This window comes from Hippichthys cyanospilos, chromosome 11, assembly GCF_059441005.1.
Source record: "Hippichthys cyanospilos isolate Australia breed blue-spotted pipefish chromosome 11, RoL_Hcya_1.0, whole genome shotgun sequence".
In the NCBI taxonomy this organism is placed as follows: Eukaryota; Metazoa; Chordata; class Actinopteri; order Syngnathiformes; family Syngnathidae; genus Hippichthys; species Hippichthys cyanospilos.
Window position 1 is genome coordinate 19,215,228 of NC_142379.1, and position 144,179 is coordinate 19,359,406.

General features: G+C 38.6%; 3 protein-coding genes across 5 annotated transcripts; 1 reads left to right on the forward strand and 2 right to left on the reverse strand.

The window, feature by feature from the left end:
* Positions 1–19,032: 19,032 nt before the first annotated feature.
* On the forward strand, positions 19,033–100,876 carry veph1 (ventricular zone expressed PH domain-containing 1). 3 transcript variants are annotated; one of them, XM_088427556.1, is made up of 16 exons: positions 19,033–19,161; positions 39,563–39,722; positions 39,900–40,044; positions 40,966–41,184; positions 44,001–44,175; positions 70,302–70,465; positions 73,246–73,455; positions 76,215–76,435; positions 78,702–78,902; positions 79,090–79,472; positions 82,667–82,806; positions 82,940–83,074; positions 88,069–88,186; positions 96,420–96,556; positions 100,337–100,390; positions 100,483–100,876. In XM_088427556.1, exons 3-16 carry the CDS (start codon positions 39,907–39,909, stop codon positions 100,663–100,665), a joined length of 2,478 nt encoding a protein of 825 aa, XP_088283682.1. In that variant the 5' UTR covers positions 19,033–19,161; positions 39,563–39,722; positions 39,900–39,906; the 3' UTR covers positions 100,666–100,876. The 3 variants fall into 3 exon arrangements, with proteins under 3 accessions (XP_088283682.1, XP_088283681.1, XP_088283680.1); XM_088427555.1 differs by having other exon boundaries at positions 39,563–39,719; positions 39,877–40,044; XM_088427554.1 differs by having other exon boundaries at positions 39,563–39,719.
* Positions 49,509–59,586, reverse strand: ptx3a (pentraxin 3, long a). The gene is made up of 4 exons (XM_088426768.1): positions 59,290–59,586; positions 54,195–54,354; positions 53,568–53,992; positions 49,509–51,081 (listed from the first exon to the last, which is right to left on the reverse strand). The coding sequence occupies exons 1-4, from the start codon at positions 59,438–59,440 to the stop codon at positions 50,414–50,416; spliced, it is 1,404 nt and encodes a 467-aa protein (XP_088282894.1). The 5' UTR covers positions 59,441–59,586; the 3' UTR covers positions 49,509–50,413.
* A 7,490-nt stretch (positions 100,877–108,366) lies between the features above and the next one.
* ccnl1a (cyclin L1a) lies at positions 108,367–116,699 on the reverse strand. Its single transcript, XM_088427433.1, has 10 exons — positions 116,368–116,699; positions 116,107–116,181; positions 115,703–115,812; positions 114,079–114,199; positions 113,912–113,976; positions 111,314–111,413; positions 111,134–111,238; positions 110,771–111,024; positions 109,578–109,676; positions 108,367–109,507 (listed from the first exon to the last, which is right to left on the reverse strand). Exons 1-10 carry the CDS (start codon positions 116,611–116,613, stop codon positions 109,048–109,050), a joined length of 1,635 nt encoding a protein of 544 aa, XP_088283559.1. The 5' UTR covers positions 116,614–116,699; the 3' UTR covers positions 108,367–109,047.
* Positions 116,700–144,179: the final 27,480 nt, after the last annotated feature.

A 144,179-nucleotide genomic window follows, 5' to 3' on the forward strand; every position in this document is an offset into this window, starting at 1 on the left:
TTCCATTCTTAGGTCTTCACCTCATGTCATTTTATGCTTTTAAGTTTGTGCAAACATTTAAAGGAAGGCCATATTCTGTGAATGGCTATACTTGACAGAATAAAAAGCTTGCTTGTTTAGGTTTAGGTGATATTTTCCAACTAATAATATCACAGTAGCAAACGATTGTGCATTCATGCTCTTTCTCAGATTCTAACCTCTTGGATAAGCAAAGCTATTTACCCATTAACCATTCAAGATGAGAGAAGTTTGGACCTTTTGATCAGATAAGCAAGAATATTCATTCACACTTTGTGATTGTCACAACATTCCTCGGTTATGCGCCCACCACCCAATATTGTACGTCATGGAGCATCACCACAAGTATGGTACAACAGGGACCTCTACAGGTCTTTTGTGACAGACAACATGAAATTTATAATGCTGTTATGCCAACTCATACGGTCCCCAAACACACAAAGACATCCCATTCTGTCACTCTGTTTTTGAGTCTGTCGGGCTGCCCTTGCTCACTCTTTGTGTGGTTTACTTGCATTTGCAGAATCCCCTAGAAAGAAATGCGACAAACAAAAAATGTGTACCTGCTATAAAAACAATCACACTCCATCCAGACATACAGCTGCAAGTAATTGGATGTACAGTTATGTATCTGTATGAATGCTTGCATGGTGGGGTCAGACTCCAACTGCCCCATTAAATACCAAAGGTTTAACCTTGCGGAGAGAAGAAATCAATCAAAGCTGCCTGTGTGTAGACAGTTTAAAGAGTTCACTTGCTGCTTCCAAGATTAATCAATGATCTATTAATGTGGAATAGTGCAGACACACTTATATGCCAAAAGTCGAATTAGTTAAACCTCTTCAACAACACTCTTGACTGAGTAATAATCAATAGGCGTTATGTTGATATAACGCCACTTTGGGGAAAAACATAATGGGCGGATAATATATTTTACCTGTTTTCTACCAGATTTTTTCTGTGCATAAAAGTCAGGGCTAATATGTGCCCTTTTTATTTCAGCAACATATTCAATATGACAAGAAGTATATTGGTTACTTTTCAGCTATACTGAAGTTTAGAGGAAAAAAAATGCAAATTGCACGCCTCCTACTAACAAACCGGGTCAATTCCCTCCAAAAGGTTGCTGCCAATAATTTAGTCAAAAATACCATTTGCTTTGCTGGCTCCTTAGCAAGCACACAAAACGCACACATTTTGACTCATTTAAAATTGATTACCTTTTTAATAATAAATTTAACTCATTGAATTGGTTGCTTTATTGAAGAGTCATAAATACTTTCACAATTTAATATAAAATAAAACAAAATAAACACAAATATATATTTCTTTATTAACCAAACGTTTTGTTCTTCCTTGATGTTCCAATGGCTTCTATCTACTGTAAGTAGACAAGCCAGCGCACTTTCAATCAAGATTAACAGCGGCCAGAGGCAGTGGCAAAAAGCAAAGACTAAGCCAAACAAGGCGCAAATCTGTAATTGTTAAAAGATAAACTAAGTCAATTCCAAAACGCCCAACATTTTTCATGGACCCCTGTAGTCAGGCAACAAACCCCCGGGGGTCCACAGACCCCACTTTAAGAACCACTGCTCTAAGGGAGAGCCCAGACATCATGCGAAGGAAACTAATATCGGCCGCTTGTATCCAGGATCTCTTTCTTTTGGTCACAACTCAATCTCATTCTTTTGGTCAGATGTGGAGGTGCCGATCTTCATACCAGCTCCGGTGAGAGTCCACCAGCAAGTTTGGGGGTTGCTGTCACGCCAGGCCCTGACCACCTTATGGCCACAACTCCCATCAACAGCCTTGACAATGGAGGTTTAGAACATGGTCCACTCAGACTCAATGTTCCTCGCTTCCCCTGGGATGTGGACGAAACTATGCCAGAGGTGGGAATTGAAATTCTTTCTGACAGGAGATTTCACAATACATTTGGATCTTACAGATCCGGCGAGTGTATCATATGGGTAAATGGCAGTGGCGGGCAGTGAGTTTGAAACCTGGGCCTTCAATGAGCATCTGTTTACAGCTCTCTTCGATTGTACAGAGCCTGCAAACCTGAAGGCCTTGAGAATGTTACGTTTGTTCATAGCTACACATAAAAGCTGAAATCTGATTGGACAAAAATAAGTAAATATAGATAAATAAAATATAAGGAAAAAATGATAACCCCCAAATAACTCACATGCTTTGAAATGAAGACAAAAAAAACTGTTGCAAATAAATATATACAATATTTTACACACTATACAATTTTTAAAATACAGGTCAGTGATTTTTATTGATGTTTAGGACTTCAAAGAAGACCTTGAAGACTCTGATGGCACACCACTGAAAATTGATGATATTTATATAGGTCAGACCTAGAAGGTGGTCAAATGTATTCAAATAACATTCTGTATATGAAAGGACAAGAGCTTTGGATGATAGATGGATTTGGATACGATGAAAATGATTGATGGACTTGAACATCTAAGAAGGGAGACAACATTACGATGGCTTGCATCAGTAATGGTGACTGTGGGAAAACAAAACAGACTACTTTGATTTGACCCGCCTCTCTTTTTGTCTTTAACTCTGGTTTCGTTCATTCTGACTCTGGCAACATCTCAATAGGATGGTATACCAGAATTATCCATTCAATGAAACTCTTTCATGAATCCCCAATACCCAAATCCTACGCCTCAGCTAACAGGGACAACAATTTCCGACATTCTAAGCCAAGTTGAATTAAAAAAATGTGTGTGTGTGTGTATATATGTGCATATACAGTGTGTGTGTATATATATATATATATATATATATATATATATATATATATATATATATATATATATATATATATAAGGACAGCACATGTTTAAATAGAATCACAAATTGATTCCAAGAACTAGGTCTACCTGCATAATTCATCTGATCACAGTTTTACATCAATTATCGCTTAGTTTAAAGGGTTCCTTCAAATTATTAGACATGAAGAGGGAACATCTAGAAAAAAACATTTTACTTTTACTTTGGGGAAGTACATTTTGCAGCCTTTATTTTTACTTGAATGACTAGTTTTACAGTATTTATTTATTTTTTATTCAAAACTCTACATTTCCCATCTCTGTTCATGTCCCACTCAGTGATTAAATGTGAGTTTGACCTTCTAACTTTATGTGTCCAGCGAATGATTGAGTAGATCATTTTAAATGGGCTACATCTCCCTACAACCCTCAACAGGATACACAGTAGAGAAAATTTAAGGCTGAAGATTCAAGATTAAAGAGATTTATTGTGACATGTACAGTTGTACCATACAATGAAATTCTTATTCTGTTCAGCAGACTACATTCCATAATTGAGCAATTAATACATAGCAATAAACAACAAACAGAGAATGGTGCTAATAATGTAGTATTAGCAGTACATATATACTAGTGTAAGACAAAAAAATCTTGTATGTACACATTTTTTGTGTGTGTGTGTGTGTGTGTGTGTGTGTGTGTGTGTGTGGGGGGGGGGGGGGGGGGGGGGGTAATGTGAAGTGCAAGTTCTGAGTTTCCCTACCGGTTAATGAAAAGTGTTTGGAACACTTCACGCGGACCATGCCACATTAACTAATACTTAAGTAAAGATGTAAGGACAGTGGCAGATTGTGGAAATAAATAAAACCTTTTTTAACCACCTAATTACCTCCTGTCTTCTCTGTATTTTTTTCAGCTCTTTTTTTTCTAAGGTCTTTCTCCGTCTACCTTACAGCATCCCTCACCAACATACTACGCAATCGTGACAGAATCTGCCACTGTCCTTTCATCTTTACTTAAGTATTAGTTCATGAAGCATCGTCCGTGTGAAGTGTTTCAAACACTTTTCATTAACCGGGAGGGAACTTGTACTTCCGGGGGAGCGGCACAGCCGAAATCCGTTTATTCCACACACTACAAACGTCCGTCACCCAACTCATATGTCATCACCCCAGGACACCTCCACCTCTTAACAAACAGTGGGTACGGATTACTGACCTGTGGTTATGGTGAACTAAAACGTGCGTACAGATAAGTCCAAAATGTTTTTTATTTTTTTATCCTGGCATCAGATGGGCTCTGTATGTAATAAAGGAACACCAATAGTATATTTGAATAAACACTTTTTATTTGCCGAGGGATGTAGTTTCAAATTAATAAGTCTCAAAATGGACCATTTAGCATCACTTTTTGCAACATAAATTTGGGACTTTGCGCCTCATGTAAACACATGGCATCTCTAAACTCTCATTTTCCTGCCGGCACCCACTTTCTCGCAAACACCCGCCAAGCCACTGTTGTGATGGTGAGGGCTTCCAAAGGAGCGGGCACGCTGAGGCTCAATGTCCGGTGAGCCTCGCCATTACCTCACCTAGGATGTTTCGAGAGACTTCTTGCTCACTGGAAGGCCCAACGGGGGTTCACGGACAGGTCACCTCCATCAAGGATGGAGCATCGACACAGCGAGCTCCTGTGAAGGATTGCCAAATAAAACGGACCCTCTTAAATATGCCATATGTTTCACGTCGGAGTTTGAGCAGGGGGTGCTAGCATGCACGCTCGCCATTTCTCTCTTCGCTGGAGCTCGACCAGTAGGCCGAAGGAACCGCCCGCCCTAACACATGCTGGCACAAGGACTGGGGCGCCCTCACATGGTAAGTTATTGTCAGGTTTATTTGTCAGACATTTGTAAGAGACTGTTCGCAAAAAAAGGAGACAAGGCAATCTTCCCAACTCATGCATGAGGGGAGTGAAGAGGAACTGGCCAAGGACAATTCTACTGCGCTCTGCAAATCTCTCCGACTCCCCTTACTTTTATTTGATACAGAGATCGCTAACTACATGGAGGTCCCGGCCCTCAAGGGGCAGGAAAAAATGCAAGTCTATGGCCGGGACCTTGTGTACTTGTCCTTCTATGTGTGAGCACGTGGGTGAGAAACTAATGCATGTATGAAAAAATACGTAGCGAAACATTCTGATAATGCATAGCAAAAACATCGATAAGAGTCACAGCTGTGGGAACGCTCCGACTGGCAGACTTGAGCGGCCTTCCTTCTGCTTGAGAGACAACAATGACAAGACAGTTCTTTTCCCACAACAGTGCACTCATTCTCCCAGCGTACCATCAACATACCTGGCAGTACATCAGCAGTTTATTTATTCATTATTATCATTCAGTATATATTTATTCATTCACACAGCAAAGCATTTCTTCATTGCGAGCATTAATATTTTGTAGCAAATGCATAATCACTATATCTACAACTATTCTAGCAATAATTATTCTAATAGTTATGTACACCATTCAGTGGGACTAATGTTGTAGAAGGGGGAGGAGCAGAGCTCCAGATACCGAAAATTACAAATGTTCTTCTGACATTAAGTCAATGATTCACAAAACTTCTCTGCAAAACAAAACAAAATAAAAGAACAACAAAAAACTAGTAGTCCCGTGTTAATATAAGCAGGTAACTCAGCAAATAGATGACTACTAGACACCAAATCATGCTTGTGTTTTAACACCGTGCTATCTCTGCATCACAAATGTATCTTGTCGTTGACCCGGCCCGGCTGTCAAACTTTAAAAGTCAATGGGGCCCCCGAGCCAAAATGTTAGCGCACTCCTGAGCTACAGTCATACCAAGAATCCTCATTTTTGTCAATTTTTAAGGACGGCACAATCACACATTTTATGTTACACTTTAATTATGAAAAGGGTAGCTTAATCTTATTAGTTGTTGAATCCCACTAAGACTAATTTGTTGTATTGTAAATCAGGAAGGGAATCTTGCTACTATTCAACGAATAAATGCCAGATTATACAGTATAATTGAAGATACCAGGATTACGGCCAAAAATAATCAAATGAAATGAATGGAAGAATAAAACAGTGCTATCTCTTCGAAAGATCTATACTATACATAGAAAGTCACTGTGTATAGTACAGCTACAGATTTAAAAATAAAAATCTTCTCTATAGGGCCACAAGCATACATAATATACATAGTATACAAGTGCCTACAGCACGTCAGTGGAGATTTGCAAATCAACGGAATTCCTTTGCTTTTTTTGCCCTCAAAAAACTCTTGCATCTATCAAAGAGGTCTCTGCAGAAATTGGCCAGCATTCATCTCTTCATTTCTTTTGTCCTTCTTCTTTTCTTCTTCTCCAGGGATTTTTTCCTCAACAAAATTCAAAGGGAAAGGATTTCAGAAGCCAACATTCAAAGCTTTGTTTGGTGATTAGTGAAGGAGACAAAAGACAATGAAGCGTGTGTTTGTGGGTGTGTTTGCAAGTAGTGTGTATGCTGCGGCCCTTTGGTGACAGCTAAGGCAGAGTTAATATGAAATTGACACCTTGAGATGTGCAATTCAGCTGGGGCTATAATGTCTACATAAAAGTATGTTATTTTACACACAGTCACATTAAAAAGGTTATGGAACTTGGAGTCATGCAGTCAGTGACTGTTCATTGTCTTTTATGTGTACATATAAACGCGTTGAAACATTCTTGGGAAATCAGGTTTCCTATTCACGGGTCAATTATATGAAGTCGAGACTAACAACTAATCACAAACAAATGGAGGTGATCCAACATTGGTGGTAAGAAAGTTTGTCATGCACCATTATGTTACTTGTTACCTCTCCGGTAGGATCAAGGCAGTTGATGTGAAAAAGAATCAAAGGATTGACTTAATTCCTATTTATTTTCCCATTCATATTTCTGGCAAACTGGAAGTAAAACTACTTGCTCATGTGTTTTGAGAATCATGGGTAATGTAATGAAGGTGAATGGGATCTGAGTATTTTTGGTTATTTCCAATTTCAGGCAGTAAGTGGAATCTTTTTGAAATGATTATTTGACAAATTATAATTTGAACAATTCAAGGGGTAAGAATTGTACTACACTGGTGCAACACCAGGACTTAGCAAAAATGTTGGATAATGGAGAGTGCCTTGACTAAGGTAATAAAACACTCACTGGTCACAAGGCAATTAAATTAGTTATGAACAGTTCTTAACTAAGTCAAATTTTTAAAAAATGAATTTGATACAGAGATTGTACTTTCTGAGGAGATTGAAGAAATTTGGCATGCCAACAAAGATTCTCAACAACTTCTACAGATGTACAATCCAAAGTGCCCTCTCCACCTCCATCACAGTCTGGTGTGGCAACTGTACTGCACAAGACAGGAAGCCTCTCCAGCGTTTGATCAAAAACTCACAGCGCATCTGCGGAGCAGCCTTCCTCTCACTGCGGGACATTTACCACACCAGGGTTCTGCGGAGGACAGTACTCACCCACAACACAACTTGTTTGAACTGCTGCCATGAGGCGGACACTATAGGAGCCTGACAGCCAGGTCTGCCAGGCTGGCAAACAGCTTCTACCCAAAAGGCCCTCCAGATCCTGAACAAATCCCTTATGCACTAATCTGCCTCATCAGCAGTCATTTTACCGCAGGCACAAGTGCACCTTAAAACCCTGCACAGTGCAGGAAAGCTGCTAAATACATTGTATTTATCATCCTCAAATGTATACAGCTACATCTACTCCATTATGTGAATATAAGTCTATTCATTTATTAGTGGTTCATTATTAATGCTCTTATTGCTTTATTATTGTTGTTTTTTTTTTTTTTTTCAATCGCCTACCTTATTATTTGCTCAATTATGGAATGTAGTCTGCTCGGGGAAGTGAACAGAATAAGAATTTAATTGTGTGGTATCACTATGCTTATGACAATAAAACTCTTGAATCTATTAATTCTCAGGTTTGAGTAAAAAAAAAAAAAAAAAAAAATCATGTTCATATTCGTTTTTGTCCTTTTTTGGAGCTGTGCTAGATGAAGTTTTGGAAACCATTTCCATGGGCAGATGCTCTTCCTGATTCCAACCCGGCCTAAATATACTCGAAGACAACTCAATCACTTTTCAGTGATGCACCCCCCTCCTGAAATATGTTTTCAGCCAAATATCCCTTAACGAATGAAAAGCATTTTTGTGCCACAAAAAAATAAAATAAAATAAAAGACTTAAACATGCCATCAGTATATGATTTATTAAATGTTAGAAGCTTTTTTAACTTCAGTGGCCGGGCTTTTTTTTTCATCAAAACCGAATGCTTCAAAACCTCTGGCCAATATGGAGATTTACCCAAGCCTCCGGTTTCGTGTTTGCGTGTAACCAGTTTAAATGGAGATTCGTGTCATCGTGCTACTCTTTTCCCCGCCAAAGACGCAGATACTGGTGACGTCAGAGATGGACGTTCTTTCTGATTGGACACGTCAGAGGCGGAAGTTCTTTCTGATTGGGGAGAATTTGCGACTTTACTGCCGCCTAGCGACTTGGCATGCTTGTAAGTGACTGAAACCCCACTGTACTGGATTTGTATACACACGACTTCTTAAAAAAAAAAAACAACAACAGCGACGAGGGGCAGATTTAAACAAGACAGTTACATTTAGAAAATTCCTAGATTTCCTTTGTAGCTGATTAATTAAACGCATGTTCACCACCGTAAAGGCTAAACATGTAGACATAATATCTAACCCAAACCCCTAACCGGAAAGTTAATAAAACATTTAATCAATTAATGACACTTTTTTTTAATGGTACATTTAATTTTGGCACTTTTGGTCCTCAGATGGACGGACGGACGGACGAATAGACCGACCGACCGACCGACCGACCGATAGATGAACTGAATGCAAGAGCAGTTGGCTACCATATACGTCCGTTACGCTAGCAAATTTCTAATAAAAAAGCCTCTCAGAAGACTGCATTGCAAATGTATTTATTTTTAATTGTTCTCAGTTCTGACAAGACCACAAGAGCTTTTGACATCAATATAAAACAAAAATCTTTGCATCAGCCAACCTGCAAGAAAGAAAGAAAAACAAAAGATTTCTATGTGGGATTATGTTGTTTTCTTTTTTCACCCTTCCATATTTGCCATTGTCCTTTGCCAATGATCTTTAGTTGCTATGAACGAATAAGAATGTGTACAGGCAAGACACCCATAAATGTAAGTTGTTGATTTGAAGAATCAAGATGCTTAACTCTTTACCGAAGCATGCTGTGATCGGCAGGTTTCTCATCCATAAGAGAGATCTCTCTCCATTTGTGTTGACCCTTCATAGCCATTCATGTATCTTTGTGGGGTTTTTGAATGTATTACTGTGTAGTTTCACCTTGACTTAAGTCCCACTGTCTGCTAAAGAAAAACAAGTATACCAGCAATAATGCTACCATCACCTGCAAAAGAAAGCTTTCCCATTAGAATAAACATTGGTGTTATTATAAACCCATTCTCAGTAAACACAATTCGAGACAATGAAAGAGGCCCTGCATCTGCGCTATTATTATAATATAGGACTGCCTCCATCAACAAACAGCTATTTGCAGTTAGTGATTTATTTACCCTGCATTGATGCTGTTGTCTCCCTTCCTGGCTTCAACATACAACACCAATTCAATTAAAAAACAAAAACAAAGTGTGCTTATTTGTGCATAGGAAAACAAAATTGTTCAAATGAGTTGGATTGAACAAAATCAGGATTAAAGTGTCATGAATATGTCAAAGAAGAAACATATGTTTTCACTTAGCTGTGTGTAATGCATCCATCCATTCATCCATTTTCCAGAGCCGCTTATCCTCACAAGAGTTGCAGGCTTGCTGGTGCCTATCCCAGCTGGCTTTGGGTAGTAGGCGGGGGACGCCCTGAACTGGTTGCCGGCCAATTGCAGTGTACACAGAGACAAACAATCATTCACGGACCTAATTACACCTAAGGACAATTTACAGTAGTATGTCCATTTCATCTGCCATGCATATTTTTGGAGTGTAGGAAGAAGCCGGAGTGCCAGGAGGAAGCCCACACAGGCTTGGGGAGAACATGCAAACTCCACACAGAAAAGGCCGGAGCCAGCTGGATTCAAAATCGGGTCCCTTTACCTGTGAGGCGGACATGTAATTCCCGTTGCCACCGAGTTGACCAGTGTAATGCAGTACAATAAAATTGCTACAATGGAGTATCTTCTTTTTTCACATTTTTCAGTCCTGATGCTACTTATTGCATTGCAATCTCTTTTGGGCAAAATCAACACATAGCAGAGTGTACTTGTGTACAGAGAGCGCTGTTCACTAACTGAGCCCTCGCTGCAGCCTGAGCTCTACCGCTACCCCCGCCCATTATCACATTGCATTTCAACTGGTCTTAAAGGGCCAGCCTGATGTATTGTCATTTTATCTGTTCTTTCTACCCACACCCTATGCACACAGACCTTGAAGTTGTGCAAAAAGGGAAGCATGAAGTAGTGAGGGAACACAGTACATTCCATGGCAAAAATGAGTTTGACACCCCTATACTAAACGAGGCTGTGAAACAAATGGCCCGTGGGCCAGTTCTGGCGCAAATGGGTTTGATCAAGCCTGCGAAATTATTGTGTAATGTAAATTATAAAAATGAGCTACAGTTTGTTCAACAGAGGAACAACTTGAAGTGTTTCATGATCAATAGAAAAGTTAATGTTTTATGATTAATAGTGATGTTGTGCTTGTACTATTTTGGACAGTATCAAAATAGAATGATACATCTGAAGTTCTCGTTTTAAAGTTATAAACGTACCATGATTTTATTAGTCTAGCCCTTTTGGGAATAGATTCGATGCAGACTGCAAGCTAAAACGAGTTTGACACCTCTGCATTAAAATATTGTGAGTAGTAAGTACAAATACGCATGTTGGTGAAACAAGGAATTTTTGAAAATGTTCAAAATGTCTCTGTAACAATGGTGACAACTAGGACTAAGTACGAATACTTTGACGACCAATTACGAACCCAGTCAAACACTGACAAAATGCAAAATGTGCTACTTTCTGCAATGCTTGCAATTTAGTAGGATAGAGGTTTAAGATGTGGATCAGATTAACAATTTGTATCAAGCTTAATGAAGAAAATGCATGAAAAAAAAGTACATATTAGCAGTCAGCAGTAACAAATCTCTTTAGATTGATAGATACAAGGTGAGAAAATGTCAGCATTTAAACAAAAGAAGCATAAAGGCTCATTTAATAACAAACCCGAGTGGAAGGAGGAGACCAATCAAGACAAATGCTCAAAAACCTCTTCCTGCTGAGAAGAACTGTCATTTGTGCTCAGAATGAGATAATCAGCGCTACCTGGAGTGAGAACAAGTGGCACATCAGCGCTTCATTTTAAAACAGCCTGGAAGCAATCAAAAAACAATGCAATCACTGCTAGACCATGTCACACATCTGAAGAACAAACACAGAGGTGAACTAAATAAATCAGAACTGATCATCTACTTTCGCAGGAAGGTTCAAATTTTCAAATCCACGTTCATCAGACTGCACTTGTATCTGAAGACATTCATGGTTTTTAAATTGTTGTAAATAGTAAACATTGAAATTAGCAGTCTCAACAATAATTAAAAATAATGTCAGTCTTTTAACTAGTGAACAAATAAGCCAGGAAACTCATTCACAGATAACAATACCAGGCAGCTTCGCAGCTGAAAGATAACAGCAGTATCAATACAACACTTTCTAAGTGGGTCGTGGACTGTTCTATATCGCATATTGATCCAAACCACATGCTGCTGCCTGAAAAGAAGAGTGCAATTGGATTGCTCACCATGAAGAACGACAATAGAATTGGCATCCCCAGGCTCGCTAATCCTCCTGTTTTGTGCAGACACTGTCGATAGTGGAATGAGAATATACACAACCTGAAAATCCAGAATGATGCTTGAAACCGTTCATTAACTGTAAATGATTGTGGGCCCGCCTGATCAACTAATCCACTTGACATATTACACTGAGGAAGATGGATGATAAGTGAAAACGGAGAAAAAAAAAATTAACACGAGACTAGGTACTCAATAAAATGTTATTCCTTATATTAAATCCCAGAATACAATATTTTACACGTGCGGCGTTTGCATGTTCTGTTCATGTTACCTGTGTGGGTTATAATTTCCACTTTTTTTTTCCACGAAAATCAAGGCCAAAAGTATGGGTGTGTCCTATGAGCAGAAAGTGTTTTATTTTGTTGTTTTTTTTATTTCCCGACACCATTCGAGGAAGATTGATCTGTCAGCCAGATAAACTGAGTTTTGACGCACAGATGCACATTTTTATGTCTGTGATATTTTTATATATAATAATGACTGTGGGTATGGGAAGAGCTAGAGGGGGGCAATGTCAGTTGGCTGTTAGCAACAAGTGCCTGTTGCAGCTAACTCTAGCTCATGGTAGCTGTGGCTGGTACGTCATTATTTTCAGTTAAAGAAGCGGTCAGACTGAAGAAAAATCCATCCATGTTCATACACATGAATTTTACTAAAACGTAGAGAATCATGTAAAAGTTATGATATCGCCAGCTAATTTAATTAAGATTGCATCTGTTAGAGAATACAGAAAGGTATTCCATTTGACTTGTTTATTAATTGCCGCATTTTGGTATATACAGTAAAACTCCGCTGCTTGTGACAAAAATACCCCCCAGGGTGAAAACAAATCCATGCACTGAAGCCTTTCACTCTTTCTTACTTCCTCATACAAGGAAAAATCCCCATTTCATAATATGAAATGTAGTTTTTCTGCATTTGCGTTGCACTGAAATTCACTATAGCGAAAACAAGCCTGCAGCAAAAGTCCAGCTCGCGTTATACTTGATGCACCAGCATGCGTTTTGCAGCACTTAATACTCAGAGTGGTTTTCCCCCGCAGTCAGATGATATTCTTCCATACTATAGGTCAAAGTAAATGCCGCATGGAGTCTGCACGGATTGGCGTGGAAGCCAAATAACGTCATTTGACGCATGGAGCTTGCGAACGCGTCAAGCTTAAACCAAGTGTCACACTTAGATATTGGATGAAAGTAATAAAGATGAAAGATGGATGAAGCTACCTGAAACACATTATACAAGAAATTGATTTAAGGAGGAAAACCACTGCTTGTTGTAGATTTGGCAGTTTCTTTCTTTCTTTTTTCAATGTTGGTTTTGTTTTCAACTTAAGTCACATTGTAGATTGTGCACCACATTTTTTTATGTTTACGTCCAAGACATAGATTTGCAATTGTGAAAAGTCTCGTTGTGAACAAATTCTGGCTGCAAATATGATTTTGTTGTTGAACAATACTTTACACACAATCATAAACTCGGTGAAACATGAATGCTGCTCAACTTCTGGTATTTATGGTAAAACAAACTCAAACAGAGAAAAAAGAAAAGAAAAAACAACAGCGTATTCAACGTTACACTGGCGTTCAATTACCACACACAATGTGGGAAATCAGAAACACACTTAACAACGAGCAACAAATGTATAACTTACGGCTATGAACTCAAGAAAATATGAATAGCTTACAAAAGATGATTTATTCTCTTTTGCTATAGTTTTTATATTGTTGCCAAAGTGTTGGTGCGTCTTACACACGGTAACATAGAAAATACCAGAACTAGATCCCAAAATTAAGTTTTATATTTGGGGTATTTTCTTTTCCTCCCATAATAAAATGCAAGGTAAGTATGGAAACACTCAAAATTGTCCCGAGGTGTGTTTTTGAGTATGAATGGTTTTTTTTCATCTTTGTGCCTTGCATTTGGCTGACAACCAGTTCAGGATGTTCTCTGCAGAGGCGTAAATGTCGACGTTACAGCTGATGCACCAGGCCACTCAGGCCAAGGTCAGGTGTTAAGTCCCCTGACCTTGGCACCTGTCAGGCACAAAAAGTGGTGCTGACCACACATATAGGAGCAACTGAGCAAACCTTAAAAGATGGTGTGCAAATGAAGACAAATTCTAATTGTCTAATCCACAAAACACATGCAGATGGTGAAATGCATCTCTAACTGCACTTGCAACCTGAATGTGTCTCAGTATGCTCGTTTATATATCGTATAAATAAGGTAATATGTGTGTATTTGGCGGAGAAATTGCTCTCCAGCTATGCAGCTATCCTCGATTAGCTTAATTGATAAACAATGTCTAATTCACTAGGACCAGTGCAGATAACAACACACAGTTTGAGTGAGGCTAATAACGCCTATTTAAAGCTGGTGTAAAACAGGCAGTCCCCAGTGGAGACATTTAAAAAAAAAAAAAAAAAAAGTGCTCCATCCAGCTCAACATCAGAAAAGAACAACCAAAGAAAATGCACATGCTTGTCACTATATGCCCGTATATATGTGAAAATATATCTGAAAGTATCCAAATGATTGAACCTACATTTTGGATTTCAAGGATCTTAAATGAACCATTCTACAACTTCATGAGGAGCTTCAAAATTTGAGGTCTACATTGTCATTAGATGTCCTTGTGAAATTTTGTAATTGTTGATAACAGTTTAAAGACAATTCCGTCCACCAGTCAGTTCACAAAACTCACATTGTAACAATTGTATTTTCTGTAATGATAATAACAATATTAATAATAATACTATTATTGGGCAGCACGGTGGAGAAATGGCTAGCACTTCCACCTCACAGTGCAGAGGTACCTAGTTCAATACCAGCTCTTACCCCAGTCTTCCTGTGTGGAGTTTTCATGCTCTCGCCATGCTCTCATGGGCCCTGTCCAGGAACTCCTGTCTCTTCCCACATTCCAAAAACATGCATGGCAGGTGTATACTTAATTGTCCTTAGGTGTGAATGGTTGTTTGTCTCTGTGTGCCCTGCGATTGGCTGGCAACCTGTTTAGGGTGTCCCCGGCCTACTGCCCAACAACTGGGACAAGCACCAGCAAGCCAGTGACTCAGTGAGAATAAGCAGCTAAAGAAAATGGATGGATGGACAACAACAACAACAACAACAACAACAACAATAATAATAATAATAATAATAATAATAATAATAATAATAAGAAGAAGAAGAAGAAGAAGAAGAAGAAGAAGAAGAAGAAGAACAACAACAACAACAATGCATTTCTCAGCACTCAAAAACAATTTTCAAAATTTCTCAACTTTGGCTACTATGTCTTGAAAAAATGAGGTATACATTAACATTTTAGCTACATGTAAAAAAAGTGGGCAATGCAAAAATGCCATTAAATTGCATTTTAAACAAATGAATTGCCTGAAAGTGTCTGGTCCAAACTGCTATTATTCTGCCATGGTGTTCTCGGCACAAAGCAAGCATATTTCTTCGCCTTGTGTGCAACCAGGGAGGAAACAGCTGCAAACTGCACTTGAGCTGTCAAACACTGTGGGTGTGGTTGCGCTGGTATGTCATTCAGGCAATATTCTTTGTGAGTAGAACATTAAGCAGGAGCAAAGTGCCGGTGCAAATGAAGTGCAATTAAAGGGGCTATCAGTGTCCGCAGTTCATTCTTTGTGGATTTGATCCAACATATTTGAATACTTAATACTTGGAATACTTAGACTTGGAAGCTTAAAAACACGAACGCTTGTTTCTGCTGTAAGATATACTGAAAAATCTAATACTTGGAAAAACATGCATGTGAAAGCATAAACTATTCTTTCTACCTCTTTCTGCCATTAAGTGTTAATATTTACCCTCGTCCATCTTGGTCCAATGACAAAAAACTAAATATTATTATACTTAATTTTTAGAAGTATAACACATGTAAAATAGCTGTGTATAAAGGTGTGTCCTTTAGTACAGTATACTAGAATGCTGTAAGTGTTTTGATGAGTAGACTCCTAGGATACTTTTAAGGACAAAATTACATTTGATATCAACAAGTATTAAATTTGTACATTTTTTCAGGTACACTGTAAGTTCATATTTGCAACATTTCACTCAAAGGCATTCTATGTACATTAAAAATACTAAAGCATAACATGCTCCTTTCTCAACCCATTTTCACATTATTTACTTTTTTTGTCAACAAAGCATGCGCTATGCAAAACATTTGAAAAAATAGCCCAAACGTATAACTTGCTAATACAAACCACAAAGTTTAAGAAAAGTTGAAAATACATAAATGTCTTCATATTATATTTGCGCATTCCAAATACACATGAAGTTGCTTGCCGGTCCAATAAAATGTACCTATCATACCATTTTTTGACTGATCGTAAAAATAATTGTTCACTAGTCGATTAGCACATCATACAACACATCGAGAAAATGTTCATTCACCACATCAGCACAACTTCACTGTGCATCCTGATTGACAATTATTATTATTATTATTATTATTATTATTATTATTATTATTATTATTATTATTATTATTATTATTATTTGTGGTCAGTACCTTCAGAAACCTTGTATGACCATCTTGTATTTTGTGGAAGTCTATATGTGTGACTTCAAATTGCTACAGAGGAAAAAGTTGGAGATCCATTTAGCCTCATCATCCTTGGCTCATCTCTTAATTGTCATGTAATATTTACTGAAATGCAACATGAAAAGAGAGATTAATGTGTCGTCTATGAAACAAGAGTTCCTCACAGTGAGTCCAGTACAGTAGGTGCACACTGGATAATGCATTCCAATAATTTCTCACTGGACGATGACCAGTTTCCTCACTGTACTTTTATATATAACATAAACACTCGGTATGTTTAAGCAATAGGGAAGAGGAGGAATTGGCATTTGTTTTATGTTCTCAATGAAAAGGTTAACAAAGGATATGTCCATATAAGAAATAAAAGAATGTGAATTTAACAACGCCATAGCTTGGTTTCTTTGGTCCTGAACCTGATGGTGGCGTTAAAAAAGACCTAATGTTTTCTTTTTTTGACACACGCGCAAGGATTGTTGCGTTGCTATCATAGAGTAACAGCATCACCCTCTGGCTGTTTAAAGAACTACGAGACTGAAGCGCAAATATTTTTTTGAACCCCACTTACCATACAGTACAAGAGAACACAAAAGACAGGGCAAATACGAAAAAATCATTAGTTTAGTTTAGTTTAGTTTAGTTTAGTTTAGTTTAGTTTAGTTTAGTTTAGTTTAGTTTAGTTTTGTAGTGCCGAGAATAAATACCTACATGAACATAATGTAGCTATGTGCTAACTCAACAATGCAGCAGGCCAGATTTCAAACCTCTAGTCTCAGTGCAAGTGCAAGCACATGTGCCAGCCACTAGTTCCCCCCTCCCTCCCCATAGTCATGCGGGGTCATGCTGGTCATGGCAGGCCATAAAAATATTCCTGAATTGATTGCGATTCTAATTGCTTAAATTAAATGATTTGTACTGCTTGTTTTTGCTTAGTTTAACTAATATTTTTTTAATGTATACATTACTGTATAGTAAGATAACACAGGAGGATTGTCACATTGTCAAATGTAGATGGCCTATAGCATACCTTGGATAGTCATCCCCCAGCCTCAAGTTTGCTATTAAAATATGTTTGAAATGATCCATCCATCGATTATTATAATTCTTTCAATAAATGCATTTCTAGAACAAAAAATGAGATTTAAAGATTATGTATTATATATAATCTGTTTAATTATATTTTATTTAATATCTACAATCACTCATGTTCTAAAAAATACTTTATATTTATTAATAAACTAATAAAATGTATTAATAAAATTAAAAAATAATACAGGTAATCCCGCAAAATAAAATCACAGCATGCAGCACTGTTGACAGGTTTTGGATGCATTTTGTTTAACTATGCAGTACATGCAATACGTACATCGCTAATCTGTTTTGAGTTGGGTCAAAACAATTTGTGAATTGATGTCTATCTCCAGTTTTATGCAGTGGTGTCACTTTTTCCATCTACATTTTATTTGGCACACTCAGCTGTGCATTTCTGCTTCTTTTGGATATTGTGCTCTTGGCTTCTTCTCCAACGCTCTCTGGAGCAATTCACAACAGAATGTGAAGCGGTAGAGACAAAGATCAGTACCTTCTGAGACCATGGTCTTCAGTCCAGAAAGGCGGGTTTGCCCTTTTTGGGTCCGGGATGAGATCCTGCCCCGAGTGGAAGAGTTAGAGCAGGGGTTTCAAACATTTTAGCTCAGGGGCTGCATGGAGGAAAATCTATCTTCAAACAGGTAAACTCATACTATATATCTTAAAAACACTCTGCTCTGCGGAAAAGTGGTGAGCACGTCCGCCTCATACAGTAGTTCAGAGTCCCGAGTTTAATCCCAGCTCATTTCAACCTTCCTGTGTGGAGTTTACATGTTCTGCCTGATCCCTCGTGGGGCCTCTTCGGACACTCCGGCTTCCTTCCACATTCCAAAAACATGCATTATAGGCGTTTTGGACACTCTAAATTGCCCTTAGGTGTGGTTGTGAGTGTGAATTGTTGTTTGTCTCGATGTGCCCTTCAATAGGCTAGCAACCAGTTCAGGGGGTCCCCTGCCTACTGCCTGTAGACAGCTGGGATGAGCTTGTGAGGATAAGCAGCTATAGAATATGAATGGATGGATGGATGGATGGATGGATGGATGGATGGATGGATGGATGGATGGATGGATGGATGGATGGATGGATGGACGGACAGTGTCAGTCATATCAACTTCTTTGCAAAGAGTACAGTCAACTGCGAAAAACTGAAGAAAATAAAAGTTATGATGTCTCATTCATTAGTACAACTCCAAATTCATTTTTGATTTTTTTGAGAGAAAATACATTAATAATAATAATATATATATTATATTTGGAGTTGTACTAATTATATCAACCAATCAATTATCATATCATATTATATATCAAAGTAAAACTAGCTTTTAAAAAGAAACATGCACACTTTTATATGCCCTGTAAGTACAGAAGCTAAATCGTTACAGTACTTATACATTTGTTACAGTCTTTTGTTTTACAAAAGGAGGCCTATTCTGATCATTAATAACATGCTGTATCTTTTGCCAACTCTGTAATATGTCACTTTATCGGAATTAATCCCTGATTGTGATCAAATGATTGTGACTTTCAGACGTCCTTGGGAGAAGCATCCAAGCCTGTCTTCCATCTGTCCACCTGTTGCAAAGTATAATACTTTTTCACCACACGATGGCGCCTTTTCCAAAAAGTAACCGGTGGAGACGGAATGTGCTATAGGGGAACGTGAAGCTTCTCGGAAAAAAAAAAATGGGTTGTGTGGCTTTGCACCTCGCCTGGGAGCTCGGCTAAACTGCAAATTCATCCAGGGACGGTATGAACTTATACTGGTAAGCGACACGTCGCTGTGGGAGTTAAGAAAGGGGAAATCGGGTTATCATGTTGCTCAGCTTGCTGTTATTCGAGACGCGCGTAGTGCTGGTGCAAATGCGTGCACGTCGCGTACAATCCTTGTTTTCGGGAAAGTTGCATATGGAGGCATTTGATTGCCAAGGACTGTGATGTAGGATGCCAATTTAACCATTCATATAGTGAAGGGGTAAAGAGCGAAACTTGTCTATCAGTGACAAAATCATACTCAGTAATAGGCTACTACACCTGCTTTGCCTCCATCCGGTCGTCGTCCTCCTGACGCTAAATCCAATGGAATGTGTTTTGTCTAAAAAGGCGAGTCCACTCGCATTACTCACATTTTTCAGTATTTTTTTTCTGTTAATGCCGAGGTCCTGAAAGGAATCGAGGGCTACATTCTCCAAGGTCAAAGACCTCGTTAACTCGTGGAAATAATTGTGTGCAAGACCTTTTAAACTTTCTTTTTTTGTTTAGTTACCCCTCTATCCAACAAATATCACGCCATATGCGTATAGCTTGGAAACATTGCATCATTCATATTTACACGCCACTGATATTATTAGATGTACCAGCACAATCCAATAAGATGTAATAGTTGTGCGGTATCAAAAATTGACAATAGGGGCTTACTCTGTAGCGTGTAGGTCTAACTGAATGCCAATGATAGATTTTTCTGTTATCAGGTTCAGGAGCTCAATTCATATTTATGCCTACTGTATGTTAATTTTGGTTAAATTTAACTCCGCTATGGCTGTGTTTACATTCACAAAACACTCTGCAGATGCCCAAATTGCACAATGTAATTTTCACAAGCATCACCACTGGGCAGTAATAATAAAGATGTGAGCAGTAGTCCATAAATGATATACATTTTAAACATTGCATAACATTTACTTGATCTGGACTGACTAATTCTAAGTTTTGCTTGAAATGGGAGTGAACTGAATTTTTATAAAGGCATAATAAACAAAAATGTAGGAGCGAAATCATACTCGGACACCATTCTGTGGGTGTATTTTGTGTTTGTCGATCAGTGTGCACTTCATATTTTTTAGACAAACATCATAACAAAGGTGCTCCCCGTTTGCAATTGGAGTGTGGAGAAGGAGACTGGCTAAAGTAGTAAAAGAGATAGCAAAGTACAACCACGATTTAAAAAGTGAGACTGCAGAAGGAACATTAAAAATACACTCCCGCCAGATACGACCGGGTGAAATCTTTACCAGCACTTACTAAAAAGTTTGAAGTTTCAAACCCTGAAGTCAGCCTAATGTTGTGTTCAGCGCCTGTAAACAATAACAGTTTAAATAATTATATATTTGCCAAATGTTTCCATATTTTTCTACTACATTTATTTTAGAGCAATTACCATCACTCATCATGTGAACATAGCCCAGCTTGTACGGCTTCCTTAACGACTGCATATTTTAGAAACACATATAAAAATATGAGTTTTGTACTTCAAAACAGCTTTAATTTTGTATGCTCTCAGTTTTATGAAATGAAGATATGCTTATATTGTTCTTCAAAATGCAAGACTGTGAGTTTTGGCTGCAAAGGTACGCACGGCATTCATGAATATTGAACACTTCAGAAAATGCATGTGACTGTGAGGTTTTGTTCCACCTGAGCTTTCCCTTTCTACGTGGAAATCCCGTCGACAGTCTTATAATCACATTAGAAATTAAATTGGATAAGTGAAATGAGCCCAGCAAAAATAATGACAATGGGGCTGTAAGCCACATACAGTGTATTGTGTGCAGGTCAGGTGACTTAAATCAATTAGTGATGATTAGGCAGGTGAGCACTTAAACCTAAACGGGCTGCAAATCAACTTTTAACTTTTTTGATCAGTAACGTTTGGTAAATGTAAAGAAATTGAAGGAGCATATTCTCTGTGCACTTCCAAGCACCAAGGGGACACACACTCCTTGACACAGCCTTCTCTACTCTACTGAATGTCCCAAATCATAATGCGTATTATTTTTGAGAGAAAGAAACATTTGGATTTTGGTTATTCTGGGGACCTAATTGCATTTGTTGTTTTTCGTGTCTGTTTAGCAGGCTGCTTTAAGAATCTTTACAGGTTAGCCCAATTAAAGAAGAGAAGCACATGGGTCATCCACATTACTAATCCAGTCACAATTTTCATGCTTAGCAGATTGCCTGGACAGTCAGTTTAGAACAGTACTCTTGTCTTCTTCGACTGAAGTTCACAAGCAATCGTGACTAAAAGAGATTGACGAGGAGGAAAGAAAGCTTCGGAATACTCTTATATTTTGTCATGAATTGGAATTTCAAGAGTAAACTGCTTTTTATCATGTTTAGTCAGTTACAGGCATCACTTTTGTTAGATGTCCAAACGCTCCCTACTAGCCTACTGCCCCCCCCATGTTTCTTGACTACAGCCAATGGAAACAATAAGGAATAACAGTACAGTTAATTTATAAGGTTGAAAAATTTAAGGTTGAAGTAAATATGTGTACTGCAGTAGTTTGAAGTCCGAGGAGTGCCTGTGGCATGTGCATTTATAGCTAATTCGTCTGTTTGGCATGTAGTAAACCTTCACAGCTTTTTTTCCTCATTAAAAAAAAACAAAAAAAACGAAAAGCACAGAGGCCGCAAAAGTTAAAGCGCAAAGTAGTGAGAGATATTTTTTTGTTTAGTTTTTGTTTTGGCACTGTGGTAGTTTTGTGAAAGAAAATACCACATTTGGCATGTTGTGTTAGTGTTTGTGCTCGGTTTTTGGTTTTGGGTTTTTGGTGTTTCCATTGGGGTTTCTGTTCATTCATGTTTTGAGGTTCTCGTTCTGTGGTGTTTTCCTTGCGCCTGTCCTCATTAGTGTGATTTGTTCCACCTGTCGTTTGAGTGTACATGCCCCCCCCCCCCCCCCCCCCCCCCCCCCACAAACACACACACACTTACCTGTTGTCCTTGCCCAGCTGTTGTGCGTTAATTCGTTGGTGTGAGTGTAGTTATTTCCCTGTCAATTTTCAATTACATGTTGGGTCATTATCTTTGTCTAATTGTTGTTGTCTCTGCGTTGCTCTCGTCGATCATATTATTTTGCCAGTCCCTCGTTGTCCTTCGTATGTTATATTCCTTTGTTTTCACAAGCCTTTAGTCTTGTCTTTAGTAATTAATTTTTGAGTATTTGGTTGTCACTTTGTATTCAGTCTGCACCCTTGATTTTTCTTTTTTCTGTTCCTTGTTCATACTAAACATTTTGTTTTGCTCTTTGATCTTGAGCACATAGTATTTCAACACAAATATCTCACATGTAAATAATTGTTTTTTACTTTGTCTTTATTCTGTCTTAGAGAGAGAATGACAATTATTCATCAATCTACTCCCCTGTTGCTCAGATCTGGTTGTATTCAAGTACTTGCTGCAGCTCTTATTCATGTATATGTCCCATTAGTCCGCAGCAGTAAATTGAGCGCATAAATAACGGCAAACTTTTGTTTTGCTCTTTGATGTTGAGCACATAGAATTTCAATCACAAATATCTCATATGTAAATAATTGTTTTTTACTTTGTCTTTATTCTGTCTTAGAGAATGACAATTATTCATCAATCTACTACTCCCTTGTTGCTCAGATCTAGTTGTATTCAAGTATTTGCTGCAGCTCGTATTCATGTATATGTCCCATTAGTCCGCAGCAGCAAATTGAGCGCATAAATAATGGCGAACTTACCCTTATGTCCGAAGTCACACACAGGCTAGAATGAGTAAACGGTCTTTCACATATACAGGATAGCTTTTCCACCTTTGGTACTCAAAGGGCTTTCCAACCACTAGTCATTTACCTCCTGATGACGCAGCATCAGAAGCATCTTGCTCAAGAACACTTCGACATGGTCATGATGATTGGGGAATCGTACCCGCAGCGTCTCGGGTGGAAAACAAGCTCTCTTTCAGGCACTCTTTCGATGACTTTCCCTTGTATCTATTCTTGTCATCCATTGCATCATTTACAAACCATTTTAGGTGAGTTTTCATGCTCGTGACATAGGCTACTGTTCACCATAAGTGTCACGAATAACCCGCGGATCCCAAATGGGAATGGACCCCAACCAGGCACAAGAGGTGATGTTACAGAGTTTATTAACAAAAGGAGCACGCAAGGCGTGAGAAAAAAACAAAAACAGTCCGAAGGCAAAGTAGCAAACCAAAGTTACAAAGTACCAACACAAAGCAAGACGAGAACGTCTGGGTCTAAAGTCCACGGGAAAGAAGGGCAGCAAGGAGTCCACAGGGGATGGCTGCAAACAAAGTAGCAACAGAAATCGTTCACAAGCCGTAAAAACATAACACGCACAAAGTACAAACCAAGATGACTCGAGAAGGTAGGACGTGAGGTCAAGAACACTGGGATTCACGGGACGGCAAGCGAGCTTGGCGAAGGAATAACCCGGAAAAGGCTTGTAAGTGCCGGCCAGCTTATAAAGCCCTCTGACGAGATGCGCAACAGGTGTGAGTGTCCGATGGCCCCGCCCCATGCGGAGGAAGGAGACTTAGTCTGCAAATCAACACAAACTAAAAAGGCAAGAAACGTGACAATAAGTAATACAGTCAGCCCCCGGTTTACGAACACCCTGTTTTACGAACAACTCGATTTACGAGCATGGACCACGGAGATTTTTGTCCCCCACTTACGAGCAAACCTTTCGTCTTACGAACAATCCGACATGCTGGCCATTGTGTATGCGTCAACAAAATCAGCAGTTGACGCTTGTGACAGTTACGTGAACGCTATTGCTCTTACAACGTCACAGTCACTGTCTCAGTCACGGTGTCAGTCACGGAGTCAGTCACGGAGATGCCATATGCTATTGGTCGATTAAGGTCACCTGGTCTCACTCACGGAGATGCTATTGGCCGGCGTCACGTCAATCACAGAAATGCCGATATGCTATTGGCCGAACGCCTTTAACTAGCTTGATGGCACAGCTGGTCGGGATGGAAGGAAGGAGAGAAAATGAGTGAAAAATGGAAGGAAGGAATGTTGTGAAGACTTTGCAAACTTTATCTGTTAGACATAGCTTCTAAAATTGCTAGTAGCGGTAAAGGAAGAAGTAAGAGGATGATATGTTTTAGCATCTCCGTGACTGACACCGTGACTGAAACAGTGACTGTGACATTGTAAGAGCAATAGCATATCAGCGTAACTGTGTTAACTATGCGGGTTGGTCTCAGCTCCCCTCCGCCTCCACCCAGCTCAAGTCACGTCGCTCCAAAGGTAAATGTCAATTTTGCTTTGTATATATTATTTAATTTAACTGTACAGTTGTTTATGTTACTCTTTTTTAATATGTGTATAAAGTCGTGATGTTTTTACCTAAGGTTTTTGCACGCGTTGCACGCATTCACGGATTAACATAGGTTTGGATTGCCCGTCATACAAGCAGTTCGAGTTACGAGCGTAGCCGCTGAACGGGTTAAGTTCGTTATCCGGGGGCCCACTGTACTGTATAATAATTGTGCTCAGGATGTCATAGATTAATTATGCATGGGTTTTGGTGACAAGTATCCTATGTAGATTTTGGTATGTTAGAGGGATGGAAGGGGGCTCCTCCCATCTGCAGTCCCTTCTGAAGGTTTCCCATTTTCCCCAGATGAGGGTATTGAATTTTTGCTTCCTTTTCTGCTCACTTTGTCCAGGGGATGCCATTGCGTATTTGTGATGTATGAATTTATGGTTTCTTTTTCACCTGTGGAGCCCTTTGAGACTGTGGTGATGCAGGGCTATAAAAATGATCTTGACTTGATGTAAAAGCGACAGTGCCGGGTTTCAGTGGTTTGAGTTGTCTTCAACGAGGGCTTCAGCCTTTCTTTGGCATGTGTGTGTTTTCTGTGCTTGTTCGTGCTTTCTCCCAGTTCTACTATTTCTCCTAACAATCCAAGAACATGCATTCTAGTCATCTTTGTGTGTCCCCCAGTGTCAGTTCTATTCGTTCTTTGATAAACCACACCTTTATTATTTCAGAGAATTTCTACAGGTGGAATAGATGAAATAAAATCATTACGCAATTGATAAATTATTTTTTGAAAGATGGTCTTCATCCAGAATCCTGGTTCTGGTACTTGGTGAGGGTATGTGGAATCCTGTATGCCATTTTAGTCCAAATATGTGAGTTGCTTATCACAGATATCCATGTTATTCTGTACTGAGAACCTAAAGTATGATACAATTTACTACACTTTTTGTTTGACACTTGAATGTTTCAAGAAGAATTTGTACGTTTTTTTTTTCTCATCGCCATTGCAAATTTATCATTTTTTTGTAAAATATGAACAATAGCTGCACGATTTTGGATATGCTTGTAAGGGTAATCCGAGGTGCGATTATTGCTAGTTGAGAACTTTACCCATTGTTGCGATGTCGATATTGCATTTAGTGTTAGTAATGCCCAGAGACACTGTTCCCCATTTAGACATTGATGTGCATTTACGGTTTCAGCTAACTGGTCAAACATAAATAATGGTATAAAACTATAGAATATGAAACTTATTGCGTGACTTAGCAATATGCATATTACAGGAACCGTTATTGCGATGATGATATTTTTTAGATATATTGCAGAGCTCAAATGTGAACAAAATGTTCGTTTTTTTTACCTTGAATTCAGTTGCCCTTAGTGTGAAAAAAATATTTTAAGATGACTTTTGCAATTATGTCATTCCTGTGTGATAAATTAACTGCTTATTTCTCATTGTGAGTTCAATTCCCAATATTATATTTCTAATACTGTAATATACACTGAATCATATTAGAAATACATGCTTCTGTGGAAAATGACATCTGCAGCAATGGAAGTGGTTCTTTAACCGTTTAAATTTTGTATTAACCAGGCTAGTTGCATAGTTGCATTTGAGTTGGCCAACTTTGCAATAATCAGCAACAAATGCTGTAATGTTTGACTTCAGGTGACTATACTGCAAGTATGTTTTGCTGATAAGACCCCAAATTTGTATCATGATATCAATGGACTCCTTTCACCATAATGGTACGTGTCACATTATAAAATTAAGGTCAACTTATGAGGTTCTTTGAGACCCGACCCTTCCAAAATGTTTTTTTTTAATGAGTTTTAGGGCAATGTATATGAAATGTGTTTTTAATATGTTGATCATTTTACGTTTATTGTTTCTAGTGGCACAGAACTGCCCTGCATACTTTATTGCACACTGTATGGTGTTTCTGATGTATGACAAAAAAGTTGTACACAAAAAAGTTTTTTTTTTTTTTTTTAATCAAACTATTCCAGCCAGTTGCATGTTGCGATGATAAAGGATCAACAACAAAAACATTTTCAGTTTTTTACTTTATTACCTCTCTGACTGTATAGCAAGTTAAAATTAATGATGAAATATTACAAGCAATAGGTTCAGAATCTATTACCATTGCATTACGTCCAACCAGATATTATTGTCACTGACATGCAATTTAAAATGAAGGTGGTGTTGAGCTATATCCGAGGCTATGCAGTTTCTATGGTTATGTATTTGCAGATTTGGACATTTTATAAGTATTGATCATCTTTTTTTTTTTTTTAGTTTTTTTTTTATAATGGTTCAAGATAGAATCATCAGTTCATTGCTCTGTCAGTCAAATTTTCCTTCAGCAAACTAAAATTTGCACCCCCCCAAAAAAAAAAAAACAAACAAAAAAAAAAAACTTCCAGCTTTGTAATATCTGCACCAAATGTCATGTTTTGGGAAGTCACCAAATGAGGTTGAATTACATTGTTAACTTTGGTGTTGATGTGTAACCAGCACATAAAACATTTAGAACCAAATACTAGTGAAAGGCCAAATGAAGCGGGGCTTCGGAGTTTGTCTCCAACAAAAATGGGAGTGGAAATGAAGCCCAATTCGGAGCATGTGTCAGACCCAGAAAATCATGTGACTGATAGCTGGGGAACTCTCTGCTGTGCAGATGATGTAATTGGTTCATTTGGTTCCAAACTCGGTCCTCGAGAGCGGTATCCCGAATGATTTACATGTTGCTTCCAGCGATTGTCTCATTTGCTCAAAACATTTCCACCACCTAACTCCACGTTCCTTAGTCAATCTCAATGAAAATTCTGGTGGAAGGTGCCATATAGTCCATAATAACCATAACCATATACAGTCAGCCCCCGGCTTACGAGCACCCTGATTTGCGAACAATTCGCCTTACGAGCGTGGATCAGGGAGATTTTTGTCCTCCGCTTACGAGCAAACCTCTCGCCTTACAAGCATTCCGACAAACCAGCCATTGAGTATGTAGAAATGTTCTCGCCTAACTGCGTCATACTTGTGGCGGTAACGTGAACGCTATTGGTCTTACAACCTCACACTGACTGTCTCACTCACGGTGTCTAAATATATTACCATTTAAGTGTAGTGTTTGTACAGCTAAAGGGAAAAACAGCTGACATGAAATTAAATGTGCCGATTGCAGGACAAAGAATTGTCATTGGTTTAAATGTGTGTTTTTTTTAAATTAATTGTCAATACATTCCAACCGTTTAAAAAAAAGTGCGAATAATTATCAGTCAGTCAAGGAGACGCCAATATGCTATTGGTCGATTAAGGTCTCACTCACGGAGATGCTATTGGCCGGCGTCACACGTCAATCACAGAAATGCCGATATGCTATTGGCCGAACGCCTTTATCTAGCTTGATGGGACAGGATGGAAGGAAGTAGAGAAAATGAGTGTAAAACGGAATGTTTTGAAGACTTTGCAAACTTTATCTGTTAGACATAGCTTCTAAAATTACTAGCAGCGGTAAAGGAAGAAATAAGAGGATGATGTTTTAGTATCTCCGTGATTTGCACCATGACTGAAAGAGTTACTGTAACACTGTAAGAGCAATAGCCTATCTGCGTTGCCGTATTAACTCAAGACGTTGATCTCTGCGCCCTGTTACGGGTGGTATTACAGTGCTATATAGTGGTTGCTCGACAAAATTGCATGTCATGTTAGTCGGCGACCTCCCGACATGCTTTGGGACAGCGCCATTGTTGCAATTCTGTGAGTTGAAGCCAACAGTGAACTGCCGCTCGAACAAGCTATAAGTGTGGTGCATAGTTAATACAACACACACAACCTCCCCTCCGCCTCCACCCAGCTCAATTCACGTCGGGAAAAACAGCTGACATGAAATTAAGTGTGCCGATTGCAGGACAAAAAATCGTCACAGGTTTAAATGTGTTTTAATCAATAAGATGTCAATACATTCCAACCGTTTAAAAAAAAAGTGCGAATAATTATCAGTCAGTCAAGGAGACGCCAATATGCTATTGGTCGATTAAGGTCACCCGGTCTCACTCACGGAGATGCTATTGGCCGGCGTCACACGTCAATCACAGAAGTGCCGATATGCTATTGGCCGAACGCCTTTATCTAGCTTGATGGCACAGCTGGTTGGGATGGAAGGAAGTAGAGAAAACCCTGACTGAAAAAGTTACTGTGACACTGTAAGACCAATAGCATATCTGATTTACCGTTTTGACTTCGAGCATTCATCTCTGCTCATCTCTGCTTATCTCAGCCCAAGTTACGTATTTCCAAAGGTAAAAGTCATTTTTCCTTTGTACTTGTTATTTAATGCAACTGTACAGTAGATTATGTCACTCAATATTAATATATGTATACAGCGTGATGATTTTACCTAAGGCTTCTGCGCGCGTTGCACGCATTCACGAATTAACATGGGTTTGGATTGCCCGCTATACGAGCAATTCGAGATACGAGCGTAGCCGCTGAACGGATTAAGTTCGTAACCCGGGGGCCCACTGTAGTCAGTAATTTATGGCTCCTGACAATTACAGCGACGGATGAAACCATCCTCTCTGTTATCCTTAGTCCATTGTTTCAGTCATAGTTGTTTATTCCGTCTGCAAAATGAGCATTTCTCGCAGGCTGATGGAGTGTCCGTCAGTTCCAACAGTCTACATCTTTGCATTTGTCAAATGGTCATGTGTTTGTGACTATTTGTCATTTTTCTGTGCAGTTTTTATCACCCTTGTTATATATCATGTATTTACTGATGTGACATGTTTGTTCCTTGATGTATCAGTTGCCATGCACTTATTATGGTTATTTTGTTTGCTAGACAGTCAGGTGTCATTTAGGATTGTTGTTTGACAGTATTTAGGCTCTAGATTCAGACAACACATTGTCTGAACATCAAGTCAAGCACTCAAGCCTATATCAGGCCGTATTACTAGTTTCTGTCTCAGTCAATTTTCTGAGTGTTTCTTTCCGAGTCTAGTTTCTGATGCTCGCTGTGGTTATGTTGGTTATGTATATACACTTTCAAGTTTTCCCACTTCTGTGCCCTGTCTGGTTCTGGGTCCGAAATCAGATTTTCACGCCACAGATGGTTGTACGGCATTGTAATTGTGTACACCCAACGTCATCCTCAAGGTGTTTTTGTTTGCGTGGGAGATGTCTTAAAGGCAGTGCAGGTGCGCATTACACAGTTGAACACGGCTGAATGAACAGTGAGACGTGCAGACACAGGGTGGTGAAGGAAGGAGGGGCCTGTCTTATAGGTGACACAAAAGAGCCAGTGTTCTCCCTCGCGCAGAGTGCTGAAAGAAGACAGTAGGGAAAGCCAGTGGGCCGCATGAACAGAAAAGGAACGGAGACCCTTAAGTCGAATTGTCCTCACATACCACCTCACTCTCAGAAGGACCCCCAACATGCACGACCCGTCATACTCACGCTTCACCTTTTGCCCCATTCACTAACCCTCAGTTTAACATTGGTTAGAATGAAAGATTTATTTAACATCTCTCCAGTGGTAAAAAATGACTGACTGTAACCCCCCTTAAAAAAAAAACTTAAAACGATCAAGTTATTTGTAAACTGCAAAGGCACCAAATGGTGAGCGTCCAACCATAATTTGTGTGGGTTTAAAGGTTGCATTCCTGCGCTCGCTCAGCTGGAGCAGGGTGATTAGTAGTGCCAAGCAGATAGTTTAAATAGTTTTAAAATGGACATTCTTCCACGTTACAGTTGTTCATTAATTACTTAAGTGACAATTGAAAGCACAGTCTCTGGCCACTTCATTTGGAACACTTGCACAACATGAAATCCTATTCTTGAGCTATATTCTGATACTTTCTTATTTTGCTTTTATGCAGTGCTTCTCAGTTATATTTTGCCAAGCCCCCACAGGAAAAAGAAAACTTTTGGTGCCCCCCGTCCCCACTTCATGCGCACAAGATTTTTAGTAATAAAAATTGTATACGCGTACCTAAACATGTATCCCCTTATAACAGGCATGTCCAAACCCGGTTCCCGAGGGCCACCTATCCTGCATGTTTTTGATGTTTCCGTCATCCAATGCAGCTGATTCAAACGATCAGGTTTGTTGTCAGGCTTCTGCTGAACCTGCTGATGAGCTGATCATTTGAATTAGGTGTGGTAGAAGGACAGAAACCTCCAAAACATGCCGAATAGGTGGCCCTTGAGGACGGGGTTTGGACATGCCTGCCTTATACATTAACAAAAGAAAAAAGCAATATAAAACAAGTTTCAGCAAGTGTTATTTTTTACAGCGGGTTACAGCTTAGTCTAAAACACACAAAACTAACCATGTGCATCAAAGTGTCTGAAATGATGAAAAGTCTTATTCTATTGCAATTACACGTCACATGACAAAAACTAAGCCTTTTCCTTGGGATCATCTGTGCTCCCCCTGGCATCACCTCAGCGTCATGGGGTCATGAAGATGCTGGTCAGCTATTGGTCGGGGTCACACGGGGGTCACAATGGCTGCCTAAAGACTTGGTCTTGTTTGAGAGTGCTTTCAATATGGTATTTATTGTGCATTATAGTGCTTAATTCAAACTTGAATTGGTAAGCCAAAGGTTCCAAGATTGCTAGTGATGTTAAAGAGGGAAGTAAGTATTTATATGGAAACGAAGGTGGAGATAATCAAGAAATATGAGCTTATCACTTCGCTCAAAGGGAAATAAATCCTTTATATATATTTTTTGTTTGTTTGTTTATAATGTTATTTAATATACATGTATATTATATATACATAGCAAATAGTATACTATTTTGATACCAATTTCTAATATGTACCGTATTTTCCGGACTATAAGCCGCACCGGCATATAAGCCGCAGCAGCAAAATATGAGCAAAAAAAAAAAAGGTTCCAAGATTGCTAGTGATGTTAAAGAGGGAAGTAAGTATTTATATGGAAACGAAGGTGGAGATAATCAAGAAATATGAGCTTATCACTTCGCTCAAAGGGAAATAAATCCTTTATATATATTTTTTGTTTGTTTGTTTATAATGTTATTTAATATACATGTATATTATATATACATAGCAAATAGTATACTATTTTGATACCAATTTCTAATATGTACCGTATTTTCCGGACTATAAGCCGCACCGGCATATAAGCCGCAGCAGCAAAATATGAGCAAAAAAAAAAAAAAAGATTTTATCATGGATAAACCGCACTGGATTATAAGCCGCAGGTAATGACATCAGATTTTTATGGAAAAAGATGGTATATGAAGTTTATACTTTTTTTAGTCATTTAATTTTTTTTTGTAATTGTCTGCCAACATCCTCTCTTTAACAGATTGAACATTCCTGCATGTTTAGTCCCAACATCTTTATAGAAAATGGATGGATGAATGGATATTTTTTTAGGTGTGCCTTTGTTTTATACATTATTTTCGTGAACATAAAAACACATTCCACATAATTTCTTTTTTAATTGTATATTTTTTAAACTCTTTTAAACATAGCCATTGATTCATATCATTTCAGTTCCATTTCATAGTTGTTCCATAAATTGACACCTCGAACAGATAAACACATTTGCTTGCTGAAAACACAGATAGGCCGCACTGAACTATAAGCCGCAGGGCTCAAATCATGAGGAAAAAGTCGCGACTTATAGTCCGAAAAATACGGTACACACAATTATGTTATTTTTTCTGGGATTTTACGCGCATTAGCTAATTAACTTTGGTTTGGATTACACGCCATACGGCAAATTCGCGTTACAATCCGAATCGCCGGACTGTTTGCTCTCGTAAACCGTGGGCCCATTGTATTTTTATACCCACAAAAATCTGTTTAATTAATATGTTTAGTCTACACATGCTGCCTCTGAGTTTAGGGCTTCTATTTGTAATAATATTTACTATTTTGCAAAACTAAATGCATAATATGCACATACTTTGTTACAGTGCCCATAAATCATGTATCTTTCACTGATGGATAAATCTCTTTGTTTTGGTGTAAATGGCCCAATGGACAGCAAGGATTCCTGATGTGGTTACCGTGGAAACATGGGCGGGTTTGCACAGCCAACTCCAGCAGCTCGCTAGCCAAAGTGCTCTTCTTTGTGTCTTTCTTTGGTCTGGTTTGGTCATGTGCCAAAATGACGAGATGAAGAGTATGAAATGGTGTTTGCCTGTAGAAGGAACCAAGTGCAGATTGCCGCTGTGACACAGATACATATGCTTAGAACTGTGAAACTGGGCTCTAGGCAAACTAATTCATGATCACAAATAACAGACACACTTGGGTGGCTTCTTTTGAGATTCAAAGTAGGTGTGTGAGTGTGTGTGCCTGTGTGTGTGTGTGTGTGTGTGTGTGTGCGTGCGCAAAAGTGCATTTCCATCTCTACATCATAATACTGAGTAAATTATACCCAATTATACCCAAACACAAATTTCATTGGAAAACACACATTTCATTATGCATCAAATATACAGACCCGAGATAAAAACATCAAAATTGTACATATATATTAAAAATTAGCACCAAAATCGTATAGTAAGTGCTACGCATAAATAATATACATGTGTACAATCAGAGAACATCATAAATAAAAAATGTAGAAAGGATTTATTTACCTTTGAGTGGAGCTTGTTATGCCCTTATTTCCTAGTAAGAGTTGCCTAGGCTAGGCTAGCTCGTATTTCTTGATTATCTGCAGCTTCGTTTCCATTTAAATCATCTTCTTACGTCTCTCTTTAACAATCTTGGGACCCATGGCTAACCCATTCAAGATTGAATTAATCAGTAAAATGCACTATAAATACGGTTTTGTACCCACTTTGTAACAAGCTTTACCATTCCGCCATTTTGAAACGAATGAGGCCGACCAATAGCAGACCAGCATCTCCGTGAGGAGACGCGGACAAATAGCAGACCAGCATAATAGTGACACGTTGCATGTATCCAGTACGACGGGCCACAGAAAATAAGTGCAACTACCTAAAAACGCCTGCAGATGGAGTCAAAACAACACAAATAGAGCCAACCCCCTAGGGTCATGAGAGTTGTTTTTGTCGCAAAGCCGGGAAAATACCGTAAAGAGGGTACGAAAAAACTCAGTATTCCACATCGCAATATGAAAAAAACGTAAGCCAGGGAGGCTGTAACATGGGGGTCCACTGTATATGGATTTTTGCAATTCGCTGGCCAGCCCAAACAATATCCCCCTTGAATAGTGAGGGTCCAACGGCATGTAGGTATCAATTAGGGTGGGCTTCAAAAACAAAGGAAATTGCCTTCACTTGGCCTGCAAATGTTTGAACCAACTAGTTATGGTTTTACACACACTTAGAAGAAAAGGTGCTGCCTAGAACCATAAAAGGTTGTTGGGATTGTCCTCATAGAAAACCATTTTTATTACATGTTTCCTGTTATACTCTGTAAAAGGTAAAATTCGAACCATCATAGAGGGTTCAACCTGAAACCCAACATAAATGGGTTTCACCCAGAACCCCTTATGAGACTTCTACAAAGAACGCTTTCATGCACTAAGGGTTTCATCTAAATCCCACAGAGGGATTTCCACCAAGAACATGTTTATAGGTCAAGGTTGCCGTCTAGAGCCAACACAAGGAGTTCAATTGAGAACCCTTTCATATGTCAAGCATTTCATTTAGAACCCACACAAAGACATTTTTGTTAGGCTTTTCCCAATAATCCTAATTGCATACCGCAGATAATGCAAACTTATTGAATACCATACGTATATCATATATTATGTTCAAACATCATTGTTGACATTTAGATAAGGATATTTTATAATGATATCCATTATCTTGACTGCTTATTGCCACGAGGGTTGCAGGTGTCCTGGAGGCTATCCTTGCTAGGGGGTTACACCCTGAACTGGTTGCCAACAAATTGCAGGGCCCAAAAAGCAGATGTGGGCACTTCATCAGCACTGATGGACTGTCCGTCAGTCTGTCACAGACGGACGTCCGTTTTGCTGACGAACCGACGAATGACGGATATGCTAAGAAAAAAAAAAGACGACGATTTAAAAAATGTCAGAAGAGCAATTTTCATCCGCCGTTGTTATCGTCGGGATAGACATTTCGTCAGATGTCCATCAGGCATCCGTCAGACATCTGTCAGCCCGCCACGCTTCTTTTTGCTTATTTAAATATATTAAATACAGTAATTCCACTGACTTGCATGATTATCCGCTATGTTGCTGCATCTTTATAGTACGAACTGCAGTCAGCCTGCAGTCAATGTGACAACGTCTTTACAGCACCACCAAGCAGTGGGGAAACATCTTCAGTAGAATGAATGCACAGGATTGGTTCAATTCACTGCTTAGCTTTCACACTTTACCAGAGATTTATTTGTAGTTGTACCCTTTTTTACTCCTGGTTTGAAAAACCAAAACTCATACTGTACTCAATCTCGCCAACCAAAAGTTACAGTAAAAGTAATATTTAGAATTAAGTGCTAAAAAATGTTTTGTGTTAATTTGCTTTTTAAATGTTTTACATGTAGAAAATGCTTGCTTATAAGAGTATTCTGGTATGTCTTTCCACAACAAGTATTCACTCTTTCAAGTAACCAATGCCTGCACTCAATTTGCATTTTTTTCTCTGATCTGCAAATGCAAGATAGAAGTTTTTCAAGTCCCTAATTCAGGATGACTTTTTTTTTTTTTTTTTAGTAACTTCAACCTCAGCAATATTTTATTATATTTATAGTGTAGTGGCAAATGAAATGTAGACAATTTTAGACAAATATTAAACAAACTGTCTTCTATAGTTGTAGCGCAGGCAGTTAGATGAGAACTGACATCCGACATTTGAATATGATGTAAAGGGTTTCCATCCAGTGGACATGATTGGTAATTGCACTCCTGCATCTCCTGCATTCCCTCACATGCGGGATAACAAACATGACTTTGTTTTTGTGCTACACATATATTACTGTGTTTTGTTTCAATTGCAGTGTAACTGTAGAACCACTGGCACAGAGCAGTACAAAAAACAAAAAAAAGAAAATAGTATAAGTGCAGGCAGAAGTAGACCTGATGAATGAAGGACCAGAATAAAATTGTCAAAATTCGCTCTCTAGTGGTGGCGTAAGGTTGAGCAAAAACACACGACGGACTGTTATTACAATTTTGTCTGGTTTGAAAAAAAATACAGATTGTCGATAATGGAAAGTGGGTGGGGCTCTGACGATCAATGAATGTCGGACCAGCAAAAATTGTGTTGTCCACCTCTGGCAAAAAGACAAACAAACATTCCCACTGATAAACATACCTGAGGACAATTTAGTGTGCTACCATGCATGTTTTTGGAGTCTGGGAGGCAAAGGCAAACCGGCGACATCCACATGTGAAGCAGATTTACTGATCAGTCTGCCACTGTGCCATCCAGTATTATTATTATTATTGTGAATACATGTATTCATTTTTTAATATTCAAATGATGGATGAGGGCAGACTAAAGGTGTTATTTTGCTAAATCCGCTGGTCCTATGCTCAGACACAAGGCTACCACACTCAGCTGTCCTCTGCAGGCTCTGCAGGTGGAATGCTATCAGCTCCAGCAATGGTGACATAGAAAGGAGGACAAAAGTCAGTTTGGCACCATTACAGGGCATACATAGCACACCAGATAAGGCACGAACTAAGCCATCTGCAGAGAGTAACATTAAAAGCTCAATGTTTTCTGCTGTGCTATTTTCATTCCAGGCAGCATAAAGAAGGCAGCAGTAAAATTGCTGCACCCTGAATGAGTCCTTAGGACATCAAATATTTTCATCAGCTATGGGCCATCATCAAAAAAATAAATGAAAAATCTTTGATGATATATTTCAAGACGTCTAGATATTTTAGATGTTTTGGTTTTACAGTTGTCGGACTAGAAAAAACATGAATAATTAATGAAAAATTCCCAGAAAAGGCATTTGAATAGTCACCAAAACCTCCTTATTGAACACATCATTCTTCGTCCAAGCTCTGCCAAATGCAGCCCCAATTCGTTTTTAAGAAAGTCATGTGAGCAATGAGGAATGAGGCCTCAGATTGTGGGACGATGACATTGGTTCATTCAATGTATTCTTACTTCATAATAACACCATAGTGTTATAAGTGCCATAGTTCAACTGTGTATTTAACTGCAAAGAATTAAAAGGACATGAATATTATCCTGTCATCCATTTTCTACCGCTCATCCTGAGTCCGGTCGCAGTGGGAGCAGCTTCCTCAGAGAGGCCATACTTTCTTCCAGAGGTGGGCAACTTACAGATTTTTTTGCTGGTCCGACATTCGTCAGAGCCCTGCTCCCTTTCCGTCATCGTCGGTTCCTCATTTTTTCAAGCCAGAAAGAAATGACATCATCAGTCCGTCACTCCGTCTGTGTATTTTTGCCCACCCTTCCACTACCACTACAAGGCGAAATTTGACTTATGACATTTTTTTTGTAGTCTATTGTAAATTAGGCGCTGATCTGCTTCTGCTTACATTCATTCTGATTGTTTTTTTTCTATGTTTGTAACTACACTTAAAAACAACGGAAAGCCTGAGGTTCTGCAGTTGTGCTGCAAATGGAACTCACAAAAAGCCTTGATTCTTACCTTACATTTGAGGAAGTTCAAAGGACAGGAGTGACATGATTACCAATCATGTCCACTGGAGGCCAGTAATATGCCTTTCACGACCTTGGTGTGGACAATGAGATGCTCTCTCAATACTTGCCTGCCTAACATTTTTAGAATACGGTTTAACATTTGTCTATATATCATCTGTCACATACACTACAAGTAAAACAAAGTGTTGCTGAGGTTAGATTTACTTTGAAAAACGTCTTTAATTTGGGAATTTAAAAAACATAAATCTTGCAATTCCTGGCCAAAGGCAAAATGCAATTTAGGTGCAAGCCATTGGTTGCTTAAAAGAGTGACGATTTTGCAGCGTAACGGCCTGAACAGCATCCCAGAATTCTCTAGTTTTCACTTTTTAGTAAGAAATGTCTTCATCTAAAACATTCAAAAAGCACTAACAAATAACACAAAAAATTCTAAACATTACTTTTAACTTTTAGTTGGCGAGTTTGTATGCAGTATGAGTTTTTGTTTCAAAAACCAAAAGTAAAAAAAGAAAGCAACCACAAATAAGTCTCTGGTGAAATCTGCTGTGTTATAGCTGTGAATGGCAAGTAGTGAAATGATCTAACCCAGGTTATTCACTCATCTGATCATGTTACTCCATTCCTGATGATGATGTATTGATGACGCTGATTGTATTTCATACTGGAAATATGCACCAAAATAGCGGATAATTAAGCAAAAAAAAAGTCATGTTTAAGTAAACAAATAGGGGCGTGGCGCACTGACGGATGTCTGACGGACATTAGATGTTATATGTAACCCGTTGATTACAATGAGGATGAAAATTGCACTTCCGGCATTTTTAACCCGCTGTTTATTTTGGGCATTCCCGTCATTCATCGGTCCATCAGAAAAACCGACGTCCGTAGGTGACGGGCTGAACGACAGTCCGTCAGTTCTGACGGAGTGTTCACCTCTGCTTATCTCTCATCCGGCGTTTCATCCAGCTCCTCCAAGGGGATCACCAATCATTCCCTGACCAGCCGAGAGACATAGTCTCTCTAGCGTGTCCTGCTTTGTCCCAGAGGCCTCCTTACGGTAGGCCATACTGAGAACACCCCATTCAGGAGTACCCATGGAACAATATCAGAATGTGACGGTATGATAACCTTGAGCAAAAATATCACGGTCCCGCAATATCACGGTTTTGAAATGACCTAAAATATAACATTTAAAATATTTTTTTCTTAAATAGACACTTTTTTCTTCATAAGAAAAACTGTTATATTTTTAAAGAGAAGATATTACAGCATTCGTATCAATAGCAAACGTTCTCTATGCTTATTCACTATGCTTATCACTATGCAACTTATGGTTCTGACAGATTTGGACAGTTTTAAATAACCGGGACTTTAAAATCTGCGATATAATGCCAATGTAGTTATCGGCCTAAACCTACTCGGGAGGCATCCAGGAAGCAATTTAGGCTATAACACTATGCGTGTTTTGCGTGCTCACAGCACAGTGTGGAATTTCAGACAACAGGGCGAAGATAATAACCGCAGCCTATACATTTTATCATATTTAATTACTTGTGACATGTTTTCTCAATGGAGTATTTTGTAGAAGTGCAACAATGACTTGACTAATCAAGTACTAATCAATTAACAAATGGACCAATTATTTTTGTTGTTGTTATTGTTTTTAAATAGAGAGATGGAAATGATAATGTTTTTTGTCTGATTCACTGGTTATGCTATGTTTTGTTGTTGATTGGTGTTGTGGTTTTCTGTGTGTGTGTTTTTGTTTTTTTTGTTTTTTTTTCCCAGGCTGTTGGGGTTTTGGTCATGTATTTAAGTTCATATTTCTGTTCTTGTTAGTATTCTGACCAATCATCAACCAATCAGCTTCTCCTACCTATTGTTTCTGTTCGGCTGTTTTGTGTCATCTTAATAGTGTTGAGTGAATTTAGTTCTCTTTCAGTTGGTTGTCGGGTTATTGCCTAAATGTCTGAATCTATTGCTGTTCGAGTTTTGCTCTCCGTGTTTTTGTCCCTCGTTGTCCTGCTCCTTATCATTGGTTTTAGTTTAGTTTTTCATATTAATTCACTATTTTTTTAGTGCAACTCCAGTCTCCCTGCATTTGGGTCCAAAACATCCCACATGCCAGGACATAACAGGTTAACTGAAAAGATAATCCACAGTTTAATAATTGATTTTTGGGAAAAAATAAAATTGAAAAACACACACACAAACACACACGTTGCAGCCCCAGTATGCTGTATAGTAAACGTGAACTTTTACACGTCAATAGACTTTGTCGTATTCTGCTTATAAGTGATGTGAGTGACCCAGTTTGTCTTATTTTAACATGCTGTATTTTTATGCAAATGAATGCCTACAAATAAACATTCAAACTTTACATACCAGCATTTCAAGCTAGTGATTGTTTCCTCCCTCTCTGTCTCTGTTGTGACAAGACAAGTTCTCTGGAATATGCTTTGTCTCCATGGTAACAGGCCTCATGCAGAGCCAGAAAAGCATCACGCCAAGTTGATCCTTTCCCAACACACCTGATCCTGGGCACCTGGGACAAAAATTTGAATGGAAACAACAAAATGTCCTTGACGTTCCACTACTTTGAATAAGACAAAAACACAACTGTGATGTTTGAAGGTAGTTGTACAAATTTCTCTTCTTTCAGGATCATACTGAAACTGTTTAAAACCAAAAGTTTCAATATTACAATGTCATCATATTTGAATCATATCTCAACCATTTTTAGGGATATACTCATTATATTTGGAGCGTTTTAAATGTTGCCCAACAACAGGTCATATAGGCATTCTCTCCAAGGGCCAGGATGCACCAGCTCTTCAGTCAGGTGCTGGGCCAGAGGGATTTGTCCAGAGCGGGTGATCTGTTTTCTCTGGAGGATGCAGCAATTGAAAACTGCTTGTCACAGGCTCTGGACCAGATCAAAACAATCTCCTGCTCACCGGTTGGTTGGCTTACCAAATAATGTTTTGTTTTTTTTTTTTGCTATTAAATTGACACTTGCCAGACCACTACAATTCACAAGTGTAAAAATTTCCACCTGATATTGTAAAATTCGGAATACAGTAATCCCTCCTTTATTGCAGTTAATGGTGACACGTGTCCAACTAGAATATGTAGATTTTATTTTCAGAACGCACAACATAAACAACGTAAAGGCAGACACTAACTCTCCCTTGCATCTACCAATCACACACACATGCACGCGTACAACATACACTGTCATACTGAAGCAAAACCCCCATTCACTGCAATGGAAGGTTTTTGGAAGGGCCCCAGGGAGGACTTTCTCCCCAGGGTTGCCCGAAAGGTAGCGACCGTCTCATTTTGACCAAACTAGAGCCAAAGCCAAAAAAGAAATCAGGACAAAGGGGAGGCAGAGCACGCTGCCTCAACTCATATAATACCATGATTCAATTATGTAGAATGATGAGCAGTGGTTTAGTTTTAAGTACAAGTGCCTTCATTTGTGGCTGAACAAGACCTTATATTAATTGGATTTTAGACAGTTTCAGACGCCACATGATGCTAATCGCGGGACTGTTATTGCAGTTCATCTGTTAGGCGCTGCCCTCAAGCAGTGGCGAAATGTGTTGTAAAACCCTGCATCTATGGTATTCTCGATAAATGTTGGTCGACATATATATTCTTGGAAAATCCACGACGTAGTGAAGCCACCAAACAGTCATAATAATAGTAACAGTAATATAGTGAGGAAACTTGTCTGATAATCTAAAAACCCATGTGTGTGTGTGTGTGTGTGTGTGTGGTGGGAATGGGTGTGTAACATGGGTACAAAATCACAAAGCAGTTAGTAGAGTGACTTTTTTTAGCCTCTTCATTCGTATTTATGTCTCTCATACAGGATTATTTGACCAATGACAACGATCAGGCTGTGGTAGAGATTTGTATCACACGAATCACCACTGCCATCAGGGAGACGAGTTCTATCGAGAGGCACAGCACGGCCCTGGTAGGGCTATGGGAGTCGTGCCTGGAACATAACCTCGCCCCTCAAAGTGACAACACTGAGGACACGCCCCACACCAAGATAGCCTCCGACATTACCAGCTGTATCCTGCAGGTACATGCACACACGTACACACAGTCAATCACACACAAGTCAGCTATACAGTTATGAACTTGCACGCTTAATTAAGCAGTGCGTTCTCTCTTGCCACTTCAACAAAATTTGTTGAGGCGAGATTGTTGAATTCTTGTCGACTGTATTATGCTTTCAGCAATAATTATCTGAAATTAATCATGCATCATATATTGCTCTTTATGCACCGCTTTAAAGAGTAATAATATATAATTTATTCATATATTCATTATAAAACTTATAACTATATAACTGATATATTGATTTGTTGTACACTACCAATGTACTAATATTACCAATATTACCAACTAATAATACCAATGTATTAATATTTTTTGCGATATCGTCAAATTGAAAATTGAAATTTTTAACCATTTATTTTGTCAATTTACAGCCTTTCAATTCCTGCAAATTATGCCTGTTACCGTGAAAACAAATGATGATTGTATAAAGAGGAATAATATATAATTTATTCATATATTCATTATAAATCTTATAACTATATTGGTAGAGAGCATGGCTTCAATTCCCACAGTTCGAGTGGTGTAAATGGTTATCTATCTCGCTGTGCCCCCTGATAAGAGAGAGAGAAAGAGAGAGAGAGAGAGAGAGAGAGAGAGAGAGAGAGAGAAAAGCACCTTCTGGTGGGTCTTACCCATGTAGTGTTACCACAGGGTCTTTACATTCCCACTCCAGATCTCCACAACCATATGATGTAAGATTAGTCAGATTCTCCTGTGTTTTTCTTTCCCATATTCACTTTGGAATAGGAATGTGCTTAATACCCTTGTAATGAGGCAGCGTCTTAAGAACACACATGCACGTGTACATGCACAAGCACACACTGTTGACAGCAGTTCCCTGTTCTGCTGACAGTTATTATGGTCTTGCTTCAGCTTCAGCTGCAAGTTCTTTTTCTTTACCCTCTGACCATCTGTCTCTTCTTTTTTGTCCTTCTGTTGTCACTTTGACTTTCTGTCGTTTCATCCTCAGCTGCTCAAACTGTCCTCTTTAGCACATTTGGAGCCGGACAACTAAACACTGAACAATCACTCAGGCATTGATAGCACAGTAGGTTGTAATAAAATAAAATGCACACACATATGCACCAGGACACACACACCCCGAATATGAATGGTTTTCACCCTCCATATACTGAACTTCTACTAAAATGGTGTATGATCCGCTGTGTCACTGGCAGCCGTGTCTGACCTCCAGTGTGACAATTAATAGTTAATTAAAAATACACCATGAGTTATTTTGGTAGAATTAACATTTCGAATGGTAAGAAAGATTGCTTTCTAGGTGATCTTCCCCCTACTATTGGCTCCCAACATGTTGTTGAGTACTGATAGTCGTACGTAAATGAGTTTCAAGTATATTCAAGCAGTACATAATGTTCCATTGAACTTTTTTCAAATAATTTGAATACAAACATGTGCATTTGATTAGATACTGTCTCTTTTCAAACAATGTATGCATGATTATATTAGCTTTTACATGTTAACAACAATCATTTTTATTTCATTTTTATTAAAGTGCAGTGTTTGTTTTTTGAGCGCTGCTTCATTGTTCAAACTGCATTGTAACAATGGTCTTGTAATATATTAAACAATAACTCAATATATTGTTTGGGAATAAAACCTCTGCCTGTTTTTTGATGAATTGGACTTATTATGCTACATCACTAATGCTTGTTATCGCAGTGGTACTTCAAGAGCAAAGTAAAATTTGTGAGAACCACTGATGTAGACAAATAGGAAATTTCGAGTATTTACTGATCTGCGGTAGGCTCACTGGTTGGGACTTGCTGTATAACTCAATTTAACATATATGGGGTGGCACAGTGGAAGGCTGTTTAGCACGTCTGTCTTTCTGTGTAGCGTTTGCCCTGCGACTGGCTGACAACCAGTTCAGGGTATATGCCGTCTACTGCTGAAGACAGCTGTAGCAAGCCCGCAACCCTTGTGAGGATAACTGACGAAGATAATAGCTAGACAGACAGATGGATGTGTTGGCACAGTCATCGGTTCAACTCTTCATATATTGTCGGACGTGCCCTACTCTCTTCCAGCCTGACTGCATTCTAGTCTACAAAGAATGGCCCATGAACACATCATTGGATTATTTTGGTGTGGAAGAAGTATTTCAAGGGTTGGAAGATATCACACTTGAACTAAGACAGAGATGTTGAAATCTCCATTTTGCTGTCTTCATCACAAACTCATGCACTCATATCCATAGCCATATTTGTTTCACCAGTTGAGGGCGCTAGTACATCTCTGTCCACCTACTGATGACTTTCTGCAGTTGGGGGGCGGCATGCTGCAACTCTCAGCCTTTTCTATTGACTCTTGTGTTATTACTGTTTTTTTCAGATTAGTTGTTGTGTTTATTGCTCTGCAGCAGTATCAGACAGACTTTACTCACAAAAGATGAGGTAAACAAAAAAACGAAGGCCCTTTTGCTCTCTCTTTGGAAAAATTGAGACACTGAATGCAGTTGCTTATTTTAAGTGCGCAAACATTCAAAATCAAGATTTAATAAAATGTCATTTCTGCTTTTTTGATCAATAATTATTTTTCTCAATCTGAATCAAATATAACCTATTTTGTATTAAGATCCTACATTGTGATCTTAAAAAAAAAAAAATCACCGGTGACAATGTTCAAGCTTCTGCGGAGGTCTGCACTCTTGGGTATTGTATGTTTTCGCCAAGGTCAAAACAATTTTGCTGTTTTGCAGTTGCCTATTCCCTCATCTTCCTTCCTCTTTTTTTTTTTTTTTTTTTTTTACAGAATTACAGTTGTCCATCAGTCATGGTGTTGGCTGTCCCAGTGGCGGTGCGCTTCCTGCATACAGCAAACAGAGAGCTGAGGAGGAACATGTCAAGTTATCTCTCACTGGCTGCTATAGTTGAAGTCGATCTACTTGCGGAACATACAGAGGCCTTGACGCTCAGCGTGCTTGCAGGTTTGTCAGTATAGTATTATGCAGATATGACAAATACATATTCTGTCCAATAGCAGAGGAGGGCATGTTTTTTTGCAAATGGCAAAAAAATAATACAGTATGAACTAAATAGCAGAAAACAATGCAAAATAAATGGCAGAGACGATACCACGTATACACTTTCTTAAAGTTTGAAAACCATTCATGGCTGGAGGAGGGGGATGATGAACCTTGATGAAGGAAATTATACAGCATGTCTTGATCATACATTGTCAGATTTCAAAATGAAAGCAGTCTTAGATATCATGTTTCATTTGAAATCCCATCATGTATTTTATACATTTATGGCCTCATTAATCACCTGATGATTTGATATATGGTTTAATTTCATAAAGGATTAGCTTTCTGCTTTGCCACACAAGTTAGCTGAATTCTGATTGGATAAAAACTCTAACCTAAAACTACAACATGACACGAAGGGAACAGAATATGGGTTTAAAAAAAATATTTATATAGTTATTTATTTTTTTGCTTCAGGTCAATGCTTTGTCAGCTGTGAAGTAGGGAAATTCTTGACCCCTGAGAGCATGTTTTTGCTTTAATCTGTGAGAAAGATGAGTTAGAAATAAATGAGAGGAAATTGGTAAGGATGCCAAAAAGATCTTATCAATAAATTTGCAGAAAACCTGCTGCTGCAACTCTCTCACCAGGAGTGACAAACTGATGGTGGTCTTTTTAAAAAGCCAGACTATGACACAACCACACAGGAGACAGATGTTGAACTTTGACTGCTTTAACGTACCAACTGCTTTTGTGTGATTGGGGTGCATAAATTGAGCTTTGACGCACCGTATTTCACCCCTGCATTGCTTTTTAATAAGACACATATCTTTGGTGTATTATGTAAGCACAGGATTTGAAACATCCAAAGCACACGTTTGCAAATACAGCTCAAGGAAACAAAAATGGTTTACTTCTTCCCATGTACTGTAAGTATCCCCCAGCAGCAGTGTGTGAAGGAACTATATGGATTGAATGGTTTAGTTTCATGTGCATGATTGTGTTTGGCTGTCAAGTTTTTTAAATGTCATTTATCAACCAGTACGCTGGTTTTGTACACAGACAGCTGAAAGAGGGGAAACATTTTAGACTAAGCATAATAAACCTTATAAACAAGATCGTTGGAATTCATTCTTTGATTTCATTCAGCTTCATTGTCCTCCAAATTGTTAAGAGATGATACAACTGTCTTATACTTGAGAGTATGGTATTATAAGCAGTGATGGGCTGCTGACACGTATGCACAGGAGCTCATATAGCAGTTGCGTTGAATCACTGGGCCGAGGCGTTGTTTAGTCATGTGACTTATGATGTCAGACACACTTTAGTGACAAGTAAGTGCTTCGAATCAGTGGATTGATTTTTTTATAGTTAACTAAACAGATATTTATAGATTGATAAATCAGAAAGAATAGATGACTATATAGATATTTATATATTACCAATGAACCTTAAGCATACTTTGCTCAGTTCCATAATATAATGTGTACTGTATTTACACCCACCCCATGTGAAATGACGTCAGTCTCTTCTTGTGGAGCACATCTCATGAATGTAACAGCAACATTTAAATGTCCCATGCCACATGTGAAAACCTATTTTGGTGTACAAAAGATGTTACAATATAATACAAAAGATGATCGCGTTCTCAATAATTATTGCCAGTTATATTATTATTGTGTCAACTAAAAACCATGCAATTATCCAGTGTAGTCAAACAGGAATGTGCATAGAAAACCAAATCCCAAACAATCCATGAACGCCATGAACGTGTTGTGCATTGAAGCTCCAACAAAGCCCCACTCGGCCATCACTAATTATAAGACACAGTCAAGCAAGGCATCAAACTGTTAAGCATGCACCCAAGGCCAAATGACGGTTGCTAAAGTACTTTATCTTAAGCTACAAAGTGTTTAAAGCAGAAGTGTCGATAACGCATTGCAGTGTTCACAACTTTCATGACTGTCTTTCACCTCAGATTGACCGCAAATCACGGCTGGGATCTCATTGTTTGCTGTGTGTGCCACAATCATGGTTTCATGAAGTAAAATGCACACACACGCAATGTACAGGTGGGAACAGGCATGAAGTAAAAAAAAAAAACAAAAAGCTTTAGTGTTAAGTATTACCAGATTCATGTGTTAGCCTATTTTGCTTTTGAGTTATGATTTATATAAGTAAGTCGCTTTCACAAAGCTGGGCAATACATTCTGAGATGCTTTTCCTTTGATTTGTGGCAAAGAGAGGTAACAGCACACGCGAGCAACTTACAAGCAACCAATGTGCTCCTCTCAGGTTCGCGCCTCACTCTGCTGTTTACTTGCTCGCACCTAACACCACAATAACCATCCATGAATGAAGAGATTAACCAAGGCGGTAGAAATGTTTTGGGAAGATGAAACGATCACTCCTCGATGTTGTTATTTGATAAAGATGTCTGCTAAAGATGACAGCATGCATTGATACATGTCACAAATACGCCATTTTTGTCTCATAATTACCATAATTCACCAATTATAAGACACATTTTTTTCCCCAAAAATGAAAGGCAAAAGTATGGGTGCGTCCTATAAACTGTAACTTAAAAATTTGATTTAAAAAAAAAAAATCACACCATTTGAGGAAGATTGATCTGTCAGCCACATAAGCTGAGTTTTGGCGCACAGATGTGCATTTTTATATCGCCCGTATTTACTCATAATAATTACCATAACGGGACAAGCTGGAGGGAGATGTAGTTGGCTGTTAGCGGCAAATTGCCTGTTGCAGCTAACAGTAGCTCGTGTTAGCTCAGGTTGTTACGGCATATACACACAATCATAAACTTGGTGAAACACAGATGCTGCTCAACTTTATTTGTTTATGGTAAAATGAACTCCAACCACGTCGCAAGGAAAAAGAACAACCGCTTCGAGCGTATTCAACATTACACTGACGAGGCGTTCACTGATCGCTCATAATGTGGGAAATCTGAAACACGCTTAACAATGCGCAACAAATATAGAACTTATGGATATGAACATAAGAAAATATGAAGAGTTTACAAAAGATTAGATTTATTCTGTTTTGCTATCGTTTTTACGGAGTGTCCACTTTAAGTTTTATCTCTCAAGTGGAATAAATAACTACAACTAACGAAGCACGAGGACAAAGAACAATCAAAGTGCACAATTGGAGTCTGAGAGCAAAGAGAACTGCTGCTGCCAATTCACCACCACCACAGAAAAAACTTTAGGGAAGCTTTTAAGATTTGTGGCGGTAGTACTGGCCAATCAGGGAGGGCCCCGTTTCAACGGTGTTTGCCAATTCCTGCCGCAGTCTATGCAGAGATCCTTCCTAAAGAGAGAAGCGATCACTCCTTGCACACCCACTTCACACACATGGCCGTAACATTGATTCTCGCACATCGATTCACTTTTAAATCAATAGACTTGCTGCTTAATAGGGCCGCAAGAAATCAACTTTGGGTCGCAGGAGCTTGGAATGCTGTAATTAAGAAATTAGGTGACCCCAACATCTGTAGGCAATTGGTGGAAAATTCTGACTGGCTCTGACAGTACAGTAAATGCATATCAGTTTGTGAGGTTAAGAAAATGCAAAGAAAAAAATCATTATCTGGTTATCAGCTAAACCTAATGTTTTACTTGGGCTTTGTTGTGTAAGGTTAATCCTTATGTCTGTTTGTGCATGTGTTTGGTTCAAAATGTATCATTCACAGGACACACAATTTACACAATACTCTTGCTTTAATTTTATTGAAAGCATGCTTATGATTTTAGGGTGCTGCCGATAGTGAAGATACAAGGAAGGTGAAGTTTTTATTTTATTTTTTTTAAGGGAAGTGCAGATTTAAATTTTACACTAAGAAACTGTTCATCAATTACGTTTGTATAGTATGAGTGCGGCACAAGTCTCCATTTGCTGTTAGCATGAGAACAAGATGTATGTGCATTCAAATTTCAACGTAATTGACGTTTGAAACGTTTTTGGGGTGGTGTTTTAACATTTTTTCTGCACTTATTATTCTTTTTCTATATCTATTTCAAATCCAACTTTTAGCATCAAAAGTAAAGGAAAACTCGGAAATCAAACAAATCAAACAAAATGCACTTTTATGACTTTATTTATGCCACACTCTGCATTCAAAATATATTTTTGTACAAAATACATTCAGTATCACCTGTTTACATTACCAAGAAAATCAAATTATGTTATAGTACAAAAGATTTGACCGTGTAAACATTGCCCTCATTAATATATATATATATATATATATATATATATATATATATATATATATATATATATATATATATATATATATATATGTGTGTGTGTGTGTGTGTCTGTGTATATAGGGGTGCACATAATTTACATATTTTTTTTTTCGTGCATTACTCACATGAGTACCAGGACATAATATTTTGGTACGTCCCCCCCCCGATTGACCAAAAACACCGCAAGCTCAGAGGAGAAAAGTCCTGGGTTGAATATGGATAATATGTACACAAGATGGACAGAGGCCCATTACTTTCAGTTCATCAGAGATAAAGACAAGAACACTATCATTGTTAGGTGCACATTGAGCGCAACACCTAAAAAGCTGTCTACATGTGAAATAGGACCAGTAACTTAACAAACCCTTCAGGGTGGGGCCATAGTAACGTGAAGTTCGCAAAAATAAAACACTCAGAGAATTATGCTCGCTCGCTGAGGGATGCCACTTCAACATTAAGAAGTTAGAAGATTTGTTCGGAGTTATGCTGGCGCTTTCCACAGTGAATTCACAGTATTTGGAAACCTTGTCAGCAAGATCCCTGCCGCAACTAGCATACATGACAAGGTAAGCTAATGCCAATTTTCACTGTACAATTGCTATTTATAATTGTCAATAACTAGTTCTGAACTATGTGTCTCAAGTGTTTTAATATTTTAAAATGTTTTTGACTCATACTGACCGTTCAGTATTTACAACTATTGTATTTTTTAATTACTATTTTTTAAGAAGCTTTCATTTTGTGAGGTCTATCTTTATTGGAAAATGCGCGGTCGCTTTCCGGCACTCTTGCTGGTGGAACAGATTGAAAGACACGGCATAGCGTTTTTAATGACAGAAAAGGTGCGTTTCAAATACTATGTCTTTGTACTCATGCGTGTAACCCACGAAAAAAACTATGTGCATCCCTGTATGTATGTATGTATGTATGTATGTATGTATGTATATATATATATATATATATATATATATATATATATATATATATATATATATATATATATATATATATATATATATATATATATATATATATAATTTAAACAAATAAACCTCAAATGACAAACATTGTATAACAAATGCAACCGCATCTGCATAACGAAAAAGAAATAGATACAAATCTTTTACATGAAGTGGAAAAAAGCGCTGGCCTGGAAAACTGAAAAAGCAGACCTAGATTAATGAAAATGTAAACATGTTGATGAGTACAAAGCAATGCAAGGGACATACTCATCTTTGTGAGACGAAAAGTGAAAGGAAAACGCAATATTGCTTTTAGCTTTCTGCAATTTAAACTTCATTCTGGAGTTGGCTATGCTTGGTAGAAAGTATGCACAGCAATTCTCAGTCACAAGAATTGGCTAGATCACATGCTGCCTCGCTTATTACATCGGAAAGCTATTTGCACTGTACCTGTTTTAGTCCACCAGCAGACTAAACTATAAATGGCTCCTAATTATTAATATAGGTAAGCAAAGTTTGACATGACAAAAATGGGTTTTTGCCATGTATGACAAAACTAGATAAACTAACGTGACTGAAAAGTATCAATAAAAGTAAATGAATGTTACCATTAAACGTAATTTTATTTTTTTTCTTTTTACCTCCGGTTACACTCACTCATGTCTTCTGAATTGTTTTATTTATTGGCTCAGAACTTGCTCCCTTTCACAACGGAATCTTTCTTTCACCCTAATTAGGTCTTTGGTAAACATCGCTTACAGCACATTTCCTGCCACAACACACGTTTTCCAAGATGAATGCTTGACAGTGTTTGTGTGTTGCAGCAGGCTACGAGTGTGAGATATGGCCTCGATTATATGATTCTGGTACAAAAATAAACTGTGAACTATTTGCACGAAGATTCCTCAGTTTTAGCATGAAAGAAAAAGGACAATGCTGATGAACGTCAGGGACTCTACTCTAGTTGATGAATAGAGCGCCTCCATGTGGCACCATCTCTGTCACACCCCACGCCACTATATTGCCCCTCTGCTCACAGCCCTGGCCCTCTTTCAAAGCCAGCTGGGATATCTTCTCCTCCGACAGCACTTTGTCCCACATGTTCACGCCTGTCATTTTTCCTGCGAATGCCAGCCTGGGATCGAACCCCGCCTCAAACCCTGGCACCCCGTTGCCGCTGCTGCTCGGGGTCATAGGGCAGCAACCATTCCTTTCTTGTCCAAGCTGTAGTGAGCCTCCGTCTGGCAGAACGTGACCTTCCGCCACTCCAGGTGTGGAAACAACTTTTTTCCCTCCTGCCCACAATGATGCCAAGCCCTGCTCGGAGGACCAAGACCCGCACAGGTGGAGCCAATCTGTAGGACCTTTTGGCTTGACTACACCCCGTGCCTCCACCAGATGAGTCTCTCCTCCTATGGTAAACAGGGCTGATGTGTGGCTGAGCAAGAGTTGTATCTCATAGGGGTTGCGGCGGTTTCCGTAAGAGAACAGAACTGTTTTGTTGGAGACAGTGACTGGCTTCACCCACATGCAGACAGTGAAGGAGGACAGTGAAAGAGGGGCGTCGGGTATCACCGCAGTGTAGATGCGACGGGAACGCATGGGGAAGAGGATTGCCATTTCATTACCTGCGTGACAAGCAGTTTAATGGAAATCATGAAAAAAATGAATCAATCATCTGATGATAGCTAGTCATATTCACATAGTACTTTTTATCAGTTGAAAAGGAATGATGCGGTGGAGAACAAAGACCAATTTTGTGAAGCTGAAGAAAGGACAATCTTGACAAGGCAGTCAAATTAGAAAAAAAGGTGTCTTTTTTTATTAAGCTTATTTGAATAGGTTTTGCTTATCAAGTAACAAATGACATTTAATGGAGGATATGGTAGAGCAGTCCTCAAAAAACGGGGCGGGCCCCCCTGCGGGGGTGCGGATGACACCAGGGAAAAGCCTTTGTTTTTGTCATGTCAAGTATAATTGCAATAAAAGAAGGATTAACTTTTTTTTCTGGCATTTTGATGCATTTTGTTTTTTTTTTCAGTTTTAGACGAATCTGTAGAAACGCTGTAAAAGTAGTTAGCAGTTGAAAGTGAACTCTTTTTGCTTTTTTGCTTTGTTAAGGGTAACTATATTTATACTTGGCGCGACGAGTGTTAAAGTGCGACAAAAAGTTTTCTCTTTCCTCGGTGGGCTTTGCAAAATATAATTGAGAAGCACTGGGGTAGAGGGTGAGATCATATCAATCACTAAATGAGGGCACCATTTCTGGTGTCATTTGATCATATACGTTCTGGTTTCATGTTTAAAAAAATGGAGCCTTAGATCGAACTCTACTGAACACAGAGTGAAATTTCTGCTTGCTGCCATTTGGGATTCATTCTGGCACAAAAGGTTGAACCGTTTGCCAACTGAAGTGTTACTCATTATTTGAGACATACATAGTTGTAATCTCTTATTATTGTATCACCTGAATGTCTTATTTTATTACTAAAATCCAAATTTAGATGGGCCTTCTCAGCCAGATTTCTGCCACTTACTTAATATTGGTGAAAGATTACATCTTGAACACACTGGGTGTTCTCATTGTGGTTCCCATCTGGTTCTGTTTATCTACAGGGCTTGTGGTGTGGGTTTATCATGATTGTGGTGGGATCATATCTCCCATTGCGTATATTTAAATGGATATACTGTATGCGTATCCTGTCTATCCATTCCCATTGATGAATGAAGTTTCGTGACATTTGAGGGGTATTTGATTTCATTGTCAGTTCAGTATAGTTGAATCACAATTTCCAAGTGATGGATTGATGTTTCGGGATGGAGATTGCGATTTTTGAGTGTGACCTGTATGTGATGCAACATATATAGACACCAGAAAGAAATTGAGTCATGTTAAAAGTAATTGAGCAATGTAAAGGTTAAGTTACACACTGCAGAGAAAGGGTGGGGGGTCTCCTTACTCCATCCTTCCATTTTGTATAGCTGCTTGTCTTCACAAGGCTCGCAGGCTTGCTGGTGCCTATCCTAGCTGACTTTGGAGGGGGACACCCTGAATTGGTTGCCAATCAACAGCAGCAGGTGAAATAATCATATGTATATCTTAAAAACAGAGAGTGTCATCTAAATGTAGATTTTTGTTCTGCATGCCAGCCTGGTCCTAAAATAGCGAGGGTCAACTGTAAATATTCTGTTGAAAAGTACATTTCGAAAAAAGTAAAGGTAAAAAGAAAATAACGTCCTTTTTGGTCCCCTTTTTATAACAGTGTAGCATTTTTATGTAGCATTATGTAAATGGAAATTTTTGTGATTTTTTTTTACCAATTGTTATTGACACATATTTTGACCAGACATTGAGATTAATTATAAATAAACTCAAAATCTGTGGTTGTACAACTTTTCTTCTAAGAATACAGTTGATTTGCAAGAAAATGTAAACAGAATAAAATGTGTTTTTGTGTCACATGTTGGACACTGGCTATCACCATTGTTGTGATATACTCGACAGTAGATGTTAAATACTCACGAAGAAGTCAAATACATTGGTGCTAACTGCTGAGCTGCAAATAAAGCTAGTTTAAAAGGAAATACAAGGCTGATTGTTTATAATACAACAGGGACCAAAGCTGAATGTCTGTTAGTGTCTCAGATGGCAACCCGCCCATTATAAATCTCTTCGGAGCAATTGAAGAATTTTACTTGTGCTGTGCAGTTGCACAACAAGATGCTAATGCTAACGTGTGTTCCATTCTCTGTCACTGAACTGATCAAGTTGTTTCACACGAGCATGGTAACTGGTCATTTGCTCTCTTAAGTTGCAATGTTGATCTGGGCATATGAGTTGTGATTCACAGCATTTTGCGGTGGCACACTTGTTAAGCATTTTTAATAATTTCAATGAAAAAAAAAGCGATCGGACAGGACTGCCACTGCATGAATCATTTACTACACGTATTATTGACAGAGGAATAATGCTTTAGGTCCTATTCTTTTTTTTTTTTAATGCTTCACAAAATCCAATTGGATTAAACCCTCTTGCGAGCCGGACAAACAAAATGGGGAAAAAAGAAAAAAAGAAACTGATCGTGTGGATCTAAGGGAGAAATTTGAAGTTTACCTGCAGGCAGTTTTCTGTGTTGCGATGAGCTCAGTACATCCTGGATCTCCATACTTGTTTGCTGCAGCACAGCCAAGACCCCCTCCAAAGCCACTTCCTGTGTTGTGACCTCCTGCTCTCTGTGGCCGGTTCTTCCACCCTGTGGAAGTTGCGATGTTGCTTTTGCGCCTCCTGTGTTACTGAAGCAGCTTGTTTCGAGTTTGCTAAGTCGGGTCGCTTGGCTTCGGGTGGCGGAAAGAAGCTGTTGTAGCATTGCCTCTAGGTTGTTTGAATTCCCAACAGAATTACCATCAGATGTGGGAGTGTAATCTCCAAATTTAAATCGTTCAAGGGATTCCCTCAGTCGTCCTTCCAGCTGCAAGGCCATTCTCCTTCCTGCTGTCTCCACCGCAACCCCACACGAACCACCATACTGGGCCACAAACCTATCCAAAGGAACAAACATCAACGATCAAAATGGAGTAACCTTAATCCATTATGACTAAATACAGTAACGTCAAATATTCTACTTGACTCAAGTGATCATAAGTCTTTGAAAATATACTGTAGCTGTTACTCAGTGGGACCTGAATGCTTGTTGTCAGCTGTACAACTGTTGCACGAATATCTCTAAGTCATCCAACTGACCTGAGAATTTCCCCACGCAGAGACCCCATCTCCACTTTGACAATGTCATCGGCATATTGGAGAAGCATGTTCTCCCTCATCTGGCTATTCTCCAGCATTGAGAAGATTTTGTCCCACTTAGTGAGGTCTGGAGAATTACAGGGTGTAGCAGATGGTGTGGCTACAGACAGATGATGGAAGGAGAAAGAACAGTAAACATGACAATTTTCTCCTACTATTTATCTTTTAAAATAATCAAAGGGTGAAGGTGACATTGTGGAGAAAACAGGTTTGACTTACAAATACGTTTAAATGCACTGTCAAATGCATTTCAATGTACTGTACTTGTGTGTATAAAAAGTTGAATGTATGAAAGGCATAAAAGATTTTTGAACATTGACTTTTCATCACAGTCCTCACAATGGGCTGAACACTTGCTCCAATGGCGCTGACGTGTTTTGGTTCCAGTGTAGAAGAAGGCTTTTGTTTTCATACCCAATTTTTAAAACTTCTCGCCTATTACAGTCAAACATACTGTACTTGTACTTTTGCACATATGCATGTCCCATGGCATTATGGGTAAAAAAGCGGAACCGACAAAATAATATCATAAAAAATACTAATAAACAACTTAATTGTGCTAGTGTATGCTTACTTAAGTCTCAAATGTATTCAATAATGTAGGCTATATGAAAAACGTGCTTTTTTTTTTAAATTTGCAAGTATGTTCAAATGCACTAGCAAATATGTTTGAATGCCCCCTGCAAACAAGATTGAACATACAGTGGGCCCCCGGGTTACGAACTTAATCCGTTCAGCGGCTACGCTCGTATCTCGGATTGCTCGTATAGCGGGCAATCCAAACCCATGTTAATTCGTGAATGCGTGCAACGCGCGCCGAAGCCTTAGGTAAAAACGACACACTGTATACATATATTAAAATCGAGTGACATAATCTGCTGTACACTTACATTACATAATAATTACAATGGATAAATAGCTTTTACCTTTAAAACGACGAGACTTGCGCTGGGTGTAAGCAGAGGGGGACAGAGCCCTACCTCAAAGTCGACACGGCGATAGAAATGCTATTGCTCTTACAGTGTTACAGTAACTCTTTCAGTCAGAGTGCAAATCACGCAGATACTAAAACATCATCCTCTTATTTCTTTCTTTACCGCTGCTAGTAATTTTAGAAGCTATGTCTAACAGATAAAGTTTGCAAAGTCTTCACAACATTCCGTTTTTCACTAATTTTCTCTCCTTACTTCCATCCTGTCCCATCAAGCTAGATAAAGGCGTTCGGCCAATAGCATATCGGCATTTCTGTGATTGACGTGTGACGCCGGCCAATAGCATCTCGGTGAGTGAGACCGGGTGACCTTAATCGACCAATAGCATATTCGCATCTCCGTGACTGACTGATAATTATTCGCACTTTTTTTTTAAACGGTTGGAATGTATTGACAATTAATTTTAAAAAAAACACATTTAAACCAATGACAATTCTTTGTCCTGCAATCGGCACATTTAATTTCATGTCAGCTGTTTTTCCCTTTAGCTGTACAAACACTACACTTAAATGGTAATATATTTAGACACCGTGAGTGAGACAGTCAGTGTGACGTTGTAAGAGCAATAGCGTTCACGTTACTGCCCCAAGCATCTACTGATGATTAATGCTGTCGCTACTGTTGATTTTACTGACGCAATTAAACGAGAACATATCTATATACTCAATGGCCGGCATGTCAATTGCTCGTAAGGCGAGAGGTTTGTTCGTAAGCGGAGGACAAAATTCTCCCTGATCCACGCTCGTAAGGCGAATTGTTCGTAAATCAGGGTGCTCGTAAGCCGGGGGCCGACTGTACTTGCATATACGTCAAATATACTTGCAATCATGTTTGATCGTGTTTGTCATTCAAAAATGTTTACGCCACACTGGCACCTCCGCACTTCTGTATAAAATTGCTTTTGTCTTTCTGTAGAAACCAAAAGGATGAAAGACAAAGGCTTGTACAGTGGAATAAAATGGCACTCATTGTTCTACTGTAGGATAGCGAAGCAATTCAATGTTGGGAATTATCTATGTATAGTCTGACACCAAGGGTGTGTTGACCGTTGTCAACTTTTGTTTAGTTAAAATGAATTTTGGTAATCATCCAAACCCTGGGGCACACCAAACAAATGGACCAGTGGAGCTTTAAGGAGGTGGTCTTGGAAACAAACTCTGGTCTTGTTCAGGTCCATTTAGCACAACTATGAGAGCTGCATGGACCAGTTTCAACATGACTATGCAAAGTCTGCCTGCTCTTCCCTCTCAAGTGTAAAATTACACACCCACAGTAATGTTTTGGGAGCTGCAGCCCACCAAGTGCAGGGGTATGCCCTTTTCAAATGGACACACTACATGGAAACCATCCTGTAAATACCAAAATAAGGAGAAAAGCAGTGTTGAAAGTGCACAATAGTTCACTAACTTAGCTTGCAGAAATCTCAGCATTAACTTAAAAGTAGCTCAAACCTGAGGATGAGTGAACTTATGTTCTCAAGTTTAGGGGTCAACACTCAGCAAAGTGTTCCATACCTCCTCAGTAGTTCCCACTCTAGAGTCAATATTCATTACCAACGTCACATCAACCATGAAAGAATCTGCTCTCTGCCGTAATAAGACAAAGGTACATTTCAGTTTGGTGAAGTTCAGAGAAACTCCTGAGAATGACAGAAGGGGAAAAAAAAACAAAAAAAACTCCTTGAGCCATTCTGCTCTGGCTGCTTACTTCGATGTAAAGTAGGTCAAATAATCATTTGGAGCGTTCAGTGGGTCTGTAAATGAAATTACATAAATATAATTTTCATGTTCAACCGGCACAGTAGACATTGCTGTTTGTGTTTTAAACATCACGTATTTCCCCAAAAGGCTTTAGTGTGTCTTGTTAGAATTTCAAATCATCAGCACAATCTGAAGGCACATAATACATAACACATTACATACACATTACATACATTTCGTCACCGTTCTCTCTTAGTGTGGTCGCTTTTTGAGTCGTTTCATCCAACCCAAAATGATCTTCGATAAAAAGCAGGGTGTTCCCGTGTGACGTTTGCTGCTGTTTCACTGCTGGCGGTGCAAAGAGACCTCTAACTAGCTTTAAATCAACAAACATGTAAAATGTGAGCTACATGACTATATACACCTGCATGCACTTATACACACACACTAGCATTATGCTGTAACATTCAAGACTACAGTTTTTTTTAGGGAGAGGTGTATTTATTTTGGCCCAAGCTGTTGAAATCCCTTCAAGTTTTCCAAGTCAACTCAAAATTGCAATTACCAGTCTTCTTACATTTGATAGAATTAAGTGAACTAGCCCCTAAAGTTGAGCTCATCATCATGTTTTTGTTTTTTTTTGTTAAATTTAACATACCCCACTATCAAGTATAAGCTAAATATGAAGTCTCCTGTTTAAAAATGCAAATAAAATCAAACCTTTCACTCTTTGAAGATACCTGAGAGAATGGAAATGAAGATGACACAAGGCACTTGACAACGCTGCCCCTCTGTGGTGTTTTGTAGGTATTGCTGGAATTAATTAAATCTTGTACATTTTTCTATCCGTCGGGATGCAGGATAGGAGCACATCTTCGGCCTTTGTTACTGCTTTTACGCTAGCTATAAGGGATAAATTCAGTTCCAGATTTATGGTTATTACGTGTGTGCCAAAGCGGTCAATCATGTCTTTATGCACCCTTTTTGCTTCCTCACAGGCTACTATCCTCATTCAAATGCGCTTTTATAAATCGCACGCATGTGAATGAAATGTGGCAACCAGGAACAAATATTCACACAGAAAAGAAAGCAAGATAAAATAAAACAAGATAAAATACTGTAGGCAATGGATGCAAACCCCATATTATATCACTGTATTATTCACATGCATATAAATGAATGAAAATACTGTCCATACGGTTGCAATTGTGACTGATAATGATCCCAATATGCTCAGATATTAACAAACTTCCACATGTTTCATACTTTGGCCATTCTCTCAATTTAGCTGCTCACACGAAATAGCTTGGTTGTCATTAATGTACTGAGAAGTTTTAGTATTTTTCATTTGTGCAACTGTATTTTCTCATGAATTGACAATGTACCTTGTTGTACCTCTTTTTGTTTCTTCTTATTTTATACTATAAAAGCTATACAATGCATAGCTTGATTGGAAGAATAGCAGTTGTCCACATGCTATTTTTGTGGAAAAAGGCTTGTTCCTTAAAAAAGACACGTTGTCTCCATTCAGTATCGATATTATTTACATATCTATTGACTGAAGCAGAGATCCTTTTTAATTGAATCAAATGATTTTTTTAATCGAAAATTGCTTTGAATTGAAATTTGATTTCCACCTCTCAGGGTTATTATGGAACCTTTCCCTTTTTACCACCACTTGTATCATTTTATGTTGGTGATATGAGATCACAAAAACACAAAAAGCCATCAATAAAATGATGCTATGTTTTTCAAACCATGAGGTACACTGAACTGTAAAGTGCACTCTCAATGAATACGTCTATTTTTGGAAATGTACATATTCAGGGTTATAAGTTAATAAGACACATTACAAAAACACTAAGGGAAACAAACCAGAACGGCAAATGGCAAACAATATGTAAATTACTGTATCTCAGTCTATAAGGGTAAGGTAAATAGGAAGGAATTTGACTTCCATCCATAGGGCACACCGAAATTTAAGGGGCACTGTCAATTTTAAGAAAATTAAAAGATTTTAAAAGTGTCTTATGAATCAGAAAAATATAATAACCTTTAGATGCTCACTCAGCATCTGATGTGGTTTGAACATGAAGCTTTGCTTGACCTTTGAGGCTTATTTTTACCAACAGTTATTGTGGAATTTCAGAGCACATGAAGGCTCTTTATTTTGGAGCCTCCACTGTATTACAAGCTGTAATCATACTGTTTCAATAAACAAATGCTTATGCTTATTTATATTTCTGTTTTCACATAACAGTGAATAATCTGCATGTGAGGAAAAAAAATCCGAACCCCAACTGGGAAGCATCGAAATCATAAAATTCAGAGTGTAGCACTTACGTTCTGGTGTCTCATCCTCTGTGATTTCGTTGTAGTAGGTGTCAGCGTAGTTGACTTCGAAATCGTCCTCATAGGTCATAGTCAGACAAACACACATCGACCACACACCCACTGCCAGGGGGAGCCTCCAGTACAACATGCTGCTTCGCATTGTGTTTTTTTTGTGAGTGTCCACAGGTAGGAGAATAAAACAGATGTGTGAGGGAAAATGGCTTGCCTCCTTGTCTTTCTCTCTGTGTTTGCGTGCATGTGAGGAAATGCTCTGTTAGACACCGTGGCCCCCTCAGGTCTCTCACTTTCTCCGGTCCACCGCTCTCTTTTTCAAGTGCTCCCTCCCTGATACCTCATGCAATTTTTGTCCCTCCCCCTCTACATCCTCCCCCTGCCCTCTACTGCTCCCATTCTTTCTTGTTAAATGCTGAGCAATCCTTAGCAGGAAGCCGCGGTGTCCACTCCAGCCAGCTATAGAGATAAAAAAAAAGGGTGCTTTCTTAATTCAACTCACGCACAACTTGCTACCCAGCGACCTTCCTGTATTTGTCTATCAATGGTTGACATTCAGATAAATTCCCAGAAGGTTGTTAAGAGGCATAATTACAGGTTTTGGAGCGATTCTTATTTGTAAGTGAGTAATTGGTGAGGAGCAAGGCATGACTCTACTATTGCCTTGAACTTTGGAGAGGAGATAGTCAGCACAATCACCTTCTTCACTACTACTGATAATGTTTATTAGTGATGTCAAAACAGAAGCCAGGTTGTAAATACGTCGACTGGAGTTTGGGCCAAAACCGCAAGTAGTCAGATGATAATACGATTTCTACAGGAATCTTCAAATTAGAATTTCACCTGAATTTTTTGGGGAAGAGTACGTCCTATCAGTTATAGTGCCCAGAGAGAACTCATGCTGGCTCGGGGAGAACATGCAAACTCCACACAGGAAGGCTGTAGCGTGCTGGGATTGAACTTGAGACTCTGCGCTGTGACGTGGAAGTGCTAACCACTAGCATTTCATACTTATTCAAAATAAAAAGACTTGAAACGTTAAACATGAATGACTTTAATTGGTAATAATGTGTGTGTGTGTGTGTGTTGGGGGGGGGGTCTTCTCTGGAATTCCTAATGGTGGAGTATTTTTTACCCTATTTTACAGAATTACTGCACATAGAGAGAAATAGAAGGTAATTGTTCAATTCCTTCGTGTTTACCCTCCTTGGAATAACTCATCTGTGAATAATCCTTGTGGTGCATTTGATTTCATTTGTGATGCTGAATTTTAAAATGGTCACATTCAAATAAAACCAGAGGATACTGGTTATCCAGATTTCAAAACTTGTGTGCTATTGAAATTTGAGCAGTGCCCCAGCCTGAGAGCAAATACGGCAAAGAAGTGAGTAATGCGTCGTTGGAGGTAGCCTGTATGTCGTAATCAGATATTACTGCCGCTGCAGCAACTCACATACGAGGAGAGGGAGAAACAGGTAATGGAAGAGGAGAGAAAAGATTGATTTCTGCCCCATGCAGAGTTTGTGTGTGTGTGTGTGTGTGTGTGTGTGTGTGTGTGTGCGTGCGTGTGTGTGTGTGTGTGTGCGTGTGTGTGTGTGTGTGCGTGAAAAAGACACATTTTTCTAAATGACTCTTTGGCTTCACTGTTTTCTAGGCCCTTATTTGTATGCCTGTGTAACTATGGGTGCTTTTGTGTGTTTAGTTCAGCAGATGGACCTAATGACATCCTCATGGGATTTGAAACTTTGGCTGCTTTATCCAGGGCAGGCTTCCTGTGTTAGCTGGGTGGAATAGAGATCTTGTTTGCATCATGAATTGTGTTGAAAATGTTGCTGTTCAACTGTAGTTCGCATTACCGTAGATGTCCCATTAAAAAAGTGCCAATAATTTATGATCGAATATCATTTAATCTAATCCAATATAATGTAATCAAACGTTAAAAGAGCTGAGAGTCCTCTCAACAAAGATTGACAAAATCTATTTAAATTATTGTCAAATAAATATCAGTCACTTGCAACCATTTATTATGTATTGTACTTTGCTAGTGAGCTTGAGCCAAAATTCAATACTTAATTTACTGAGAGTGTGCAGATTATTAACTGTATTATTAACTGTATTTCTGTTTATCGTATTTTAATGTGACATGAGCAGTTTTGTGTTGTTTCCGTTTGTTTATTCCCTGCAATAAGGATGTCAAATTTTGTGCAAAAATGGGAGAAACAACTTCATTTTGCACAGCTTTCAGACATGTACTGTCTAGCTTTGGCATTTGTCATTTTGCCAACTGGTTTCCAAGGCACCATAAATATGTTCTTGTGTGCTGTACAAAATGCAAAGGTTGCCGGCATTCTCCTGTGTGTTACAATTTATATATCTGACCCTTTTGCCAATTTGAAAATAAAAGGGATCTTTTTTTTTTCTTTCAAGTACAATTAATACCTTTTAAAAACACATTTGACACTTAAAACTCACTTAAAGCCATTCAAACTGACATCTCCCGCTCAGTTTATATGACTGTCCCAACACTACCAAACCTAGAAAAATAGGTGAACCATATTTTTAACTGTACAAGAGATAAAATGTACTCATCAAATACATTGTAGACAATAAGCGTCTCCAGAAAATGGATGGATGGATATTAACTTTTTACTGCTGAATAATAGCTTTCATATGCCTTCATATGCCTTTAATATAAATAGTTTGGCTACCCGCTGTATACTGTTATACACAGCAATACAAGCATATCACACACTGGCATCCTTGTTATGATGGTATGAAATCTGATTTTGGAAACAGTACAATACCCTGAGGGCTTTCCTTAACTTCCTGACAATGCTGACTCACGCTGAAAAGATGGAATGTGGCACTTAAAAAATAGTTTTCATGTTCAGCTTCTGGTGACTCAGCAGTATGGTTAGCATGTCTGCCTCACAGTTCAAATCCATCGCACTCCAGCATTCTTGTGTGGAGTTTACATATTCTCCCCAAATGTGCATTTCCTGTTCTCTCTGGACACCCCAGCTTCCTCCCACACTCCAAAAACATGCATGGAAGGTGTATTGAACATACTAAATTGTCCTTAGGTGTGTTTGGGCGCATGACTGGATGTTGGTCTCTTTGTGTACCGTGCTATTGGCTGGCAACCAGTTCATGATGTCCCCCGCCTACTGCGTGGAGCCTGCTGGGATAGGCGCTAGCAAGCCTATGACCCTTGTGAGGATAAGCTGCTCTAGAAAATGAATGAATAGATATACGTACAGGATGTTACTTAAGCATACCTCTGAACATTGACTTTTTTATGCCGTAGGCCCAGTCAACACGTAGCCGAGGTTCTTGCAAACGGGCAGTAAATATCTCCGTTTTGCCCGATTTGCGATACGTGGGTGGGCTTTTTTTTTTTTCCATCAAAGCGAAATGTTCCAAAACCTCCGGCCAAAGTGGAGATTTGCCCAAGCCTCCAATTTCGTGTTTGCGTGTAACCAGCTCAAACGGAGATCTGCGCTGCTCTTTTTCCCACCAAAGACGCAGACACTGGTGACATCAGAGGCAGAGGTTCTTTTTGATTGGACAGAATTTGCGACATTACTACCGCCTAGCGACTTGGCATGCTTGTACACGAATTTGAAACCATACTATGCAGTTTCATATGTACGCGACCTTTTTAAATAAACAACAACGACAAGGGGGAGACTATGCTGATTTAAATAAGCATTTAGACAAGGCCTTAAAGCCCCAGTGTGTAGAATTTTGTCAGTGTGCATGCAGCACAGACGCTACGGTGTCTCAAAGAGACCATGCTTTGCAATCCTACGCCGAGTGAGCAAATATGAAAACAATTGGTCGTTGGTTTCAGTGCACAGTAGCGTGTAATCTGCAAAATTTGGGCAAATATGTCAACACCAGTCAGTCACCTCAGGCTTTTGCGACCATCAACAAGGAAGCTTACAGCCAGAGGTGGGCAGGGTGTCGACGAATAACAACTATCACAAGTGTTGCACAGTACGGACTCCATAGAGGATATCCACACTTTTTCTAAATGCAAACATAAATGCACTCTTACCAGTCACGTAGAACGCAGTACAGCGATCCAGGCACACAAGTGTTAAAAACAACTACTTCCCAAAATTTCAAAATTATTTTTTTTGTTTGTTTTGTTTTCATTTTCCTCCTCATATTTATTTCAAAGAAAATAAGTAAAATTGTCAGTTAGTGTCATTCAAAATAATTTTTCATTTTATTTGAGCTAGCATTTAACATACATAACTCCCTTTAGTATTAAAGTGAAAATTTCTGTGTGGTGTGAAATACCTCTGTAAATAAAGGTAGCATAGTAGAACATTGTATGAGATTGATGATGTGTAAACTAAACACTTTTTTTCAACATTCTGAAAGATAAACATTGCAAATTCCATCTCGGGATACAAAGAAAACTATTTTGGATAACAACGTGACAAACGTGTATACCAGCTATGCAATGTTATTAAAGGCATTCTAGTCTATTCTATTTTTTTAATACGTTTTTGGCAAGGAAGAGCAACCTGTACACTGCCTCTGGTTTGTATGCCCTGCTGCATGTGACAATTCCATCCCAGTCTTTTCCACTGTGTATACGAATGTTTGGGTGTGAAGTGTGACATGAAACGCGACAGCTTCCATGATCGCCCTCCATGGTGCCCGTCATATGTGCTTCCAAGTGTGAATGACTCCTCTTGGGTAAGCTGCTTTTTAGCAGCAGTTTGTTGGATGACGCGCTCTTGTTCCTCTCACAAAGCTTGACATTTTACATATTCGGTCGGATGCCTCTGATTCCGTTGGAGAAATAAGTTCTTCGTGAACAAACATTGCAGTGGCTCTATGTCTGCAAATCCAATTTACTCCCAAACCACTGATGATACAACTTTTGTTTCTTAAAGACAAACTGTTCACTTTATTTAGCTGTAGCAATGTAGTGTTAGCCTTCTGTTTGACATGAGCAGTATTGGGAAAGTTACTTCAAAACTGTAATGCATTATTTATTACTTATTTCTGTCATTTCAAAGTACAGTGGGCCCCCGTGTTACGAACTTAATCCGTTCAGCGGCTATGCTCGTAACTCAAATTGCTCGTATGACAGGCAATCCAAACCTATGTTAATTAGTGAATGCGTGCAACGCGTGCAAAAACCTTAGGTAAAAACTGACTTTATACAGACTTATATAAAAAGACTTTATACACATATTAAAAATTAGTAACATAATCTACTGTACAGTTAAATTAAATAACATTAATATACAAGGGAAAAATGACATTTACCTTTGGGGGCGACATGACTTGATCTGGGTAAAGGCGGAGGGGAGCAGAGATGAACCCGCAGAATTTATTTATTTATTTTCTTAAACGAGAACTTTTCTCAAACTAGAACATATCACCGGCGATTTCCTTCTCTTTAATCCATAATAGGAGAACCCTCTCCATTTTGTTGTTGACCGAGGTCAGTCCCCTGGCAAGGAAAGTCTTGCCCTTAGAAGATTGCCGAGCGGTTACGGCCATACTCACTAGCAAGGTTAACTATGTGTGCGCCTCCCTCGTATTTTTTTATGATCTCCTGCTTCATTTCTCTTTCTTCATTTCCGCATATCCGTGACTGAGACCGTGACTGTGAACTTAATCGACCAATAGCATATTGGTATCTCCGTGACTTAGACCGTGACTGAGACAGTGACTGTGACATTATAAGACCAATAGCATATCGGCGTTAACGTGACATGCGAGAATAGTTATGTTTGATGATGCAGCAACCCAAAAAAATAGTACGGACACACTGACCAGCATGTTGGATTGTTCGTAAGACGAAAGATTTGTGCGTAAGAGAGGGACAAAAAACGCCGCAGCCCATGTTCGTAAGATGAAAAGTTCGTAAAAGAGGGAGTTCGTAAACCGGGGGCCCACTGTAATCAGTTACATTACAAAATTACTGTATTTGAAATGTTTTGCATTACTCTACAAACAAGTAGCTCTCGATTTCAAAAAGGTTAGTGACCCCTGCTCAAGAGAGTATAGAGAGGAGACAGACGACAGGGTGCATTTAATCGAAATTAAATGATTAAAACTCATCAAAACATTGAGTGTATGTGTCGGTGAACGTTTTTGTATCAGTGGGAACTGAGTTGGAGAGAGTGCTGAGGTTTCAGGGTTTTTTTTCCACTTGTCTTGAATGGAAAGGATAATGGAAAGTCTTTGATCCTGGAGCTAGTAAAGTCTTTTGGCAGGCATCTTGGCTAGGTTTTTGATAACCATTAACAAAAAAGAAAACTGGATTTTGATATCTCCTTGACAAGGTATATACCTGGCCATCCTGATCATTGGAGATCATTGATCTACTGAACCTGTGCCTCCTTTTCCCAAAGAGCTGGACTTTCAAGACCTTCCTTTCCAGGTTGGGAACTGCATCCACAGTGGACTTGATGTAAAAAAAAGTGCACTTTGCCTAATCTTTTGACTGACAACCTTGACTTGGCAGGTTATTTTGGGGCCCAAATAAACTATGTGCAGGTAAGACAGATTTAGTTAGGCAAGGATTAGAGATATTTTTTATTCTTTTCCATAAATATACTTTCTTTACATTCAACATATTCATGGCTTCATTTGCTTATTGTATGTGTGATGAGTCATTCGATCAATTTACCAAATCTATTCCTTTTGGGTTTAATTTAAGGAACTGGCCTGTAGATTAACTTTGTAACGTCTGCACCACTGTTGTCATACTTTCGTGCTTTCCGCGTGGAACGGAACTCCCCCCTTTTGTCCTTTTTTTTTCTACTTCTTCAGTGTCCCCCTGGTCTGCAATGTCTGTGCCTTACGTTTTTTAGTCCCCTCTTTACGGTATTTTTCCCGCTTTACGCAAAAACAACTGTCATGGCCCTAGGGGTTGACGTTATTTGTTGTTTTGTCTCTATCTTCAGGCGTTTTTTGGTAATCACTCTTATTTTCTGGTCCCGTCATACTGCCTGCACTGCAACGCTTACTCAAATGCTGGTCTACTATTGGTCTGCGTCACGACTCCCGAAGATACTGGTCTGCTAATGGTCTGCGTCACGGTCAAAATGTGTTCTTATCGACCAACAGTATGTTTTAAATATAATATAGGTCTAGTTATCATTAAATGATGTTACATGTGGGTGGCATTCCTCTGGAGGTCGCCATGTCTTTTTTAGCTACGGACAGCTGTAGGAGGGTATGTATTGCTGCATTTACCGTAATGCCCCTAAAGCTCCCACGAGCACATGCGAAAATTTACACAAACCCCCTTTAAGATTATGTTAAAAAAAAAGAAAAAGACGATGTGAACGAACACATTTATTTGTATGATATTGAAATGTATACTTTTTTTTTTCAATGAATAACTTGCTAAATTTTACTACTGTACCTTTAAGAACTTGACAGGGACCGTAATGGAAATACATGGAATGATACAGTGCAGTACAGTGTCCAACAAAAGTAAATACATGCTGACATTTTTGTTAATACTTTGATATTTTTTTATGGGACAGCACAAATGAATGATACATTGTGACCATGTTAGGCAAGGCAAACAGAAACCTCAGACCTCAACTCAAAACCACCAACTCTGTGGAAGAGGATTTCAGTGGTAACTTGGCAAGCTTTGGTAAACTCTTGGTAAATAAAGGTGACGTACGAACTTTTGACTCTTTGGGCAAAATTTGGATATCATCACTTTGGCGTTCACTGTCTTTTGTTGCCAACGGTTTAGACGTTAATGGCTGTATGTTGATTTATTTTTAGGGGGCAGTATATTTAATTTGTTATCCAAGTTGAAGACTGACTTAATTGTTTCAAAATATAATTTCTTTAGTGTTGTTGCGTAAAAAGATGTGAGGAGTGTACTCATTTAAAAAAAAATATTGTGCTAAATGCATCATCAGTACCTGGCCACAAAGAAATACACAGCCAGCAAAAGAAAGTCACTGGGTTTTCATTTCCCCTGGGAAGACCCTTTAGTATGAATTTTTATCCATAAGTGCACATTAAATTTGAAAATATCTCTAACATTGTAAATGTACAGTATATAAAACATGTTATTGTCGTGATTGGGAAAACATTACCCAGTGAAAGTGGTTTGCAACCCCCGCCAGCTCCAGAGCTGCATGTGGTTCTTTCATCTTTCTTCTTTGGGTCTGTGACTTTGGAAAATAAATAATGAGTACCATAAAATCCTGGGAATAACACATGCATTTAATATACCCCAACAAATTAGCATTTTAGAATTAGCATAGGAATAACATTTTTTCCCTGCACTTGCATAGAAATACTGTACAGAGAAATCCCGCAATTTGCTGGGCTCTGTTCACGCAGTTTATGCACCAGTTCATTGTTTTTTTTTTTCCCCTCTGCAATAAATGTTCACAAATAGGATGAAACAAAATACAGCGCACGTGTTACAATGTTCACGGAACTGAGGATATTTACGGCATGGCAAACAATTTTGTTCGAAATGTGATTTCTACAACTTCTGAGGAATTTCATTTTCTTCAAGTTCAACTTTTTTGTGCGTTGTCACTTTTCCCTTGTCGTTTACAATTGTCTTTACAATTGTTCAAAATTTCACTGAACTTGTGAGAACATTGTGAGTACCCAACTGTTTTGGAGCATCATTTCTCGCTTGCACAACAAACCAAAGTTTAAAGTTGATACATCACAAGACATTTCTTCAAGAATGGAAGACAAAAAGCAAACAATCCTAATTTATGGTCCTTGTCAAGCGACGTGGCGCCAAGCTTGGGAAGGTATTGTATAATAAATGCCAGTATTTCTTTTTAATTTTTCAAAACTGAGCAGAGAAGCCTAAACAGGCAACTGTGGTCTGAGAGAAGATCATGTGTGCTGTTCACTTACAGCACATGTCTTCATAAATCCCATTTTCAGACAGCTGTAATGGTTTGTTTGCATAATTTTAAAATGGTGATTTTGTCATTTAGTGTGTTTTTTTTTAACCACAGTAATTTTCAGTGTTTTCTTCCCCATTATGTAATTATCTAAATATGTCACCTTTGTTTGCATTTGGTTAGCAACCAGGCCAGGGGCATCCCACTGCTCACCCAGTCAGCTAGGATAGGCTCCAGCTCGCATGGGGCGCAAAGGCACCCTGATGAAAACAGCCATATCCATGATTCCAACCTATAGTAAGCCGATTTGAGTCGCCTAATTGTTGCCTGGTATACGGGGGGAATGAGAAGGGAGTAACTTACCGCTATTAAATTCAGAGTGTGTCAGAAATGTGTTCAACCACTGATATTGTACAGATAAAGTCTAACGACTGGATTTTCTGTACATGCACTTGAGAAATACATGAATATTTTATCCAACAAAGGCAGGAAAGAATATTTGTGCTTTTGTTTTTCAGCACAAATGATGAGAGCTTTGGTACATGTCACGTGACCCTTCCGAGATTATGTATTACAGTTTGTATATCTGACCAAGATGCAGGAATCATGCAGTAATTGGTGGGCTCACAGAGATGGATTCAAAGCATTTTCGCATCTTTTTGATATTAATTAAAACGATCTACACATATTGTATGTTCAAGGCTATTTTGACAGGGCTACCGACATTTGATTATTGTAGTCGCCAGGCATTCTGTTTTTTTGTTTCGATATGACTTATGTTTTGGGATCAGCCCTCAGTCTTACCAGTCTTGAATGCAACGCCAGACCTTTTTTTGGTAAATAATCGCAGTTGACACAACCTTTTTTGGAAAATAAATGGATTGCCATCAGCCACAGCATACACTGTGATACTTCAAGCTTATCCATCACAGGAGATTTACTCGTAGTGTGAGTTGGGATTTAAAAACAACACGGTGAAATCATGCATTCAGTGTGTATGTAGAGCTTAAAAGGGGAATGCTGGAAGTTTTCACACTGTATATACCGTTCTCTGACACGCTGTCCATTTGTTTAGATGTGGGCATGCCTAAGGGTCCAATAGTGTAACTTGAAATCCCACACAACATGTTCCTGTACAGACCCTTCAAATTCCTTAGAAGAAGCCCATAAATACTTCAGATTTTTAGCCTTACGGCAATAAAAAACTTTGTTGTGAATGCCCTATACAGTATGTGTCTAGTTTTATGAAGTGCTGAGTCTTAAAGAGCCTATGTCATGCTATTGTACATGTTCTACAGTTGGCTTTAGGTAGACAATACAATACATCAGTACTTGATTTCACGCATGTGATTATATACATCACCTTTGGCAAATTGGGGATGTGATTTCAAATGAAATGTTGAAATATTTTGGTGGCTATTTTTTAACCCGGAAACTACAAATACTGTAGTTGTGTTTGGATTAAACAGGCCCTTTTAAGTTTACTGTGACGAAAGGTGGACATTACAAGTATGAGCGATGCATCATAGAGATATTAATGGATAACTTTCCCACAGCTAACTCTGACACTCTCCCTACAGCTTTTTATCTAGCATCGATGGCCACCAAAAAGTTCAAGAAATCAAACATCTGCACGATAATTTGTCACAGACTCTTGAGCATCTGTGACATTTTCTGTACACTCCCCAATATTGACTTCAAGACTTTATCCACATACTATATTTCCTCTTTATTATTTTCCTTTTAGTTCTCTGTGGGACACAAAAGCCAAAAACGTTTGACACTTGAAAAGTCATCAACAACGGTGTCCATGTTGAGTTAGTGGGTTGAATTGTTTTAAGATGTTTGCAATGTGAAACACGTGCTGTTGTGCCAAGTGTTCGTACAAATTTTCATCTGTTCTTTTGACACGATTAAGTACTATCAGCAATGGGTATTGCAAATTCAAATACAACCTTTTGAAATATAACCATGTTTAATAGGCAAAGAGAACTTTTATGTCTAAAATATCTACCTTACAGTTACTTCTACTGTACTAATAATTTGTCTGATCCATTATTGGCACACACAATCCCCCAAAAAAAAGAAACAAAAAAAACTTCTGTGTCTGTCCCTGTCTGTCCACAGGCAACCACATGCTCCTCCGTGTGCTCCCATCAGTGTACCCCAGACAACCTGATGTCATACACAGTAACCTTGGCAAACTCACTGCTCTAATGTCACAGCTGGATTCCTCAGAACAACAGCACATGATCAGACTGCTTCAAATAGTGGCTGAGCAACATCCACTGGTGAGACTTCAATTCCTTTGCCTTCATTTCTTGAGTCATTTTCAGGGCTAAATCGAGTGTGGAAATAAAACTGTACTTTAAAGCAGTGGTTCTCAACCTTTTTTCAGTGATGTTAAAACATGCCATCAGTGTCTGATTTATTAAACTTTAGACCATTTCAAACTTCATTTGTAATGGCCAAAAAAAAATCAACCTTAAGTGTCCTCTTTTGGATCATAGAAGAAATCTGTTATCAAAGAGAAATGACATCATTATTAAAAAATATTTTTTTCCACAAAAAAACAATATGTGTCAGAGCTGTTCTTGAATATTTGCCCACAGAAAAATATTTAATAAATATTTAATAAATATTTGTTCACATAAAAGAATCAAAATAAAGTGTCAGGCTCAAAAAGAAATCATTATAAATGAATATTTGTCCACAGAAAAATAATAAACAAAAAGTGTCCTGTTTTGGATTACAGTAGAGATCTGATCACAAAAATAAATCATTAACTTAATTCTTAATAAATACCCCCCCCCCCCCCCCAAGTTATCAATACAAACCAGACCTGTCCTCAAAAAGAAATAATTATTAATAAATATCTGTCCACAGGAAAAAAATCTACTTAAAGTGACCTCTTTTAGAATCAGTGTGTTCACGAAAATTAATAATTAACTTGAACTTGACAGGTAACGAGAGGTGGAACCTGACAAGTTGGGTCCAACCATTCTAGTGTGGGGGAGAATCTGGGTTTTTACAATAATAAAATTGAATAACCTACTGAACATAACATTTGTTTTATGAACTTAGATTTTCCTGAAACAATTACTTCAATAATTATTTTTATCTTTGCATGTTTGTTAGTTTAAAATCTCGAGTACCCCCTGAAGTTCCTTCAAGTACCCTCAGGGGTACAAGTACCCCCATTTGAGAACCACTGCTTTAAAGAACAGACAATAACAAAACATTTCATAAGATCCGAAATATATGGTACTAAATCGTTTGTTTGTGTTAAATGACTGTGTGTGCAATTGCTGATTACATTTCTTCTGATCTACTAATTTAGCATTCTTTTACTTTAATCTTTCACGCCCTCAGTTCTTCAGTAAGCTATATTGCGGAGAGATGCATTGTGAAGGTTAACGAGTTAACTATAAAAGCACATGCCACAGGGTCCTTGGACGTCAACCCACTGCAGTAGACATATTTACTTAAATCTTAAATTATTAAACCTTATACAGTAATTGCACTGTTATCCCTTCACATTTCCATCCCTTGGCTGTAGTCGGGGAACACGGAGTTGCCCTCGGAGTAACAGCCCTCAGGCGTCGAGCTAGAGTGGAGCGTGTAACTGACCAAACATGATAACAATTACATGAGTTTGCACTAAAAATTCCAATTTATTGCAAAAGGTAACAGCTTCCGTCCTCACCGCTTCTCCTTCAGCCGTGCTCCACTATGATGCATGAGTACAAGACACGTGACACGTGACTATCGAACAATAAGGGCCGGAGTGGATTAAGACTGTGTGTGTATAGCTATTTACAGTAATCCCTCGTTTTTCGTGGTTAACGGGGACTGAAACACCGTGCGATAAGTGAAAACCTGCAAAGCAGCTTCTGGGTTCATCCAATCAATCGGCAAAGGAGATGACAATCTTGAGAGCTTTTTCTTTGTATATCCAGATGTAGATCACATCCATTTTCCAGTTTGGTGCTTTCTGAACTGTGGAATTGACCATGGTGAACAGCGGTAAAACAGTGTAGCCATGACGTAGCACAATGCTACGGAAACGCAGGGAGTGGAATCATCCTCATTCCTTGACATGGCTGCGTATGTATGATGACTTCACAAGTATATTTTTCTGCACATCCCATGTCTTGGGAGCAGCTTGGAATCGTAGTCGAGGCTGCTTATCATCCTCGTGAGTGTATGAATATGATCGTTTACGATGTCACTCTACCGTGACGAAGAATTTACCTCTGACTTCCTTCGATTAATTAAACTGGATCCTGAGTGAACCGCGCAAACCATAACTGATGGATTTATAAATCCTTTTGAGGACACATGTTTAAATAACACAAAGTCGCTGTGTGCACACAGACAGTGCGCTTAATGTGGGAGGGACAATAAGAATGACATTGAGAAAGACTTTTTAATGACAGAAAGGGTGAGTATCAACCAGTACATCCTGACACTCAGGTAACCCATTAAAAAAATTATGTGCACCGATGTATCTATTTATGTTTGCTAGTACCACAAGGAATAAATTGGGGATTGAATCGCTTGTGCAAAATGAAGAAATTGTTATAGAAGGAGATCTGTCACAGTATTTAGCATCAGGAGAAAATACAACATTATATTAACAATAATAATAATAACTACACTGCAACTCATGTTGTTCTGTGTCTTTCTATTTTCCATCACAATGTGTTTAAAAAACATTAAAAAAAAAAGAAAACATTTGAATGAAGTCTCAAGCAGTTGGTTCTGTTCTGATCTAAATGTGAACATTCAGAACTAGTGACTTCAATTGAAGCAGCGGGAGTGCTCTGCAATCATCTGATTCATTCCTGTCTATCTGGATAATGAGGAGGAACAGTTCATTGCCAGAGTGTTTCCAGACGGGCCTACAGTCATGTCTTTGTTTATCCCCTGTCACCACATTGTTGATCTCGCTCTGCTTTCCATCTCTTAAAGAGACAATCGTTCTTCTGATCGATCCTTCTGCACGTTACCATAACCACCTTATGTTGCTGGAGTCATTGTAAAAGTATGACTACAACTCTGTTTTCAGATGTTGAGCCCCCAGGTACCGGCCCTGGTCAGTTACCTAAGTAACAAGTCTCTAATTGAGGCCATTTTAGGCACTCTGGTGGATGTGTCTCAAGCCAGCCCCTCCTCGCTGGTCAGCTGTCTGCCAAAACTCAGGACTGTGGGACAACAGTGGCCTGCTCTCTTGGGTCACGTGGCCAAAGTCCATGGCGCTGTGGGCATCATCAGTGAGGTACAAATATACACGCACGCACGCACAGCACACACAATGGACAAGTGATTCATGGGGAAAGTGTTTGCAAGTACCAACTGGTGAACTAAATTGATGGCCTGTTGCCATTCTTGCATACTGAATTGAAATGACTCATTTTAACCTTGTCCAATTAGATAACAGGACTAGACACAGTACAGTACTAAACAAAGAATCTCATGAAATATCAGTGAATCCATTTTGTAAACTGCATGGCTTTTTTAGGTCACAGGGAGCTGGAGGCTATTCCAGCTGACTTTGGGTGAAAGACCCTGTGTTGGTCTTTTTACTCTCACTGTCTTAATTACTGAGTAGAATCTGAATCTCCAGTTCTCCATTGACCTGCCAAATATAAACTCTCTCAAACCAATAAAATACTAACTTTTACATGTCTATTACATAAAAAAAGAGCACACAAACACACATATTTACATATCATTTGGACTGTAATGTTCTGAATATCTTCACATTGGAACTATTTTGAAAATAAGGCCTGATTTTCTGGGAAATTACCCGACAGAGACCTCCTTGTAATGGCAGCGCCTCTTGTAGTTTAGTACACCTCCCACCCCCACACACACCACACTTGCTGATTGCACAACTTTCTATTGCTTATTTTAGCTTCTGAAGGTCATCTGAATTGAGTAGCTGTCTTTTGTTTTGTTTTGTTTTTGACCTCAAAAATAGAAACCATTACGCTGTTAAAAAAAAAAAAAAGATGAAAAACAATATAGGGGTCTTAAGTCTCAGGACTCGATTTTTATGCACAGGACATGCGGAAATGCTGGTGTATATAATTTCACATACACACCGTGTCCCAATTACAAAAAAATAAAATTGTATCATCAAATTCAAGAAGTCAAAAAACAAAACATCTTTGTAGGGCTTTTTGGTTTCCAAGATAGCAGTTCCACACACAGAATATCAAACAATGTGTTGAATATCAGAAAGATTATTAATGGAGACAATGAAAGAAAAACACATTCAACATTTACTCTGCTCTTGATGTTTTTTGTCTGAATCCTGACACAATGTCACAGTTTTTCATTAAAAATAAACAAAAACAAATACAAAAAAGAGAGAGCAGTGTGTTGCTGAGTAATCATGCAATAAAACGCTGACCAATAGGTGGCAGCACTGTATTTTGAGACACGATCCTAAGGGGTGCCGGTGATTGACGGGGCTGACAGGCGATTGACTGGATGATTTTCACTCCAATGACTATTTGCACGATTTAATCATTATCTGTAAATATTTCACATAATTCTACTCTAAATTGAACATCATGCGTAAGGTCTGCTTTGAATATAATGCTTGTCAGGACTCTAGCCCTTTATAACATGAAATATCAAGTCAGTAATGCCAGCACTGAGGTGTAATAACATTTTTTATTCGCAAGATTTACCCCAACAAGCTTCTGTTACATTTTTTTGCTGTACCTTAGAGACCCCTAAATACTTCCTTAGCATGTAGTGTGGTAACCCACTGACTTATACTCTTTCAGTTCGGTCACCATCCACTCAAGAGATTATTATCCCACAGGGAGAACTTATAAACCCTGTCCAAAGTATGCAGAAACAATCACTCATGTTTGGAGCTGTATTGCATTTAAATGATTTCCAATGTGACATGTTTGCGGGAGCTGGATTTAAAGATCATATCAGTCCATTTTGTCAGCAATGCTCCAGTAGCAATTTTGCCCACTGCTGTGACATAATATTTGTCCAAAATTGTTTTGTTTATGCGACCTTTACTTCAACTGCACACGTTTCTCATTTACTGGCAATTTGTAAAATGTAATACTCTGTACTGAAGATTGATGATAGGCTTATGTAACAACTTCTCCCAGGGAGCAAACTTGCCTCAGTTTTTTTCCTCTTAGGTCTGATTTTTATCAACAAATGGGGGGGTGGTGGTATTTGGATTTAAAATTTTATGAGAGCTATCACCTTTGCTCCGCGCTCACTATGTTATTAGTTCAAACACAGAGGGGGTAATCGTGGAACATGACTGCCAACAAATATGAAATTTTCCTACCACCAGAATAAAACACACCATTAAAAGATGTAAATCTTGCTCCTTGTTACTTTTGTGTTACATGAGTGACTAACTTGTTGTTGAATAACATTTTTCATCATTAAAAACAGGACTGTCAAAGATGCCAGTGAAAAAACTAGACATATTAGAACAAGGTGCACAAGCTTTTTCACCCACAATATTTATTTTCCATGCAGCTAGTCTTGCGAGATCTATCTTTTTTGGAGGTATCATGGAGACCATGTCTCGCGAAACTGATGAGCTCGATCTATAGGCCCTATCTAATCTAAAGACCTACAACAAATGTGCATTACATGAGGCATGTGTCTTCTTCATTAAAACGTGTTGTAAAATATAACATATCCTCGATAACAATATTAGATGGCATGTTTGGTTGAGAATAAATATGAAAGTTTAAAATATGTGATTTTTCCTCTACCTGGAATCCACAAATATCAGTACCCAGTAGATCTTCAATTTTTGTCGTACACTTGTACAACAAAAATAAAGGCATTCTATTCTCTTCTATTCTATTCTCTTCTATTCTATATGTAATTGTTCTCCTCGACAGTCATAATGAAAGATCCTTTAATACTAAGATCATCCACGTAGATTTTGTCACTGCGGAAAAAATTTTGACCCTGGCCTCAAAGGTTTCAAGACAGACTGCATAAAGAAAACCATTTCTATATTTTTATTTTCAGACACATGCACACAGTTCTTTGGTCTACCTGGTGTCTCTTCTGGGCAACATGGAGCACACTTTTCACCACACACTGCTACTGGAGATCCGAACCTTGACTGACCGTTACCCTTCTGTGCTCGGAGGCTACGGTAAAGACCTGTACAGGCTGAGCAACTCATTTACAGCTATAGCCAGACTGCTGGGGAGGCGGCTCGAGGAGAATGGCACCACACGCCACAGGTCAGAAAAGCACACTCGTCATTTCTCCTTCTTAAACAAAGGCACTGTCTTCTGTTGAATTCAGATGTTTTCCTCAGGGATTACCCTTTTGTGTTCAGTTTGTTTAGGTTATTTTTTTGTGGGAAGATTTTATAATATCACTTTTGTTTCGTGTCACAGATTTGTTTGCAATGACTAAGCGCTGTCGTCTGTTTATAGTTTAGGCAAAGAAAGTAGGACCACCTTTCTTACAACATAGAGGACAGTCTGGTTTGTGTGTTTTGTTTGTTTTTGTTTATCAATTGTGTATTTGTATTGAGGAAATATTGCAAAATATGGTAGACAATCAGATCTGAATGTTTGCCCAACATACAGTGTTACATAAAGGCATCCGTGCATGACAGGTCAGCATGTGTTTGTGTGCATGTGGGAGGATTAACCGCTTTTTGTGCTAGGTTGAAGGCTTTGCTTGGGGTCCTCTTTTCTCATGGTAGTGAAATGTTTTGGTAAGAAAAACTTCTTAGAGAGACAAAGGAAAACATTTGTGAAGGCAGGATGTATTGCTTTGATTTTCCTGACTGCCAAGTTGACACCACTAATTTCCATGTAACTTTGCTGGGGGCTGACCCCTCTTCTGAGAAAACACTAATTACATCTATAAACACTATTTATAGTGTTGCGAGGGTATTTGCCCCTTCATGATATCTCTTTGTTTGTTTTGTTGTTTTCTTTTGCATATTTATCACTTCCAAAGGTTTTTTTTTTAATCAAACTGATTTTAATATCACGCTGAAAGAAACCCAATGATATTGTCATGAATATGAAAAACAGTAGTTTAATATTAAAAAGAACAAAAACAAGGTAGTTGACAGAATACAAAGCAGCAACAATAAAACTCAGAAATAAACTACTACCAATGGTATGAATAATAACGTAGGAAAACAGGAATAAAACTACAAAAGACAAAAGGGAAAACTAGCCAAAGAGACTCTTCCGGAAATAACAGTAAACATGGACATTGGACAATGACCCGACAATTAACTGAACGCAACTGGGAACTAAAATACACTCAGACTAAACGAGATGACACAAAACAGCCGGACAGGAATAATAGCAAGGGGAAGCCAGACTGACAGGTGGACACAATAATATTAATGAGGACAGACACAAGGGAAGCAAAACAGGAACATAGAATCCGAAAACCGAAATGAACAGAAGCCCTAATGTTTAACCCCTAACCAAAAAAAAACAACAAACACCAACAGAACACGGCAGATACATAAGATCTTGTTTCTAAATGATTGTTTTTATATACCAAGGCATGATAAAAAACCTATATGACCCTGTGTGAAAATGTCTTCATTTGTCGGCTGTTTTGGTCAAATCGCAATGAATTGTGGGTAATATGCTTAAGGGTAAGGGTATAATGGGAAAGGCAGAGCACTCACATGAATTTCTGCCGCCTACACACTTGTACCCTTGACAGGAACTTGCAATTAAGGGGTACATGGGTGGAAGTGTGAATAGTGAGATTGGGCTGAAAAGACGTTTTGCCACTTGCAGCTGACCCAAATTTACATGTTTTGCTCAGAGCTCAGGTAATGACCTATCTGGGTTGAATCATGTGATGTTTGCAAGCTGTGTCATGTTTGGTCATTGCCTGATAACTCTTGTTATATCATATTCAGTCAAAAGTAAGTAGGACAAATGTGTTTTTAACGGTATTAATGGTAAATGAAGAATAATGAAGATATCAAATTGTTATGGACAAAAAATAATTAACTTTTTTCCGCTTGAATAGAATTCTTTTTAGAGGCTTGTACATCCAAAATGCAAATGGTATCCTTTCGTCATCGTCTAGCCATGATCTATGAAAGTAGCCTGCTTGCTAGCATACAAACAAATAAACACAAATTTGAGCAAGCTGACCTAAATTGGAGTTTTTTCCCCCACTTTTGTTCAAAGTTCAGCCTTGAATGAAATCTGTGCTCTACTGAGTGCCATAGCAATTATTATTAACGACATTGGCACAAATTGAGACATGGACAAAGAAGAAAATCGAGGGAATGCTTGGCCGTTCATAAAAAGAAGCATAAAAATGCTGAGGTAGAAAGGGGCTGCTGACAAATTGGGAGTACAAGGTGACAGACAGCAAACTAGAGCCAGCCGTTGTGAGAATGTGAGAAATACTGAAAGAATGTGAGGTGATGAAAGGCAGCTCCACATACGAATGCGAGTTTTGTCTCATGCCCTAAATACATCTTTTGTGTGTGCACGTGTGTTACAGAGAGAATGGGCAATGCCCGCCATCTCCCAACGCATCGCTTCAATACGAAGGAAGAGTGGGGGGAGGAGGGAGCTCTGAGCCCAAGAAGTTGTCGAAGGCGGGGGTTGAAGCGGAGGCGCAGGAGGACTCTCCTGCCCCCCAGCGGCGATACAGCCTGAACCAAGCGCTGAGGGATGAGCAACGAGAGATGAGATTCAACAGGTGGGGAAGATAGATAATCAACACACAGTGAAATTGATTGAAAGCTGTGGTTTGACTTGGCACATTCTGACAGCTCATATGCATTTTAATTTAGAAGCACTCTCTAAACTTCGTCGGCTCAAATATTATTAACAGAAGTTTGTCATTGAAGTTGCATCCTAGTGTATTGACACTGTGGTCCCTGTAGGTCCAAGAGCCTGGCGCTTCACGCTGCGCGCTCGAGATCCATCAATTCAGACAGCGGGGACGATGGAGAAGGAGTGGAGTTGAACTCAGACAACATCACAATCACCAGCACTTTGCCCTGCCAGGTTTCAGCAGAACATCAAGAAGTAATGCCTCCAACTCAACAACTGACAGACAATGAATCCGCATCCACGACTTCTCCTACGCCAGACAGTGGGGACAAAGAGGAAGAGAGAGCATACAGACGGCAGAAGAACAAAGAGGAGGAAGCGAGGGTAGCTGACAGACTCTTCATCCATTTAAGAGACAATCTGGAGATGATCCACGAGTTTTGTAAGGGCATGCTCCAACAGATTCCCATACCAGAACAATGTGTCATAGAAGGTAAGATGACCTGTAATGCATGTATTAAACATCAGTTCATTTGTTGACTTTTACTCTCCAGACATTTTGAAATGTCAAAACCTCCTATGCATACTTGCATATAAATCGTTTTTGTTTTTTTCATGATTGATTGGCAAAACTGATGGATATTTGTTTAAATTTTCTTAATCGACTGGTAAGTAAGCTATAATGAAACTTTTTTTTATGACTTGCCAAAGTGTGCTATTTTTATATATGATAAAATCCTAAGGAATAGTGTTAAGAATAGTTTTAAAATTTGCACTGTAAATGTTTTGTAATATAGACTGAGCAGCAGACAAATGGCTCATCAGAATTTATTTATAATCCACAGAAGAAAAAAAATTACAATACTGGAAATATTAACTGGAATGCAGTCAAGCGAACAGTCGTTCCAACAAATGTAAACATATCAAGTAATACAGACAATCTTTAGTCGCTTTTATTCAGAAATCTAACAGCGGGCCAACATTATCATATTGCCGCAACTGTGTGCATGTCTTCACACTGATGTGACATCCTGCATTGTAGGTGCGAAAAAGTCAGTCAATAAATAAATCAGAGCAGGTTACACAATTATTTATCCGTTATTGTTTTGCCATGTTAACCCTGCAGGTTTAGCACTACACCTACCTATACCTGCATCAAACTTGTGGAAAAAAAAGCAGCAATATTTGGAACTCAACATTCCATCCTTGAATTTTAAGCCTCCACCAGACATGGATTTATTAGTCTAAGGGTTAAGCAATTTTGTCGTAATGTTAATCCCAGCCGGAGGACATAAATGTGTGAATTAATCTCATTTTTTATTTAATTTAATTTCAACGTGTGCGCTTTTAACAAGTGCTCCCAGACAGCAGAGCTCAGCAAATATTGAATTACTCGCCTCCAATCTGAGCTGTGAGCCAAGCAAAGGGAATGCCGGGGTACTGTTTGCATGCTTGATTAATGGCTCGGCTTTTATGACAAGCTCCCATGTGAGAAATGTGGAGGGAAAGAAGTTTTATTCACAGTATGCATGTCATACTAATGGGACTTGAACAACCAAATTCACATGTTAAAGATAATATGGTGGTACTGTATATTAAACTATAGCCGGTAAGTATTAAGCATCACAAAAGTGGAAAGAAGAGTGGGTTGTATTGTGTTACATATGTAGAAAATTCTAATGATTCAGTGCAACAACATAGGAGATGTTTGATGATGTGTGTGCATGGCTGCACATTTGTGGGCCTATAAATTTAAGTCCTGGCAGTTCATCTTGTCTAGAAACTGGAGGTCAACAGTTCATGTGAAAAAATGCCAAAAGGAAAACTTTATCTTGATTCATTTTTGGTGTCTTACACTTAGGTCAGATGCAAATTTTTCTCATTGTCTGTTATTTACAGTCCAGTAATTTCTTGTTTTTGGTACAAGGGGTTCAGAGCAGTTTTCAACTGGGATTAGTTCCATAGCCCATTTTGGCCGCTTTGTTGCGCATTATTTCATAACTGTGTTTTTGTTCTTTTAGATGCACCGGTCACAGTTAATCAAGTTTCTTTCATGAAGATTCTTTTATTTTATTCTTTTATTGGAAATGCGTCATGAACCATATGTAAACTTTTTTTGTGTGGAAAAGGAGGCAGCGATCTGTGCGTGACCAGAGCTTACTTGTCTCTGCGCTTTGCTCTTGTGGCAACCGAAAACATAGGCCGCTATCCATGCGTACCTTTTGTCCTCAAATGTGGTGGGTGCATGTCAAAAGAAACGCCCCCACCTAACACATGCAACATAGAACACATGTAAAAAATAAACTAAGTGAGTCCAAATGCATCCAAAGTTATACAGGTTTTATGAAAATCAATGAGGCATTTAGATCTATTTCTCCATTTACAAGTCAAGTTCTTTTTGTTTTCTCTCATTTTCATCCCGCATATAGAGGGGGCTCAAATTACGTAACACAAAACGAGACCAGTTTTCTCTACATATCTGCTTTTGAATAACATTAATTTGAATTAAATATAGTATGCATCAGTTTTAGCGCGTTTGCACTTTCAAATGCAAAAATGATTGCCTCTTTGTTGTCAACAACAAGGCTGCGTGGAAAATCTTTCCGGCGGATTTTGATCTATTATGAGAAGCGAAAAACTTGTCCGTTCAAGACAAAAATGCAAGAGCGGTGGCATGACATGCATCAATGTCAGCAGGTGGCGGGGAGAAACACAGCGAAGAGCAACCGATCCACGCTATATCTCACCACAGTTGTCACTTGGGTAAAGAAGTCTTCAGCAAAGCATTTCTGGAGACCTCCATTTCAAACAAATTGGACGGGTCTGAAGATGACTACCTGTGGAAGAGTAACAAGGATGGTTGCACAAATGATGAACAAGAAGGAGTGAACGTCCGGGATTTAAATGGGAGGAGCTATTTGGCGTGTCATTTAGTGATGATTACTTTTGATGACAATTTCATATTCAGCTGCGTCAAAAAATTAAGCATTGAAACATCAAATTGTTTTATTGCTGCAACATTCGTTTCTAGATTTGCATCTACGCCAACGTGTACATTGCCTCGCACTTGTCTTGTTTCCGCCCCACCCCCTCCCCCATAACTGCAACAGTCGGTTATTCATATATGATGAAGAAATGTCAATTGGCGCAGTTGCTTTTTTGTTGTTGTTTGTTTGTTTCTTTGCTTTGCATCAGAGTACTTTTGACACAAACAACTTTCTGGCTTCAGGCAGGAGGCGGGAAACACCGTGAACTGGTTGCCGCAGGGCACCTACAAACAAAATTTCAGCTAAATCTGATACAGTTGGGTTTTACACATTAGGGGAACTGAGGTGCAATGACCCAACTGTATCTGTGACCCAACTGTATCTTTTCTTGTAAAAATGAGCAGTATGGCCCTTTTTTCTTCAGAGCAACATTTATAAAAACAGAAAACACAATAATCCATTTTTTATGCAGGCACATAAACACGCGTAAAAATGTCCAACAAAGTGATAGCGGTCATCTTCAATGACTCGTGGAACGACCCAGTGCCACATCATTACTATTTCCCTACACTTGGGCCTTTGACAGTACTTCATTACAAATTTGATAAATGGATGCTGATTATATTGAGTCCCTTTTCTCGTTTACATAGCCTCTGAGACATAATTACAGTAATGTTATCGTAATTTTATCTCATTACAGAATCTAACAAAGGGTGTTTGGCCAAGTTGTCGTTTTCCTGTCCCTTGAAAGGTCATTATTGCCTGTACACAAAGTCCAGTTTTAACCTGAGCAGCCGCCGGCCTCATCTTTGGATACACATCATGCTGCTCCATCTACAGGTGCACCCAAGTACCTTGCCATCAATAATAACGAAATGTTCGAACTACAAGTTTGCACATGCATCTTTACACTTCAGTCCAGTGACAAATTCTGCTCCCACCTCAAATATTATTTCTGTTTTTTCTTTTGTAGAGTAAGTCTAAAGTTCCTTTATGTTCTGAAGATGAATGTGTTCAGAAGTTGGCTTCTCTTTGGGGGAAGACTCAACTCAAGGGAGCTCACAGCTTCAACATGGCAATGACTCAACACGCCACCCCACACAGAAAGGTATCCGAGCACGATTTATGGGAAGGCATACTGCGACACACACACCACAGAAAGTCCACGTTGCACAAACGCTTGACTGGAAATACTTATTTTTTGCAATAATAAAAACACTTGAGAAATAAGGTCAGTTTTATGTTAATTATAGCTTTTTTTTAGTGAAATTAGACTAAATCCTGGTGGTCCCAGTGACGATGACGTCGACTGCCAAATTCCATCCAATCGATCAATCATCCAACATGTTCAAGCACACTTGTTTCAAGTGGGGCCAAAGTGTTAAATGTGTATGTGGCTGAAGTGACAAGTTAAGCTGTTCCTCGGAAAGGATTACGGTGCTTATTTTTTTCTTGGCCAATGTGGTTACCATGTGGAGCCTAAACACACTCCAGGAGCACGTACAAACGCACACACATACACATGTCCATCCATCCATTTTCTTGGGCGACTTATCCTCAGTGGGATCGCAGGCTTGCTGGTGCCTATCCCACCTGAGTGGGGCAGAATGTGGGGAACACCCTGAACTGGTTGCCAGTCAAACGCAGAGCACACAGAGACAAACAATCATCCACGCACCCAATCACACCTAAGGACAATTTAGTATGTCCAATATGCATGCTATGCATGTTTTTGGAGTGTGGGCGGAAGCTGGAGTGCCCAGAGAGAACCCACGCAGGCTCGGGGAGAACATGCAAACTCCAAACAGGAAGGCCGGAGCAAGGTTGATTTGAACTCGGGTGCCTGAACTGTGAATGCCGATACTGGGTGCCATGCTTAATTAATATGATCCTCTGCGATATTAACATTTAAAAAGCCAGCTATGTAGTAACATGCCAAATCAAGCACTTTCAGTCATCTTACCACCAAGGTTAAGACTTCGTCAAGCTTAAGAAATAGCAAGCGAGCAAATACTGGTTTATGCTTGATGAGTTCCCCGCATCGAAATGACGTATTTTCAGCAACCACGCCCCTTTGTGCAGTGTCTGCGCTGGCCAGATTTTCTGCAATACATATCTTCCGGAATTTCTTTACCGCGCGGAAGCGCTGGACAGAAAACATGGTGGACGAACTATTGCTTATGGAAGTTTGCCAGTAAATACCGTAAACAACTCCTGGCAAGCACGTTCAAAGAGGTAAGGAGTCTGATTAAAAAAAGAAGAAAAAAAAAAGCTTGAAAGAATTTTAATCGTTTTAATCTAATGTGTTTTTTGTATGCTGAAGACTCCATTTACTGCCACCAGTATAGTAGACTATCGGCTGACCGTGGGGGAATGCCGCACAGAGTATAAAGTGCTGCAAAACATGTGCCAGTGAGATTCTGCGCGTCTTCTCTCCGCGTTTAGCGTTCACGCGTTAGGAGTGGGACGTGATGAAGATGCTGAAGTTGGCTTCATGGGCTTGAGATTTCAGGTTTCAATTCCACCTTGAAAGCCTTTAGATAACAATGTTTCCCATATGTTTGCATGGCAAAAGCCTCTGCTTTTCTCACCCCTAATATACCATTCTAGCTGTCAATGGAGACCCATTTTGACAAATGTGCAAAAATGTGGAATACATTTCGTTTAAATGACCAAAACTGACATTTTGACTGCTATGTCCATACTCACTTCGAATGATTCTGGTACTTTTAGCAGCACTTTTGCACAGTTTTTGTCCTGTAAAAAAAAAATTAAAGGTTGTTGTAGATGTTGTTACAGGCCTGTTGTTGTAATATGTGCTTGGTTCTAAGTGGTTGGTGCTAGGCTTCATTTTTTTTATTGGTTTGCACTCAGCAAGTGAGTTAGCTGTGTTGCCCTGTGTGCTAGGTTTTTGCCATAATTATTATTTACTTCATTTAGTTTAGTTTATTATTATTTTTCAAGCCTTGAAGCCTTGTGAAAAAAGTGCAATAAATAGACATGTTTGACCAACCATGATGAATAATTGTGATTTTAATATTGACCAAAATAATCATGATTATTGTTTTGGACACAATCATGCAGCCCTTTATATAGCTAAGTGCTGACATATTAAAAAAATAAGGCAAGTACATGGTTTGAATCTGCTTTGAACCTGGTGTGTTTATTAGGTTTTGCCTTAAGTTGTTAAATTGGATTAACAAGTATGTATTTTTAATCTTTCCTTAATCGTTTTTCTTCCTAATCTAGTATGATTTAGTATTAAAATAGTATTTAGTATTAGTATATATAAATTTTGAAACACTTCATGTACATGCTTCAGAGTATACTTTTTATACTTTTAGTTATACTTGAATATACTTTATAAAGTATTCCTCGGTTTTAGTGTATTTTGCTATTCCGTTTCATCATACTGACAGTCATGTGTGCTGGATAAGAAAGCTACAATAATGTTTAAATATGTGGACGAGTGCAAGTTTTATTTTCATCCTACCTGAACGGAGGCCCTTATAAGTTGTGTGGGCATCCATTTATAATGTGGCTTATTCAAAGAGTGTTGGGTAACTTCAGGAATGTTGAGTAAGCCATGTGAAATTAAATAAAAAAGTAGCATTTTTGTTGCTTGTTGCCAATATGTCTGCCATATTGTTAATGTGTTTTGAAGCAGGTCTTGATGTCGTTTTGGAGTGAGCTACAGTCATTTTGCCATTTGAAATTTGTGATGCTCATTTAGTTGTACTTTTTGTACAATTTCCCTCTTGTCTTCCCTCTCAATGTTCATGACACAGCACACAGTGTTTCCTCAAAGAAAAGCACTGTGTGTTCGAGAAAGCTAATAGGAACATGCATGTGTGTTGCAAGCATGGTGTGAATTGTTCCTCTTTGTGTTGAGTGTGAAAAATAATTCTGAAGATGTTTTAACAACATGTAAAACATATTAAGAGAGAGAGAGGGATGAATGCAAGAGACTGAAATATTACTATTCCCAGTAAGATTTAAAGCAGTGACTGTTGGGACGTTGAAGCCCTCTGAAACGGAAGTTTTTCCTTTTATGACTCAGCTCAGCAGTTTTGTGACAAAAAAAAAACAAAACAGAATATTCCGGGTGAGAGGCGGTACAGTGGTATGAAAAGGTTTGGGCGCCCCTGATCATTTTCAAGATTTTCCTTTATCAATCATTGGTGGTCGGGATCATCAATTTAAGTAAAATATATCATATAGCAGATAAACACAGTAATAATTGAGAAGTAAAATGAAGTTAATAGGATTTACAGAAAGTGTGCAACAATTACTTAAACAAAAGTAGACAAATGCATAAATTTGGGCACCCTTGTTGTTTTATTGAGATTAAATACCTTTAGCGCTAATATTGGGGGGAAAAAAATATTTGTCAAGCTCTTTGACCCATGGCCTACATAAGGCCTTCTCGAAAAGGGGGGCGGCCCCCCCTGGGGGGAGCACAAGGTGATGCCAGAGGGGGCACGAATGACAGCAGAGAAAAGACTTTGTTTTTGTCATGTGAAGTATAATTGCAATAAAACAAGATTCATTTTAAATTCTTCTCAATTGCTTCTCAATTTTCACAGTGTTTATCTGCCATATGATATATTTTAAGGAAAATCTTGAAAATGATTTCATACCACTGTAGAAAAGTGAGAAAAAAGAGGACAAATGGGAGTGAAAATGAGATAAAAGTTGGAGCAAATGAAGGTTGTTTTCTTAAAGAATCGTTCTTTCTTGTCATTTCAAAAGAAAAGTAAAGGAAGAGGAAAGTACCCATGGTGGCAGAGATGACTGGAAGTTGAGTTGAGTGGAAGTCTGGGTTGGACGAGATAATTAATGATTATTGTTCCACCTTCCCCCCCGTGTCCTGAGTGGAAACTATGTTGATATAGCTGCTCTGTTTGGCAGAGAATGAGGAGGTGTGAGGAAGACTGAAGACAGGGGACAGGATGGAACATGAGGAAGAGTGGAGCCACACTTGAGATAACAATGTTTTGTCAAAAAGAAAGTGGTTTGCACGTCTGCCTTGCAGCAAAAGGTCCTGGGTTAAAATTGTGGCTATCATCTCACCGCATTAAGATTGCGTCTTCTCCCCGTGCTTATGTGTGTATTTTTTTCATGTATTCCAATCCCCGTCACATTCTAAAAGCATGCATATCTCCATATACCTTGCGTTTGACTGATGAATTCACGGTATATCCTGCATCTCATTTGCGGGATCTCGATATTAAAAGGGAGGTGTCTCAAGTAGTGTGTTGTTCCAAAAGTACAGTCTAAATTAAATTGAATTGAATGACTTTATTTATTTCTTTATTTTCACCTAGTCATCATCATAATCAAAAACTAGAAGACTAGAATAGAGAGGTGGTGTGCAGCAAGAAGCAGGGGTGGTCTTGAAATGCCAAATGGGTTGAAGTGAGGATATCTAGCAGCCCAGCAATATTTTTAGCCACATCCTGTAATCTTACCGCAAGTAGTTCCTCCATATCTAAAATTGTCATTACTCGAGAGGACTTTATCTGGTGAGTCAAGGCCATTCAGCTGTGTGTTAACCTGGCACACACACATGCCTGCACTCGCACATACACGCACACTCACACCGATAACAATGCACTGTTTAAACAAAAATGTGTGTGTGTTTGATTGTGATTTCTCATTATACTGTGCAAAGAAGTGCATTGGTTCTGATGGTTGCTGTCGTGACCTTTCAGTGTCCCTTGTTATCATTATGTTTACTCGTTGAGTATGACCTCAGTGTTACTGCTTAAACTTTTTTTTTCCCAATTGTCTGTAAATGTACCTTGAGAAGGTACACAGTTAAGAGTGTTTGTGTGTATAGTGAAGCACAACATTTAATATACGGGTTTTTACGATATAATATTCAGGTTTGAGCTGATTTCTAATGGTGTCAAGCCCATGGGTGCATTGTTAAATAACATTCAAAATGCATCATTTCCTCAAGCTAAACTCAAACTTTTATTCCTAAGGCTTCACACCAGCTGCCTCATTGTACCTCTTTTAAACGAGTAGCATCTTGGAAATAAACTAGTTGGTTTAGTTCAAATGTAATTTGCTGGATGTGCTTCTGTGCTTCCTCAGGACTTGGACAGTCTCCAGATGCAGCTGGAGGAGGTTCGCTTCTTTGACCTGTTTGGCTACAGTGAAGAAGAGGGAGGCTGGTTATGCTTCATGTGTAACAACCCTGAGAAGGCCACAGGTAGTACAAACACACATACAAGTGCACAAAGACACACACAAAAGCAAATTTTCTGCAGAGCTCTCGCCTCACCATCTCAGTCGCACTCAGTTTCTTTGGAATTTGCCATTGAAACTATTCCAATGATCCTGGTGGTGGTGACCCTCAATCCCTTGAGAGAAAGTAACGTATTCTCATGTTTGCCATGTTCATTGTGAATGGTCCTTGTTGTCAGGAAATCAGCTCTGATTAGTTGACTTTGGACCAGTGACCTGCTTTCAAAGAGCACAGCCCTGATGATGTCATGTTTATGCAAGTCCTTATCCCTGAATTGCCTTACGATCTGTCTTTGTGTGTTTGCGTGTGTGCACGGATGCGTGTGTGTGTTTGTGGGTGTGTGTATATGCTACATATGTATACATTGGATTCTTTACTTCACTGCAAATGGCAAAGATACTTTTATCAGTTTATAGTACACTTCACATTTGCATTTGTAACATGTGTAAAATTTGTATTATAGTACTTAAGACCCTAACCTGGACCATAGATTGTATGCTGTGGTGACCCGCAAGGAAGAGACAATCACTCTGACCCTGAAAAGAGGAAGGGGATGAAATTCTTAAAAGGGTTGTGAGAACATTGCTTTTAGCTTACAAACAGCACAGTTTTTTACACTGTAGAGTATTAGTGATATGACTTGCCCTTGTCTCATCATTTACCGTTCAGAATTGATGACCCTGACATGAGCAAATATGCTGTAGTTTGATGCACGCATCTATGCTGCAACAATCAGCTTGCCTGACTTTTGGGCTGTTACTCAAAATGATAAATACTACATAAAATAATTGTCTTGTGTTACACCACACAAAATGCAAAATCCACATTAGAAATATTTTTAGTTTAACTTCTCAAAGCATTTTTTTTTTTAAATTCTACTGATTTCTAGCTACCCCCCGCTCCCCGGCTTCTAAAGAATATGAGGTTGATAAGTACTGTATACTGGATTGGATTCTGTTCAGAGGTTTCCATTGTAACTGTCTCCAGTTGGACATGAAAGGCATTATTAGCTATGTAAGAGGGCAGCTTACAGTATTTTGTTCTTATGTACGTATGATGAGAAAGGAAGCTCCTGGGAGGAGGTAGTGAAAGGTGGAAGCAGAAAATTAAGTGCTATTAATGAGTAGCTTTCAAGCAGCTTACTGTCTGTGCTATTTTTCAAAATTTGAATTTTGGTTTAAATTATAAGAAGCCAGCAGCGGCAGGCAGGAAGTACTGTAACATGGCAGGGGGGATGCAATTAAGCCTCGCTGACGACAGGCATTGTGAACACATCACAGTGTAACAGATTGTATAGTACGGTGTTTACGCAAGGATTTTTTTTAGCAGCAGGGATTAGCAGAGATTCAATTATACGGTACATTCATTTAACATTTAACATTTTTTCATACAGTATTTACATTGTGGGTCTTATAACTGATGTATTTATTATTCTTATTATTATTGTAGTTTTCTTGCCATTGTGTATGTGCGTGAATGCACGCACAAATGGCTACAGTTCCCCAATGTCCTCATCTGACTCTGTTTAACTAAAAGTCTTTATATGAAAAGTGAGAGCAGATGGTACACATGCTAGCAATGTCAAAGACATAAATGTTGCTAATAAACGGATTGCATTTATGTCAAACATGCTCAAAGTTTGTCTTTTTTCCCGTGGAAGTACTCCAAGTGATCTTGGCGGGGGGCTGCGCAAGCAGGCTGGAAATGATTGAGTTATAATAATGTGCAGACAACATTGTGCTCTTTTCTACTCAGTTGAAATTTCAACTCTTGTCAGTAAGCACTTGGGGCAACATTTGTCATAAGAAGTCTAATAGCACTATTGTTGCCCCCTCCATGAAATTTGTTCCCAACCTCAGGCTGGGCATTTTCATTTCAGTCAGATAGATTTCAGACTGATTCTCTCATATCATTATTCCACTACAAACAGGCACTTCTGATTTGTCTCCCCAAAACTTGTATGACATCTATTCATAATAGTGATTATTTCAGTAGTCATATCTTATCCGTGGTCTATATTGCCCGTCGCAGGTGGAGTCATTGGTGACCTGGAGCTATTCTCGCTGGTCACCAGTCAATTCCAAATTATTCAGCTAACTAAGACAATATTGAAACAGCATTACATTACAATTACACATAAACACTGCATCATTATTTGCTATCAATCATATACTTGTACCCGTCAGAAGGATTCCATGCTGCATTTTCATGATGACGTTTAATGTAAATTGTTGTAAATTTGCTCAGTGAAGCTGACAGCAAACCAGGCACACTTACTTATAACATAAAAACATAGAGAAATATTGTCAAATTTTTGCAATGTATTTACAGGACCTTTTTTCATTCCAAAAACATTGGCCTCAATTCACAAGTTAATGGAAACATTATCAGTTATCCAAGTGAACAGTGTCCAATTTTCTACATGATAGTGGCGCATTAATATTGATGCTAGTGACAGGGCTTACTTTCGTTCAACAGAAATCCAGATGGAGGATCACTAAAAAGGAATTTTATTGATCGTGTTTCCTTATGAGTATGTGACATGTTTCAAGCAACGTTTCCAAGCAATAATGTTTTTGTCAACAGTTATTACTCACTTTTTCTATTCCATTGATACTTACAACAGCGGGAGAAGGGCTTTTCATCTATCTTGGTAGAAACTCACACACACGCACACACGCACACTTACACACAGTGGCCGGCAGAGCATCAATGCAAAATTAATTACAAATCTAAAAAAACACACACACACACACAAGGGCATATTGTTCCGTTCTGAGCTGGCCGAACGGTTCAATATTTTACTGTAGCATTCCGAGTTGTACAGGTACAAAATCTTCCACAGGTTATTTGAAATCCCCATCATTAAGGACTGCTATTTGACTAAATCAGCTGTAGGAATGCGAATCTATCTTTCAGTTATCAGGGCTTTTACGCTTTTGTTTTGATTAAGGCTGCTAAAAAAAGAAGAGGTTATTTGGACTTTCTGCCTATAACAGTTGAAAGAGGTAGTCTTATCCTATTCCTTTATGCACAGCTCAGAATTGGGTTCAGTTCACAGCATTGTTGTCAGGATCATTAGTACAGTAGATGGTTTATTTATGCCTATGGCAAAAGTCTGAATTGGTTTTTATGTTATGGTCAGCCAGAACAAGAGGTAAAGTCTGTGGTTGTGTTCAGTCTTCAGCATTCAGTTGAGATACCCGCACTAAAAATTGCTGTAAAGCATTTTATCAGTTGTTGTGTTGACTGCAGTGCCATGACTCTAGAGTAGTGACACAGAAAAAGGTGCCAATAATAGAGAACTTTTTTGAAAGCATCAAACCATGCTTCGCAGATTTTCTGAGACATAAATTAAAATAAAATTTGCAGTACTGTAAATGACCATTTCCTAATAAGATATCGATTCGATAAAAGTAAATTCAATAAGTATCTTTCAAAATAACTGATGTACTGATTCAACAATTTCGGGCTTTATTCATATATATATATATATATATATATATATATATATATATATATATATATATATATATATATATATATATATATATATATATATACAGTGATCCCTAGTTTTTCGCAGTTAATTGGGACCTGAACCCCCCCGCGATAAATATGAACTGCGATATAGCCCCCCAAACCCCTCCCCCAACACCACACACACAGATTTTTTTTATTTTGTAAATTTGAAACGCATTCATTCTTTGCATATTATTTAAGACAAATATTACTGCAGTACTGTATACATATTTACTTAAATTTTAAATAATTAAACCTTATACACTACCTAAACAGTAGCTACCACTTTCCATCTTTTGAACTCTCGTGAGCATCAGCTTATATCAAAACAATCCACTTTAAATTTCAATGAATTTTCAATTTTACAAAAGAAATCTAGGTAAAAGTCCGATTTCCAAAGTTGTGCATTTCTCCGTTGCTGTCTATGTAGGCACACAACGAGTGTGTGCATTTGATCTCGGCACGCCTACGTCACGTGATCGGCTCCCAGAGACCAAGCTGTCAATCAATGTGCTTACTAGCACGTTCGAGTGTGTGTGTGCTGAGCTTAGCGCACACGGGAGGTTACAGGAGAGACACAAGAGAGATGAAAGCAAGCTTTTGGATCTTCTTGCCTTTTGTAATAAATTGGAATTTAAAGTGTAAACTGTGTTTTAATCATTTACCTCGCAAAGTAACGAGGGATCACTATATATATATATATATATATATATATAACCCATATAACCCATAAACAAATTACTTTCACAGCAAAGGGGTCGAATTGGAGCCACTGATTTCTAAAACGTCATAATGCTCAATGATAAAATGTCAAGTTTAACAACTGGAATGTCTTTGAAGTGAGAGGTAATGAGCAGGGTTGTGAGGGCGGTAGTTACACTGGTTACATTCACTCCTCTTTTTGCCTTTTGATCCCATTTTTTTCGATAAATATGATTCGGTGCATAAAATTGCAGCCTGTGAATTGCTGTCATTGAGCATCAAAAGATTAACTTGTTTCACCAAATGAATGCAAGAAGTATGTGTAGTCACTTGTCAGAAATGTCTATGTACACTGGATTATTTGCTTTTACCCTCCCAGTACAGTGGACCCCAGGGTTACAGCGCCCCTGGCTTACGTTTTTTTCATGTCGCAATGTGGATACTGACTTTTTTGATCCCCTCAGTATTTTTGCAACCAAAACAACTGTCATGACCCTATGGGGTTGGCTGTATTTCTGTTGTTTTGTCTCTATCTGCAGGCGTTTTTAAGTAATTGCACTTATTTTCTGTTGCCGTCAATGCCACCATGCAACGCGTCACTACAATGCTGCTCTGCTATTGGTTGGCGTCTCCTCACAGAGATTTAGGTCTGCTATTGGTCGGCCTCAATCGTTTCAAAATGGCGGAGTGGTAAAGCTTTGTTTTATCGTGAGTGGTTACAAAACCGTATTTATAGTGCATTTTACTGCTTATTTCAAACTTGAAAGGGTTAGCCATTGGTCCCAAGATTGCTAGTGATGTTAAAGACAGAAGTAAGAAGATGATTTATAGGAAACGAAGCTGGAGATAATCAAGAAATACGACGCTAGCCTAGCCAAGGCTCCCTTTACTAGGGAATAGGGGCATAACAAGCGGTACTCAAAGGTAAATAAAGGTAAATATCCTTTCTATATATTTTTTTATGATGTTTTGTGTTTGTATACATGTAAATTATATATATATATATATATATATATATATATATATATATATATATATATATATATATATATATATATATATATATATATATGTAGCACGTACTGTACTATTTTGAGACTGATTTTTAATATGTATGGACAATTTTGATGTTTTTACCTGGGGTTCTAAACACATTAGCTATTTAACATTTGTTTTGGATTGCTCGCCATACGGCGAATTTGCCTTACGAGCCCAAGCGCAGAACAGATTATTCTTGTAACAAAGAGGCCCACTGTATAAACAATACAACATTGTTCTGAATCAGGGCCGTTTGCGGGTGCTAAAAAGGACTGACGTTATATTGAGGGCACTCGTTGCCAGTGTTAAGCACAGCATCTAGCACAAATTAGCTGCCTAATTATTGGCTGACGAGAGCAGTCAGATTACTTTTCAAAGGCTTTTTAATTGACATAAATAACTGCAAACTTTGAAGCTGATAACTGGACACAATTGCCGTTCCTGCTGAATCAAGACTGACTCATTATGTGTGTTCCGACCTGTGAGGCAATATTTTGAGTTTTCGTTTGATGAAAATAATGGCAAAGTGTTGGCAGATATGACAAACACATTTCGTACTAAATGCAGCCAACACAAGCTGTATGCATTTTCTTAAACTGTTCAAGTAAGAGGAAATATCTTAAATGCGGCTGAAAAAGAGCAGTCTGCTTAACAAAAGGAAAACATTTTGAAAACTGGAAAATTATTTTACGTCACATTTTGCAAAAAAATCTTGTCTCATATTATGGACTGAATCTTCTGATCGTCTCATATAATGGGTGACGCTACCGTGGTTTTTCACTTATTGCGAAGGGGTCTGGTCATCATTAACCGCAAAGAAAGAGGGATTACTGTACAATTTTCTCAATTTCCCAATGTAATCAGTTGCCTATCAATGTTGAAGAATAGAACTTCGGAACATTTTCACATCCCTTTACTAAGCTTGTTTCTCTAGGATTGGACTCTTGTGAGAGATCTTGGGTTCAAGTCCTGGGTGAGACTGCAGCCTTTTTGGTAGCAGCTCCTTGGGTACTTGCACGAGTCACCCCACTCCACTGTGTGCTAATACAGTATATCTTGTTATTTATCATGATCAGTACTCTTAAAATGTGTTCGTACAAAGTGTTGGTAAATAAAGTGCAGTAAGTTTTAAAACTAGAATTTGAGATCCGAACCTACCTTTGAGGAATTATTGGCAAAACCAACTATGCTACAGTTTGCAGAAATCTATACATTAGTTCAGCACTACTGAAGCATATTTGGAATAGTACCTTCTCACTCAACCATTGCAATTGGCAAATCAACATAAGTGTTCGTTTCTGAGATTTGAGTTTTGGCCCAAACTGCTCTAATGTGTGAATGTGAATATGAATAAGTGTTTTTTGTATGTGCCCTGCAGTTGACTGACCATCAGTTAGGGGTGCCAGTTGAAACCAACTTTAAAACAATACATTCCCATTACCTTTCTTTGATAAAAAGCGTGACAATGTGCATTGAATCTGTGTTTGCTTAATTAATGCATATCACGTTTAACCTTGAGCAACCTGTTGTTCAAGTGTTAAAAATATCTACCTCAAAGCTTTGCCGTTTGCAGTTTGGCTTTCCTGTTTGCCCTTTGCATGTACTCCCTGCTTGGGTGTGGATCTCCTCTGCCTACACTGGCTTCTACCCACATGCCAAAAAACATGCTCATTAGGTTAATTGGAGACATTAAATCATCATTGTGAATGGTTGCTTGGCTTTTATATGTTTTGCAATTGCCTGACGCCTGGTCCAACTCAATTTTATTTATAGAGCATACATAAATAACAGATAAACAAAAAAGAAGCAATTAAACTTAAAAAAAAGATGAGATCAATATCAATAACAACGAAAATGAATGAGTGGATTACCATTGTTGATTTAAGAAACAATAATAAAAAAATCACATACCGTATTTTTCCGACTTTAAGCTGCAACTGTTTTCTCATGATTTGAGGCCTGCGGCTTATAGTTCATGCGGCTTATCTGCAGATGTTTTTTTTTTTAGCAACCAGGAGGCAATTCACCATTCAAGCAAATGTGTGTATCTGTTCAAATTTGTGGAACAACTATGAAACAGAACTGAAAAGATGTGAATCAATGGCTGTGCTCAAAAAGAGTTTTGAAAATACATTATTCAAAACATTAAAAGTATGTCTAAATGGAGATTGAATAAGATTTTGTATAAATGTTTGTGACATGTAAATTTTATATAAATTATTCAACATTTATGATTGTATCGATGTACTTGTCATTGTATGTATGAATGAGAGTATGTGCAATGTATCACTAAAATAATCAATCAATGAAACAGGGACACAGAAGAAGATGATATGGAAATATTGATTTTGAGTTTAAACTGCTATTTAACTCTGCAGGATTCTGCAAGTGTTATGTTGAATATAACCATCCATCCATCCATCCATTTTCTATAAATATTTTAATGCTTTAAAGTCAGGCATATTCAGTTTGTTGAAAATAGGATGATGCTGTAGGCAATACAATTAAAGTTTAACTAAATAAAAATACAAAAAAAACCTGCCATCTTTCTGCCATTGAAATTTTATGATCTGCGACATAAAGTCCAGTGTGATTTATGCATGCCAAAAAAAAATGTTTTTGCGCTCAATTTTTGCTGTTGTGGCTTATAGTCCAGAAAATATGGTATTTTGTATTCTTCTTTCATAAGTAATAATGGACATGATGATGCTGGAGTCTTAATTTCAGCTTTGAATGTAAGTACATAATTAATTTAGCGTTCGATCTATGTAATGCTTCTTTTTTCATGTTCTTTGACAATGCAAAAGAAGCTGATGTCTCATTATGCTGTGCTCTGACTGCTTTTTACATTTTTTTTTCTCAAAACGTTTTTTTGAAGTGTGAATCTTATGAACAAAGATCTCATACGTTCTTGTCGTGTTTGGTGTCTCTGCAGGTGTGAACCAGGAGGGCCAGCCTCTTATCGAAGGAAAACTGAAGGAAAAGCAGGTCCGCTGGAGGTTCATCAAGCGCTGGAAGACTCGCTACTTCACCTTAGCAGGAAACCAGCTGCTGTTCCGGAGAGGCAAATCGGTATGCTCATTATGATAATGACGTGTACACACGCTGTTCAGTGTTCTTAATCCAAATGATTCAGGGCCAAACCATATGCAAGAGTGGAAATTTGATCTTGTGATCAGTACGTTTGTCAACGTGGTGAAGCTGCTGAAGTCAGCAATAACACATTTTGGCCTTGGGACTTGCCCCTAGGGGAACTCCCGAAGCCAAGGTGCCATGATTCAAATATGTGAGTCACTTGCGGGGGGGGGGGGGGGGGGGGGGGATGGTCTTCATTAACCGTGAAAAACGAGGGATCATTATATATCACTTCCAAATAGTGGAAGATTCTCTCTCTGTGCCTTGCACTGGCCAGGAGTAATTCTGTAAAAATATCAAAGTGAAGCTTTCTTGTTTTTATTCCAAAAACAGCAATAGTACCGTAGTAATTCAGCAGCCACAAATGTGTGTGCGGGGGGAATCTTTTGTCCTCCTGCTCCCACTTTAGCTCTCGCTTGCTGTTGTGTTGAGAAACCTATTTCCACAAAAGTTATGAAATTCTGTAAAATCTTATTTTATGTTGCTTTACTACCATCGCCATCTATTCACAGTAGAATTCTCAGTGGCTCGAAAGGGTCTCAATGGTTACGCTTCTCAGAAGAGCTTTTTTGTTTCTTTCTATGTTTTTTTTGTTTTTGTTTTTTTTTGGTCAGGCTTGCTTTCTCAGTGTTACAGCAAGAATCATGCTATCCAGTTTGATAATGGATGGTCATTATAACATTTGTTTTTCATGATCAAAAGGACTGTCCAGAGTTTTTTCGAAATATAAACTTATCATCTCAAATGGTTGGTATACCTGCAAGATGTGGAAACAAAAAATTTCCATTTATTACTCAGCTTTGATTGACTTTGTCAAAGGGGTAATCATTTAATATGTTCGTTTACTGTGATGGTGATGTAGAATTGCCATGCGGCAATTCTGTAGAGAGAACTGTTGTATCACTGCAGCTTTCCTTAACAAACTGAAATAATGTAAATAATGTATTAGAAACACATCTTTGTATGATGCGGGCATGCATGATAGAGCAGTAGTTTGTGTTTTACAACAACTCAAACAAATTGCAACAATACAGTGCATTTGTTGTTTCTTTTGATACAATGCTTGTGTAGAAAAGAAGTACAGTTGGCCCCCGTGTTACGAGATTAATACGTTCCGCGGTTGGGCTCGTAAGGCAAATTCAGCGTATGACGGGCAATCCAAACCTATGTTAAATAGCTAACGCGTTTAAAACCCCAGGAAAAAAAATTAAATTTGTACATACATATTAAAAATTGGTACCAAAATAGTACAGTAAGTGCTACGTATATATATATATATATATATATATATATATATATATATATATATATATATATATATATATATATATATATATATATATATATATATATAATATACACGTGTACGATCAGAAAACATCATAAATAAAAAATACAGAAAAGATGTCTTTTCCTTTGAATGGCGCTTGTTATGCCCATAATCCCCAATAAGGGTTATTTTCAGCATCGTTTCCATATAAATCATCTTCTTACTTCTGTCTTTAACATCACTAGCAATCTTGGGACCAATGGCTAACCCTTTCAAGTTTGAATTAAGCAGTAAAATGCACTATAAATACGGTTTTGTAACCACTCGCGATAGAACAAAGCTTTACTATTCCGCCATTTTGAAACGAGTGAGGCCGACCAATAGCAGACCACCATCTCCGTGAGGAGACGCTGACCAATAGCAGACCAGAATTGTAGTGACACGTTGCAGGGCAGCAACTGAAAATAAGTGTAATTACCTAAACGCCTGCAGATGGAGATGAAACAACACAAATACAGCCAAGCCCCTAGAGTCATGACAGTTGTTTTTGTTGTAAAATTGGGAAAATACCTTAAAGAGGGGTTAAAAAACTCATTATTCCAAGTTGCAACATGAAAATAACGTAAGTCAGGGACACTGTAACACTGGGGTCCACTGTACACTCTAAAAACGAATTGGTTAAAAGAACTGCCAATCTAGTTTGTTATGATGATATTGGTTCAACTGACAAAAAGATTGGTCAGAATTTGACCAATTCGGTTGGGGATGGGACTTGTAAAAAGCGTTTAAAATCAAATTTGTTAAAATAAAACGACCGCTGCCTTGCGAATGAAAGCTGCCTCCTCGTCATCCTGTTCTCTAGTTTGTTCTGTTCTCATCCATGCTCTAGTTTGGTTGAAGCATGATGGCCGCTACCCCAAGGGTAACTACAGCTCTGAAGACAGGATTTCTGTGTGTTTCAGATTACAGTCAGTGGATGTGAACAGGAAGGAACAGCCTAGCCCATGGGTGTCAAACTCGTTCTTTGCAAGGGCCACGTTGCAGTTACAGTTTCTGTCAGATGGCCGGGATGACTGTGATAAAATACATTTTGGGTGTATTTGTCACACTTCCAACTAGTTTTGAAATCAGAAAGAGGGTGAGGGCAAAAAACGCTTACTTTCCCCCCCAAACAATTTCAAATTGACTTACAAATGTGATATTTTGACTGGAAACTTGAATTGGAATGGGCGTTTCGCGGGCCGCATGAAATGATGTGGCGGGCCGGATCTGGCCCCCGGGCCTTGAGTTTGACACCAGTGGCCTAGCCCTTCCAAAAACCTTCCATTGCGGTGAATGGCAATAGTAGTTCAGTATGGTAGTGGAGGGCTGAGGCCCGGGGCTGCAGAGACTCGAGGAAAGTTAGCAGCCGCTCAACACACTCTAGCGCAGGGGTGGCCAAGTTCGGTCCTCAAGAGCCACAATCCAGACTGTTTTCAATGTATCTCTTCAACCAACACACCTGAGTCAAATCAGCGTCGTTATCAGGATTGTGCAAAGCATGCTGATGAGCTAATCATTTGAATCAGGTGTGTCAGTTGAAGAGACACAATGAAAACAGGCTGGATTGTGGCTCTTGAGGACCGAACTTGGCCACCCCTGCTCTAGCGCATTGTACGTTGTGTGTTGTAAGAAAAGAAAAAAAAAATGTGTGCCCAAAAAGAGACGCATGCTCGTTCTACGGTTAGGAGATCACTGACTGGGCATGGGGAAGAAAGATAGGCAAAGTCTTATTAAACTCAGTTCATACACATTATTCATTATGTGTACAGTGTACACCAGCGAGCAAATCCTACTTGCCGGCACTCACTGATCGCTGGGGTTTTGCCGTCCTCATTAACCGCAAAAAAAATAAGCAACACTGTGTAAACCTTTATCTGCGTACCTTTAACTTACCTTTACATGGTAGGTTTTTGGAAATTCTTTGCTCAAGTTCAGTTATCATGTTTTAAAATGTTATTTTTCTTTTTTTAAACTTCTACACGTGCTTTGAAAAGCACAGCCTGAGTAGCTGCTGATGAGTCACTCCGCTGTAAGTTCCACCAAGTCTATAAAGAATGGGTATTACCCTGTTGTAAACAGCAACACCACCACCAGTGTGGTAATAGCAGCACAAGTCAACAGGCACATTGTCCTGTAATGTGCTTATCACCACAAATCTTCGGCCTTCTCAAGGAAATTCAAAGTGTAATCCACCCTCTGACTATTAGGTACACTTTTACAAGCATTTGTAACATGGTGTTTACAGCCCCAGAGGCACAACAAATTTCAACATTCAGTCTGTGAAATCATTTGTGTGTGGTTAAAAGTACTGGAAGCAGTTCAGCGATGAATCAGTGTGACCGAGAAATGTCGACGGTGCCATTGCTAGTGATGCCCAGACATATTTCTGCTCCCACTCCTTCCAGAAGGATGAGCAAGATGACATTCCCATCGAGCTGAACAAAGTGCAAAGCGTCAAAGTAAGTGTCATTAGTACCCGCCGCCCCTCTTTTGTTTCATGAGTGTGACCCTAAATCCCATTTCCCTTGTGGTTGACTTATTCCTTTGTCAGGTGGTGGCCAAGAAGCGGCGGGATCGAGGCCTCCCACGAGCTTTCGAGATCTTCACAGACAATAAGACATATGTGCTGAAGGCCCAGGACGAGAAGCACGCCGAGGAGTGGCTGCAGTGCATCAACGTGGCCGTGGCTCAAGCCAGAGAGCGAGAAAACAGAGAAGCCACAACGTACCTGTGACCACCCTCCTCTTCCCAGCGGACGTCCGGTTTTGTTCAGGCCCAATGATGCTTTCATTTCACTCTTGTCAATTGAATATGCAGTATTATTTTCTAGACATATCTGTATTAGACCAGAATAGAGGATTTGCTTGTACAAAGTAGAATAATACACATTTTGATGTAAGGACACCTGTGGAGAGCAACTAGAATCATTAAAACTGCAAAGAAGATTCTGACTGGGTGGAAGCAAATCAAATGAGCAGTCGTGGTAGTGTCACTGATCCCTGCAATAATGAATACGAGAAAATAGTAACTATATTGAACTTATATAGTATAGTTCTCAATGCACTTTATGAAGGCTCACATTCACCCGTGTGTGTGTGTGTGTGTGTGTGTGTGTGTGTATGTGTGTGTGTGTGTGTGTGTGTGTGTGTGCGTGTGTGTGTGTGTGCGTGTGCGTGCGCATAGAGCAGGAATGGGTAAACTGGTGCCCAACGATCAAATCAAATTGCTTTTAAGCGGATCCATGGGTCAGGCAATTTAGCAATGAGGTAGAATATTACGTGTGCTAAAATGTGCATTATTATTATAAATCAAATAGGGATTGATGGACGCAACCATTACTAACACACACACACACACAATCATATAAATACATGTATGTTAAGCTTTAACAAAGAAATGAGGCAGAGCAAAACAGGACAAAGTATCGCCAGACAAGTGGACCAAATCAAACTAACAAGAACGCAGACAACAAAGGGACACGCGAGTGGAACAGAACCATGAACAAAACCCCACAACAACAAAAGCCAACTAAACATTGAGAACTGAATATGAATGACGAAAATATATTAACACACCCAAGATGCCACTCCCGAAGTTATTTCAGTACAAAATCCATTCTTCCTTTGTTCCTCAGAAAGGCTTTCATGACTTGCTTGTTGAATTTGTCTTCGTGTTTCATTTCCAATAATAAATCATTTTATATTGACATGAACGCCAATGCTGAAAGTCACGTCGGGCCAATTTCCGTTTTGCTCTTCTTCAGCCGTTATGGGTTTAAAAAAAAAGCGTGTGCAGGTCTGGCTTCGATGTACACTAGCGCTAACTTAAGCTGGTTGAGCAAATGTTGTTTTTCTTTTTTTAATATAATTTTAGCGACTTCCACCGTTAAAGATGGTGGATCAATATAGTACCGCCTTCCTGCAGTGAGTGTCCAGGTGGGTCACGTTCCACTTGAGGCCTCTAGAAGGCGATCTTATGACTCGATTGGCTATTGCATCTGTCTAACAAAAATATGGGCTCGTACACAATACAGTGGGTCCCCATGTTATGACATTAATCCGTTCCGCGGTCGGGGTCGTAAGGCAAATTGGCTGTATGACAGCAATCTAAACCTATGTTAAATAGCTAATGCATTTAGAACACCAGGTAAAAACATCAAAACTGTACATACATATTCAAAATAGTAATAATAATAGTAATGGTAATAATAGTAATAATAATAGAAGACCAGAATTGTACTAATGCATTGCAGGGACGTCAACTGAAAATAAGTGTAATTACCTAAAAACGCCTGCAGATGCAACAACACAAATACAGCCAAGCCCCCAGGGTCATGACAGCTGTTTTTGTTGCAAAACTGGGAAAATACCATAAAGAGGGGGTTAAAAAACTCACTATTCCATGTCGCAACATGAAAATAACGTAAGTCAGGGACGCTGTAACACAGGGGTCAACTGTATGTCATTGCAAACTGCACAGAAGCCTTCAACTTTTTCGGCGAATGCCAGAGTGTCTACGAGCTCAGACTTTGCTGGCGATGCACGTTAGCTGAACTCTAATTGGCTAAAAACTCTACACTAAAACTGCAGCACTTGTAGGAGTGTAACCATATGTATATAATACAACACGAAAAGAACAGAATAATGGAGAATAATTATATATATATATATATATATATATATATATATATATATATATATATATATATATATATATATATATATATATATATATATATATACAGTGGGGCCCCGGTTTACAAGGTTAATCCGTTCAGCAGTTGGGATTGTTATGCAAATTCGCCTTATGGCAGGCAATCCAAACCTATGTTCGTTACCTCATGCTTGTAAAACCCCAAGTCATCAAACATCAAAATTGGATATACATATTAAAAATTGGTAACAAAACAGTATAGCATATGCTACTTATATACAATATACAGTACATGTATGCATTTAAATAACATCATAAATAAAAAATACATAAAGGATTTATTTACTTTTGACTGACGTGACGAGCTTGTTCATATTCCATATTCCTTAGTGAGGGTAGCCTAGCCTAGGCTAACCTAGCCTAGCATTCTTCGTATATCCTGATTATCTCGAGCTTTGTTTCCATACTAATCAAATACTGATACTACATCTCCCTTTAAATCACTAGCAATCTTGGGACCCATGGCGAATGAATTGAAATTTGAATTAAACTCTAAAATGCACAATAAATACAATATTAAAAGCACTGTAACACTAGATAAAGGCTTTAGGCAGCCATCTTTGTGACCCCGTGCGCAGACCAATAGCAGACCAGCATCTTAGTAGCCCGTGATGCCGACCAATAGCAGACCAGTATTTTAGGGAGTCTTGACGCCGACCAATGGCGGACCAGCATTGTATTGACGTAAGCAGTAATGCATGTAATGACGTATGAGCGTGTTGCCTCTAGTAGACGCACGCACAGTGACCGCCATGTATGAAAAGAGAAAATCTTTTTTTTTTTTTTTTAAATGTCATAAGGCGAAAATAATGGCGTAAAGAGGGGACAAAAAAAAAAAAAAAACGTTGCCCACGTTGTAAGGTGAAAAAAACGTAAGGCAGGGACGTCATAAACCCAGGGTCCAATTACCTACAATTTTTATTAATAAAAAAACAAAAAACAATGACCACATTATTAAACAAACTGTTGATCATGTTAGTGCTTTATTGAGCAGGGTTTGAAATAGATTGGGCTGAACATGGTCCAGGGGCCATGCTTTGACTCCGCCTGATGTAGCCAAGACCCTCATTTTGCGGTTAGTGTCTTATTTCAATTCACATTCTTGGAAGGAAAGCGTATTATTGCAAATGTCAAAATATTCCTTAAATATCCACACAATACGAGGTGTGGAAGTGACTGGATAGAAACGTATGATTTTTTTTCTTCTGCTTTCTTTTTGTTTCAAAGAGAGCAGCAAATAGTCATCTACTTTGGAAAGTCCCATGAGAAATCAGCACAGTGGTCAAATGTTTGTTCTTTCGCAATGGCGCTCTTGAGTGGGATATTTATGAAGGTCCCAAAGCCTAACTTGGTGTTTTGTGGCACTCTCTAACTGTTGGCTCCAAATGTCAATGTCCATATTTCACAGGCCACAGCCTGTTTTATTGAGTTATGTTGTGTTTTTCAACAAGTGGTTTCTGGAGTGCCTGAAGCAGACAAACGTCGTACATGGGAAAATCGGTCATGTCGCTTTGGCGACCTGTTTTCCAACAAATGCAAGCATTTTTTTTAATGCATGTAATAGTGATCCGCTATTCATCATAGGTGTTGCATTTCTTGACCTACTCATGATAAATAAAAGGCTGCAATACAGAGTAAAAATATACATTTTGATCTTTATTCTTAAAGTTCCCCTTGTACACATTTAAAAAATGTTTTTCAACATCTGGGCTCTCTGCTGGCCATTAAAGTCCCCCTTCTGTTTAAAAAAATGTGTTAATGCAAATGTCACTTTAGCTGTTAAGCAACATAAATAATGTACTGTTTCAAATCAAATTGCATGTTTTTGGCCAGTTGCAATGCAAAACACTACATGTTGTCATTTCTTGCCATTTACTATCATACATTTTGTGTTAAACTGCTGTTAATTCTATATAGAATCAACTGTCAAAAAATATAGTTTTACATGTTGTCTACAACATTATATAATTCAAAAAATTTTGAACATGGTAGCAATCTGATATCATTCTTGGTTTCCAATACGATTTTATAGCTTGACCGCATTCTAATTGAGCTCAGTTGCATTAAACACATTTACACATTAAACACAAACAAATACATTTGAACGCAAAAAATGCAAGCACATAAAAATACAAGCACAAAATGAATAGAAAATATCATGATAAAGAAATAAAAATCCAAATGGGTTTAGCTTTAAAATATCCCTCACACGCATTATGAACACAATTTTTTCAAACAAGTGTAAAAAAAATAAAGCTGTCGAACAGAAATAAATGCAAATTAGTAGAGCCTCAAATGGTGAACTGCAATGTAGCATGGATTCCTGAATATCTCCTTTTTTGAAACCTAATGTTTGTAAAGCTAAACATCCAAAGTAAAACACAAAGTGTCACCTCGCTTAGTGACTTCCAAGTTGAAATGACATCGAAACCATTTTTCATAAAACGCTGATCAACAGTTTGGACTGCTACTTACATTTCAGGTTCATGGTTCTCACATCTGCCTTACCTTTCTGAGTTTCTGGGTTCCACGCTCGCCTGGGTTCAACTTTTGCATGACTTCCTCCCCCCTTCTAAAAACATGCATGGTATGTTCACTGAAGACATGACGAAACGCTACTGGGGCGTTCAACCTTGGAAGTTCCACTGCATATAAATATTGTCTCTTTGAATCTTTGTGCATCAGCTGCAACCCTGCTAACTGCAGAAAAAACATTGGCTCAAATGACCTTTGTTGCCCTCACTTTTTGAACTTTTTTTTCCCCCTTACGATAAATAGGTTTTAGTGGAAACATTGCATGATTTTGATTCACTGAAGTTGAAGATTTGGTTCACCGAAGTGTGTGTGATGTTGCACAAACTCTATCTGATTTTGTTCATCCCAAAGGCCCCATTAAGGTCTTCCACACAAAACTCATTCCAGCAATACTTGAACCCCTGGGTTTCCGGGGATTTTTTTAACCCAACCTGGGCTGACTTTTGATATATATATCAAATATATATATATATATATATATATATATATATATATATATATATATATATATATATATATATATATATATATATATATATATATATATATATATATATATATATATATATATATTCCTTTCGAAGAAGTTTCATTTGATGAGAAAAAAAAAACAAAAAAAACATCAACAGCTATTCAATGCTGCAGATTTCACAGACGGGATTAAGCAGATGCGTTGCATGAAATAAAATACTTCCCTGCAGCAAAACAAAAGCTTTCCTGCAACATTTAGTTATTGGATCAAAGCCTTTTGTCAACTACAAGTCCCACAATGAATAGCAAGAACTTTGAATAATGGGAGTCAGGCTAAGCCACTCAATGAAATCATTGAAATGCTTACAAATGTCATAAATTGCCCGCTAGTGTCTCAACATAAATATTTCTATTGCACCATGTTCGCGAGTTGCTGTTGAAAGGATTGATACAAGAATCAGGTGAAATTCCCATTTTTAATGACAGTAAAAGTGCTAAATTTGACACCTATAGGGTGAAGGTCTCGACTTCCTGTTTGCAATCATTTACAAGGGACAGCATATTGAAAGTTGGCATATTTTGACAAGCAGTGCAATAATGTTTGCTTTTCATTTGATCCAAAAAAAAAAGCCCGAGTTGGGTCAAAATTCCCCCCAGGGGTTTAAAACCTTTATTGTCTAGTCGACTCATTACAATAGGGATGGTGCGAGAGTGAAACTCAGAAAAAGCACGATACAGGAAAGCCAGAACTGAGATTTGAAACGTAGTAGCAATATCACTCATCACTTGTTTTAACATCAAATATATTTTTCAACACTAATAGTGTTTTGTTTTTTTTTCGAAGATACTGCTTATTTTGTACAATGACTCAATTGTGTGTAATACTACTGAATGAATGGATCCCTGTTTTCACTTGATTTTAGTGTTGAATAATGACTGTGAACTACTTTGGATTGATTATGTATTTACAGTACCTGCTGCATGTGTAATACTGCATTTTCTCAGCAGAAATCATCAATAAATTTTCAATGGAGGAGCCAAGAATGCTTGCAACATGTTTTTAAAAATGCACAGATAAATGTGTTCAGTGTCCAAGGATGTGGTCAAGGTCCTCACATTATATTACAAAGTAAACCATCTTATTTTGTGCCCACCCCCAAAATATTGAACAATCCTTAACTCTTCACCGTTATAACCTTTAATAAAAAGCTGTTATGTATTTATTGAATTGTTTGCTTGATTTTACTATGTTCAATAAATGACAGCAGAAGAGCTTTAAAATAGCACTTGAATCCTTCAATTTTTCTGTAGCCCTAAAAAAAAACGTTTGGGAACACCCTTGCATTACACACTTGAAGCCTGTCATTCACGTGGACATGCCGGCAACTGCAGTTAGGCTTTTATTGTTGTGCAGTTCACTGTAGCCCAGAAAAAATCAAGCCCTGGATGCACTGCTTCTGCAGGGGGAACGAGAGTAACTTTTCAAGGAGGCTTAGTTGCGACTGACAATTAACAAGAATAGTCAGCTGTTGCTTTGATAGTAGCAGCAGAGGATTCTTTTTTTCTTGCATGTTTTTTTCCTTCCAGAGTTTACAGTTTAAAGAATGTTAAGCAAATGATACGTACCCATGGGTCGATAGAAGATGCGTCTGTTTTTTTGTTTTTTTTTTTCCCACTAGAAAAAAAAACACGTCAGGTTAAATAGACTGCTGTCAATTATTTGGGCATTTTTGTTGGTAGTAGTAGTGCCCCCTAGTGGTGCGTATGGGTTGACACAGAGCAACACACAGCATATGTGACTTTTACGTTCGGCAGGACTGTTGCAAAGGTCACATGTAAAAATATAGCCAATTGAGGGGGCATAATTATACTACCTGTTTACGCACACAACTCAAGTGCACACTTTTGTGACTCATTGCGCATTTATGAATTCTCTTTGCGTTTTTGTGGACGTTTGTTGCACATTTGTGACTCGTTACGCGTTAGTGACTGTGGTTACGGATACATTATACACATTTGTGGATTGAAAGATGCATTTGTAAATACTTTTGCTGTAATTGCCCATGAAGTTGCTTTTTTTTAGATTGATGGAAACGCTCAACAACGGTATTTCGGCTCAGGCTCGCATATAAAAAGAGCTGCCGTTTGTCTAGGCAAACTGCGTCATAAAAAGCCTTCAATGTTTTGAAGGTGCTTAAAGAGGCAATGTGTAAGATTTAGACCGTTTTTCATTACGGCCTGCAGGAGGTGCTTCAATTACCATTGTCCGTAGCTAAAAAAAAGACATGGCAGGAGCACCACCGCGCATTTAATATAATAGACCTACGATTATATTTAAAAGATACTGTAAGAATACATTCATTTGCAAGTTTTTAAATTGATAAAATGTTTATAACAATGAAAAACGGTCTAAGTCTTACACATTGTCCCTTAAAAGCCACAGGCTTGATTATCGATGATGCTTCAGCTTTGTGTTGTCTGTCCCCTCATCAGCCACTCCGTTACTCAGAAACCCCCACACCCAAAAATAACCAACAGCACTTCCTAGCGAGCTTTCAACAAACTGCATTTTTTCAGGTGATAAGTTTCAAAACTAATACAACAGTAACAATTGGTTAGCGGATATTAATCACCCAAATCCTCACAAGGGAGCCAATAAGTGGTGCTACATGTTTATATTCATACTTTGACCAGACTTCTAAAAATCAAAATTCAATTCAGTGTTTTAACTCATTTATTGAATAAAAATTGGACATAAATATTCGTGGACTAAAACCAGTGTAACCAGTTAACCACCCAAAAATATATTCAAATTATGTCTGCATTACATGACGTAAATAAGAATAACTGGTCAGCAACAGAACTGCTCTTTGGAAACAAAAAGAGTAAACTTGGGAGACAAAATAACTTCCTGCAACATCCCGAGCGTCTTAATGATTTTATTGGATGTTTTAATCATAGCTATCCACTGTGCTGATCGCTTTAAAAAATTAAAGCATTGACATTTGGCCAGTGGACATTATCCAACTTTACACTGTAAATAGATGCATCGCTTCCTTACGTGTGATCGATCAGGGCGGGGGCTGAGGACTAGGCTACGCAACACAACATTTTGCCCGGACAAAGCCACAGTTTAGCTAAATGTTAGCAGGCATGTGGCTTTAAGACACCCCTCCACACACTTGTGGCAAAAAAAAAAACAAGTTTCTGTATGCCATCACAAATGTAACCAAAATGTACATTCCTTTGAAAGAGACATCTTTAGAGTGAAATGAAAACCGCATTAGGGAAACCCAGAAGAAAAAAAAAAAAAACCCAAAAGTCAACGCTGGCTGGCTGGATCGGACACTACTGGAAATTTTGTACAGTCTCTGCAAGTCTCGTTGCCTCCGTGAGGTCAGCGGCGGTGTCTTCCATGTCCCGAATGTCCGCCGCTACCGCTGTGATGTTTGCTTTTGTGAGCGCGATCGCGCTCCCTGTCCCTGTCGTACGAGCGCGACCTCTCCCTGTCCCTCCTGTCCCGATGTCCGGCGCCGCGCTCGTGTTTGTGTTTCTTGGACGACGCGTCAAAGGCGCCGCGGTCTCGGTCCCTGTCCCTCTCTCGGTCGCGCTCCCTGTCAGCTTTGAGCGGCGTGCGGGAACGGGACCGAGAGCGCGAGCGCTTCCTTTTGTGGCCGCCGCTGTTGTTGTGACGCCCGCTGCTCTTGGAGTCGCTGTTGCCGTGGTGGCCGGCCTTTGACTTGAGGTGAGGCAGGAGGGGCGAGGGGGGGTGTCTCCGAGGCGAAGGACTCCGGCTGTGGGATCGCGAGCGCGATCGAGAACTGTAGGTCCCCGAGCGACTGCGCCGGCTGTTGTAACTGAAAGACATGGAAGGCGGACGGGAAAATGAGCATGAAGGCAGCCGCGCCACAAGCCGTGTTGACTTACTGTCTGCGGGGGGAACGAGATCTGGATCGCGAACGCGTTCTGGATCGCGAACGACTGCCGCTTCGGCTGTTCCTCCCGATCTTTGCCTCCTTCCTCAATCTGACCCCAAGGATGAAAATAGAGCGTTACGGTATGGAAAATGATCGTTACACCTAATTACAAATAAAATTCATTATTTACTACAAATATATTTTTGCTCCTCTATGCTAGAAACTTTGAATGACCTAAATCATCTAGCCGACCAAAGGCACAAATAACTAGAAATGCACCAAATTTTCTGCAATTGAAAAATGTCGACAGTTCCCAGAAGGAATAAAATGCATTTCTGGTTAAGATGAAACCAAAACAGCAAGTCCAAAACCAGGTGTCGTGATGATGCAAAAACCAAGGAAGACTAATACCACAGCAAGCGCGTGATGCGAAAGTTAACTAAACAGCAAAAATACAGGGACAATACAATAAATGTACTAAGCTTTTATTTTGAAGTAGGCCTTCTTAACTTTGCTAGCGGTTTGTCTACCTTGAGCTCAAAACGCAATATTTATTGCTGTCACCCTTACCAATGTCAACACGCGGCCGTAAAAAAAATAAACAACATCATCAAGAAAAAAAATAAATAAATAAAAAAATAAATCGCTGATTAGGGAGATTAAGATTTGAATTTTAGAAACAAAGAGTTAAAATACATCGAGAGGTTCCAAAGTCATTGCCTCCTCATCTGGACTCACCCGCTGTTATTTAAAGACAGTATATTTTGGTATGTAAACTTTTGCCATGAAAGAAAATATTACATTATAACACAGGTGCCAAGGCCAAGGGGGCCAGGTGCAACCCACCACACCCTTTTATGAGACCCGTGAAAGGCTGATCTGACCTCAAGTTTCTGGTTAAAATACCAAACTTGCAAGTTGTCAACATTTCTTTGTTTCTGTTTTTATTGACAGTTTTTACTTGCGCATTTTAAAACTAGCTGTGTGTAACACGCACACGTAATTTTTTTTACTTGAGTCAGGCAAAAGTGCTTTTGCAGAGTATGTAACCTTGTGGCTTCAACTGTATAAACATACACAGATATACAGATGCATGCACACACACACACACACACACTTCCATTTGACTAACCAATGTCATTTGGAGGCAAGTTATCTCCAAATGAAAGCATTCTGATGTGTGACGCGAGTGGGATTTCTTACCCATTGTGGGGACTTTTTGTCATCTGTGTGCGGCTATCTGGCTCCTTCTTAACAGCTTTGACCGTTTGGCTGTTAGGTGACTTCTCTTCCACTTTGACCACATTTGGGGAAGAGGGTTTTGAGGCAGGCGAGAAGCCCCCTTGACCGGTCAATGCCGGAGTGCCGTCTGGATTCAGTCCTTTTGCTTTCAGCTTAGCTTCGGCCAAAGACATCTTCCTCCGGTCCACTTCCTTCTCCAGCTGCTCATAGTTGGGCTGAGGAACAAGTTGAGAATTTAACACTGAGCCTCACATGCAATTTTGCAGCACTTCCATTGTTCTTGTCATTGAGGGGGAAGAAAAAAGCATGTGTTTGATGTTTTACCTTCTTTCTTGTGTACAGTTTAAGGGTGGTGATGCAGACTTCTTTAATGTCGTCATCACTTGCCCCGAACAGAAGATACCACTGAGGTTTGGAGGGTAGGGGAATCTGCGAAAAACGGAGGCTGGTTGCTTCAAAATTCCTCAGCCCCATGGTACTTTGTTATTTTAAAAACCCCCTCACCTGCAGAGCTCGGGCAGCAAGGAATATGCAGGCACAGGCAATGGTCTCTGCTTGGAACCGCACAAACACGTTGGTCCTCAAGCTGTCGTTCATGTAATTCCTTTAAAAACAAAGAAGAGCAAACAAAAACACATAGCATCTTCTCTAAACAAATTCATTTGCTTACTCTAATTAACCGCAGAATACAGTGGTACCTCAAAAAAGACACTTGAAGGCTAATTAACACGCCCATGTATAATGCTTTTAAGAGGAACTTGAGACATTCATCCCACACCAAGGCTTAAATCCTGATTTATGACAAAGACAGCAGACTTTGTGTGCGCATCAAGCATCCACACAAGACTTAGTGCCGATACCCCAAAATGAGCAAAACAACCTGCCGCTGACGACTGGTCACAAACACAGCATCAAGATGATTTGCACAATTTACTTAGGTGCTATTTACATTCAATTTTGCACATGTGGCCACAGAGACATCCAAAATGTTAAACACATTTGAGTTTGATGCTGGGGGTGGTGGACACATGCCGTAGCTATAGATTAAGTGCTTGAGAGGAAAATCTGTTAGACAATTTTCCTTAAATGGTGCAGTTTTTATCATTTTCTTCCACATCATTATTGCAGTATTTAAGCCTTAGAATTAGAATGACACACTTCTAGTAGTGTGATAACGAAGTGGTCATGCCGTGCTGAATTTTGTCATATAGTCACCACCTGGGTAAATTTTCAGCTCCCTAGTGTCTTTTTTCAAAGCTTTCCATTTTATGTAAATTGTCATAAGATCAAAGGATTGGACAAACTACTGCAAGGGTTAAATGAGCTGCATGACACCCCCCCATAAAAAATATATATACAACTTTTTACATGCATGATTGACTTAGGATTTATGTAATGTACTAAAGGTTTAAAGGGTGTCAATTATGGATTAGATCATTCCATATAAAAATCGATGTAAAAATATTTCAAAAACCAAATTTGAGGTACCATTGTATTGCAGTATCCGAGTCAAATGTTGCACTGCCAAAGATAGGAAGAAATAGATAGGGTTTACATAAACTTTGCAGGGTCTATGTTTAACTTTGTCCATTTCTCTCTGGGGATATCCATGGGAATATCAATCACAAAACTTCCTTCTGAAAGCCTGCCAGCCTTTAAAACACCCTGCTGAGCGCAGACTTGGTGATAACATGCCATTGGGGAACATGCAAACACATATGTAGGAAATGTGTCTAAATCACACACATATGCTTAGATCTGAAGGGACACTGAAGCGAAAGCATTTCAGGTCCAACATGCGCCAAAGCTAGTCCCAGGGAAGTCAAGTTTTTATAAGCTTACAAGACCAAACTTTGCCACCGTAACTGATACTAATCTGCAATTTTCCAAGATTAAACTAAATGTGGTGACATTGAAAAACAAGACGTATATCGGGCAATAACATGTTTAAACAATGTCAATGGAAGACAGACAAAAATGATTTAAACAAAATGGAAGAGGTAATAGTCTAAGAGGGGCAAAATGGTGAAATAGCAACAACAAAACTGAAAACCAAGCTCTAGAATACTTGAATGTTTGTTTGGCCAGTCAAAACCACAAAAATATAATAATCAAAAATCTTTGCAATGTTACCCCAATGTGCGCTCAACTTAAATATTTAACACTGTCATTCTCTGGCCTCAAGAGTTATAGGACATTTAGTGAGCCACAAGATACTTTAATGGCTCGGCATCAAAAACTATGCCAACAAGACAACATGGCAACTTTGTTGAATAGTGACGGGTGCAGGGCAAGAAGGGTCCCGGGAGCCAAAACCTGAGAACTGGATCCGCCTGCAAAATAGACATGTCTGGACAACACGTCAGTTGGGGACATGACTCACACTAGGCTATTAAGTTTTTACCTGCTCCAAAAAAAAAAATCTGGTCAATGCCAAATAAAGGTAAACTAAAAAGTTAAAAAAAAAAAAAAAGTATAAAAAGGCTTGGCACAAAGAAAAATACAAATCCTTGTGGAGAGCCAAGAGAAAATAAGACGATGTAGGCTGTTGGGAAAGGCCCGAGCGCCCCCTTCAACGACTCTCAGCATTGGGACTGGCTGTGTGGAGAGGGCAGCCAGCCAAAGGGGAGAGAGGCTTCCTGAGGTCATGTGGTTGGAGGAGGCAGAGTTCAGAGGTTCTTTATGTGACTTACCAGCACGGACTACCCTTTAATCAAAGAGTAGAGAGAAAGGACAAAGTTAAATCACGCTCCCTGACACCATCGACAATTTACAGCAAGGCCACATTAAGGGCACACGTGTGAGATGTCACAGGGGTGCAATAATAGAAATTGCAGGAATACGTGAAGTGGGGCATATTGAAGTAAACATGGGCAAAATGTTTTAATGTGCTTAAAAAGCAAACGAGGATGTCTGAATAGTACTGAACAGACAGATGCAGCTTTCCACCAAAATAAGCTTTAATGATGACAATCAGGTGGCCTTTAAAACATTTCAAGGTTCATCTTTAGCCCAGGCCCCGTGTCTGTCTGCTGAAACTTGTCTGATACAAGAGAGGAAGTAGCTGAATGTGAGGTGAGTGGGAAAACAGATGAAACTCACCAGGCAGTCTGGACCAGCGTTTGATTCTTTTCACACTCCAGCACTTGCAAGTACATGACAATTATCTAGACAAGTGAAGGGGGAAAAAAAGTTTTGCAAATTATTATCCTTGAAGTGACATGTAAGTATCGCTACATTTTAAAATCCAGTGCAGGATGAGACCTTACCTTGTGTGGATGCTTGACGTGCACACAGAAGCCCAGTTCCTTGAGAATACGCCGCTCAGCTTTGATGACTTGATTTTTGGTGTTAATGTAGTTCTGATCAAGAATCAATGAACTTGGAGTCCTAGTTTACAATGGAATCAAAATAAAAGATTGTTCCCTTCCTCGGACAACCTCAAACCCGCCCACAAAAAGAACCCTTCTGTTTCAATGTACTCTATTGTTCTATTTTTCCCTATTCCAACCAACTCTCAGCAGATTTGTTAACTGCATGCCTCTGACAGTCTGCTGGGATTTGAAGACTTCTGTGGTTCTGTAAGCTTATGGGATCTGTAGCTGTCAAACTCAATCACAGCTTGTCACATAAAGCATTGAAATATCATCCATGATCGTTGCATCCAAAACCTAAAACTACACATTCCTTTGGACAAATAATTCATATTTTAACCACCTCACTTTAGACGACTAGTTGCAAAATGGGAAAATGCACACATGTTTCTTTACAATGTTGAACTTGTTATAAACAAATGTCAAGTCATTGAAAAGCTTAAAGGATTGGCTCAAATGGAATAGGAGTACATCTGCTAACTGTATGTGTTTGAGTATGCCTCCAAATTGTGATAAACCTACAATATGTAATGCATACAACTGATAAGTAAAATATAATGTTACCAAAAAGGCTTAAATCCAGATTTGTGAAAAACAGATGTTGGCCTAAAAGGCAGGTAAATAATTGTCTCAAATGTCAACAGTACTATTCTAAAAATTTCGACTTAAAAACTGAAACTCATCATGATGAGGTTAACAAGACACAAAATGGCAAAAAACGTGGCAATGGGCGGCGTCATCAAAGATACCATGGTAACCATACCAAAAGATATTGGCTTTTTTTTTTTTTTTTTGCAACGAACAAGATGATATTTCAAAAATAGCATTAAAGACAGCTAGTGAATGGGTTTTTGCGCTAAAGGCACAATCAAAAAAAGAGAGCTACTTTACCCAGCGGTTTGTAGATTGTTGGACAGATACCCAAAGCTTAAGACTGAACCACAGAAGTCTTCAAGGAGCCCAGGGGGCCAAGGACCTCCGGCCAACCTGTCATCCCCGATCCCAGTGCCCCGAGGTGGCGCAGACCACGGGCGTCTCCCACAGGAAGGGGCCTGGGCGAGGAGATAGGCCCCCTTGGATCATGGTTGTCATGCCGACTGCTTCATCTTACGTACCATTCCACATCACCCAGGCTTTGGTAAATGTAGCTGGTCGCTGTTAGTTGGTTGCAAGGGAAAAAAGAAGCCAAGTTAATGACGAGGTCTCATTGCAATGTCATGAACACACTTCTAATCAGAACTAAAATTTTAGACTGCCAAATCAATGGAGCCATATGCTTAAGATGCTCTTGAGTTTCGATGACAAACTTAGGTGGTGGTCAAAGCTAAACCGTTAAATGAGCAAATGCATAATTGTGAGAGAAACTGAAAAGTTTGAACAAAGAGTTCAGTGATCAACAGAAGGGCACTTTTATCAACCAGAAACACTTTTAAAGTTCTTCAGGAAAATTATAACGCTGAAATGTGTAAAGAGAAATATGTTCAAATGCGGGACAAATCCACCAAAAACTGATACTTACTTTTTCACTCTAATCTGCTTCAGGTGATGAAAAACGTTGATAACATCTCGTATTCGCCTGGGTGCTTCTTCAATCTTGGAGGCCAAGTTTATACAAGCCATTGCAACAATCTAAATACAAAATGAAGCACAAGGTTGCAAGAAAGGGCTCGTCGAAGAAAAGAGAATACCACCGGAGGCGTATATCCTTTACGATCGCTTAAGAGATGCCGCCAATTATCCATAAGTGTAATTGACAGTAACTTTGGAAATACGTTGAGGGGATTATTCGGAAACAAATGTCAAAGGGGATTAGGCCGCGTTTGAATGTATCCAACATGGCGCCCGCCAACGTTTCACCAACGATACGCTAGCATGAGACGGCAGCAACGGCCTAGCAACTTGACAACACTCAACTTTACTTACCTCAAAACTATGTTTGACGAAAGACTTTGAGTAAAAGAAACGATGAAAAAGCACCTGCCCTGTAGCCATCGCCACCTGAAGAAAATACATAATTATTCAGTTTAACTGCCGAAGGAGCACAATAGATCGAGCGCCATTTTGACTCCACCACGCCAACGACATAGCAAGCTAGCAGCTAAAAGCTAGCAGGCCGCGGCCGCTTTGTTGGACAAAACAGTGCTCGTAACACGAGATTTCTTAAAACACTTTGAATATATTGACCTGCGGCAAACGAAGGAGAATACCGGCCGACTGGATCAGCTCACATCCCAGGATTCGAAGGTCGGTTTCGGTGTGGAGGTCAAGGCCGTCGAGCATTGACGGCGTCGGAGAGAGCCTTTCCTCGGGAATGAGAGAGTTATCGATCGTAAGATGTACTTCGGAGTAAACTTTGTCCCCAATTAGGATGCCATCGTTGTTTGTTGACGCGGTTGAAGATACAGAAAGGGGATCTGTGGCCATCTTCATTAGGAATAAAACGACGACGACGACAGAGATCGGGCAGTAAGACGGAAAAGGGTACCGCTCTGCCAGACGAAGATGGTGACGTCACAAGGCTGTTGGCGCGCCAGGCGTTAGTATACATCCGAGACGAAAACTAGTTTCATAGAACTCTTATTTAAAACGTTAAATACTAATTTGTTCACTTGTACGGAAAGCACGCGCCTGTGTGTGCGATTGATTTTTTTTGGTATGCGTATGTTTTATATTTCAAAGTTTACATGTCATATTTGACCTCCAAGAAATCCCATTCAAGACTGTATTAAAACAAAAATAAATGCATTCACAAAATTGTTTGCTCGGACAGGATCCTGGATAGTAAAAATGTAAAACGATTTCTGGTGAGTAAAGGAGTATATGTGTTTACATGTGTTTCAAAGGGATGTATGAACAACTTATTTTTAGCCGTACACGCCTTTGAGCTACAAATTTTACCCAAGGGAAGCGGAAATCGCACCTCAAATGACGTAGGTTACGGGAAGTTCCAGACTTTTTACGCTTACCTCTGGAACATATCCATCCGCCAACGTGTTCATAACGTATACACAGCTCAAATCGCAATCACGCTCACGCGCGTGCGCACTAGCAAACAAACACGCACACGCAAAACGCGCAGTCTCACAAGTATAAACGGCGTGTACCATTAAACGGCATTTTAGTCATCAAGACAAGCTTTATTAATTTCGTTATTTTACATTGCGCTAGATTTTTGCGCTAGATTTTATTATGGCCTCAGCATCATTCATTCAGTACCATACGATTGGAAGTCTATAGTCAAATTATCTGGTACAAAATTATGAACTACTGTATTATCTATTTAGATGCGAGAATGATCAATGCAGCAATAATGTACAATTTACATTGTAGAGCCCAAGGCGTTGCAGTAGTGGTGGACAGACATTAGAGGGAACTAACGATCTAACTTTTAGAGTATTACAGCTACGGACATCTTTTGAATGCTCTGGTTTCAGCACAGTGCAATCGTGGTCCGACGCGTGTTTGACCCTTCGTATCCGAAAGTCTAAATTGTGTGTTTGAATTGTTTAACCTGTGAGTGCAACTCTTAAATTTGTATGTTTGAATTCTTTTTTTTTCGTGACTACAAATCAAAAATCACTCATGTATTGATGATATGGGTGTTATTATCTGCAATGTCCGATTGTTTGGATGTATTTTGTTATTGTTCTTTGTTCTGTTATATTGGCATAGGAATTGTTCATGTGAAATGTAAAAAGGATATGTGTAAAAAAAAGTTTCTGGAGTCATCCTCCCTGTATGTGTCAAGTAGAGAATGGCGGTCTGCTACAGTGAGCTTTCAATATCTCATCATGCTTCACTGTTAAGAAAAATGTATGTGCATTTTTTGTGATGCTCAAATTAAGCTTTTGTGGGCCAATAGTTTGGAAAAGTTTCGGAACTGACAGGGACCTCTCCTGGCAGGAAAAAAAAACTGCAATTGATTTGAAAGAACCCTCCCCTTTGAAAAACATTTGGTTCTGATGCACACACAAACACTGAGCTGGAATCCAAGTAACAAATAAAGATGAATTAATTACAAATAAAGATTTTAATATTTTTGTGCTTATATAGCTTTTGATCTTTTGATAATGACGTTACTGTCCAATTTATATTGTATTTTATATGAATCTTTTTCAAATAATATATATATATATATATATATATATATATATATATATATATATATATATATATATATATATATATATATATATATATATATATATATATAATTCGTAACCCTAACCCTAACCCTAAGTCACAAAATGTTGTAACATCTTTGGATCATTCTATAGCTTTTTACACAAAAACAATTCACTCACACAATTTAGAGCACAAGTGTTGAATTCCAGTCTTCGGGGGCTGGTATCCTGCATGTTTTTGAATCCTCTCTCTCAAACACACCTGATTCAAGTGATTAGGATCATTTCCAAGCTCCTGTTAATGAACTAAACATTTAAATGAGGTGTGTTGGGGTGATAAAACTGGAAAAAATGCAGGATACCGGCTTTCGAGGACTGGAGTTTGAAGGCAGAAAGCCCTTTGTAAGTGAAAGTCCATTTGCCATTCAGAGTCATTGTCACATGACAACAATTAAAAGTCACATAATTTAGATTCGCGGATATGAATGTCTTTTTGACAGCGATCTTACTCCGTTGGCATGTCTCTGTCAGAAGTTATGAATTCAAATCTCAATATCCTCTATAGCAGAGGTTCCCAACCGCCTGTCCGCGGTTGTGCTGTACAGTAGCCATACCAGACTGTGAGGAGTGTTTAAAGCTGCATTTACAGCAATGCTCCTAAAGCTCCCACAGGCACATGCAAAATGTACACATACTCCCAGGGAGTAGATGCATTATAGTATATGCAGCAACCTTTAGAAAAAAAGTCAAATATATCTACTCACTTTTTGAACCCACAATGGCTGAAGGAGGGGGAAATCTCAACTAAGTCATTGAAGTCTTCTTGAGGAAATAAAGAAAAATGGATTTTGTGTTGAAACGAGTGTTTCACCGGATGGCTGTTTTGGTGAGCACAAGCATTTTATTTCTTTTTTCATTTTTAATATTTTTTTTGTCATTTTATTTCGCTCATATTCAATTAATGAATATCACGTATTATGTAAGTTTTAATTGCTGATGCAGGTTTATTGATGTTCAAATACTCTGGAAAATAGCCTGTGTACACGACACAATTAAGGTGATGCAATGCCCAGTAATGTGGACATGTGCTTCTGGATCTGATTTCTCCAGCCGTGTCATAAATGACGGTATTATGAGAGGTATTTATTCGACTTGGACCTCACTGAAGGTTTAAGTGTGAAATGCCCAGACCACCACTGTGCAATATGTATCTGATCTTTTGCAACTTCAGTCTGAAGGGCCAGGTTACATTCATCTGACTTACATGTGACAAACAAGTAACAACGATTACAAGTCTGTCCTCAAAAGAGCACAAGCAGGTGGGAAAAAAGCAAAATACCAATAGCGGAAGAGGCAAAGACAACTCAGTGAAGGGCGCGCAAGGTGTATTTTGTCTCTTTCTTTTTCTGTGTTTCGGGCCGGACCTGGCCCGTGGCCCGTGGGCCGTGACTTTGACATATGATATTTAGAGGAAAATTCAATTTGTAATGATAAAACAGTGGCTCATATATCAGTTTTATCTTAAAACATTATTGTATCGGTTGTGTACGTGTATTCTTCTCTCTCCATTAGTTCGTACTGTGCCTAACTTGTTTTTGTCTGACAAAAACCAAGATGGCTGCTGTCAGAAGGCATGTGCTGTGTTTCCAAAGAAACTGACTGCCCTGAAGCTTACTTTAACTGAGCAACAACAGTCATAGAGGAGCTGAGAGAACAAATACAAGAGATATTCAAGCCCAAACTGGATTTCGACGTTAGCTTGCCTTATGAGGACAGAGATTTTGATAGTGCTCTTTGCCCTCTTGTGGACACCCAGGAGTTGGCCCAGGCAGGTGAATTGAGTGACACATGTGATGGTGACATCTAATTTACTGAACATCTTCTGATGTAGATCAAGTCCCACATATACCTGCGAAAACAACGTAAGAACTATTTGCCTGATCTCTTTGTTGTACCTGCTTTTGGTTATGAGGTGGAACATATGCCAGAAGGAGAAATTGTGTTTTTGTGAGTAATCAGGAATTGCTGAAATTGAAAAGCTAACAAAAAAAGTAAAATTCTTGAAAGGATGGCAGAAACTATCTCCAAATTTAAAACATACCTACTTGACAAGGAATTGGCAATGGCTACTCATGCTCTGATTGCAGTACATCTGTGTCACAGAATGACAGCTGGTGAAGATGAGAGTATGGAGGATATCTTCACAGACGCTAAAAGGTTGAAAGCTTACCGTAACGATCTGGTTAAAGCTGGGGATACAGAAGAAGCCATGAACACAGCAAAGAAAAGCCGAAATAATGCAGAAATGATCATTCATTCTCACAACATAAAGAAATTATATCAACAACCATCCAAAGGGTCATATCAAAACCACTCCAGAAACTATGAGGGAAGAAATCATTAAAGAGGTTGAAAAGACTGAGCAAAACCAATTGATGATAAATAAGATTAATGTTACCAGAAAATCGTTGGAGCTCCTGTAGCCTCACAGGTGAGGTGATAGACTTTATGGACAAATTGCTAGCCTTTCTTATCGAGTGAAGGGTAAAAAAGCCAAAACAAACAAACAAAAGACACACACGTGCTCACATTTGATCTGTTTCATTAGCACACTACGAGGTGACAGACTGAGGCCTCATTGTCCCCATCATTAACCAACACCTATGACCAGCACCTCCATTCACGCAGTTACCACGACAACAAGAACAGTGATTTTCTCTCAGCTGTTGCCCGGGTGACTTTAATTATAGGGTGTGGGAGGGCTCACAGGATGGCAGAATTCCGGCATGACCATAACGACGCTGGAGGAAAGTATTCAGGGACACCCAGTGACGAACAAGAGCTTAGCTTAGCTACACACACACACACACACACATGCACCTACACACACACACACACACACACACATATATATATATATATATATATATATATATATATATATATATATATATATATATATATATATATATATATATATATATATACAAGCTCACACCAGGAAGGACACAAGTTCAAAGCCAATGCAAATATTCCATGCCAAAAGGATCAGGCTGTAAAAGATTGTGGAATCACTTGGTGTCTAAATTAAAAACCAACAATTTGTGTAATCTTGATAGTTGGTTTAGAATTGTGCCTGGTGCAGAGCAGGGAAACATATCTACTAGGGAGAAACTATTTATGTAATTTCAAATCAGTCATGTCAGTGCTGACAGAATGGATACAAAATAAAAGTTAGTGAAATTGTGAGAAGAGCCTTTTAACATCATCACTGTAGAGATGATGAACCAATTAAAATCAAAGTATGTTGAACATTTTATATGTCGGAGCAGAATTCAAATAAAACACATCTAAAAGTTACTCATTTAAAAATTTCCCACTGCCAAAATTAGTCTACGACTAAGGTACATAACCCTATTTAAAACTGAACTTCAAAGTGACTGTGCAAGTACAAATACGTACTTTATGATGGAGAGGTACTTGCAGAGGTAATGTTTTAAATGCCATAATCACAGTGGAGATTTAGGACTGCAAAATATGTTTTTTTTTTTCATACACACTTATATTAATTCACACATACGGAAAATTGTAAATTTTTAACAGTAGGAGCAAATGGGGCTCTCATTTTTAAGTGTGCTCAGGGAGTGTAAACAATAATAAAATTATTGAAGAGATTTGTATGTCTTACATGTTTTCTATATTATTAATAAAGGTAGTTTATGATGCAGTGGTGTACTTATAACAATTTTATCGACAAATTATACAAATTTTAAGTGGAATGTTAGGAAAGGATGCGAAATATTTCTGTATTTTTTAAACACACTCATATTCACTCCTATTAAAATGATAAATCTTATCATGTCTGCCTCACAGTTCAGAGGTCGTGGGTTCGTTCCTACTCCGGCCCTCCTGTGTGGAGTTTGCATTTTCTTCCAGTGCCTAGGTGAGTTTTGTCTGGGTACTCCAGTTTCCTTACACATTGCCAAAAACATTTGGTGTAGGTATATTGGCCACTCTAAATCCTTATGTGTGTCTGTGAGTGTGAATGAAGGATTGTTTGTCTCTGTTCCCTGCAATTGTCTTGCAACCAATAAAGGGTATACCCTGCCTACTGTTTGAAGACAGCTGAAATAAGCGAAAGGATGGATAGATATTTTGTTTGTTTGTTTTTTCCAAAATACATACTGTATTTTTGGAATGTTAAAAAAAATCATGCAAACACTATACAGGAAGGCCAGAGCTTTGATTATAACTCTGACTACAATGTCGTACAAATTACTTCATAATTTCAAAAGGAAGTAAATAAATATGATTTGGGGGTGGTCAACCAACAAAAAATATCTCCCCATAATTAAAAACCGATGTTTGCATTATTTTCACTTCCTTATAAACCAGCGTGTTGCCCTTTTATTGAACCACTCTAAATGGAACAAAGCCTCTCCCATCCTGTCATCAATGTGGCGCAGGCGGATCGACACGCAGCAACACATTAGGAGGCAATGAGTGGACAAAATCATTATCATCCCTCCTCTGTGGGGACAGCACGTCCATGCATGGTCTCCCAGCTGGAGCGGAAAAGTGCGATCGCAGGGAGTGAAAACCAAAAAGGCTTCCATGTGTGCCCGCGAGAAAGGAAATGAGATCCTTGACACACACACACTTTCTTCACGCCTGTCTCACAATTATTCCCAAATGTAGAAAGAGAAAAAGAGAGGGAAGTAGGGAAAGGCCTTACTCAGTGCGAATGATGTCAACAACACACAATGCCTACAATGTGTCCGTGTGTGTGTTTTTTCCTTGCCCACAGGTGGTGAGGGACATCATGCTCCTCCATTTCAGTTCTAATGTTGTTTTTGTGGATATGTGAGTGTGTTTTACTTTTTTTTTTTTTTTTTTTTTGTCCGTTCAAAGGGGAGGAAATCGATGTCCGTTGGGATGGGTTGAAGCGCAAGAGCAAGAAAAAGCTTGATCCTAGGTTAGGTCCGCAGCGTGGGAAGATCCTGCAAAGCAGCTTTTCTCTATCTTGATATTCACCTCTTATACTTCCTTGGAGCAACGTCACCTGTAGGTTGGTGTAAGAAAGAAGGAAAACATTTGTCATATGCAAAATAAATGTTGCAAGTATATCAATATCTTTAAAAAAATTATGTTACTTATATCCAAAATTACTTTTGAATTCAAAGGACCAAAACATCGTGAGACCCTACAACCTGAACTGTCAAGATTTGCCAAATATTCATAAACTGACGTAATATTAAGACTCGGCTTTAGGTGATCGATAACTGATCACCGATCTGATCATAACTGTATATCTATTCAAACAACAAGACGTGTTTTGGGAGGCGACACAGTCATAGGTGAAGAGTGTGTAAAGCAAGGGGCTCAGCACACTGGCCTGGGGTGTCCCTGTGCTTATAGTTCTGATGCTGGATGTATACAGTTTCTTCCACTCCATCTACTCCATAATATGCTCAGAATTTAAGTCTATTCATTTATTAGTGGTGCATTATTACCGCTCTTATTGTTCTATTGTTTGTTTTGTTTTTGTTTTATTGCCTACTTTATTATTTGCTCGATTATGGAATATAGTCTGGTCAGGGAAGTGAATAGAATAAGAATTTCATTGTGTGGTATTACTATGCATATAACAAAACTTGAACATGACCCAATACAATAAGTATTCCCACCTATGAACCTGTCAAACGGAAATTCCCAAACTCAGGAAAAAAAAACAAAACAAAAAAACACATGCAATTATTTTTCTACGCCTATATTACATTAATCTATTCCTTACAACGGAACTTCCCGCACCCGGAAGCCGGAAGCAATATGGAAGCCCGCAGTAGCGAAAAACTCAAAAAGTTACCGCACGATACAATGGAACAACTGTTTCCACTTCTCCCTTTTCTATCATTGGCTCCAATATGGCAACATGTACAGTACTGTAAGTGACTCTTTCACGGCATGAGTTTAATTGTAAAAAGTAATTGTGAAAGTTTTAAAATTTTATTCATTTACATTTACGTCTTATAGATTATGGCATCCAAACAAAGAACGATAATGGCCATGTTATTTTATAAACAGTATTTGGACCATGTTTTGCATTTAATTACTAGTCTTGTTATACTGTATTTTGTTCACATACGTGTACTGTATATTAGAGTTCAAACAGTTTTTGGATTATGTATTTTTGCATTTTATTCATTTTGTTTTATTTCATTTTGTTAACATACTGTACTTGCATGTTCACACAGGACATGTACTGTCATTTCCTACATATGGAAATTCTGCTATAAGGAAAGATTGGACAATGCAAATATGATTCCTAACAAGAAAATACTTACTGTATATCTATTTAGACAATATTTTATTTGCTCTGCAGTCAAGCCTACAATTTGCATGAAAAATGCAATCACCCCAAACCACAAATACCACCCCCCCTCCCGCAAAAAGAAAACAACTTTTCACATTGAAATTTAATAGAGAAGTCAGTACTTTCTTCATGATGCAGATGGTCTTGAAGTCGACCATTTATCACAGAAATCGTGTCCAAAACTTTCTTAAATGAACACTCACGGAACAGAGTGGTTTCTTTTAACAGATTATTTTTAATGCAGGTAAACAGATAAATGACATTAAGAGAATGAACATGTGTAAAGAGGAATATATAATTTACTGTGAGAGAATATGATTATTTTTATATTTTTTGTAGTTACGGTGCTTTTCAGACATTGGCCATCAACTGAGTAGTACACCACAGGGGAACGTACTTGCATTGTTAGAAATATTACCCAGCAGCAAAAATAAATCAATCAAACAAACAAACAAACAAACAAACAAATAAATAAATAAATAAAATGTCAGCAAACACCCAGAGCTGTGATCATTCATCACAGTAATAAAGTAATCAGTTTCCCCCCCTCGCTCCAAAAGTGTGGCTCTTTGTTGTGTGTGTGTGTGTGTGTGTGTGTGTGTTTGTTTGGTTACCCCAAAGAGCAGACCTCAACTCTATTCAAATTGAACTCAGCTCAATAAGTAGCATCACCACTCATCAGTTGTTTTTTCTCCTTTTTCTTAGGCAAATAAAAAGCATCTTGATGCATATTAGAGGTACAGTACTGAGAGATGAAAACAAAACAAAACAGATTTGACCCAGCATAGAACATGCAGAGAGCACAAAGCAATCTCCTGTTCAAAAGAGATAATCTGAATGCATATACATGCACGTATATTTTATGCACATATTCTGGTTCCAAGAGGGTTTACTCAAGGTTCTTTTTTGGGATTTTAAAAATGAGAGGATGAGGGTATTCAGGTTTTTGCACATGGTTACATGCAGTTCAAAACCTGAATATTGCCAATACAGTGTAACCTTGACACTTTGCGCTTCACATTTTGTGGCTTCAGTGCTTTTTATTTTTAATGACACATGTCGACCATCATATGTTGATGATACAGTGGATGCAGCGTTTAACCCCTTGGAGCCAATGGTCATTTGTAAACTTGGCAATCAAATAAATCCCATTTGTAGCATTTAGAAATGAATGCATGGTTTTGACAATCAACAGTACTTTTTAGTCTCCTCGTATTTTAAGTAGTAGGCAGAGCAAACCCTGAACTGGTTGCTAGCTAATCATAGGGCCAAATGTATATATTACTTTGGAAATGTATACAGCTTCAAATGCAGGTCAGCGGTATTGATGATGCTTAGGCATGAAGGCCCTCAAGATCCACCACTGATATTTTTGGGGTGTCTTGAATACAAACAGTCAAGTTTCCAAGAGCATTTCTGAGTCCCATCCATCCATCCATCCATCCATCCATCCATCCATCCATCCATCCATCCATCCATCCATCGACCCAAAGCATAGATGAGGGAATGAATGTAGGTTGACCGGTAAATAGAAACCTTCGCCGTTCGGCTCAGCTACAGTATTTCCTTATTACTCCAGACCGAGTCCACATTTCGGCAGATGCTGTACCGAGCCGCCTGTCAATCTATTGCTCCATACTACCCTCACTCGTGAACAAGACCCCAAGACACTTGGACTCCTCTGGTTGCGGGAGGAGCTCATCCCTGATCCGGAGAGGGCACTCCACCTTTTTTCCCAGGGCCTCAGATATGGAGGTGCTGGTGTTATACTTTCTAAGATTCAATGAATTTAAAACAAGCATTGTTATCTAGTTTATTCAAAACAGAGACTTTGGCCTAATTGTACAAATATGTACTATGCAAATTAAAGACCACCAATGTGAGGTACTGTATGTTTTTCAAATATTTTTGCCTTCACATCGAACCAGATTGAGGCGTAAAAGCGGACATTTTTGTATTGTAGTCAATGGAGTTTGTGCGACGGTGCGATGCAATGCGATGGACGTGTATGGAGTGACGCAAGACGTCGCGCGTAATTCATGTCATACTTGAAGTGTTTAAGTGACGGGACATTTAATGTTGTCATCAAGAGATTAGAAGCTTCGTTAGGCGATATGCTGCCGCTTTCCACAGTGGATTCACGAGCATTTGGAAACCATCAGCAAGATTCCTGTTACAACTATCAATAATGACAAAGTAAGCTAACGCTAATTTTCACTGTACAATTGCTGTTAACTCATAATAGCCAGTAGGTTAAACACCTTAACAATGATGTAGGCTGGCTGCTAATGTTAGCCCAGACAAAACCATCTATTTTTGAAACATATGTTTCTAACCTAGCCAACTGATCTTGAATTTTATTTTAACATTGAAATTGTGAAATACTGTTTTTGCCTACGGCATAAACAATGCTTCACCATCCTGTGAAACTGTTATAAAGGGATTAAAATACAAAATGAAAAAAGATTTTGTATCTTGTCAGTAAAGCTTTACAACACAATACAGATGAAATTATTTGTACTGGTTTTAGACTTAAGTCAACCTTTCATTGATTGGATGCGTAATGAGTGTAATGAGCTACATTTAGAATGGCAAATCCATATTTCCAGTTATGGTGGTGAGAGTAATATAAAAGAAATGCAATAGTTAGTATATTTTGTAGTAAGTGTATTTAAGCAAGTTGGGATGTGTGCCAAACCATGGCTGCTTTTAGACATATGGAAAAAAAAAAACACATTCAATGGCTTCTTATTTTATTTTGAATATAAGTAAATATAAATTCTATATACACGTTGGCTAGCATACATGTTCACACTGCATCTGAAATATTTTGACAAAAGCTATCACTTTTATTAAATTTAGTCTGTATCCACTCTTAGGCAGCTCCACCTCAGCCTCTTTCTTCCTTTTCTCTCCACTGTATGGCGCTAATATGGCAAAATGCAGAAGTCACGCTGTGCAGAAGTGAGTGCCAGGTGAGGTTAGGGCATGGAGTTGGAGTAGTGAAAAGTGAGAGGGTGGATGAATGGCTCCTTACAAAGACTCGAACCCCACCATTCACAGAGAAGACTCGGTTCATTCGTGAACGTCACATCACGAAGACCTTTCATAAGGTCACCAGTGAAGCGTCTGTGTATACAACTAACGCCCTCCACAATTACAGTTGGTTGGCAACAAGGAATCATCAAGTCGGAATAAACACCATTTTGTTTACATCTTAAAAGTGGGACTCACCCAGCTTCTCTCACTAAATCAAGTGTGATTACTAAGTGAAATTCATCATGTGACAGCTTGTCAGAGATAAAAATGGTCCTACAGGTCATATTTTTCTCGTAATGCTACATGTGTTTCAAACCAACATGGGAAATGGCCATAAACTCACTGGCTTGTTTGATGACAAAACATGTGACTTTTGAATGCTTTTGACAATCAGTCCAAAGTACTGTACTGAATTGGTGTTTAAGGCAAGAATGTTACTTCTGTACCTTACACTGGCTTGTGATCGGAGGCAAGGGTCTCATTTCTGTGGCTACCCCGCATAAATTATCGTGTAGTGAATATTATTGTTACAACTATTTTGTGTTGTGTATTGCTCATTGTTGTCATAAACTTGACTGACCGATTAGGAGTTGTTTGTGAAATACCGTTTTATATTGTTTTATCCCCTGACACAAACTTTCACATAAGGCTAAATAACAGATCATCCATGATAAAGTGCAACACTGTGTCTTGTTAGTGTGTGTAGAGCATATGGTCTTGTCCATGTCAACATCTGCTCCTTGGTTTGAGGGGAATCCCAATGATGCAGTGTAACACTATACGGTATATGACTCTCACTCGCTTTGCGTGGTTTATTTAATAGGCCTGTAATTCGCCGCATATGTGCATATGTTGCTATGTGCAGCTGATATGTCACAAAAGCCATGTGTCACACTTTAAACCATTAGTTATTGCAAAGGAGCATGTGCGTCATTTTGCACACTTGGCTGCGGGTTGCGAGGCTTTTTCCTGCCTGAGATGACTATTGAGCCATGTGCTGTGTGTGTGTGTGTGTGTGTGTGATCTTGTGCATGCCAGTTGAGCTGTATCGAGAGACGGCCATCATTAGGGGCACCTTAGTGAGAGCAGGATTACAAGGCTATTAGATAAAGTCACACGCAGACCGCTTTTCATCCAACACTGTAAAAAACATTCCAGCTGCAACACACAAACACATGGCAAACTACGGTCATACAACCTAATCAGCTCATATGCACAGATGCTTACATCATACAAGCTGGCAGCTTACATGCAGTAAACACGCAAGACAGACATACAATATGCGCTGATGTTTGTTTTGTCTCACAAATCATGTGACTTCAGTGATGTCTGTGTGAGGTTAAAGGTCAAGGGATTGTCTTTGTAGACAGGCTGACCTTTTGAGGCAGCCAGACGGTAGATGGCAATGGAGGAGGAAGTCAGCGTTTTCTGCTTTAACTGACTGAACACACACCTCATCGAGTACTTCTCTTAGCCATCTGGTACATGAACAACTGTATGTGCTCCACACAGCTGTAGTGCCACCTGCTGTTGGGAAAGCTGCAGCTACTAATGCATCGCCTTCTCCAGCCTGCTCCTCCCCTCACCAAGTGTCCTTCTCTTTTCTACTCAGCTCATTTTCTTCAGCAATTCCTCCTGCACCACTCGCACGTCCCTCTTTCTCGTTGAGCTCGACATAGAAATGTTGTTTATGTCATTTCACCTATGCTGAAATGATGTATGTCTACATATGTGTTACCGGGCAAAATTACTGTACATCAAGCACATTTTGCAGAGTACATTTTACTTTAAAAAGATTGTTGGGTCTGCACAGTAAAATTAAAAGCTAAACTTCACTTTGAAGAGAGTAACCTATTCAGACTAAATGTAAGTAAGTGTCATTTTTACATTTAGCCTGAGATAAAATAAAGTTTTTTTTAGAGTAAAATGTGTGTAAATTGAAGAATGTCCACTGGAACGTATCACCTGTGCCTGACGAATGTTTGCATGAAACTGTCTGATGAACGGCATCCTTCTCCATTAAATACCTTCTGTGGAAAAGCTGTATTTTGCTACATTATTTCTCATATACTTCAAATGAATGAAAGAAAGCCATTAAAAATCAATTTTTTCCCGGAAACGTTTTTGTGTGTTTACGTCATTGTTTGTAGCTTTAGTTCCACTTTTCAAGGTTTCGTTTTATTTTCTTTGCAGTGTCTTAATAACTCAACCTTCTGTCTTTTCCTGCATATTTCTTCCAGATTATCCCCTTGGTACAAACACAATGGCAGGGTTCCTTTATTGTGGACTTACCACTGATGCAATGGAACATTTATCGCACAAATGTGCATTCCCATCATGACATTCCTGATATAGCCAAGCAGTGAACGGATGCACAACAAGGAAACTTTTGCGCTAAACTCATTATCTCCAAAACAAATAAAACAGGCACTCTTACTGCATTTCACAAAATCATTTGTTAACGGAAATTACAACTGGGGAATTGACAGGATTAGATTCTGACTTTTTCAAGTAGTACGACATGTTGCTTTTCATGTCGTGCTGAAGCTTTGTGGTACCCTCGAAGAAACAGTTGGCCATTCTCCTTGTGGGTCATCAGCTGCAGCGCTGAGGCCTTGTTAAGGTGTTCTCTTGCAGACCCAGTGCATTCTGGGATCTCTCAATTTCCAGAGGTGGAGTCAACTGCACAACAATAAAAGCCTCACTGCAGTTGCCGGCATGTTCACACTCATGATTGACAGGGGGGGAGTATGTAATGCAATATGGTCATTCACATCAGCAACATGTTTTCACAGAATTTTGCAAAAAGCAGCTTTTGCACAGCTACTTACTGTGACACTGGGCTCTGTGGGAGTGTAAACAGGATATTTTTACAGGATGTCACAAAAGCAAAAACAACAAACAAAGCGAGACAGTGGCCTAACTTTTATAGCCTATTATAAAAATGATAAATGAGTTTTCCTGTTAAAATGCTTTGAAAGAGTCATCACTAACTTAGTGGGACATTCAAAACAGGGTGGTCTATATTAGTCGCTTTCACACCATACAGTCTAGGAACTTTGACTTTCTGTTCACAGGGGATTCTGGTCTGCGGCCCACAAGTTTGCATTCACGCCGAGGGACAACGAACTAGGTAGCTTATTCAAATCGTACTGATGACGTGGGGGGGGGGGGGGGGGGGATCTGTTGACTGCACTGCCTCTCCTGTACAGCAAGTAGCAGTGACTAAAGCAAAACTGGATGACAAACAAGGATGGCGTTTTTATTTTTTAAGTAGCATGTGGAATGATGTGTAAAAAAGCTGCCCATTAACACACCCACAAGTTCAACCAACCAATCAGCGTCAGTTAGAAAATGGCTCCAGAAAATGGAACAGATGGATGGTATTATACCAATCATATGTCTTAGATTGGACTGGAGTAGGAATGTGCAAATAAATGTTTTGTGGCCATTGTTTGCTGTTAAAGACGACAACTAGGCGTGACGATTACAAGCCAGGAAACAATGCTTCAGGGTTAGCGTTACACCGTCTGGCTAATGTGTTAATCAAGCAGTCCGGCCCCAGAACTTGTAGACAGCTAACGAAAAAAGTCCTGTCAACCACTCGAGTTTTTATTGAGGGAGAATTTTAGTGAAACATCACTTTTACATGCAGCTCTATAATACAAGTGCCAATGTTAAACCCAATGAAATATCCCTTTAAACCAGTGCTTTATAAATAGTGGGGCGGGCCCCCGTGGGAGGGCGCAGGGTGATGCCAGGGAGTGCACGGATGACCCCAAGGAAAGGCTTTGTTTTTGTCATGTGAAGTGTAATCGCAATAAAATAAGAATTTTCTTTTCTTTTTTTTATTATTATTATTTTTTTTTAGTTTTAGGCACTTTGATGCAATTTTTTCAGTTTTAGAATAAGCTATAACCCATATAAATGCTGTAAAAAATAATTTGCAGTTGTTTAAATGATAAAAAGAATCCAGCTTTAGGTATACAGTAGTTACCATTTTTATGGATAATAATCTTATTTATAGTTGGTATGGCAAGTGGGGGGGCAGAATATTTTCTGTTTCCAAAATATTTTCTTTGCAAAATATAATTGAGACGCACTGCTTTAAACTGTGATATGAAGTTCTTAAGCAAAACCTAACATTATTATTTTTGAAAACACAAATGTCAGAATATAAATCTCTTAATTAGAAAGTCAAAACCAATCAAACTTCCATTCTGGCTGTGGGTTGTATTTGGTGTACTTGTTCATCTGCATCTGCACATTTACTGTCTGCATGCAACTGTGACAAAAAGAATAACAGGAGTGGGTGTCAAAGAAGAAAGAAAAAACAAATTGGCGTGTGAGTATTTTCACGTGCATGTGCATGTGTTATGCTTGCGGTTTTGTGACACTGTTTTAAAAGGCTCCAGTTGCGTGAGTCGCATCAAATGAGAAAACAACACTTCCTCTTTATAGGGAGAATGTGCGTGTGAGCAGCACTGTTGGTCTGTGTGCGTTTATATCCTCCCGCTCTGGTGTACGTGCGTTCGTGTGTGTGTGTGCGTGCTTGTGCGTGTATGCATGAGTATGTAGTCAGCTGTTGGGTGTGTTTAAACAGGGTACTCGAGTGACCACTTCCTGTTCCACGGGTGTAGGTCAGGAATCCTGGATTGAAAAAATTTGACACAATAAATGGCCCCTGGCATACACTTTATGTGCTATTCATGTCAGAGATGATGATGAAATAGGACTGTGCCAATGTGTTTGCCTAGCTGACAACTTTGTATAGTTTCCCTTTGATCACCCCGACTATAACATTTAATCGCAAAGTGGACTGTCTGTGGAGTGAAATGTGTTTTTGCAGCTGAAGCAAGGTCATTTGGAAGTCAAGTGAGAGCAGCACACGCTTTGCTATTTTATGCAGAAGCACGCTAATTATGGTTCCAAAACAAATGGTCTCAACTCAAATCAGGGATATGAAATGACCTCAGTGATTCTTTGCGGTGAAAGAAAAGTGGCAACTGTTTGAATAATGCAAAACTTGAGTAAATGTGTGTGTGGGTAGGACTGATGCTCGAGGTTAAAAAAATCAACCAGCTGAACCTTACTATTTGATACAGGGCTCTATTTTTATATTCATCATAAATGTTGGGATGTATTCACCCGAGTTGTGCACACAGGTGTGTTTCTTTTGGTATTTTCAAAGGTGAGCACTGTTCTTTACACCATCGTGGGAGTCAACGAGCTTCACACTGTATCGCGGTCAACGGTAGCGGCTTCTCTTATTACTTTGAAAATTAGCGTGCCAAAGGGACACATCTGTTAACTTTGCCAAAGCAAAAATAGACACACCAGTACATGCAAATGATTGAAAAATGCAAACCAATTTTTTAGGGTAAAGCAAGCAGATTTAGATATACGTCACTGCTGTGTCTTCATGAGAATGGTTGTTTATAGTCTTAGCAACCACTTCTTTACATTTTCCAAATAAAAAGATGGTCAGACCAACATGTGCTAGCTTTGCTAACTTTGCTCATTAGCCCATATGTGTTTTGAAGTATGCCACTCAAATGAAGTAAAATGAAAATCAAATTACATTGAATTAAAACGTAAAAATTTTAGATCTGCACAGAAAAAAATCTTTTAATTCCAATACTTAACAATACTTTGGGCGTACTTAAGGATTCGCTGTGTCGCTGGAGAACTCTCAATAGCCTCTATATTGTCTGATTTTGATATATGCCTCCTCCAATACACTTGATTCAAATGATCAGGATCATTATTAGTCCTCTGAAAATCTTGCTGGTGAGCGGGTCATTGATTCAGGTGTGTTGGGAGAGGGTAACAGAAAATAGATTGGATCTTGAGGATAGACTTTATGAGCCCTGATATAAAATCATAAGCACAGGAAATGTCAAATAGTTGAGCTTAAAACACAAGTTTTAAGATGGTGACAATTTGGCCCCCTGCAAAACATTATTTATTTGATTCTTAATTTACATCTTTCACAATATTGCTACTGTATATAAGTAAGCATTACCCTAAAAGAAACCTGCTCTACATGCTCCTACTCTATCTTGGTAACTTTTCAATGAAAATATCATTAACTCTTTTATAGCCAGTCACACCCTTTTTGTAAAAGAATATGTAAATACTATTGCAGTACTTTGGATTAACTGACGTACTGTAGTGCGTAGATAACAACTAAAAAAAAAGAAACAAAACAAAAAACCTATGTGATAAAGTTTGTTGTAATGGAAGGAAATATGTGCCTTCAGGTCAAAACATTTGAAACCAGGCTTAAATAGCAACCGCCCCAGGAGTAAATAACCAATTCCCTCGCTTGATGCGATTCCATCTGTTTTAAAAGCCATTACTGATTTGCACGAAATGCCTTAAGATACCCACATGAGTCTAAACAACATGAACGTCCTCCTTACCACGATTGGCGTCATGAAATTTCTTCATGCTTATGGTAATACACACACTACCTCCTATTTTTGATTATCCCTTCAGAAAATCAGTATTACACAAAAGAATAGGAAAACTTGACCAACTTCAGAGAACAAAGGAGAAAGTGGAAGCTGATATATTATAGGAGGGGGGACTAAAAACAAAATTATAGATGGAGTTGGTATAAAGTTAACATTTTATCAACACATTTACATTTCTGATGAAAAAAGCTTTTACAGAAACACCTTGGTCTACTTGAAATGAGTAAAATCAGAAAATGATTTATGTGCCAGTCAACAGCCAATCAGGCGAATTCACAGAAAATGACTAGTTTACACAAAGAGTAACCTAAATATTTAGGTTGGATATATTTTAGTTGTTTATTTTTGCTCTTTTTTACTTCAAACATAAAAAACCCAAATAGAGGAAAAACAAACCTATAGCAGAATTGTTGCATCAATGAATAAAGTACTTTTATTGCTGTCATTATTGTCTTTCAACTTCCCCCGATATTAACATTTATTGGGCATTTCCATTTGGTGAAATGTTATGAACCGTATGATTTTATTTGTCATTCATTTTTAAAAAAAGGATCACATGATCACTTAACTTGCGACTGGAACGTGAAATGGAAAAGTCATGTGACTCCTTCCTTATGTAAGTACCAACACTGTTTCAATTTTGCCATCAATATGGGAAAGGGTTCGTTACACTAAAGCTTTATAAACACACAAAGACATCTGTTGGCAAAATGTATAACTGCAGCCAGCTATATTTCTATTGTGTCTGATATGGCTCTGGGGACTATGAATAATGAATGTATTCAAGTTAATTCTCTGAATAATATGTGTACACAAATGTCCAAATTATTCTGTGAGGATTTTCCCAAATGTGTGGTATAGCTGTTTTGATGCAATGTTGTGAAGTCACAGTAGGATTGCAGGCAGAAAAAAACAGTGAAAATGCACATGGAACTTGGAAGAAAGAGTTGAATATGCTTGATGTCAATAAAATGAATCACATTTGTAATTCAGTTATGTGATTGACTTGATTTGCGTACATTCTGAACCCCCTGTCACCCCCGATGCGCAATTAAAACCGGTCCATGGTGATAAAATGGTTGTGGATCACTGTCATAGAAGACTACATAACCTTGGGTCTAACAAAGAGCAGCAACTACAGTACATTCCATTACATCCAAGTCAGGGCAGACATATTATTCACTCCACTGGCTTTGGCTAATCACATCAGCCTACTCACACACACACTCAAACAAGCAGACATGCACCTAAACGCACACTTGCACACATTTATATTAAATATATGGATGAATGCACTCGCAAGAGTTGCAATATTGAGTCTCAAACAAATTTGAATGTCTTTCAGACTTGCCGAGAGATGGCAAAGTGGCTGGAAAATAGTACAGTAGTTAGAAAAGTTTCTCTCAAACGACCAGCCGATGAATCTAAATAGACATTGCAGTAAATGCGCTGTAGATGCAGTATGTCGGCAAGTGATAGCACACTGGGTCGTTTACAGTTTAGAGGTCACAGGTTCACTTCTGGCTTTGGCCGTCCTGTGTGGAGTTTCCATGTTCTCCCTATGCCCACGTGGGTTTTCTCCAGGTACTTTGGCTTCCTCCCACATTCGCAAAACATGCATGGTAGGTATATTGAACACTCCAAATTGCCCTTAGGTGTGTTTGTGAGCGTGAATGGTTCTTTTTTTCTGTGTGTTCTGCGACTGGCTGGCTACCAGTTCAGAGTGTACCCCGCCCACTGCCCAAAGACAGCTGGGAGAGGCTACAGCACACCTGCTACTGTCGTGAGGACAAATGGATGGATAGATAGATAGATGGAAAACTTATATTACTAAAAACCCATACTATGCAAGACCAAGACTGTATAAACATGATTAAAAAGTATAAAATAATAATAAATAAATAAATAAATAAATAATCACAAATCCATAAGCACGGGAAAAGAGCAAGGTTTTTACCTTGGCTTCAAATGCGTTGACACTTTTTTCAGAATGTTTTGAATCTTTATTAATTTATATCAACCCTTCTTATAATTGTCAGGTCGTGGCATGGTGGGGAGAATTGGGGAGGGTGTTGGACCCAAATGCAGGTAGGCAGACAGATGGGGCTGTGCTCAAAATAATAATAGAAAGATGACAAAAAATAAACAAGATCCAAGACTGCATTAAATGTAACAAACACAAAAACCCAGAAACTTTGTGCAAAAAGACATGATTATTAACTCAATAAATCACAGGAATAATGAGGAACTGACAGCAACAATAACGTCAAAATCGACAACAACCTGTAAAGAACTGAATAAAAGACAGGACACTAAATAAACTCAAAACTGACAAGACAACAAGGAACAGCTGGGCAAGACACGACAGGAGCAGGGAGCTGATTGGCAAACACAAGGGAATCAGGTTGACAAGGAGAGGTGGATGCAATCACATTAACCAGAAATTGACACAAGGGAAATAGAAACATAAACAAAACCCCAAATAACCCTGAGTATAAAAAGAAAAATTAAAACTCAACAATAGCCCTAGACAGAAAATTACAGAAAACCCTGAAACCAACCCACAAACAACAAATACCACCAGAACATAAGAATAAATGATAGCAGCAAATTGGGAGACCAAATCATGTACAAGTATGCAGAAAACATCTTTTTTGAGGATGGTTTTGATGGAGAGGCGTATTACACACAGGTGCGTGTTCACAGGATTTCCAGCTAAGTTTTTTTTTTCTTTAAGTAGATCTTAGGAAGAGCAATATACAAAACAAACTGTCACGCCTGCAAGCATGCATGTGTTTGCATGTGCGTGTGCTTGACCCTCCGAAAAGTGCGATCGTGCAGATTCAGCTCTCAGAAGGAGGTCTGCGGGGATTACATGGAGGAATGATGGGAAAATCTGGGAGCGCTCTCTCATTTGCTCACACGGCAGGCTGCTTTTAAAAGCAGGCAAGTGTGTAGTGTGTGTGCGGCTACCATTTCATCAAGAGGCACATCCCTTTTTTTTTTTTTTTTTGCTTTATGCTGATTCAATCTATGTGTGCAGCCAGACAAAGAAGAAAGACTGCACTGAAAATGATGTCCACGTTTTGACCAAGAAACTCCAAAGGCCAAATCTGAATATCTTTAAATGGTTATGAATGAACAATTACAAAGAATCACACTGAGATCATATCGCACCCTGTGACTCTTCTCACAATGCAGACAAGGAAGCTAACTACAACTTGAGTCCAAAATTCTCTCACCATCTTGTATTTACACGTCACTGTACAAGAATACAATCTTTGGGCACGTTATAATAGACAGTGCATTCTATATGTGTCGGACATATAAAGTGGTGCATCTTGATTTTCTTGTCAATGGAAGCCTGGATTGACTCGTGGCAGACTTTACTGCGCCTTTCTGGGTGTTCCTGTGTACAGACTGAGAGCATTTGCTTTTACACGCCCTCAGTGCACCTGGAAATTTGGAAGCCGAAACTAGACTTCACTTTAAATGAGCTGGAAGTAGGTCTGAGTTGGTTTTGGTGAATTTAATCCAAGTGCATGAAACCAGATTCTATTCAAAGTGGATATGTGTAGTGGATGTCATGTTGTATTTCATTTATAAATATGATGACAGCAAGCATCAATCGCTGTGAACCAATCATTGTAGAAATCAATCCACTGCGAACAGTATTAACGTGTTTATTACACAGTATTTCAAAAATCATCCTCCATGGCTTCGGGTCGAATTGGAAATTCAACTCCAGGAGCTCACGCCACAGTGATGATCTGTGAGCACCCTGGCCAACTTTACATCATCCAGCAGTGGATGTCTACTTGGCAGTTGCTTCTAAACATACTTTGCACTCCGATTTTCAGCATGGATCCCAGCGTGCATTTCTCCTTACTCAAGGTCAAACACTGCGCGCCTCTCTTGCACTGATTTTAAAGTAAATGAAGTTTACCATTGAAACTGGTAAACTTCAAATGAATAGGTTCTTGTCTTAATGCAAAGCCTTGTTAGAAACAAGAACATCAAGTACTGATTTGACTTCATTTAACGATTTGAATATAATTCCAAATCTAGAGGTCTCTTGTCTCGATATGAGAGGAAATAGATTTAAAGCCTGAAGTTACATAATGTCTTCAGATGAGTAAACAGACAATGAGCACTGGAAAAATGTAGAAAAAGAGTGACTGCCTGAAAATGCTTGAATTAAATAAAATCCATCTATTTCTATTCTTTCATGCTTATCTCTTATTGGTCAAGCAGGGGGTGAAGCAAGGAAACAGTGATCATATGATACCTTTTGTAAAGTTGAATAAAGGTCTATAAAAATCCAGAAGTTTGAAAACGGATCCTCACCAGACTTTATGTGCACATAAGTAATTCAAACTTTGAAAATATGAGAATAAAAGTCGCAATAATTTCACATTTTATTGACATTGTAAGTGAGAGGGAACTGTAGCAAATATGGTCATTTATTCCATTTAACTAAAAAGTTTTATCTGAGAACCATGTCTGTTCTTAGGTTCATTTTAAACAGTAAACAGATAAAGAAAAAAAAAAAAAAAAAAAAAAAACTCTTATCAGTCATTAGTTAGAAGGATGCTACATGATGGGATTTTAGAGTTCTAAAATTAGAGGTTAATATCTTTTAATTTATGATCTAATACAGTGGTTCTCAAAGTGAGGTCCATGGGCCCATGGGGGTCCATGGCCTGACTTCAGGGTGTCCATGAAATAATTTGAGTTATTGATTTAAAATAATAATAATAATAATAATAATAAATATATATATATATATATATATATATATATTATTATTATTATTATTATTTTAAATATATATATATATATATATATATATATATATAATTATTATTATTATTATTATTATTATTATTTTAAATCAATAACTCAAATTATTTCATGTTCATTTTATTTTTTAATTTTATTTTTAACCATTTGAATGTACTGTATTTTTTTTTTTTATGTAATCATTTAAATTGTCCTGTTCGAAATTGTCCTGACCCACATGATCCATATCATCATCAAGGACTCACGCGTCTGCAGGACCTCTGCTATCTACTTAGCTATGGATGCGATTGTAAGGCCGTCCACTTCATCTAGTCAGACAAAAGACAAATGAATAGCTGTCCAAACAAAGAAAATACAAAGAATACTACATCAAAATGATATTCATTGATAACAACGATGGATGATCGAAGTGCGTTTTGTGTCTGTAAGTGCTTGCTAATGACGCAATGAAGACAGCAAAGTTAAAGCACCCAGAGTTTAAGGACCAAATCTGAGGACTTTTTTTCAAATAAATGATTGTTTTTTGTTTCGTTCCCGCAAACATTTGCAATGCGTCCTTGGAAATTTGCTTTCTAAAAGGGGTCCCTGAGTTTGTCAAGCCCTGATTTAATCCACAGGGTAATTTAAAAAGGTAAATTCAAAGACACTGACTGTAGGTGAAGGACATAGGGGATGGTTTGTTTGCGTAAAGCCTTTGTGAGATGCCATTAAATTCACCTACCAGTCACACATTTACTATATCTTAAAATTTCACTTTTAAAAAACAATTTGGGGAATCAGAAGCCAGTGATATTTGCACCCCTCATGTACCTCCAGACTGCCGAATCAGATGAAAGACAATGAATTTTCTTTGGTATGTTTGCTTGAAATTAGCTTAACTATAGGGGGCTGCTCCAAAGCCTTTCTGCCATCCCTCTTTAGTAAGCTCACATGTTGCCTCATATAGAGGGGGCGAGGGATCATGGACTGCTGAGTACAGCAATAAATCAGTTTAATTGAACACACCAGGCCTCCAGTGACTTAGAAAAAGAATAGCAGCAGATACAAAGTTAACAAATACAAGACCCCATCTCTCCAAGGCCCTCAGGGAAAAATGAGAGCCTCTGTGTGAGTGCACATGGGCGAGTCGATGTATGTACCCTTGCATACCGGTGTGGCGCTCTCTGCTTATTGACGTGCACGCATCTGTGCACAGTGGAGTGTGAGAAACATGATTCTACGCCAACTAAGAAGTGCTTCCATCTGTTGCGCACGCCTCAGAGCGGACTTTCTTCTCACTGGCACTTCACAGAGCCCATGCTCTCCTTCAGTGATCCAAGAGTAGATCTCAGCTGACGTTAAGCCCCCTCTTGCCCCCACATCACTCTTCTGCCCCCATCTGTCTGGGAGGAAGGAGATGAAGAGGAGCGAATTAGAGGTAGCGGATGATTTGCAGGGAAATGACAGGGATCTAATTAGTTTGGAGGAAATTAGAAAAATTGAGATCAAGCGATTTGACACACAAAAGAGAAGAAGACAAATATACCTGATCATGTTTTTTTCTGTACTCCCTCTCAGACTCCTTTTTCTGCTGCAGCTGCTCCTCTTTCTGGCGTGTTTGCTCCCTGGGGAAACAAATTGCACAATGTTGTTAAGTCTGAATCTCTCATTTTTAGGCTGATTCTTCTGTTAGAAAAAAAAAAAACCCTCAAGATTTGTAATTTATTTTAATGGACAGCGTGTAGTGACATTGTTCCTGATGAAAAATATGGCTGCACCAGATTTAGCGAGTGGTTACTTTCCATCTGTAGTCCATACATAAAACCAGAAGACACAACACAGAACTTCTATCACATATAAATCTTATAAAATATATACAGACACAGTCTGAAATACATTTAAAAAAAAAAACGGAGGGCTTAATGTCACATATGCTGTACATGTGTACAGTCTAAAACCATATTCCTAATTCCTGAGAAATTATAAATACTCAATCTAAAAATATTTTCCTAATAATAAAGTGCCAATGTTAGCAAGTAGCAACAGAGGATGGACGGATGGCGCTGGCAGAAAATCAGACAGCACGACCTAACATTGATTGCTCAAGAGCCATCTTTTTGTCATAACACAGAAGTGTTTGTGTAGTACATCAGTTTTTGTTTTTTGGATATCAGTCTGTTCCATTGTCTGATGGCCTTAACTGAGAATGAGGATTGTTCGAAAGCAGATCATCTATTTTTATATTAAGATAAGAATCAGCATAAATATACCAAAATTGAAGGTCAAATCATTCAGAACCAAATGCTTCAGAAAGATATACTGGACCAACGGCGTAACCAGACATATTTTACTGGGGGACGTGCCCCAGTATGGATCTGCTGTACCCTAGTAAAAATTACATAAAAAAATAAAATAAAATCACTTAAAAGCGCACATTCTACTTTCTATCGTACTTCGTTGCTACTATCTTCACTTCACATACTAAATGAATACATGGCTAATTAGTATGGTAATTTATTCACGTGCATCGGCCATTTTTTTTTTTTTTTTTTAATTTTAATAAACAGTCCCATTCACTCATAATGGCCGATTTGACTTATACATTTTCAACTTGCCAATTTCACATTCACAACGTTTACCTCAATTATTTAGCTTTAGGGATCATTCTAAACATTCCAATATTACCACATTGCAGATTTTTTGTCACAATTCCTTTTTTTTTTTGTTTTTTTTTTTGAATTACCAGTCCCATTCACTTATAATGGCTGATTAGACATTTCGCATTTAAAACATGCCAATATCATGTACACATTTATCTCATTTGTTTAGCCTTAGCAAAACATTCCAATAATTCACACATTGCAGATACAGGTATGTTTTGCACAAATCCATATTTTTCTCTGAATCAATCAAACATTCAGTCCCATTCATTCTGAATCGAAAAGTCATTGCATCACCGTTAACGGGCTTTTTGGTACAGTGGTTGGAGTACTGATTAAGTACTGATAAGCAAAGAATCGGTGAATCAATCCCTGACAGGGTATACGCTTTTTCTTTTCTTCTATGATATATTCATTTTTACTCATTTTTTGATTCTTCTAGTCTCATATTATTCTACATCCCGTTATTTTCTATAGCAAAAAGTCCCATTGACTTACATTGGGCGAATTGACATTTAACTAAAAACAGTTTATTACATTTCACATAAGATCATTCATTGTTTGTAATACTTAATAATAATTTGTAATAATTCCTAATTTATAATTATTCTATAATAATTTATAGTAATAATTTATAGTAAGATATAGATAATTTATATATAGATAGATAATTATAGATAATTTATAGTAATTGTTTTTATACATTTAAGTATTCACAAAAACAACCATAATTATTAATATTTTGTATTTTTTTTCATTAGTTTTTTTTCATTGTTTCCATTTTAATATTTTCATTTTTCACCAATTCAAGGCATTTAAACATTCAAAATGATTCCAACATCATCCAGTCTTACTCAATTTCATTCAACACCTTTAAATGAGGGTTTTTATACCTTAGTGATATACAGTAAGTCCAAAAAGACACAAAAACATTCTTTGCTCTTCCTTTTTGTTTTTATTAGTAATGGTTTAGCAGTTTTGAACAAAGTGCATATGTAGGCCAGATGCATTACCACAGTACATGTCAGGTGGTTAATCAAACATCTAGACAGCAGCATAGTCTGATATAATTTGGGAGTTTATAAAACTATTTGTTTTCTATGATAAATAAGTGCTAAATATGTTTTCTATGCACTTCACACACTCTCATGAATTCTCAGGTTTTTTTTTTGTTTGTTTGTTTTTTTTTTTTGGGCCCCACTACAGTATTAGGTTTCGTGACACCCCATACTGGACCACCATATAATTATACAATAATTATACAGATCTTTTACCCTTATTTATTTTTGGAAGCTCACACTCTTGTAAATCATTTAAAAATTGGAAGGCTACATTGCCTCTTTTGCCAATTTGACGTTCATATTAGAAAAAAGGTTTCTTAGATATTATCCTCATATTGATATAAGCTGTGATTGTAGTGATATAATTGAGGTAAGGGATATTTTAACAGTTTTTGAACTGTAGAAATGGAAGTACTTGGAGTCTTTTTTACATTTGTCCTCTGGGATCGATCCTATTTGCGGTTGCCTCAGACGAGCAGTCAGTGTTCCCTCGCAACATCAAGGTTTGATTGTTCAGAAACACAAGTCATAGAAGTATTTTATCTGCAAAGCTGGGACCTTCGTAACCCTTCAAATTTCCTATTTAATTTGAAAAAGCCCAAGTTTTGGAAGAAGTTTCAGTACTTACCATACTTGTTTATACTAGACCTACATCCTTGGAGTTCCATTGCCATGTAAACTCTTCAATTTTTACCCCTGCATTTCACTTATAAATGTATTTTTTACAATTGAAAATTATATAACACCTTGTTTGAAATTTTGAGATTTCAGGCAACCTGACAATGCAAGCTTGCTAAAATATGATTGGATAAAACGTGTTTAACTAACTTTTTAAAATGAAAAACGCCACTATAATATGGAATAATCGAAGGAATGCAAAAAAGCGAATGTCATATACATCAGTGAATATTTTTTCTTTATTTATCAATAAATATGTATGAGTATTTTTAGCCCAGCTGAGACGGCTTTGCTGGCCCAAAGAGCCCACCCAAACATTTTTAACAGTTCTTGCACAAAACTTCTACTGTCTGTTCATTGACATGGTCCGAGGAGGATACATATCTTTCATGCTGTGGTTGACTGTGGAGCTGTTCTGAATTTAGCAAGGATCATTGAAATAGACTTGAGACTGATCTTCTGTGACCACTCCTACTATGTCTCAATATGGGATACATCACACTTTCACTTTGATGGCCGTAGTTAGGTAGACTGGCACAGGTGCACAACTATTTTTGTGCAGGTGCAAGTCTAGTTTTCTGTGTTTGGCAATTTTGCAGACCACATTGTTTTGTAGACCACATTGTGCATTTCTGCCTGTGCCGAAGCAGGTCTATTTCAAGGTGCAGGTGGACTTGATCGAGAAGTGCAGGCAAGCATCCCTGAAATAGGTCCCTGAATCTACCCCGTGGAATCAACAAAAAGTTAAAAAAGGCATGACAATACTTCCGCTGTTTTTGCAATGAACATCTATGATGGAT

Coding starts and splice junctions, on each gene's coding strand:
- ccnl1a (XM_088427433.1), bottom strand. CDS start 116,613: ATGAAGATGGCCACAGATCCCCTTTCTGTATCTTCAACCGCGTCAACA. Junction 114,200..115,702: donor AAGCAGATTAGAGTGAAAAA/GTAAGTATCAGT, acceptor ATTGTAAACTAG/GACTCCAAGTTCATTGATTC. Junction 111,239..111,313: donor TTGCTGCCCGAGCTCTGCAG/GTGAGGGGGTTT, acceptor CGTTTTTCGCAG/ATTCCCCTACCCTCCAAACC.
- ptx3a (XM_088426768.1), bottom strand. CDS start 59,440: ATGCGAAGCAGCATGTTGTACTGGAGGCTCCCCCTGGCAGTGGGTGTG. Junction 54,355..59,289: donor AGAGGATGAGACACCAGAAC/GTAAGTGCTACA, acceptor ATCTGTCTGTAG/CCACACCATCTGCTACACCC. Junction 51,082..53,567: donor ACACAGAAAACTGCCTGCAG/GTAAACTTCAAA, acceptor CTTGTCACGCAG/GTAATGAAATGGCAATCCTC.
- veph1 (XM_088427556.1), top strand. CDS start 39,907: ATGCACCAGCTCTTCAGTCAGGTGCTGGGCCAGAGGGATTTGTCCAGA. Junction 70,466..73,245: donor TGGCTGAGCAACATCCACTG/GTGAGACTTCAA, acceptor CTCTGTTTTCAG/ATGTTGAGCCCCCAGGTACC. Junction 76,436..78,701: donor AATGGCACCACACGCCACAG/GTCAGAAAAGCA, acceptor CGTGTGTTACAG/AGAGAATGGGCAATGCCCGC.